The sequence below is a fragment of the Salvia miltiorrhiza genome, chromosome 8 (assembly GCF_028751815.1).
Source record: "Salvia miltiorrhiza cultivar Shanhuang (shh) chromosome 8, IMPLAD_Smil_shh, whole genome shotgun sequence".
NCBI classification, from domain to species: Eukaryota; Viridiplantae; Streptophyta; class Magnoliopsida; order Lamiales; family Lamiaceae; genus Salvia; species Salvia miltiorrhiza.
Genome location: NC_080394.1, coordinates 1206770 through 1345521, shown reverse-complemented (window position 1 = coordinate 1345521; position 138752 = coordinate 1206770). Strand labels below are relative to the sequence as shown.

Below are 138752 nucleotides of genomic sequence, written 5' to 3'. Positions count from 1 at the left end.
TTTGTTTCTTTGTTTTCTTTGTTTTCTTTGTTTTCTTTGTTTTCTTTGTTTTATTTGTTTTGGGGTTTTTAGTGCAGCGTTGAGCTTGGAAGATGCGGGAACTTGCGCCTTGTCCATACTACCATCATGGAGCATGTGTTTCTGTGAGTAGTGACACACATATCATCATCCCTCTAAATTTATTTTCGAACTTATGTTCTGTAATAAGTTTGGGGGAGGGGGGTGAGAATAGATATGTGTATCACTTTTATTATTTTTGTTAGCTTTATTGTTTTATCCTGCTTGGTTGGTGGTGTGTGTTTGTGATTGTTTTTTTAGATGATTATTGCTCCATTAGATTTTTTGGTGAGATGCCAATGATGATTTCTGTGAAAAAAATATTGAATTTGATTTTCTTTGATGATTTGAGCATAATTGGAACTAATTTGCATAATTCTAGAGTGATTTTAACCTTGACTTTTAGACGTTGAATAAACCTGTGAGATTTTGAGCCATAACTGTTTATCATACACAGTTTATTCTTTGTTGTGAATGTTGTCATGCATATGTAGTGATCTTCTAGAACTTGCCATGATTTTTGTGTCGAGGTTGCTGTTGTGCCCAGGATTATGAGATGATTTTAGGCCATCTTTTGTTAGCCACAATTTTTCCCAAACACTATCCTTAATGAAAAATATTATCCTTCGTTATCCACTTTGAGCATATTTAGCTTTTATTCTTTAGCCGGATGATAGAGGGTGATGTAGTATATGGGGATCTCTGTGTGGTGAATGTTAATAGTGGGTTGTGAAAAAGAAGAGATGATTTTGTGTTACTATTTACTCTTATAAGCTCTAGAAAAGTTGTGGAAAGAAAAGAAAAAAGGAAAAAAAAAAAAGTTGTTGAGAAAAAGAAAAAAAAAAGAAGAAAAGAAAAAAAAAAGGAAAAAAGTGTGAAGTCGAGTGTACTTTGAGATATTTGTTAGAAAATCGACTTTTTGTTTGTTGGAAATAAATGGAGAGCATAAAAGAGTGTTTAGTTCTGTTTTGTGATGATTAAATCCCTTGAGTTGTGTTGTTTATGGTGACATAGTTGGGTGGAAGATGGAATTTATTCCATGCTTGATTAGTGGAGCTATAAGGTTGGTGTTCTTGATCTATTTGAGTCACTTAACCTATATTTCCCTACCTTAACCAATGTCCCTACATTATAACCCGAATAAAAAGTCCTTTCTGATCTTAGTCCTGGCACACTTTTAGCGATGGAGATTGTAGACGATTGGCAAGCCTATGGTAAGAGATCTGCATTGCATTGAATTCGATGAGAGCATACACGTCCTATATATTCCATCAAATTGAGAGTTGAGTGATACACATACCTTGTGAGATTCAATTGTTTGGAATGTCAAGGTTGATTTTGCTATAGGTTGTGTTTATTGGTGAATTTTGTGCTTAATTGTTGAGGATTTGAGAATTCTATCATTCTTTATCTTTCGGAGGCATCGATGAGCTAGATTTCTTACCCATTCGTGTTATTCATTTTATTCTTCCCATTATTCGAGGACGAACAATGGCTTAAGTTTTGGGGAGTTGATAACACTCATGTTTCCATGGTTTTTAATGTTCATATGATGTTAATTTTATAGGAAATTGAGTGTTGGATGATTGTTTTGTGCTTAATTTGTTTTATCTTGTGAAACATGATTCTTACTCGAACTTTGAAGGAATTTGCAGATTTATTGAGTTCGAATTTGGAACAATGTTCTGAAATAGAAGTTGTAGATCGTCTCGATACGAGTTCGTGAGCGCAAACGGATCATAAATCGGAGTTCGGACGAGAAAGCTATGGCCGAAACAAAAAACGTCCCGCGCAGCAGTCAAAATTCGGCGACCTAAACGGCGACCGCCGAATTTGGGCGTTTTAAAGAAGAAAAACGGCGACCAACTCGGCGATCGCCGAGTAGGTCGCCGAAATCCCTGTTCAGATTTTGGCCTTGAGGAAGAAAAACGGCGATCGCCATTTTTGGAGGATTTTCAGGCCATTTTCGGCGACCAGTTCGGCGACCGCCGAACGGGTCGCCGTTTTTAGGCGTGTTTTCGTTTTTTCCGCGTTTTTACGATTTTTCAAGTTATTTTCGGTTTAGAACTTGGTTTTTCACCCTAAGACTATAAATAGGTCATCTTTTGACCTATCTAGGGTTCCCACCTTTAGTTTTTCAGTTCCCAACTTTATTTTCTCAATTTCATAGCTTTAGATTATTATTGCTTTCCAGTTTTTACAGCTTGGATTGGATTTCCACAAGATTGAAGATTCAAGCCGCTACAATTATTTTATTCAGAGTTTTATTTAATTCAGTTCTTTCAATTGCGTTCAATTTAATTATGTTTTTGCTTTCTTTTATTATGTTTGGCTAGTTCTTTTAATCTGAACCTAGGGTTTGTATATAGCTGATTGATTATGTGTTTTTGATTTATTAATATCAATTTGCCTTCCAACTTATGATTCATGATTCCTGGTGCCTGTTCTCTTGTGAATTATCTGATCAATGATTTACATGTTTAGCTGTTCAGTTTGAGTCTTGAATGCGATAATTGTTCAGCCGATTCAGGAATGCATGATATAGTGTTAGCCTTGAGTCTTGAATGCGATAGGTGAAGCTATAGGAAGCTATTCTTTATGTGCTATTGGGAGTTAATTTATTCCTTGGAGTCTTGAATGTGAAAAGGGATTAATTAATCTACGTTCATAGGTGGTCGTTAGAGACGCTTGTGGATAGTATAGTGATCTTTCATCAGGGTTGGATTAAAATTGGTAATTGAATCAATAGGTTGAATGCATGTAATTGATTGGTGAAAATACATCCCTAGGGTCAGAGCTTTCCTTATATTTGAGTTAATTATCATAGTTTATATGTTCTTTAGTTTTATTTAGTTAATCTTAGTTCTTAATTCACCTTCATAATCGTTTCACTTGCATACTGTGAGAGTCTGTTTAGGGAGTAGATAGAGTGATTTCGTTTTACAGTCTCTGTGGATACGATACTCGATTGCTGTTTATACTACGATTACACCGTGTTAGTTGCGGTATTTTTGTTGCTATAAAAATAGTGATCAGCAGCCGCCCATTTCTAATTTCAAGTGTTGATGTTTGTAGATTTATTTACTTAATTAAATTCATTGAGTAAATAAAATAAAATTGTAAATATTTATTTTAATTTAATGAATAAAATAAATTAAATTTATAAAAAGTGAAAAAGATGGTTGTTAAGTTGGTTGAGATTAACAAATTAATTAAGTTTCACAAACTACATCAAATTGTAGGGACCACACTTAATCTCCACTAACTATCCCTTTCTTAATCTCCGTGCCGAAAAGAAACTTGCCATCTTTAATGGGACGGAGGGAGTAGTAAATGAGAGTTTATTTTGTGGACGGAGGGAGTATCATTTTGACTTTAAAAGTGAAGAATATTCTTGCATGTCTGAATCCATATACCGCGATATGAAAATGTTATACTCCCTTGGTCCCATTCTAATAGGTTCACTTCTTTTGGGCACGAAAATTAAAAAAATTTAATTTTTAGTAGGAAAGTGGTGTGGTCCATACCAATAACATATATGGAAACGAGTCTATTCTGCTGGGATTAGTTAGCCTAACTCGTCTAACTTGGCGTGCGTAATTGGCACAACTAATTAATACTTCCCCGCAGTTAGTGTTAGTGTTGTTGCACTTGTATTTGTGCATGTGGACTTGATTGATTATTCCACTAAACACAAAAGCATAAAGGAATAACTAGTGTTGATAAATTGGTTTGCCACCACCACCAACTTCAGCTTTTCCATTTTTAATTTGAAGAGAGAGAGAGACAGAGTAAAGTAAGAGAAAAGCATTGCATTATTGGTTAATTAAAGGCTTTTAATATATTATTATATTCATATATTAAAGGCCTTTAACATTAAAAGAGAGGGGATTGAAGGAAAAAGGGAGGAAAAAAGAAGGGTGGTGCGGTGAGTGGGGACATAACAATATTGTTAATTTGTATTGTGTTTCTCTTTACCACATTGTTAAAATATTAACTAAATACTGTATTACACTTACAGTTTTTTATATTAATACTGCCTACCAAATCATTCACGAGCTAACTCGTCAACTTGCATCAGTCATCCATTTCAATACAATAATCGAATCATGACCCCATCAAATTCTTCAATAAAATGCCAGTTTTAGTTTGATTTCCAAGCACATTAGAATGGATTCAATACAAAAAATTTGAAAAAATCGAAACTTTCAAAGCATGTCACTCACTCTTAGACTATCTTTATCAATAACCTTCATCAACCCAACTTTTTAATAAAAAAATATTTCTCTTTCTTCCACATATACAACCTATAATTCAATTCAATTTTATAACTTTTTTATTTTATCAATAACCCACACCAACCTAAATATAATTTATTCTTTTATTATTTTTTATTATACTTTTTGATGACAAAATGCCAAATGTCATAACCTCATTTGACAAATGAGGTTATCAAATAAGTCGGTCATTGCCCAAAACTTACGACCGGTTATGGGGTTTAGAATATTTTATTATTACTTTTGCAATCATTCATTTTGTTTTATTTGATGACCGGTCGGTGAGGTCATTAGTAAATGTAGTCTTAGCTCAGAAATCTATATAATGTATAAAACACCAGTTTAACGTAAATTTTTTCCCACCAAATTTTCTCTTTCTTCATCTTTCTTTTTCAATTTTGCTTCTTTTTTAAAAATCATCAATTTTAATTCATAAAAATATATTCTTCTCTACACATTCTCTCTTTACACTAAAACTGTCTCCGGCGGATCGCCGCCGCCATGGCGTTGCAATTGTTGTCGCCATACTTGATGGTGTACTCGATGGCACCATCGAATAGTCGATGATGTACACGATAGAGCAATGAAGTACATCATCGAGTAAATGAAAATACAAAAAAGTCAAAGGGTGTAATAAATAGTCTTTTAAATTTAAAATGACTACATAATTTATCTATTATAAATTAGGGCTATAATAAGATATTTCTCTTCTTTTTTTAGTACATCTTCCAAATATATGCACCATATTTTTTGACACTATCTTACACATAATTATAATAATTTTATTTGTAGCTTATACCATTTACTCAGAATTTATTTAACATATCCTTCATGTTTGACTTTTTTTTTATGTCGCTTTTGCACAGATTTTCAAACTATATATATTTGCTGGTGAGGATCAGTAATTTGTGTTTAGTGTTTACATTTTCATATCGGTATATGGATTGAAACATGCATGAATATTCTTCACACTTTTAAAGTCAAAATGATTCTTTAACCTATAAGTATAACACCAATAGAATAAACCTTGTAAACATAAATATATAACTATTAAAGTTCTAAATTTAATGAGTACAAGTACACTTCGGTTAACCTTCACTTTTTATATACAAAATAAGGGTTATAAGACTACCATTATCAGCAACCAACCACCCAACCTCTTCAATATTTAATTAATTTATCTCTCATCCACATCATCAATATCCATCCCAATCCAACCACACATTTTGAGAGATTTATCAATGACCACTCCAACCATGCAATCACAATATTTTATAGAATTATTATATTTTTTTTAAGTATAAAAATTACATATAATAAAATAAAAGTATTTTTTTTTAAATGCTAAAATATCAAAAAATAAAAATGAGCAATAGATAAAAAAATTCTAGAATCCATTGCGAAAAATAGAAAATTTTTAGTGTATATAATATACTTCCTCCGTCCCGGCCAAGACGCTACATTTCCTTTTCGGCACGGGATTTAAGGAGTTGTAGATTAGTATTTTAAGTGTGTAGTATAAAAGTGATAAAGTAGGAGAGATAATGTAATATAAAAGTGATAAAGTAGGAGAGAGAATGTAATAAAGTGATAAAGTAGGAGAGAGAATGTAATAAGGGATTAATTAATTAGTGCTAATTATATACTTAAAATCCCTTATTTTTTCCATTTATGGAAATGTTGCATCTTCGTTGGGACGGCCCAAAAAGGAATATGTAGCATCTTGGGCGGGACGGAGGGAGTAACAAATGAGGTCTCTATTTATAGATAAATTAAAATTATAAATTATATATATATATATATATATATATATATATATTTAATTTAAAATATATGATAAATATTAAATTTATTTTAATATTTAAATTAAAAACATCTAACCAATAAAATAGTGACACGTCATCAAAACTTTATAACAAATGTAACACCCCAATTTTCATAAACTTTTCAATTTAAAAACTTTGAAGAACTAATAGTGAAAATAAAATTTCTTGATTTATGAAGAAAATTTAAACTAATTTCAAAGTCAACTTGCCAAAACTACAGTAGTATCATAAACTTAAAATAAAAATAAAACAATAAACTAAAACTTAAGAAGTTCAACTAAAATGTTCAATGTAAAAGAAATTCTTATTCCTAGTCATCCTCCACTTCCATGGCCACCTCGACTCTAAAACTGCAAAACTGAAAAGATAAGGGATGAGCATATTGAAAAATATACTCAGTGAGGAACATAACAAAAATCCATATATGTCACATATATAATTAAATCACGTTATCATACTTGCAACCATACGCCAAGAGACCGGAGCCCCTGGACAAACATAATCATAGTTTGAGTCGATGGCTTAAGTCCCATGACCAAACACATACATAGATCAATGGCTTAGGTCCCATGATCGCACATAACATAGATCAATGGCTTAGGTCCCATGATCGCACATAACAACATAGATCATGGCTTAGGTCCCATGATTACACATAACATAGATCAATGGCTTAGGTCCCATGATCGCACATAACATAGATCAATGACTTAGGTCCCATGATCGCACATAACATAGATCAATGGCTTAGGTCCCATGATCACACATAACAACATAGATCATGGCTTAGGTCCCATGATCACACATAATAACATAGTCATAAGATGCACGCAAACAAGTAATCAAACGCGATAATAAAAACATATATAACCATATGAATAAGCGTAAAATCCCTCACCTTAAAGTCGAAGCTGAATAAAATCAATCAAATCCGGAAAGAGGATCCTAATTGCACCACACCTAATTAAATAAATATAACGCTTCAATAAAAATTCTATAAACGAATCTATAAAAACGTTAAAGTATATATATATATATATATATATATATATATATATATACACACATTGGGGAGGCTACGGTAAAAACACTTCTTAAAATATAAATATAAACGGTTTTTAATGTACGAATTTTATCCAACAGGGTTACGAATTCATCAAACATGGTTACGAATTGTGAAAAATAATTTTTTGCTACCTTTGGGATTCGAACTCAGGACCACGAATTCATCCAACAGGGTTACGAATCAACCGTAGATCTTGATGATCTAAGGGCTGAAAATCATTTATATTTTATACACTTAAGAGTGTTTTTATTCTAGCCCTCCCCTACACACACTTATATGCCCCATTAATTCATACACTTACTGTACCATATTTAAAAGATGATTAGATTAGGAAAGTCACTAACAAATTGAATTCTTAAAACAATCATAACCATCGGATTCTGTGAAGAATCAAAATTAAAGAATGAAGCAAGAAAATCTAAGTTGAGATATTTATTTATTTTGAAAGCTATAACTTTAATACTGAATACCGAGGCGGTTGAAATCGAGAGGACAAATTCAGAATCAATAACTTTATTTGAGAATAAAAAATTTGTCAACGCTTAAAACTTAAATTAACAGCCGTAGTTTTGCAAAAATAAATTCTGACAGTATTCGGTGGCTTTAAAACAAGACTTGCATATACTCCCTCTGTCCCAGCTGAAATGTCCTGCTTTCCTTTTTGGGTTGTCCCACTTGAAATGTCCTGTTTCCTTTTTTGGCAAACACTCTCTCTCTATACTTAATATTTAAATAATTTTCACCAACCCACTTTATCAACTTTATACACATTTCTTAATCTCCGTGCCGAAAAGAAACAAGACATTTAAGCTGGGACGGAGGGAGTACCATTTAAATGAAAAATCAAGATCATCGAATGGATGGAAAAAAATTAGGATTGAAGCCTCACTGATTCTGCTGCTGGCTTCGAATTTATGCGTGTGTGTCTCCTCCCATAGGGTTTGAAAATAGATCCTATATTTATACTAGTCTTTAAAGAGTCCTAGTTCTATTAGGAAATCATTAATAATAATAGTAGTAATAATTATAATAATAATCTAGATAAAATTAATAATGTGTATCCATATTTATCATGTAATTATCAATAATCAATAATAATGATAATAATAATAATAATAATAATAATAAGCCATACAAGAAATTATAATATTAATAATTAAACTTATATAATGAATCTAAATATTTGGGATGTTACAACAAAAGGTGAGGAGAGACCGTGGTTGGTCGATAAGTGTTGCTTCAATCCCATTTTTCTTTTTCTTTTAATTCTATTTACACATGTGGCAGGTCGACCAAAGGGGAGGAGGTTGTCGTTAATTCTAGTCTAAGTGTTTTGTGTCTCTAAATTTTGTTTTCTCTTAATTGTTTTTTAAATATTTAGCATTTTTCATAAAACAGATCGATATATAAAATTTGGTGACGAAAAGATTATTCATCTCATTAGAGTCTAACATGAAATGTTCTTTTGAACTTTTTTTTTTCCAACTTAAACATCAAAATGATATCGTTTTGATGCTCAAGTGTAAAAAAAAATCTCTCTCATTGATCTCTATTTTTAGAATTTCATCAATGCCAACTTCTAAATATGTAATTATCTTCCTCCCAATTCTCGGCTTATTTGGAGAGGAGGATTTTGAGGTGATTAACGATGACCAAAGATAGAGAGATTGTTTTTAATTTTTTTTTTCCACGCGTTGAAGTGTTATGTGAAAACGGGTAAAGAAAGAATGTACAATTTTCTTGTCTTCTAATTGGGAAAAACCGCATTATAAAGTGTTAATGTATCTAAATTTCTATGTAACTAATTTTTTTTTTTTTGAGGGATAACTAATTTAATTATAAAGATAGCATATTTATATATTTTAATACGTTTACCACATTGTTAAAATATTAACTAAATACTATAAATATTTAACATTTTTTTATATTAAGAGGCATTTGCAAAAATGCCCTTTTCTTATAAACACTTGTAAAAATGCCCTTTTTCACATGAAAAAGGGCATTTTTACAAGTGTTTATAAGAAAAGGGCATTTTTGCCTATTAACACTTATATTAATACAACCCACCAAATCTTTCATGAGCTAACTAGTCAAATACAAAGCATTATACTCTTGAGCTTGCATCACTCATCCAATTCTACTGCTTTGCTATCTCTCTCACTCAATTTCTCTCTTTCTCTCTCTTAAGTTATCAGCACAAAGAATGGAAGGAGGAGCTGCTGCTGCCGTTGAAGTTCTAGTTCAAAACCTCATCGACCTTTCCAAGAAAGAGATCTCTCAAATCCGAGGTCTCGACAAAGATGCAGCAAAGCTAGCTGGGAGTCTCGACGTGATCAAAAATTTCTTGAAGGATGCCGAGACGCGTGACATCACCAGCGATGCTGTCAAGAGCTGGTTGAAGAAGCTTGAAAACGAGGCGTTCGATGCTGACAATGTTTTGGATGAACTCAACTATCATATTCTCTCCAAAAAAATTAAGGCCACCAAACCCATGACGGCGAAGGTACTATCATGCTTCTCATCATCCTTCAATTCTATTGCTCGTCCGAGAAATATGGCTGTTAAAATCCAAGAAATCAATGAGAATTTGGAGTCTATTAAGAAAGAGGCCACTGAGCTTGGCCTCGTAGCGAAGCTTGAAAATGAGCCCACCTGGGTTAATACTTCTATTTTTGAAACTGATTCATTCACTCTCGATCCAATTTTTATTGGAAGAGAAGATGTTACGTCGAAAATAGTTGAGATGCTTATAAATGGCATCACAACTGATGAACGTGCAGTTTCCATCCTTCCAATTGTCGGGATGGGGGGATTGGGGAAGACGACATTGACTAGGAAAGTCTTCAATCGTCTGAAGGATGAGAGTCGGTTTGGATCGCATTTGTGGGTGCATGTTTCCCCAAATTTTGATGCAATAACTCTTTTCAAGAAAATTCTCAATAACTTGACATCTTGTCAAGTTGAAATTGCGAGCAGGGAAGATATTCTTGCAAAGCTTAAAGAAGCTTTGAAAGATAAAACTTATCTTCTTGTGCTTGATGATGTATGGAACCAAGATGGTTTGAAATGGGAAGATTTTATGAATTCTTTTTCGGGAGTTAGTTGTGTCAAGGGAAATGCCATCGTTGTTACTACCAGAAATATGGAGGTGGCTTCAATTGTGAATACACTTCATATACATGAGTTGAAAGGCTTATCGGAGGAAGAGTGTTGGTCAATAATAAGAGCAAAAACCTTTGGAAAAGAAGATGTTCCGTCAGAATTTAAGGCCATTGGGAGAAAGATTGCAAGAAGGTGCCAAGGTTTGCCATTAGCTGCCAACATAGTTGGGGGAGTGCTACGCAATAAATCCGAGGAGAAATGGCGTTCAGTCGAGGAGAAATGGCTTTCAGCCGATGAAGGAGGAGATAATATCACAAATATATTGAGACTGAGCTTCGATAATTTGTCTTTGCCATCACTTAAGAAGAGCTTCGCATACTGTGCGATGTTTCCTAAAGGCTCCGAAATCAGGAAACCGGAACTGATTGATATGTGGATGGCAGAAGGTTTTCTTCAAGCTGATGAAAGGGATGACATGGAGTCCGTGGGTGAAAAATTTATCAACGCTCTTCTGCACAACTCTTTACTGCAAGTTTTATATAGAGATGATAAAGGAAATGTAGTAAGTTGTGGCATGCACGATCTTGTGCACGATCTCGCTTATTCTGTTTCAAGCTCCTCTAACAGTACAGGTGGTAGCAGCCGAGTTCGATACATGATTCTCAGATCCCACAATCGTGGAGACGAATCAAGTCGTATCCCAAAAGAAATGGCAAAGTCTTTGCGTACATTACTAATGACACCCAAAGCTGATATTTCTGATATCAACTTCTCAGACTTGGAAAGTTTGCATGTTTTACGTCTTGAGTCTGGATATCAAGTTGAAAAGCTGCCAAGTTCGATTCGGAAGTTGATACATTTGAGAGATTTTGACATTTCAAAGACAAGTATTAAAGTTTTGCCGGATTGGATTGGTGAATTCTTTCACTTGCAGACGTTGAGAGTAGACACAAGATGTTTGGTGAGTAAACTGCCATGTACGATTAAGTACTTGATTAACTTGAGGCATCTTTATATTAATGAGAAGGTAGAGTTGCCTATGGGAATTGGGAGATTAACTTCTCTCCAAACGCTAATGCACTTTCCAGTGGGCGATGAGAATGGCTGCAAAATTGAAGAGCTCGGAAGTTTGAATAATCTTAAAGGAGAGGTAAGGATTTGGAAACTCGAAAGGGTTCATGACAAGGAAGAGGCTGGGAAAGCCAATTTATTCAAAAAGTCAAAAATATTGAAGTTGTATTTGGAATGGGGTGATGACAGAGAAGGTGAAAGCTATGATGAGGATGTATTGGAAGGCCTTCAACCTCACTCAAATCTGAGGGAGTTAAGGATTCTGAGATTCAATGGGAAAAGATTTCCATCATGGACTCAGAAGATGTCAGTTCGAGATGCGCCTCAAGGCTCTTGGGTGCTACTTAACAAGTTAATGTCGTTAGAACTCTGGGACTGCGATGAATGTGAAGAGATCCCAATGTTGGGGCACTTGCCCAATCTCAAGTCCCTTTGGTTGAATGGATTGAGAAATTTGAAGTGTATAAATTCTTCATTCTACGGAATGGTGAACAAGGACACACGCATTGTTTTTCCAGCTCTCGAGTGGTTGCGATTGCAAGACATGCCTAAGCTGGCAAAGTGGGCAGAAATAGAAATTTGGGATGGAAGTGAAGTGGAGGTATTTCCTCGCCTCCAACATTTGGAAATTAAGAATTGCGAGCGATTGATGAATGTTCCAAGTTTGGGGCAGTTGCCCAATCTCAAGTCCCTTGAATTAGAAGAATTGAGCAATTTGAAGTGTATAAATTCTTCATTCTATGGGATGGTGAACAAGGACACACGCACTGTTTTTCCAGCTCTCGAAAAGCTCGTATTGAAAGGCATGCGTAAGCTGGCAGAGTGGGCAGAAATAGAAATTTGGGATGGAAGTGAAGTGAAGCTATTTCCTCGCCTCCAACATTTGACAATTATTGGTTGCAAGCAATTGAAGAGTGTTCCAAGTCATGTCTCCTCATGCCTTGAAGAATTGTCAATTAGGGAGATCGGTGTGGAATGTCTGCCAGCTGATTGGTTATTGAGTAACAGCGAGACTCTCTCTATATTGGATATATTTAAATGCCCGAATTTGAGAGAAATATCAGATAGGTGGGGAGAAGAAGAATCAGAAGGAAGAAGCTTCACAATCACATCCCTCCCTAAATTCCCTCGTCTAAGACAATTGATTATTCATGATTGCCCGCAATTGAAGAGTGTTCCAAGTCATGTCTCGTCATGCCTTCAACATTTGTCAATTTATAAGATCGGTGTGGAATGTCTGCCAGCTGATTGGTTATTGAGTAACAGCGAGACTCTCTCTAAATTGTTTATAAGTGACTGCCCGAATTTAAGAGAAATATCAGATAGGTGGGGAGAAGAAGAATCAGAAGGAAGAAGCTTCACAATCACATCCCTCCCTATATTCCCTCGTCTAAAATATTTGACAATTCGAGGCGTTCCTAATTTAAGTTTGGAGACTGTGGATGCAATGCGGCGCCTCGACGTTGATGGCCACAAATTCATTACCCGGTGGCGGTGAGTATCAATATCTTTTGCTAATTAAACTGTTGTACGTGTGTTTTATTTGAAAAAGAAATTCCAATTATTAGAAATTGAAGTAGCCTACTAAAACCTACTATTCTATGGAGTTTCTAATTCACTTTCTCTTAGTTTGGGAATTGATGTCCCACTTTCAATTTTATTTATATTTTTATATATTTTTCTCTAATTTCAACTTTGAATGCTTTAGTTTAATTTTGTGATTATTAATTAGGGTTCATTCCACCTAATTAGAGTATATAATTATTTTTTATCATTTAATTTCACTTTTATTAGTTAATAATAGGTTGAAATTTTCAAAATTATGGTATATGATTATTATGTCGAGGGTTATAGAAGATGCATTGATATGATTCTCAAAGACTTGTAAGGAATTATTTTGAGTAGATAACCTCTATATCTATAGAAACAGTTGTGTCTAAACTAAGGATTCACATCACTATTTATGCCCATACACACAAAAGTGGTATTACTTAATGCTAAAATGTGAAATTCACAACCAAGTTTATGTAAGGAGATCAAACCATTTAGCTCACTCGCCATTTCCTATTTTATGTTAATAATAATTTACCTAGTTACATCGAGTTGTGGTGTTTACCAGCTCAACCTCTTTTCATAATTTTTTTTGTAATTCCATATATATTCTTAATTTCTTTAAACTTATAGTTGATAGGATTATTATGTCGAGGGTTAAAGAAGATGCATGATTAGATTAAGAGTTTACTTTTAATTAGGATTAGATTAAGGATATGTCATAGCACATATGATCATTGTTCATATTTGGAACTATACATGTGACATTGAATGAATCATGAGATAAGAATAGTACCACTGCTTTGGGTCTTGTCTATAAGTTTGATCTAGCTTTTCTTGATGCAAGCTCCATCTTATTTTGAGTGTTGAATGAGGAAGTGAATCTCAAATGCATATTACACCTTTTTTCACATCTCTGTTATTTTCAGGTCTTGTTTTTCATACTGGTCTGGTTGGACTAGATTTTGTCAAGTTGTGTGATTATTTATGCCTTTCATCTGTTGCAGGTGAAGAGTGGCTATGCTGTGACCACTGTTGTGTTGAGTTCAAAAGAGAAGAGCTATGAATACAAGAGATGGAGCTATTATTGTATGAAGCAGTTGGTGAGAATATCATACTGTATTACAGAAACTAGTATTTCAGACACAAAATATAAACCAATTTAATTCATTGATATTAGCTCCAAAGCTAGTATTTCACACTTGACACTCAAAATAAATATTGAAGCAGTTGTTTCGCCCCGACGTTATCAGCTTCTGCCGTAGCTATACGCTCAGAATCCGTGTGGCTCAAACTTAAAGAATGGAAAACCAACGAACAATTCGTTTAGTGTAGTGAGGTACAATTTCTTGAAGCAGTTGTTTGGCCCGAACGCCATCAGCATTTGCCTTATATCTATTCGCTCACAACATGTCTGATCATATCCATGATAAAATGGATAACAACTAATCATTATTTTCTTGAGCGCAACACAATTATTTGAAATGTAAGCCACCAGTTCGATATGATGAGCAGCGTCCACACAAAAACCTTCGAACTTGAACACTTTGAGATGCCTGTGCGAAAGTCTTGTAACAGAGCCAGGGGATTTTTTAGGACAGTAATTTATGTTGATTTGGAAATTAGGACAAAAACTTTTGGACTTGTAAAACTAGGACACTAATTTTTTTAGGACACTAATTAATAAGCGTCATAAAATTAGGACATTTCTCGGCCGATAATTGGCCGAAAAATGTCCTGCCGATGCAACACTTATTAATTAGTGTCCTATTTTAGTCTAAAAAAAATTATTGTCCTATTTTTCCAAATCCGAAAATTTTTGTCCTAATTTGCAAATAAATCTAAATTATTGTCCTAAAAAACCCTCGAACTCTCTTGTAACATTCGTCATCCAAGGAGTTGGATCTCGTCCGACGAGGTTATGTAGTACTCCTTCCGTCCCACTAAAAGTGACATGTATTCTATTCTGGGTTGTCCCGCTATAAGTAGCCTATTTCCAAAATCGGAAAATTTAACCCTAGAAAAAGTGGGGGTCCTACCATTTTTAACAAATTTACACTATCTTCTTAATTCTCATGCCGAAAAATTTTGAGCCACTTATAATAGGACGGAGGAAGTAATTCCTACCACTGCAAAATTGAATATCCAAGTGCTTTAACACAAGTGTGGTGCCACAAACCACAACATTAATTAGATGGGAAGCGTGAGTTATGGATAGACAACCGCTTCAACAGCGAGCAATTACGTAGTAACAAGTCGATGTAAGTCGATATCTTCACCACTCACTATAAAAGATGTCAGACAGTCTTTTGAGGGATTTAAAAAACACAACAGTTTGGCTACCTCTTAATAAAACTTCAGGGCAACCATATCAGTATCATACTCACATAGAAAGTCCAATTCCAACCTCTTCTCTTGAAAACAAATTCAAGCCATTTGGTGACTGTGGACTGGGCTGATTTGTTCAGAGTCAGAGAGTTTTTTAGAACATTAACTTAGGTTGATTTGAAAATTAGAACAATAACTTTCGGACTCGTAAAAATAAGACACTAATTAATAAGCGTTGTACCCGCAGGACATTTCTCGATCAATTATCGAATTTTCGGACTTTCCCACATGGACCAAGCACATAACATTCTATCTGGAGCCGTAAAAATGACGTGCTTTCCACATAATCAACCCCTCCATGCGGGTTGTCATGTGTTTGGCCCGTGCGGAAAAGTCCGAAAATTTGATAATTGGTCCAAAAATGTCATGTGAGTGCAATGCTTATTAATTAGTGTCCTATTTTTACAAGTCTGAAAGTTATTGTCTTAATTAATTTTCAAATCAACCTAAGTTATTGTCCTAAAAAACCCTCTGACTCGATTTGTTCACATATATATCATCATCGTCATCATCATCAAATAAATAATACTACTAATCAATTCTGATCGATACTAGATAGCTTTTAATTGCAATCAAATTATATAAGAAACAACATGAACGACCCAAAACAAGAATAGAAGAAAAAAACAACAACACACTTTGACAGCTGGAGATTACCTTGGTGAGAAGAAATTTTAAATCGGCTTTGAAATACTTCCCATTCATAAATAAAAAATTAATTATATATATATATATATTGAAATTAGAATTTAAGATATTATATAGATTTATTAATTTAATTATGTATAAGAATTATTTATTTATTTAGATAAGATACATTTTGTTATATTTTTCTTTTTATATTATTCATATTTTTATTAATCTTTACATTAGTTTGGGCTATTTCAATATGAACTTTTAATAATAATGCAGTTTGAATTTTTAAGAGCCTAAAATTATTATATTAAATGACGACTATTAATTTTGTTATATTAATGGTTTATTAATGTTATTTGCTCAAAACGAGATTGACTTAAATTATTTGTTACAAATTTAATTTTTATTATGCATATTTAATTATTATTATACAATACTCATTAAATTTAATATTATACTCATTGAGTTGATAATAATGCTATTATACATTATTTTAAATTAAATACCACTTTTAACTAAATTAATATAACTTTTTTGTTACCACTCAATATAACTCATAAATAATTCTAACATTTTGATATTTTTATATAATTTAAAATTCTAAAAATAAATAAATATTTCGTGCTATACTAGTGTATAAATATATTTAGGTATAAAAAAGTATATGTCTTATAGTAAAAATCAAATTCTAAATCACATAAAGTTTTAATTCACATCACACACGTCATCACATATTTATCTTCTACAATACATATTTATGTCTTACAATATATATCAAATTCTACAATAAACTCTACGCATATATAAAATTAAGTGTAACTTTTTCGCATTTTTTTTATCACCCATGGCCAAATAAAACATATAGAATTCATGGATTCAAACGCATTGACCCGTGACGGTCACGGTGTCGGTGAGTATCAAATGTCTTTTGCTAGAAACAGTTGTATGCGTATTTTATTTGAAAAAGAAATTTCAATTATTAGAAATTGAAGTAGCCTACTAAAATCTACATTAATTGTTCCTTGTCATGATGTAAATTTTCTCTCATTTTTCACTGTAATTTTTAATAACATACAATATTATCATGAGGTATTAATACAACCTAGTTCTTGATAATAAACTTTTCATATTCTTTAGATTTGTGATCTTATAAAAATATGGAATAAAAAAATTGTGCGATAAATTTTTCCTATCTTTTTTTACCACTCACATTATTATTTTATCATAATAAATGAAGAACAAATCGAGTCAAATCCCAAAAGAAATTGCAAAATCTTTGCGTACGTTACTAATAACATCCAAAGGTGATATTTCTGATATCAACTTCTCAGACTTGGAAAGTTTGCATGTTTTACGTCTTGACTCTCAAGTTAAAGAGCTGCCACGTTCGATTCAAAAGTTGATACATTTGAGAGATTTTGACATTTCAAAGACAAGTATTAAAGATTTGCCGGATTGGATTGGTGAATTCTTTCACTTGCAGACGTTGAGAGCAAACAAATATTGTTTGGAGAAACTGCCAAGTACGGTTAAGTACTTGATTAACTTGAGGCATCTTTATATTAATCAGTGGGTAGAGTTGCCTATGGGAATTGGGGGATTAACTTCTCTCCAAACGCTAAAGTACTTTCCAGTAGGCGACGAGAATGGCTGCAAGATTGAAGAGCTCGGAAGTTTGAATAATCTTAAAGGAGAGTTAGAGATTCACAATCTGGAAAGGGTTCATGACAAGGAAGAGGCTGGGAAAGCCAATTTATTCAAAAAGTCTAAAATATTGGAGCTGCATTTGAATTGGGATTGGAGAAGAGAAGGTGAAAGAAATGATGAGGGTGTATTGGAAGGCCTTCAACCTCACTCAGATCTGAGGGAGTTAAAGATTTGGGGATTCAATGGCAGTAGGTTTCCATTATGGACTGAGAAGATGTCAGTTCGAGATGCGCCTCAAGGCTCTTGGGTGCTACTTAACAACTTAATGTCGTTATTTCTCTTTCACTGCAGAGAATGTGAAGAGATCCCAATGTTGGGGCAGTTGCCCAATCTCAAGTCCCTTGAGTTGAGAGGATGGAGGAATTTGAAGTGTATAAATTCATCGTTCTACGGAATGGTGAACAAGGACACACGCATTGTTTTTCCAGCTCTCGAAAAGCTCGAATTGTATCGCATGCATAAGCTGGCAGAGTGGGCAGAAATAGAAATTTGGGATGGAAGTGAAGTGAAGCTATTTCCTCGCCTCCAACATTTGGAAATTTATGATTGCCCGCAATTGATGAGTGTTCCAAGTCATGTCTCGTCATGCCTTCAACAATTGGATATTTATGAGATCGGTGTGGAATGTCTGCCAGCTGATTGGTTATTGAGTAACAACCAGACTCTCTTGTGGTTGGATATATGGGACTGCCCGAATTTGAGAGAAATATGAGATAGGTGGGGAGAAGAAGAATCACAAGGAAGAAGCTTCACAATCACATCCCTCCCTAAATTCCCTCGTCTAACAAAATTGTATATTGGAGGCGTTCCTAAGTTAAGTTTGGAGACTGTGGATGGCATATTGCAAGGATGCTGCCACTCACTTGATAAGTTATCTCTGAAGGGGATGGAAAGTTGGGAATGCCTGCCTGAATCAATTCAACATCTCACTACTCTTACTTGGTTAGAGTTAAAGGATTTTGGAATCGAAGAGTTACCTGAATGGTTAGGGAACCTCTCATCTCTAAAGCAGTTGAATTTACATAACTGCAAAAGTCTAAGCTGTCTACCATCTATGGATGCAATGCAACGCCTCACAACATTAAACACACTAATTATTTGGTATTGCCCAGAATTAGTGATTAAAAGAGAGGCAGCTGATTCTGAATGGCCCAAGCTTTCCCATATCCCTAGAATCTACATCCAAATTGATGGCTCCGGCCTCCGGTGAATGTGAGTATTATTATAAATTGAAGTAGCGTAGCAATATCTATTATCTTATTCTATGAAGTTTCTAATCCAATTGCTATTATTAGTTTCTCTAATTTCAACTTTGAATGCTTTACTTTAATTTCGTGATTATTAATTATGATTCATTTCATCTAATTAGGGTATATAATTATATTAAGAATAATTCATAGTATTAAAATAATAGATATAAGAATGTAATATAGTGACATACATATAATTGTGGGATGTTGGATCTCATCCTTTAGTTTGGTGCTCCCACTCATCTCAATATGCTTAAACTTGCAATAAGAGATTAATTATTTTGAGTTTGTTTACTATATTTTTACAGCAACTCATCATCTTAGCTTTTTTTTTCCATTAATTCTTTTTTGCGTTGATACAATTGATTTTGAGGGTACAGTTGTTTCTGAGGAAAGTGAATGAAGAACACATTTGCGTTTCATGAGCTGAAGCAAGCGATCTAGTGAAGAAGGAATAAGTGAGTATCCATTTTCTTCATCTTCATTATGACTTGCTCAACCTCTTTTCATAATTTTTTTTGTAATTCCATATAAATTCTTTGTTTGAACTTTAGTTGATAGGATTATTATATCGAGGGTTGAAGAAGATGCATGTTTGGATACCAATTTGTTTCACAATTGATATGATTCTCAAAGACTCACTCGCCATTTCCCATTCTATGTTAATAAATACTTGATAGTATTTTGGTTTCTACCCCCTCATATTGTAATTCACTATATATTGTTTGTTTGAACTTTAGTTATAACAAGTTGTAGTGTTTACCAGCTCTAAGGTTGCAAATGCGAATTAGGAAAACAAAACAAAACAAACCAAATACGAAACATCTTCCATATTCCATTTTGAACATTACCTTTAGAGCTCGTTTGCTTGTGTAGGAAATTGGTTATGAGTTGACCAATGTTTAATTTTCAAGTACCGAAATAATTTAATTTAGTATAATTAAATGACACATAATCGATTTACGTTTTAAGTAGATGATCGTAGTATATTTATTTACTCAAAATCGATTTTCGGTGGATTTGGAGGGGCATTTTGAGTATCTATCAAGCTCTTATCGAGCCAGTTTGAGCTTTGTTATAGATTTTCTAATAGAATCAAATAAATTTCAAAATGACATGAGGATATATGAGATCCTTAATATAATATATGTAGGACTAAATGTCAATCTTTGAGGCATGTTTCTATTAGTCTGTTTATGGTTTTGTTTTTGTGATTTTTTCTTCAAAAGCTATTAATTTGATTTGATTATATCCAACACTCCATAGTGGAGCCATGGCAGAGATAGGGGAGCTTCTGAGTAGCATGGAGACGAGGCGGCCTCAACTAGTGGCGCTTACGAGCTTGCTCGTGGGGAAGAACAACGACAGTGTAGTTGTTGAGTCTGAAGAGAAGGATGATGACAAAAATTCAGACAGCAATGTTGAAGATGAAGATAGTGAAACAGAGGATTCAGCAGCTGTGGAAGTTGAACCCAATCCCACCAACATGGGCGGATCTACATGGGTGCAAGGGGGTACAACTGTACCCCTAATTTTTTTAATTTTTTTTTACTATATATACATACAAAAAATATATAATACAATATTTTAATAATTATAATATCCACGTTAATTGTTTAATAGTTTACAGTTATTTGTTCTATTAGTTTGTTAAGTTTGTGTTATTTTTGTCTTATTTTCCTTTCTAATTAATAAATTTTTAATATTGAATTTGAGTCAATCCTCGAGTTAAAGTAAATTATGAACTATTAATAATGAAATTAGTTTTTTTTTAAGATAAAACAATTTTTCAAAAAGCGTATAGAAGTAGGTCTTTATATGCTTTTAATGTACTTGTCATTCAATTAAAATTGCGAACAACTATTTACTACTCCCTCCGTTCCAACGAAAGTGGTGCGTATTCCTTTTTGAGCCGTTCCAACGAAAGTGGTGCATTTCCTTTTTTGATAATAATTTTACACTACAAACAATGTGGCCCCACACACCTTTATACGGTTTTACACTACAATTTTATTCTCTTTAAATCCCGTGTCGAAAAGAAGTGCACCGTTTTCGTTGGGACGGGGGGAGTATATTAAGTGACTGATTCTAATTCTAAACCCATTAAGATTCTAGTAGGATATAAAAATTAATTGACGGAATGCTTACAAAATTTTGGCTTGGGAGCTTCCGCCCCCGAACCCCGTATAGATATTTTCAAACGTCGTACTTCAATAAAATTCGTCCCCCCTAATAACAAATCCTGGATCCGCCACTGCCCACCAACAAGGGAAAAGGAAAAAAGGCACACCAATGAAAGAATGTTGAGCATATCATATAACATTAAAACAAAGTTTCAATTTGCATCACCATTAGAATCTTACAAGTAAGTTCTAACTGGCAGGACAGGATATTTGGTTTTACTTTATCAATTGCATGTTTTTTCTTGTCTTTATAAACGGACGAAAGGGATTGAGTAAATGGAAGCTCGTTTTGGTTGAGAAATGACTGAGAATATGTTTTGGTATTAATCTGAGTGGTTTGGATTGTGCATTGGTATTCTTGTGCAGCTCTTTGTTGACGGAAGAAGAGTATCACAATTCCACCATCTATGATCTGCTTGAGAAGCTCGAGGTATATATTTTTCGATGAAATTTGGACCTAGCGTTACTGGTATGAGAATGGAAATAATAAGGTTAAGGTTATATTAGTGCTGAAAACAATTTGAAAAACGATATTACTATTTAAAATTAATTTTAAAATCCTAAAAATTACATAAAAAAATACATAAAACTTAATTAAATAAAAATAATTCCTAAAATAACTATTCTGGTCCTAGAGCTTCGAAACGTGTCCAAACGTGCTCCATCAAATCATGTTGGAGCATAGCATGCATAAAGAAGGAAATATTGGAAGATTGAAGGAATAGAATTGTTGTTGTGTGAACTCTGTTAACTCTGTTAGGATTATCTCAAAACTGAGTTGAGATGGGCCTTCATGATTAAAGCCCATTATCTAGCTACTTTTTAGGTGATGAGTGATTCTATTCATAGTCTTCATTTTACTCAATGTATAATGCATATTCTTTTCATGCTTTAAAACACATAGTTAAGTAATTACACTCAATACATATACATAATAATATTAATGTCATTATGCAATCATGTTTAAATAATTAATTAAACCCAATTAAGAGTCTAATTAATTAATTTAAACAACTTAATTAATAAATAAGTAAACTCATAGCCCAATTAACAAAAGGCCCTCTTCATTACAAAAAACATGCAGCCCACAAAATTAAATAGTCCACTTCATTTATAAGAGCCCAAAATAAAATTTAATAGACGAGGCCCGACACCAAAGTGAAACTTTGAAAACCCATAAAAGATCAGATTAACTAAAACATCTCTCAAGCCGCCACCTGCTCCGACAGCAACATGAGCATCAGGCTGCGGCCGCCGCCGGTCCTCCCTCCTCCGCTCTCCCACGTTTTCTCTGCCGCTACTTTCTCCTCCCCCAAGACTCGAGATGAGATCCAGTGTCCCATAATCTCATGTGTACCACTATGTCCCACTCATATATCTATTATTTTAAAAATAATTTTTATATAATTAAAATTTATTATAATATTATGAATTATACTTAATTTTTATTTGAAAAAAATTATATTTTTAAAAAAGTATATACAATGACTTTTAATTTATCAACCTATTATTAGCTAATAAAAGTGAAATTAAATGATAAAAAATAAATATGTACCCTAATTTTATGGAATAAACCCTAGTTAATAATTATAAAATTGAACTAAAGCAAATAAAGTTGAAATTGATGAAAAATATACTCCCTACATCCCATGAAGCATGACACAGTTCTTTTCGGCACGGGATATCGAGTATGGTACACTGAATTTCATTCCCCAAGACTCATGCACACATACATCAGGCCCTAGTTTGTGTGTTTGAGTTCTTTAATATCATTTCTTAAATCAAAATGCAGAAAGCAAACATATTATATGCAAGATGATGCATGCATCTCTATAGTTTCTATTTCAAATTATCTCATGAGCTATAGTTGTAGTAGGAAAGATAATATGAGAATCCGGCACATCCCATTTTTAAAATAAATGGATTTGAAGATCCATCATTTAAAACTCATGAGATATTTATTATTCATATGAAAACATAAAATCACATTCATATAATACCATTGAAATTATACAAAGCATAATGTTTTAATAATGTTTTAATGCATGGATTGATCACTTGGACCTTACTCTATATCAATATAACTTGCTCAATCCATTTCTGGCCCAACTCTAAATATATATTTTGAATAGTTGAGATGGATTGATAACTTTCAAGCCGGGACTCCAATATTCTTATTTTATTATAGTTCAGTTAAAAATTAAAATTTGAGTATACTTAGTATATTTACATACCTACTCCAAATTAAAAAGGAACAATGTGATATGATATACTGTATTTATAAGAAAGTAATAAAATTCATTAAAAATATTAGTATTCTTTATATAAATTTATTTTACATATGACAAATATTCATGATCAATCCAATGTATAACATATACTATATAGTAATATTATGTTGGGATATTATTTTATATCATCGCCTGTTAATTTGATCAATAAATACATAAATTTGTAATCGTCATAATTTGTAATTTCATCCAAATTAAAAAGAAACTTTGGGTACCTCAGGTTAGAGGAAATCTTCTGCTCATACAAAATCAAGAGGAACTTGGACCACCCGACGAGCGTCGACCTCTACAACCCACGCGACGGCCACATCAGCAACGTCAACAGCCAATCCCTCCTCATCCTCAACTACGTCCAGCTCAGCGCGCAACGAGGGATCCTCTACGAACGCCCACTCCGCTATGTACGCGACCAAAGGAAGCGCTAGAGTTCAAGTCGTCGGTACCCAAGGAAGATCCGTCTTCGAGGGAGAAGTAAACGAGGGGCAGCTCTTGATCGTCCCACAAAATTTACTCTATTTGTAGTGTTTCTTCATTTTCATTACTCTCACAAAGCTTCACAAACCTTAATTCACTATATTTGTTGATGATAGAGTTTTCACAATTCTTACAATAACAAATTTTTAAATTACGTCCTATGTTATATACTCATTATGTCCATGAAAAGTATAGTGTTGGTTGGGAGCAATGGGTTTAATAAATTGTCACAAGATGTGTATAAAATGGGGGAAAGAGTCCCATTAAAATTGAGTTGTGAAAGAAATCTACTATATTTGATGGGTTAAATAATTCGTTTTTTTTTATAAATACTAACAGAGATGACGTGTATTGAAGATAAATTATTTTAATAAATATTTTTTTATGAGTATAATCATTTCATTTTATAGTACTTCATCTGTCCTCCCATATTTATGCACCTTTTTTTTATACATCTTCGAAATTTATGCACTATATTTTTTGACACTATCTAGCTCACACATAATTTTATTTATAATTTACATCATTTACTCACAATTTACTTAACAATATCATTCATGTTCAACTTTTTTTAATATCGCTTTTGGCACAGATTTTCATGCTATAAATATTTGTTAGTGAGGATCAGTAATCTGTGTTTAGTCTTTACATTTTCATATCACGACATATGGATTGACACATGCATGAATATTCTTCACACCTTTAAAGTCAAAATGATGCTCCCTTCGTGGACTCTCATTTGATGGTCGGAACGGAAACTAAGAAAGCTGATAAAGGTGTTGTGAGTGAAATATAATGGTAGTTGACTAAAATAATAAATGTATTGTGGGATGGGCCTATGAATGGTAGATGGTAGTAAATATAAAATATAAAATATAAAAATAATAAAGGTGTTGTGGGTGGGCCCATGAGTGGTAAATAGTAGTAAATGAGAGTTTATTTCGTGGACCGAGAGAGTATCATTTTGACTTTAAAAGTGTGAAGAATATTCATGCATGTTTGAATCCATATACCGTGATATGAAAATGTTATACTCCCTTCGTCCCACTCTAATAGATCCACTTCTTTTGGTCACGAAAATTAAGAAAATTTAAATTTTAGTAGGAAAGTGGTGTGATCCATGCCAATAAAGTACACTTTTTTTTTTTATTATTAAAAATAGAAAACGAGCATATTCTAGTGGATCGTCCCAAAAAGAAAAACGAATTATTAGAGTGGGACGGAGGGATTAACTACTAAAGTTATAAATTAGAGCAACTCCAACAAGCACTCTACAATTGCGGCCACCGCTTTTGTGATGCAAAAATGTATTCCAAGGGAATCATGCTACAGCTATATATTTTAGCGGATTGAACAGTATCCCTCTATATGTGAAGTACACTGTTCATCCGCTACAACCTCCCGCTACATCCTATGGCCCCACCTTTCATCATTTTTAATTTTGTTTATTAATTTTGATTATATTATATTATATTTTTTAATATACCTGTAATTATTTATTTTAGTATTTGTTAAATCAATTTCAAAATTAATTTCTTAAATATTGATGGCCAAAAATCATATCCTGTAATTATGGTTCTCTTACGGTTCTCTAGATATTAATGTTGTCGGCTCATTAAATATCATTTTTTTGTGCTTATTTGGTGGCCACCTGTGGCGCCGTGGATCAAAGTGAATACTAATGGCTCGGCGACGGGAGCTCCGGTCACTATTGCTGCAGGTGGGGTGTTTAGAGATAACTGGAATGTGGTGCGTGGTTGTTTCCTTAAAACTCCTGGCTGTTATCTCGGCGATTCAAATAGCTCACAATCGTGGATGGCACAAGCTTTGGATTGAAGCCGATTCCACCTACGTGATATCCATTCTTAATTCTCGTTCTTTAAATGTGCCTTGGCGTTTTAAGGCGGCGTGGAATAGGATTTTAAAGATGTTAGATGCTTTCTCGCTACAGGTTTCTCACATCTTTAGAGAAGGAAACAAGGCGGCAGATTTAATGGCTAACCAACAACGTTCGGAAGGGTGGTGGCCGCACGAGATTGAGGAGATTAGGGCTGCGGTTCGCCTTGACATGGCTTCGCATAGCCATCTGCGTCAGAAACGGTAGTTGGGGCTGATGGGTGGTTGTTGGGTTCTTGTTGGCGTCAGAGTTTATTGGTTTTGAATCGGGTTTTTCTAGATATTAATGCTGTCGGCTCATTAAACCTATAGAGCGTCTCTTACAGTTGTCAGTCGATTCAGTCTTAATTCAATAATCCTGCGTCAGAGTTTATTGGTTTTGAATCGGGTTTCTCTAGATATTAATGCTGTCGGCTCATTAAACCTATAGAGCGTCTCTTACGGTTCTCTAGATATTAATGCTGTCGGCTCATTAAATATCATTTTTTTGTGCTTATTTGGTGGCCACCTGTGGCGCCGTGGATCAAAGTGAATACTGATGGCTCGGCGACGGGAGCTCCGGGCACTATTGCTGCAGGTGGGGTGTTTAGAGATAACTGGAATGTGGTGCGTGGTTGTTTTCACTTCAAAGGTGGCTCGGGTTTTGCCTTTGAAGCGAAACTCCTGGCTGTTATCTCGGCGATTCAAATTGCTCACAATCGTGGATGGCACAAGCTTTGGATTGAAGCCGATTCCACCTACGTGATATCCATTCTTAATTCTCGTTCTTTAAATGTGCCTTGGCGTTTTAAGGCGGCGTGGAATAGGATTTTAAAGATGTTAGATGCTTTCTCGCTGCAGGTTTCTCACATCTTTAGAGAAGGAAACAAGGCGGCAGATTTAATGGCTAACCAACAACGTTCGGAAGGGTGGTGGCCGCACGAGATTGAGGAGATTAGGGCTGCGGTTCGCCTTGACATGGCTTCGCATAGCCATCTGCGTCAGAAACGGTAGTTGGGGCTGATGGGTGGTTGTTGGGTTCTTGTTGGCGTCTGTATGGGGAGATCTTGGTTTGGGTTTTTCTACGATCACTTGGCAGGTGTTTGGATTACGATGGGTGCTCTTGATGCTCAGTTGGTCCTTGCGCTGATGGAGGCGTGGGTTTTGAGGCGGTGGATGGAGTAGAGCTTCTGCTGCCCTGGGTGGGTTTTGGGGATGGAGGTTGTAGAGTGCTCACGGAGATGGCATTTACCCGGATGTTTTGCTCTCGTTTTTCTTCGTTTGGGTTTGTTCTTCTTACGGCGACGGCGTCTAACCGGCCGTTTAGTTTTTTTCGTGGGGTGAGAACCGGGATAGTTTGGGGACGATGGTTAGGCCGGAGTTCCGGAAACTTTCCCTTCCGCTCTTCCCTACTTTCGTTTTGTGTTTAGACGAGTACTCTTTTTCCTTTTCACGGTTTTTCCCACTGGGTTTTCCGTGAAAAGGTTTTAATGAGGATCGGCCCTTAGTCTGCTCCTTCTGTGCTTTCAAGGGTTTTTTTGGTTTTTTCTTTTCTTTTTTATATATAAAATCGTCAATTAAAAAAAAATATTGATGTAGTTTCTTAATTATTTCAAAGTTTTTTTTTTTTTTTTTACTTTCTTTCAATTTCTTGTGTTTGTTTCCTTTATATTTCACAGATGCAGTTTGATTTATATTTCACATAATATATAGTACAAAATTTAAAAGATGTTATTAATTAATTTTTCTCAAAAATATTTAAATTAATTTATATTTGAATTTAATTATAATTAAATATAATTGAATACAAATATAATTATTTATAAATATATATGATATATAATAATTAAATTGATAAAATAATTTAATAATAAAGAGCATAAAAATAGAATATTCTATTGTAGAGGAAAATGTAAAGTTGATTGTTGGCGATGAAAATCCAAAAACTCTATATTTCAACTATACAATAGAGTGAAGGGTCATCTATAATAGAGGCATTCACCCTGCAAAACTAATTAACGGCTTCCCCCCACTCCCACTCAAAATTAACACAAAAGTTAATTCATTTAGATATAGTTGTCTTGACAATTAATTAACAGTGATGAATGTTGGGATTAGTTAGCCTAACTCGTCTAACTTGGCGTGCGTAATTAGCACACCTAATTAATACGTCCCCGCAGTTAGCAGATGGGATCATCAGTCCATTATTTTATGTGTACCACTGTGTATTATTCGTAATTTATCTATTTTATAATTATTTTTTATAAAAATAAAAAACATTATTATATTATGAACTCTAATTAATACTATTTATCACTAAACATTGAAATTTTAAAAAATTATAAGTATATCATAACTTTGAATTAATGAACTCGAATAATCAATTATTAATTCAAATAAATATAAAAAAATAATTATAAATTCTAATTGGATGAGTGAACCCTTGTTAATTATCTTTTTATAATATTAAAGCATAATAAATTAAAATTAAAGAAAATATAATTAAAAATTATAATAAATTAAAAGTTACACGGTAAAAACACAAAATAGTGGGATAGAGGATCTTATGTGGCCAGTTAGTGTTAGTGTTGTTGCACTAGTATTTGTGTATGTGGACTTGATTGATTATTCCCCTATACACAAAATCATAAAGGAATAAGTAGTGTTGATAAATTGGTTTGCCACCACCACCACCAACTTCAGCTTTTCCATTTTTAGTTTTAAGAGAGAGAGACAAGAATAAAGTAAGAGAAAAGCATTGTATTATTGGAGGAAAAAAGAAGGGTGATGCGGTGAGTGGGGACATAACAATGTTGTTAATTTGTATTGTGTTTCTCTTTACCACATTGTTAAAATATTAACTAATTACTGTATTACATTTACAGTTTTTTATATTAATAGCCCACCAAATCATTCACGAGCTAACTAAATAGTGGAACAAAGGATCTCATGTGGCCAGCTAGTGTTAGTGTTGTTGCACTTGTATTTGTGTATGTGGACTTGATTGATTATTCCCCTAAACACAAAAGCATAAAGGAATAACTAGTGTTGATAAATTGGTTTGCCACCACCACCGCCAACTTCAGCTTTTCCATTTTTAATATACTTTATTATATTATTATTTTATTTAAAGGGATAAAAAGCGAATACATCTTGAAGCATTATGTGAACCGGGAAAAAGAAGAATGTTCAATTTTCTTGTCTTTTAATTGGAAATATTAAATTGCATTATAAAGAGGTAATACATAGTCAAAGTCATAGTTTAAAAAAAGTGTCGGCAAAGATTGAATTATAAAAAATGAAAAAAGAAAACCATATCTTAAATGAATGAAAGGCTGTAAACTCTTTTTTTTGAGGGGAGAAAGGCTGTAAACTCTTGAGCTTGCATCACTCATCCAATTCTGCTCCTTAATCCTCTCTCTCTCTCACTGAATTTCTCTGTCTCTCTCTCTAAGGTGAAGATGAATTTCAATTCTGCTTGTTGATTGTGTGTAGTGAAAATTTGAGATTTTTTTTCTTCTTTTTTTTGGTGTTTCCTTTTGTACTAATTATCATGTTTGGCCATTCTCTTATGAGATTTGATACTTTGAGTTTTGCTCATATATTTTGATGATAGAGTTTTCTTAGTTCTTACAATAACAAATTTTTATTTGGATTACGCACTATGTTGTATACTCATTATGTCCACGAAAATCATAGTGTTGTTTGGGAGCAATGGGTTAAATAAATTGTCACAAGATGTGTATAAAGTGGGGGAAAGAGTCCCATTAATTTTTGTTTTATTTTTTGAGGAAATGACCCATTAAAATTGAGCTGTGAAAGAGATCTACTATATTTGATAGGTTAAGTAATTGGCTTTTTTTATAAATACTAACAGAGATGACGTGTATTGAAGATAAATTATTTTAATAAATAATTTTTTATGAGTATAATCAATTTCTCTCTTTCTCTCTCCAAGTTATCAGCACAAACAATGGAAGGAGAAGCTGCTGCCGCCGTCCTTCAAACTCTAGTTCAAAACCTCATCGACCTTTGCAAGAAAGAGATCTCTCAGATCCGAGATCTCGACAAAAATGCAGCAAAGCTAGCTGGGAATCTCGACATGATCAAAAATTTCTTGAATGATGCCGAGACGCGTACCATCACCAGCGGTGCTATCAAGAACTGGCTGAAGAAGCTTGAAGATATGGCGTTTGATGCTGACAATGTTTTGGATGAAATCAACTATAATATTCTCTCCAAACAAATCAAGCCCACTGAGCCCGAGGAGGAAAAGGTACCATCATGCTTCTCACGCCTCTCATGCTTCTCATGCTGCAAGAATCTTTCACGTTCTCGAAATATGGCTCTTACAATCAAAGAAATCAATGAGAATTTGGAATCCATTAACAAAGAGGCCGCCAACCTTGGCCTCGTAGAGAAGCTTGCCAATGAGCCCACTTTCGTTATTGCTTCTTCGGAAACTGATTCATTCAGTGATGATCCAATTTTTATTGGAAGAGATGATGTTAAGTTGGAAATAGTTGAGAAGCTTACAAATAACATCACAACTGATGAACGCAAAGTTTCCATTATTTCCATTGTCGGGATGGGGGGACTGGGGAAGACGACATTGACTAGGAAAGTCTTCAATCATCTTAAGGATGAGACTCGGTTTGGATCACATATTTGGGTGCATGTTTCCCCACATTTTGATGCAATAACTCTTTTGAAGAAAATTCTCAAAGAGTTGACCGATCAAGTTGAAGGTGAGAGTAAGCAAGATATTCTTTCAAAGCTTCAACAAGCTTTGAAAGATAAAACTTATCTTCTTGTACTTGATGATGTATGGAATGAAGATCTTTCTATATGGGAAGATTTTATGAAATCCTTGTTGGGAGTTAGTTGTGTCAAGGGAAATGCCATTGTTGTTACCACCAGAAGTATGCAGGTTACTTCAATTGTGAAACCAATTCATACACATGAGTTGGAAGGCTTATCAGTGGAAGAGTGTTGGTCGATAATCGAAGTAAAAACTTTTGGAGAAGGAAACGCTCCATCAGAATTTGAGACTATTGGGAAAAGGATTGCAAGAAAATGTCAAGGTTTGCCATTAGCTGCCAACGTAGTTGGGGGAATACTGAGCAATCAATCTGATGAGGAAAAATGGCGTTCAATAGAGGAGAAATGGCTTTCAGCCGATGAAGGAGGAGATAATATCACAAATATATTAAGACTGAGCTTCGATAATTTGTCTTTGCCATCACTTAAGAAGTGCTTCGCATACTGTGCGATGTTTCCTAAAGGCTCCAAAATCATGAAAAGGGAACTGATTGAGATGTGGATGGCAGAAGGTTTTCTTGAAGCTGATGGAAGGGATGACATGGAGTCCGTGGGCGAAAAATTTATCAACGTTCTTCTTCACAACTCTTTACTGCAAGTTTCAGAAAGAGATTATTACGGAAATTCTTCACAACTCTTAGGCATGCACGATCTTGTGCACGATCTGGCTTGTTCTGTTTCAAGTTCCTCTAACAGTACAGGTGGTAGCAGCCGAGTTCGATACATGATTGTCGGAGACAACTATTGTGGAGACGAATCAAGTGGAGACAAATCAAAAGAAATGGCAAAATATTTGCGAACATTGTTAATATCATTCAGTGGTAGTAGTTCTGGTATCAACTTCTCAGACTTGGAAAGTTTGCATGTTTTACGTCTTGAGTCTGGATATCAAGTTAAAGAGCTGCCAAGTTCGATTCAAAAGTTGATACATTTGAGAGATTTTGACATTTCAAAGACAAGTATTGAAGTTTTGCCGGATTGGATTGGTGAATTCTTTCACTTGCAGACGTTGAGAGTAGACTCATCAGATTTCAGAATTAGGAGAAAACTGCCAAGTACGATTAAGTACTTGATTAACTTGAGGCATCTTTATATTGATTACAATGTAGAGTATTTGCCTATGGGAATTGGGAGATTAACTTCTCTCCAAACGCTAAAGTACTTTCCAGTGGGCGACGAGAATGGCTGCAAAATTGAAGAGCTCGGAAGTTTGAATAATCTTAAAGGAGAGCTATGGATTTGGAATCTGGAAAGGGTTCATGACAAGGAAGAGGCTTGGAAAGTCAATTTATTCAAAAAGTCAAAAATATTGACCTTGTGTTTGGAATGGGATAGATATGGCAGAAGAGAAGGTGAAAGAAATGATGAGGATGTATTGGAAGGCCTTCAACCTCACTCAGATCTGAGGGAGTTAAAGATTTCCAATTACAAAGGCAAAAGATTTCCATTATGGACTGAGAAGATGTCAGTTCGAGATGCGCCTCAAGGCTCTTGGGTGCTACTTAACAACTTAATGTCATTATCACTCATTTGCTGCAATGAATGTGAAGAGATCCCAATGTTGGTGCACTTGCCCAATCTCAAGTCCCTTGTGTTGGGAGGATGGAGCAATTTGAAGAGTATAAATTCATCATTCTACGGAATGGTGAACAAGGACACACGCATTGTTTTTCCAGCTCTCAAGAGGTTGGAATTGAAATACATGCCTAAGCTGGCAGAGTGGGCAGAAATAGAAATTTCGGATGGAAGTGAAGTCAAGCTATTTCCTCGCCTCCAATGTTTGGAAATTTATGTTTGCCCGCAATTGATGAGTGTTCCAAGTCATGTCTCGTCATGTCTTGAATATTTGTCAATTGATGGAATCGGTGTGGAATGTCTGCCAGCTGATTGGTTATTGAGTAACAGCGAGACTCTCTCTTATTTGGAAATAAGTTCGTGCCCGAATTTGAGAGAAATATCAGATAGGTGGGGAGAAGAAGAATCAGAAGGAAGAAGCTTCACAATCACATCCCTCCCTATATTCCCTCGTCTAAAATTTTTGTATATTAGAGGCGTTCCTAAGTTGAGTTTGGAGACTGTGGATGCAATGCGGCGCCTCGAAGTTAATGGATACAAACGCATTGACCATGACGGTGAAGGTGAGTATCAAATATCTTTTATAGAAACAGTTGCATGTGTATTTCATTTGAAAAAATTCGACTTATCAAAAATTGAAGTAGCCTAGTAAAATCTACTATTATCTTATTCTATGGAGTTTCTAATTCAATTGCTATTAGTTTGGGGATCGAGATTTAGCGCACCGCATGTGTCACTTTCAAAATTAAAATAACATTAATTACACGTACAATATACGTTCTTTCTGCTTGTATGCTTAAACATGCAATAGGAGATTAATTATTTTGAGTTTGTTTACACTTTTTTACAGCGAATCGTCAATTCAGCTTTTTTCCATTAATTCTTCTTTGTGTTGATACAGTTAAACCTGAAGAAACTGAAAGGAACCAAGTGAAACAGTAGAAAATGAAACGAGGAAACCGTGCATGCCTCTAAAGAATAAGAAGGTGAAGCAAGCGATCTAGTGAAGGAATAAGTGAGTATCCATTTTCTCCATGATGACTTGCTCAACTTATTTTCATAATTTTTTTAGTAATTCCATATATATTCTTTGTTTGAACTTTAGTTGATAGGATTATATATTATGTCGAGGGTTGAAGAAGATGCATGTTTGGATACCAATTTGTTTCACAATCGATATGAATCTCAAAGACTCAAACTTTATTGATCATTGTAAGGAATTATTTTGAGTAGATCACTTCTAAACTAAGGATTCACAACACTATTTATGCCCATAGACACAAAAGTGGTATTACTTTTCTTGGCTAATGTGAATCTTGTACCTCATTTCTTGTCTACTTTTCAGGTGGATTTGGAGGGGCATTTTGAGTAACTGTCAAGCTCTTATTGAGCCATTTTGAGCTTTGTTATAGATTTTCTAATAGAATCAAATAAGCTTCAAAATGACATGAGGATATATAAATGTCAATCTCTCAGGCATGTGTCTATTGTTCTGTTTTTATGATCTTTTCTTCAGAAAGCTATTAATTTGATTTCATAATATCCAACACTCCAGAGTCCAGCCTTACTGCATGTTGTTTATTGTTAGTTACATCCCATCAAAGTTGAACTATCTGTTATTGTTTTAACTCCAAATTAACATTAATACTTGATTGCAGTGAGTATGATTCTAAAGCCATGGCAGAGATAGGGGAGCTTCTGAGGAGCATGGAGACAAGGCGGAAGAATAAGAATGATGACAGTGTAGTTGTTGAGTCTGAAGAGAAGGATGATGACAAAAATAATTCAGACAACAATGTTGAAGATGAAGATAGTGAAACAGAGGATTCAGCAGCTGTGGAAGTTGAACCCAATCCCAGCAACCAATGAAAGAATGTTGAGCATATCATATTATAACACAGCAAAGTTTCAATTTGCATCACCATTTGAATCTTGCAAGTAAGTTCTAACTGGCAGGACAGGATATTTGGTTTTACTTTATCAATTGCATGTTTTTCCTTGTTTTTATAAACAGATGAAAGTAGTAACAAGACTTCATTTTGCATAGACGAAAGTAGTAATGAAACTACAATTTGAATTTTCTGGGCAGAGCACTTTTTCTTTCTTGCTTTTCTTTTCCTTTTTTTTTGGTGTGTTTCTAGTTCTATTTTAATTTGAGCTTTTAATACAGCCTTGAGAATGCTTTAAAGGGAAGTTTGATTTAGTGGATAAGATAGATAAGAATGGTATGAGTAGAGGATGTTTAAATAATCCATCCAACTTCGAGGCGATAAATAAGCAGAGAGCATCATATCAATTAATGCATCATATCATATAACATTAAAACAAAGTTTCAATTTGCATCACAATTAGAATCTTACAAGTTCTAGCATTATTAAGCATAACTTTTATATCCTTGTTTTCTTCTTTCTATCATCTTTTTCTCCTTTTCTTTTAGGGGCGCGTTCTCTTTGATGGAAAAGAGTGGAAAACATATATTTTCACCATTTTTCCCCACTTTTTACAAGTTTTATAGGGTAGAAATATATATTTTCACATGTTTCACATCTTTTACTCCTTTTGCATTAATTAAAAAGAGTGTGTTGCTTTATTTTTATTTTTTATATTAATTAATGGCTAAGTTTTATCTTCAATATTTTAAAGTAGTTATTTTATTAGTTCACTTTTTATTATCAAGTTTTGTAGAAACTAAAATCGCGAAATCACCATTCTTCTCTAATTTCAGTAACATTCTTTTATTGCGCTACTATAGTTCAACAAAACTCGTTAATTCACACATTTCCACAACGAGGAGATGCATCTTTTATTGCCACAAAATTTCACTACACCCAGATTTATGCATATCTCTGCGATGGGCTAAAAAGAGTGGATTCTTCCCTCCCAAACTTCAAGCTCTTAGCTTCGTCTCTCGAAATGCCGAAGGCGTTCATCAGAACCTCGTTCGGCATTGCTCGGATGGCCGAGAGCCGGCCGGCGAGCTGCGCGTTCATGGCGTTGTCGTTGGTCTTGAACGCGATCCACTCGAATCCTTCCTGGCTAGCCTTCTTCACGACTACGAAGTTTTGTGGTACGATCAAGAGCTGCCCCTCGCTCACTTCTCCGTCGAAGACCGACCTTCCTTGGGTTCCGACCACTTGAACTCGGGCGCTTCCTCGGGTCACGTACATGGCGGAGTGGGCGTTCGTGCACCATTGGGGCGCGACAACGGCGTTCTTGTAGAGGATCCCTCGTTGCGCGCTGAGCTGGACGTAGTTGAGGATGGGGAGGGACTGGCTGTTGACGTTGCTGATGCGGCCGCCGCGTGGGTTGTAGAGATCGGCGCTCGTCGGGTGGTCCAAGTTCCTCTTGATTTTGTATGAGCAGAAGGTTTCTTCTAACCTGAGGTACCCAAAGTCTCTCTTTAATCAAATGTATGTGGCTATAGTTTATAATTACTCTTTTGGAGCTTAAAACATTTTTAGCTCATTATCTTAGGACAATTTGTAAATTTTTTTCTTTTTTAGAATTTATAGAATTTGATCATTTTATTTTAGATTTGGGTGTCTAGGGGTCACATTTGGGCCTAATTCGATATCCGTGAGCCATATTAAAAGCAAAATAGCCTGATATGTCCCAAATATGGCCCACGGACATTGAATTGTGAAATAAAATGGTCCCCAATTCTACCTGTCCAAAAAAATTGACTTATTTTTGCAAACTGTCATAAGATAATATAACCTTTTGTTCATGTATCTCTTACCCGTTATAGTAGCCTCGTCGTTGGTCTTGACGCTCCTCGTCCTCGCTTTCCCACTCCGGGAGCACCATCCTCAGCTTCTCGGCGTGGACGATGATGCCTCGCTCATCCTCCCGACCCTGCAGCTTCCTCATTAGCTCCGGATCGGCGTTGAATGCTTCCGCTAGAAGCTCCTCGTCGAAGCCATAGAATACGTTTCGTGTTTCTTGCGCTTCTTTTTCGCCTCTCCTCCTCATGTATCTTCCCTCTCCCTGCGGCCTATCGATGGATTCTGGGTTTCCGGCAAGGAGGAATTTCTGCAACAAAATATCATACATATATATTATTATTATTCTCAAATAAGAAAATACCACAATTTTTTAGTACGTACTAATATATTAATAAGACCACAATTTTTAGAGACGGTGGAAATATCCTTTATTTATAATTATAAAATGAATATTCTATTTTTTTCCCTTATAATTAATTAGTTTCTTACTCTGAATTTGAAATCAAGCTGGTTGTTGTCATTGCCAATGTCCATCATCGACACGTAGGTCAATGGGGCGTCTCCGTCGTTGTAAACGAAGGTGGTGATACCCTCCGGCAAGGCGATGACGTCGCCGCGGCGGAACCGCCTGAGTTTCTGGTGGCGGTCGCCCCTCCGGCCTTCTTCTCCGGAGTAGCGCGAGCTCGATCCCGACTCCTCGGATTCATAAGTCTCCGCACATCCCGGAATCACAGTCCCCAAAATTCCGCTACCTGCAAATTTCAATGCATAATATAAATGACCAGAAACTAATAATCAAAATCGGAATTAATTTCAAGAAGAATAGTAGTGTAAATTTAAAAAATTACAAAAAATTACAAATATAATTTATTCTTAAAAAAATATTTTTAAAGTATGTATAGTCCGGAATTTGATTCTCAGGAGTAATTTTTTAGCCTAATTTCAAAAAATTACAAATATAATTTATACTTATCTACGTTGTTCACACTCTTAATACATCAAAATGGGGATTATAGCTTCCATCACGACCCGAAATAGGAATGTAAACGTAAAAAATGGAAGCTATATATAGTCCTTATTTTAAAATTCCATAACATACAGTCCTCTTTTTAAAAAAACACTAAAAATTACGGTCGTATTTTAACAATTAACTCATTACATGTGTGTCCACATTCAAATCTAAGACTTGAGACCTTTAGTCTTAGACATAAATCACACTACCACTAAACCAATACATACAAATATTTTCTGCTTAGAGGAAACATATATCTAATTTTTCAAATTCAAGTTAAAAAATTATAGGATAAAAAATTAAGGTTAATTTAAGATTATGCCTTAAAAAATCAATATCAAGATTTAAAAAAAAAAAATCACCTTCGACAATGAAGGTGAGCCTTGGGGCGTTGGTGTAGAAGGGAAGCACGAGGCCCTTGGGCTGCACTTGGTGGCGGACGAACTCGATGCCGGCGCACTCGAACTCGTCGTTGGAGGCGTCCCAGTACTCGCTGACGCCGGCCTCCGACTGGAATCGGAAGGTGGGCTCGCGGGCGGAGAGCTGCTGGATTTGGCATTGGGTCTTGGCGCGGAAGCGGTGTTGCTGCTGCGACTGCATGCGCTGCCAGAACTGCTGCTGCTGCTGAGCAAGGCAGCCATGGAAGAGGAAGAGGAGGCTCACGCAGAGAGAGAGGGAGATAGCTATGTTAGCCATGGCTGCTAGAGAGAGAGAGAGGTGTGTTTGTGTTGATGGAAGTGAGAGGAGAGGGGGATTTATATACAAGTGGGGAGGGGAGGTGAGGCTCGACACGTGTGAATGCGTGTGCTTGTTTTTTATGCATGCATGGTTGATGACTATATTTCCCATTTTCGCTATGTGGCATTCATGCATGCATGATTTACAGATTTTATTTTTTTCTTTGATTTTTGATGGTATCATATAATTTATACATATATATACTGATTTCGAGGGTTTTTTAGGGCAGTAATTTAGGTTGATTTGGAAATTAGGACAAAAACTTTTGGACTTGTAAAAATAGGACACTAATTTTTTTTGGAGTAAAATAGGACACTAATTAATAAATCTTGCACCCGCAGGACATTTTTCGGCCAATTATCGGCCGAGCAATGTCCTATTTTTATGACGCTTATTAATTAATGTCTTATTTTACTCTAAAAAAAATTAGTGTCCTATTTTTACAAGTCTGAAAGTTTTTGTCCTAATTTCCAAATCAACATAAGTTATTGTCCTAAAAAATCATCTGACTCTATATATACTCTTGTAGCTATACTGCGCAGGTGTTTGTTTGCAGGTTAAAAATATTTACTTCGATTACATGTGTGGATGAGTTTCAATGGAGGTGTCAAAGCGTTAAAATCTCATGTTTGCACTTTATATATATATAGGGACATTGGGAGTGTTATTATAGAAATTAAATTTATTGTATAAAAGAAGTCTATTATGAATTCGTTGAAAAATTAATGAATTGAGAAAATGTGAAAGTTTTGCCATGTATGAGATTTCGAATCCCGCACGACTAAATCACAAATTCATTTAGTAAAGTGATGAATTCAAAATACATATTCACGGTCTAAAGATTGAAAATGATTTTTATTTTATATAATATATAACTTGACCTTTTTTAAACCATTCTCTTGGATACATGATTACACTTTCAAGTGTTTTCCTTAAGCTAATAATAAATTCTTTCCATTTCCTAATGGTAACAACAACAATAATAGTAATAAATAATCGTCCACATATTCATAGTTGCAAATTTATTTCACTGTGATATCATTTGATTTCTACAAACGGACCCATTGTTTTGGCGAATGAAATCCTCTATCCCAAATTTTATGTCTCATTGTTCGATCGTATTTCACTATTAATTAATAACTATTGCAGTATTAATCATTCATATAAGCTAAAAAATTACTATTGTATTATGAACTCTAATTAACATTTATTAAAAAAAATAAAATTTAAAAAAAAATAATATACTCTAATTTTGGAATAATCAAGCTAAATAATCATTTTTTAAGATATAAAAAGGTAAATTAAATATATAAAAAATAATTATAAACCTTAATTGAATGAGTGAAACCTAGATAATAATTATAAAATCAAACTAAATCAAAACATATTAAAATTGACGAAGAAAGTAAAAAATATATAATGAACACCAAAGTTGGGGGAAAAAAATACTATATCCCAAGTGCTATATCGAACCTCCTAAATAATTTATTATTAAGGAGGCGTTTTGAAGGATTAGTCTGGATAGATAAAAATAGTAAAATTAATCCTTTGTTTATTTTGATGGATTGAAACTTAATTTGGCATATCTTAAGGCCTTTAATTATTTCTATCATTACGTTACTTTTGCGTAATTGTTATTTGCGTAATTGTTATCCCATTAAAAGAGTGAGATTGGAATAATCTTATTTTTAAAAATAAAAATATTGAATCGTACATCTTATATATCTATCATGCAAAAGTAAACGCCTCCTAATTAAATAATCCCAAACTATAATTTGCTTTTCATTTTCGGATTAGCTTAAGTGAGTTGTGTAGAAGAATCCAAAAAGGAATTAAAAGACTACCAACCCAATTTTATTCACTCAAACGAAACCACATTCCATCATATTACACATCGAAGCCCTCATTATTCCAAAAACCCTACATTAATTTTGGTGGAATATCTACTTTTTACGTTTGTTTACATCATAGACTTGATCACATCCAAGGCATACTCAATCGGCCATGGACGGCTAGGATATCTCGATGAACGCCTGCTAGTCGAGCTCATGATCCTCGATTCCTCTCTTTTAAACTTCAAATTCCTAGCATCCTCCCTCGAGATGTCGTAGGCGCTCATGAGCACCTCCTCCGGCATTGCCCGGAGGGCCGATAGCCGGCCGGCCAGCGGGGTGACGATGGCGTTGTCGTTGGTCTTGAAGGAGATCCACTCGAGGCCCTCCTCGTCGTTCGCCTTCTTTATCACCGCGAAGTTCTGTGGGACTATGATCATCTGCCCCTCCCTCACCTCGCCGTCGAACACGGCCTTCCCGGCCTGGCCCACCACCTGGAATCGGCCGCTCCCTCGCGTGATGTAGATCACCGAGTGGGCGTTCGCGTTCCAGGTTGGCGCCATGATCGCATTCTGCATAGCATGTATAAAATAGATCTAATCAATATAATATACTGATGAATCCTAATTTATTTCAGATTTTTCATAAATAATTGGAGCACTTTTATTAAGTAGGGTATATTATGAACAATATACAATTATTTTAGTATTTAATTTCAATTTATTAGTTAATAATTTATTAAGATTAATAACTTTATAATTAGTGTACATATACAATTTTTTTAAACCTCAATTTTTTCGGTTATAAATGTTAATTATAATTAATTATATTATGATAACTTTTATTTTAAAATAACAAATTTGATAATAAGACAAAAGTGAAATACATCAAATATTAAGACAATTTCTTCTTCACATGAAAATAGCAAGACAATGTCTTCATCCTAACAAAGGTGTTCTATTTGTTTCAAGTCCTCTGTTGCGCAAGTTTTTAAATTTCTTTATTTACTTATATTAATTATTTATTTTTTAAAAACTGTTCTATTTAAAAATAAATTGTATCCATAAAAGACTTGTCCCCTTTCGGAACTCAATAATTAATCAGTAGCAAATAGATGTTCCATTTAAACATAAATTTTACTCATAGAAAAACTTGTTCCATTTCATAATTCAATAGTAAAAATTATTTTTACGTAAAATAATACCAAATAAATTTCTATTTAAAAACGAATTTTTTTCAAGGCGAGAGCTCGAACGAGAAAATGAAGAATCATTATTAATCCTCTCTTAAAAAAAATGTGGGGATTCGAACATTACCTTGTAGAGGACCCCTTTCTCAGCGCTAAGGCGGAGCCAGCTGAGGATGGGGAGCTTCTGGCTGTTGGCGGCGCTGATGCGGCCGCCGCGGGGGTTGTACACATCCGCCCGCGCCGGCTCATCCAAGTTGAGCCTCAACCTGGCACTGCAGAGGGTCTCCTCGAGCCCGTTCGAGGCTTCGAGGTTGTCCCACCACCGGCCCCGCCTGCGGCTCTCCCTCTCCTCCTCCTCGTGCCCGGGGAAGACGATGTCGAACCTGTCGGCCTGCACGATTTGCCCTCGGAAGTCGTCTTGGCTCTTCAATTTCCTCGCCGTCTCTATGTCCACGTTGAAGATCTCGGCCAGAAGCTCGTCGTCGAATGGATTGAAAATGTTGTCCCTCTCGCTTTGTTCGCTTTCTCCCCTCCGGCGGCTACGGTAGCTTTCGGAGCCTTGTGCTTCGTGGCTTTCCGGCTAGGAAGAAGTTCTGCACGTGGAAAATATATATTTTCACTCTTTTTTTTTCATTTTAGTCGTCTGAATAAGCTTTCCAAATTTTAGTGAACATATATTTTCACTCTTTTTTTCATTTTAGCCGTCTCAATAAGCTTTCCAATGAAATATATAACAATCGATCAAAATCGTACAAATAATGGATATATTCGATTGAGTCGATTTCTGCTACGTTTGAAAATTTATTCAAAATCCTACAGCTACATATGATCAAAATTGAATTTCCACTTCATTAAAATTTTGGACAATTTTCTATAAGGTGGGATAATTTTTCCCTATCATGATGTAAATCTTTTTCGAACAATTCATTTTCTCACATTTTTCACTCTAATTCTTACTTCCTCCTTCCTCCGTTTGTTATTAAGTGTCCATAGCAGTCAAAATACACATACCAATAAAATAAGATATTTTACATTTGTAACCTTAGTAATTATCATAATAAATGTATATATACAACTAATTATTATATTCATACAAGTATTAAATAAGGATAAAATAGAAAAAATGTCATAAATATACTCTTTTGAAATGGGACACTTATTGAGAAACAAAAAAATGAGCTAAATGAGACACTTATAAGAAAACGGAGGGAGTACGTAATTAATAACATACAATATTATCATGAGGTATTAATATAACCTAGTTCTTGATAATAAACTTTTCATATTCTTTAGATTTCTTTTTTATCTTAAAAATATGGAATAAAAAAATTGTGCGATAAATTTTTCCTATCTTTTTTTACCACTCACATCATTAATTTATCATAATAAATGAAGAACAAAGCAAAACGCACCCTGAATGCGTGATCGAGCTGGTTGATTTGGTTGCCGGTGTCGAGCAACGCGACGGTCTCGAGCCTCTCGTCGCCGTTGTTGTAAAACCAGAGAGTGAACCCGGCCGGCAAGGCGATAACGTCGCCTTGCCTGAACTGGCGGACCTTCTGGTGCCGATCCACGAAGCTCCTGCTCCGGTCATGGTCTCGCTGCCTCATCTCGGTCTCGAAGGTCTCGGCGCAGCCGGGAATCACTACTCCGAGCAGTCCTCTGCCTGCATTTTTCGACAATCAAACTATAAATATTTGAACAACTAGCCCATCAAGAAAATATCGAGGAGCACATAAAGTATTAGATTTAAATAATAAATATTGTAAAAAAATATTGAGGCCATTTTTTCTAGAGCACTGAAAATTGAGGAGCTAATTGTTAAAATAGGACAGTAACTTTTGATGTTTTTCAGAAAGAAGAGTATATATTACGAATTACTTGAAAATGAGGCATATATATTACAGAATTTGAAAATTAAGACTATATCTTCCGGTTTTTTACATTTATATTCATATTTAACACATCAAAATAAGGCCTATAGTTTCTATCACGTTCCGAAATAGGAGTCTAGTCTCTAGATGTGGAAAAATGAAAGCTATAGTCTTCATTTTCAAATTCAGTAACATATAGCTAGTTCTCTTTCTGAAAAAGATTGAAAATTACAGTCCTATTTTAACAATTAGATTTAAAATTGAGACACAACCTATGATTAATCCAAAATAATAAAAGAAAATAATGTGAAAATAATGTGAAAAAATAGAGGAGCTGAGGCGCATTGTTGTAGTGGGGCAGGAGAAGGCCTCTGGGCTTGATGTAGTTCCTGACGGCTGCGACGCCGGCGCACTCGAACTGCTGGTTGTTCCGGCGCAAATTTCACGCGCGCGCCTGAAATAAAAAAAAAAAAAAGAAGAAGAAAATAGAATAAAAGAACATCAAAATCACATTTCAAACCGAATAGCTCTGTATGTCTTCAAGTCGGACAAATGCAATTCATAGTGGTCCTATTTTTTTCGGAAATGTCTTTTTCAATTTAGTACAATTAATTTGTTTGATAGTTTTGTCAATTTAATAGTCATTTATTTATAACAATTTACTTAATGTAATGTTTAATTTTAACTTTAATAAAATGTTAAATATTAAAATAGAAAAGTAAAAATGAGATTAAATAAAAATGAGGATTATAACGCCTATTATAGCATCAATGCACTGGAGAAAGGGAGGCGCCAAGGTGGGGACTATCTTATAACGCCTCCCACTTGAGATGCTCTTAGTTAGAATTAAGTAAAATGGAGTTTCTTCTATTTCATCTCCAATAATCAACTCTACATTCCACTCATTAGAATAATTTTGTCATTTAATTATTATAGTATCACATATATTTATAAATAATTATATTTATGCTCAAGCATATTTAATTATAATCTAATTTAAACATTTTTGATAAAATAGTTAATCAAGCATAATATTTAAATATTGCATAACGATTAATTTATTCTAACAACATACTAAAATAAATAATGGCAGTTATATTCAGAAACAAAATACAAAACCTTAATTACAATAAATCATAAAATAGAGGGAAGAAATAAGAGAGAAAAAATAAAGTCAAGTAACTGATGAACAAATTTATACTTTATTATATTATTATTTTATTTAGAGGGAAAAAAAAAATACATCTTGAAGTATTATGTGAACCGGGAAAAAGAAGAATGTTCAATTTTCTTGTCTTTTAATTGGAAATATTAAATTGCATTATAAAGAGGTAATGCATATAAATTTCTATGTAACTGATTTATAAAGGTATCATATTTGTATATGTTTACCACATAGTCAAAGTCATAGTTTAAAAAAAGTGTCGGCAAAGATTGAATTATTAAAAATGAAAAAAAGAAAACCATATCTTAAATGAATGAAAGGAAAACCATATCATGAATGAATGAAAGGCTATAAACTGATCTTGAGCTTGCATCACTCATCCAATTCTGTTCCTTAATCCTCTCTCTCTCTCTCTCTCACTCAATTTCGCTCTTTCTCTCTCTAAGTTATCAGCTAACACAAAGCAAGGAAGCAGCCGACATTAAAGCGCAGTAGGGAAGGTGAAGATGAATTTCGATTCTGCTTGTTGATTGCGTGTTCACACATAATTTTCATTATTTTATTTATAGTTTATACCATTTACTCACAATTTACTTAGCAATATCCTTCATGTTCGACTTTTTTTTTATATCTCTTTTGCACAGATTTTCAAGCTATATATATTTGCTGGTGAGGATCAATAATTTGTGTTTAGTGTTTACATTTTCATATGGCCGTATATATATGGATTGAGACATGCATGAATATTCTTCACACCTTAAAAATCAAAATGATAGTACTTTGTAAACATAATTTATTCCGTAGTATTAAAAAACATTCATCAACTAATGTTCAAAGTCAAAGTATTAAAAAACGCGTCGGCGAAGATTGAAATATAAGAAATGAAAAAGGAAAACCATATCTTGAATGAATGAAATGCTATAAACTGATCTTGAGCTTGCATCACTCATCCAATTCTGCTCCTTAATCCTCTCTCTCTCTCTCTCTCACTCACTCAATTTCTCTGTCTCTCTCTCTAAGGAAGCAGCAGCTGCTACCGCCGTCTTTAATTAAGGTGAAGATGAATTTCAATTCTGCTTGTTGATTGTGTGTAGTGAAAATTTGAGATTTTTTTTCTTCTTTTTTTTGGTGTTTCCTTTTGTACTAATTATCATGTTTGGCCATTCTCTTATGAGATTTGATACTTTGAGTTTTGCTCATATATTTTGATGATAGAGTTTTCTTAATTCTTACAATAACAAATTTTTATTTGGATTACGCCCTATGATATATACTCATTATGTCCATGAAAATTATATTTAGTGTTTTTTGGGAGCAATGGGTTTAATAAATTATCACAATTAAGATGTGTATAAAGTGGGGGAAAGAGTCCCATTATTATTATTATTATTATTATTATTATTATTATTATGAGGAAATGTCCCATTAAAATTGAGTTGTGAAAGAGATCTACTATATTTGATGGGTTAAGTAATTGGCCTTTTTTATAAATACTAACAGAGATGACGTGTATCACGTAAAGATAACTTATTTTAATAAATAATTTTTTATGAGTATAATCATTTCATTTTATAGAACTTAATCTGTCCTCCCATGTTTATGCACCTTTTTTTTATACATCTTCGAAATTTATGCACCATATTTTTTGACACTATTTAGCTCACACATAATTTTCATAATTTTATTTATAGTTTACACCATTTACTCACACTTTACTTAACCATATCCTTCATGTTCAACTTTTTTTTAATATCGCTTTTGGCACAGATTTTCAAGCTATAAATATTTGCTGGTGAGGATCAGTAATTTGTGTTTAGTGTTCACATTTTCATATCGCGGTATATATATGGATTGGGACATGCATGAATATTCTTCACACCTTTAAAATCAAAATGATAGTACTTTGTAAACATAAATATATAACTACTTCTAAAGTTATAAATTTATCTAATGAGTATAAGTACAGTTCGGTTAAAAGTCACTTTTTATATATAAAAATAAAGGTTATAAGTGATTTGTGTTTCTAAATTTTGTTTTCTCTTAAAAATTCTTTAAATATTTAGCATTTTTCATAAAATATTTAATTTGCTATATGAAATTTGATGATGAAAAGATGATTCATCTCATAAGAGTCTAACATGAACTGTTTTTTGGACATTTTTTTCCAACTTAAACATCTAAACGATATCGTTTTGATGCTTTAAAAAAAAAAACACTCTCATTTATCTCTATTTTCAGAATTTCATCAATGTCAATTCTAAATATGTAATTATTTTCCTCCCAATTCTCGGCTTATTTGGAGAGGAGGATTTTTGTTGTGATATAGTTTCAATATATCACAAAACTTTTTTTGGACATTCCGTACGTATATTTGAAACATTTTTTATTAAAAGGCAAGCATAATAATAATAATAACAAACAACATGTTCATATATTATATATTTTTAGTATATTACAAATTAGTTTCAATACATTATAATTTTTTTTAGCATTTCATACATATTAAGCATTTTTTTTATTAAAAGATAAGTATAATAGTAATAATAACAAACAATATTTCATAGATTATATAGTTTTAAATAACAGAATTATCCTTAAATTAAGTATATATGAGAGAATATAATAACCAAATACTCTTTTATAAAACAAAATTATTTTATAATAGGTATAAACATATATCTATATATATTTATTAAAAAAAAAACTCAAAATTTGGGAGCCCTGCTTCAACTTGCATCACTCATCCATTTCTATTCCTTAGCTCTCTCTCTCACTCAATTTCTCTCTTTCTCCCTCTAAGTTATCGGCACAAAGAATGGAAGGAGAAGTTGCTGCCGCCGTCCTTCAACCTCTAGTTCAAAACCTCATCGACCTCTCCAACAATGAGATCTCTCAGATCCGAGATCTCAAAAAAGATGCCGCAAAGCTAGCCGGGAGTCTCGACATGATAAAAAATTTCTTGAACGATGCCGAGACGCGTACCATCACCCAGGAAGCTGTCAAGTGCTGGCTGAAGAAGCTTGAAGACGTGGTGTTCGATGCTGACAATGTTTTGGATGAATTCAACTATCATATTCTCTCCAAACAAATCAAGGCCGCTGAACCCAAGAAGCTGGCAAAGGTACCATCATGCTTCTCATGCTTCAAGCATATTTCACGTTCTCGAAATATGGCTCTTAAAATCAAAGAAATCAATGAGAATTTGGAGTCCATTAACGAAGAGGTGGACAAGTTTGGCCTGGTAGAGAAGCTTGCCAATGAGCCTGCTTTGGTTATTGCTGCTGTGGAAACTGCTGCATACACTCTTGATCCAATTTTTATTGGAAGAGATGATGCTGCGTCGAAAGTAGTTGAGATGCTTACCGCCAATAGCATCACAATTGGTGAACACGCAGTGTCCGTCATTTCCATTGTAGGGATGGGGGGATTGGGGAAGACAACTTTGACTAGGAAAGTCTTGAATCGTCTGAAGAATGATAATCGGTTTAGGTCATATATTTGGGTGCATGTTTCTCCAAATTTTGATCCAATAATTCTTTTCAAGAAAATTCTCAAAGAGGTTTCCCAAAATAACAAAGATATTCTTTCAAAGTCTGATGAAGGTGCAGTTGAGAGTAAGCAAGATATTCTTTCAAAGCTTAAAATAGCTTTGGAAGATAAAACTTATCTTCTTGTACTCGATGACGTCTGGAATGAAGAGCGTTCCAAATGGGAAGATTTTATTAATTCCTTGTTGGGAGTTAGTGGTGTCGTCAAAGGAAATGCCATTGTTGTTACGACCAGAAATATGAACGTGGCTTCAATTGTGAATCCACTTCATGTACATCAGTTGAAAGGCTTATCGGATGAAGAGTGTTGGTCAATAATCAGAGTAAAAGCCTTTGGAAAAGAAGATGTTCCGTCAGAACTTGAGGCCACTGGGACACAGATAGCGAAAAGATGTCAAGGATTGCCATTAGCTGCCAACGTAGTTGGGGGAGTGCTGCATAATAAACCCAAGGAAAAATGGCGTTTAATAGAGGAGAAATGGCTTTCAGCCAATGAAGGAGGAGTTGATATCACAAACATATTAAGATTGAGCTTTGATAATCTGTCTCCGCCATTACTTAAGAAGTGCTTTGCGTACTGTGCGATGTTTCCTAAAGGCTCCAAAATCATCAAACAGAAACTGATTGAGATGTGGACGGCAGAAGGTTTTCTTCAAGCAGATGGAAGCGATGACATGGGTGAAATTTTTTTCAACGTTCTTCTGCATAACTCTTTACTGCAAGCTTCAGAGAGAGATCGTTTCGGAAATGTAGAAAGTTATGGCATGCATGATCTTGTACATGATCTCGCTTGTTCTGTTTCAAGTTCCTCTAACAATACAAGCGGTAGCAGCCGAGGTCGATATATCAGTCTTGGAGACGACAACTGCGGAGATATATCAAGTCCTATCGCAAAAGAAATGGCAAAATCTGTGCGTTCATTATTAATATCATTCAAAGATGATATTTCTGATATCAACTTCTCAGACTTCGAAAGTTTGCATGTTTTAGGTCTTGACTCTGAAGTTAAAGAGTTGTCATTTGATATTCGGAAGTTGATACATTTGAGATATTTTGACATTTCAAAAACAGAAATTGTATATTTGCCAAGTACGATTAAGTACTTGATTAACTTGAGGCATCTTTATATTAATGAGTACTCGACGGTAGAGTTGCCTATGGGAATTGGGAGATTAACTTCTCTCCAAACGCTAAACTGCTTTCCAGTGGGCGATGAGAATGGCTGCAAAATTGAAGAGCTCGGAAGTTTGATTAATCTTAAAGGAGAGTTAGAGATTCGGAATCTGGAAAGGGTTCATGACAAGGAAGAGGCTGGAAAAGCCAATTTATTCAAAAAGTCAAAAATATTGACGCTGTGTTTGAAATGGAATGGAAGCAGAGAAGGTGAAACAAATGATGAGGATGTATTGGAAAGCCTTCAACCTCACTCAGATCTGAGGGAGTTAAAGATCCGGGGATTCAATGGCAGTAGGTTTCCATTATGGACTGAGAAGATGTCAGTTCGAGATGCGCCTCAAGGCTCTTGGGTGCTACTTAACAACTTAATGTCGTTAATACTCTATAACTGCAAAGAATGTGAAGAGATCCCAATGTTGGGGCAGTTGCCCAATCTCAAGTCCCTTGTGTTGATTGGATTGGACAATGTGAAGTGTATAAATTCATCATTCTACGGAATGGTGAACAACGACACACGCATTGTTTTTCCAGCTCTCGAGAGGTTTCAATTGGTCTTCATGGATAAGCTGGCAGAGTGGGCAGAAATAGAAATTTCGGATGGAAGTGAAGTGAAGCTATTTCCTCGCCTCCAACATTTGCAAATTAAGTGGTGTGAGCAATTGATGAGTGTTCCAAGTCATGTGTCGTCATCATGCCTTCAACATTTGTCAATTAGGGGGATCGGTGTGGAATGTCTGCCAGCTGATTGGTTATTGAGTAACAGCGAGACTCTCTATTGGTTGAGTATAAAGGACTGCTGGAATTTGAGAGAAATATCAGATAGGAGGGGAGAAGAAGAATCAGAAGGAAGAAGCTTCACAATCACATCCCTCCCTATATTCCCTCGTCTGACATATTTGAAAATCAAAGGCGTTCCTAAGTTAAGTTTGGAGACTGTGGATGCAATGCGGCGCCTCCAAATTCATGGCTCCAAATACATTGACCCTGACGGTGACGGTGAGTATCAATATCTTTTGCTAGAAATAGTTGTATTTGTATTTTATTTGAAAATGAAATTCTAATTATTAGGATTTGAAAAAAAAAATCTTATTTTATGGAGTTTCTAATTCAGTTGCTCTTAGTTTGGGGATTGATGTTCCACTTTCAATTTTATTTATATTTTTATATATTTTTCTCTAATTTCAATTTGGAATGCTTTAGTTTAATTTTTTGATTATTAATTGGGCTTCATTCCATCTAATTAGGGTGTATAATTATTTTTAATCATTTAATTTCTCTTTCATTAGTTAATAATAGGTTGAAAAATTCAAAATTATGGTATATAATTTTATAAAAATTTAATTTTTGTGAAATAAATATTAAGAATAATTCATAGTATTATAATTTTATTTTTATAAAAAAATATTATTAAACTAATAGATATAAGTATGAGACATAGTTACATATATAAAATTGTGGGACAATTGATCTCATCCCTTAGTTTGTTGCTTCAACAATAGGAGATAAATTATTTTGAGTTTGTTTACTATATTTTTACAGCCACTTATCATCTTAGCTTTTTTTTCCATTAAATAATTCTTTTTCGTATTGATACAGAATAAAGTGAAAGAAGCAAACAGTTGTGTTTGAGGTGCCTCCAAAGAATTAGGAGGTGAAGGAAGCGTTCTAGTGAAGAAGGAATAAGTGAGTATCCATTTTCTCCATGATGACTTGGTCAACTTATTTTCATTTTTTTTTTTTGTAATTCCATATATATTCTTTGTTTGAACTTTAGTTGATAGGATTATTATGTCGAGGGTTGAATTAGATGCATGTTTGGATACCAATTTGTTTCACAATCGATATGAATCTCAAAGACTCAAACTTTATTGATCATTGTAAGGAATTATTTTGAGTAGATCACTTCTAAACTAAGGATTCACAACACTATTTATGCCCATAGACACAAAAGTGGTATTACTTTTCTTGGCTAATGTGAATCTTGTACCTCATTTCTTGTCTACTTTTCAGGTGGATTTGGAGAGGCATTTTGAGTAACTGTCAAGCTCTTATTGAGCCATTCTGAGCTTTGTTATAGATTTTCTAATAGAATCAAATAAGCTTCAAAATGAGATGAGGATATATAAATGTCAATCTCTCAGGCATGTGTCTATTGTTCTGTTTTTATGATCTTTTCTTCAGAAAGCTATTAATTTGATTTCATAATATCCAACACTCCAGAGTCCAGCCTTATTGCATGTTGTTTATTGTTAGTTACATCCCATCAAAATTGAACTATCTGTTATTGTTTTAACTCCAAACATTAATACTTGATTGCAGTGAGTATGATTCTAAAGCCATGGCAGAGATAGGGGAGCTTCTGAGGAGCATGGAGACAAGGCGGAAGAATATGAATGATGACAGTGTAGTTGTTGAGTCTGAAGAGAAGGATGATGACAAAAATTTAGACAACAATGTTGAAGATGAAGATAGTGAAACAGAGGATTCAGCAGCTGTGGAAGTTGAACCCAATCCCACCAACACCAATGAAAGAATGTTGAGCATATCATATAACACAACAAAGTTTCAATTTGCATCACCATTTGAATCTTGCAAGTAAGTTCTAACTGGCAAGACAGGATATTTGGTTTTACTTTATCAATTGCATGTTTTTCCTTGTTTTTATAAACAGATGAAAGTAGTAACAAGACTTCATTTTGCATAGACGAAAGTAGTAATGAAACTACAATTTGAATTTTCTGGGCAGAGCACTTTTTCTTTCTTGCTTTTCTTTTCCTTTTTTTTTTGGTGTGTTTCTAGTTCTATTTTAATTTGAGCTTTTAATACAGCCCTGAGAATGCTTTAAAGTGAAGTTTGATTTAGTGGATAAGATAGATAAGAATGGTATGAGCAGAGGATGTTTAAATAATCCATCCAACTTCGAGGCGATAAATAAGCAGAGAGCATCATATCAATTAATGCATCATATATATCATATCATATCGTATAACATTAAAACAAAGTTTCAATTTGCATCACCATTAGAATCTTACAAGTTCTAGCATTATTAAGCATAGCTTTTATATCCTTGTTTTCTTCTTTCTATCATCTTTTTCTCTTTTTCTTTTAGGGGGCGCGTTCTCTTTGATGGAAAAGAGTGGAAAACATATATTTTCACCATTTTCCCCCACTTTTTACAAGTTTTATAGGGTAGAAATATATATTTTCACATGTTTCACATCTTTTTCTCCTTTTGCATTAATTAAAAAGAGTGTGTGGCTTTTGTATTTTAAAGTGTGGTTCTTCTTCTTCTTTATATTAATGTTTTTAGTTTCAACTTCATTATTTTAAAATGATTATTTTACTAGTTCACTTTTTATTATCAAGTTATGTAAAAATTAAAATCGCGAAATCACCATTCTTCTCTAATTTCAGTAACATTCTTTTATTGCGTTACTATAGTTCAACAAAACTCGTTAATTCACACATTTCCACAACGAGGAGATGGATCTTTTATTGCCACAAAATTTCACTACACCCAGATTTATGCATATCTCTGCGATGGGCTAAAAAGAGTGGATTCTTCCCTCCCAAACTTCAAGCTCTTAGCTTCGTCTCTCGAAATGCCGAAGGCATTCATCAGAACCTCGTTCGGCATTGCTCGGATGGCCGAGAGCCGGCCAGCGAGCTGCGCGTTCATGGCGTTGTCGTTAGTCTTGAACGCGATCCACTCGAATCCTTCCTGGCTAGCCTTCTTCACGACTACGAAGTTTTGTGGTACGATCAATAGCTGCCCCTCTCTCACTTCTCCGTCGAAGACCGACCTTCCTTGGGTTCCGACCACTTGAACTCGGGCGCTTCCTCGGGTCACGTACATGGCAGAGTGGGCGTTCGTGCACCATTGGGGCGCGACAACGGCGTTCTTGTAGAGGATCCCTCGTTGCGCGCTGAGCTGGACGTAGTTGAGGATGGGGAGGGACTGGCTGTTGACGTTGCTGATGCGGCCGCCGCGCGGGTTGTAGAGATCGGCGCTCGTCGGGTGGTCCAAGTTCCTCTTGATTTTGTATGAGCATAAGGTTTCTTCTAACCTGAGGTACCCAAAGTCTCTCTTTAATCAGATGTACATGGCTATAGTTTTTAATTACTCTTTTGGAGCTTAAAACATTTTTAGCTCATTATCTTAGGACGATTTGTAAACTTTTTTTTTTTAGAATTTATAGAATTTGATCATTTTATTTTAGATTTGGGTGTCTAGGGGTCACATTTGGGCCTAATTCGAAATCCGTGAGCCATATTACAAGCAAAATAACCTCATATGTCCCAAATATGGCCCACGGACATTTAATTGTGAAATAAAATGGTCCCCAATTCTACATGTCCAAAAAAATTGACTTATTTTTGCAAACTGTCCTAAGATAATATAACCTTTTGTTCATGTATTTCTTACCCGTTATAGTAGCCTCGTCGTTGGTCTTGACGCTCCTCGTCCTCGCTTTCCCACTCTGGGAGCACCATCCTCAACTTCTCGGCATGGACGATGATGCCTCGCTCGTCCTCCCGGCCTTGCAGCTTCCTCATTAGCTCAGGATCGGCATTGAATGCTTCCGCTAGAAGCTCCTCGTCGAAGCCATAGAATACGTTTCGTGTTTCTTGCGCTTCTTTTTCGCCTCTCCTCCTCATGTATCTTCCCTCTCCCTGCGGCCTATCGATGGATTCTGGGTTTCCGGCAAGGAGGAATTTCTGCAACAAAATATCATACATATATATTATTCTCAAATAAGAAAAGACCATAATTTTTAAATACGTACCAATATAATAATAAGACCATAATTTTTAGTGACGGAGGAAATATTTTTTTATTTATAATTATAAAATGATTATTCTATTTTTTTTTCCCTTATAATTAATTAGTATCTTACTCTGAATTTGAAATCAAGCTGGTTGTTGTCATTGCCAATGTCCATCATCGACACGTAGGTCAATGGGGCGTCTCCGTCGTTGTAAACGAAGGTGGTGATACCCTCCGGCAAGGCGATGACGTCGCCGCGGCGGAACCGCCTGAGTTTCTGGTGGCGGTCGCCCCTCCGGCCTTCTTCTCCGGAGTAGCGCGAGCTCGATCCCGACTCCTCGGATTCATAAGTCTCCGCACATCCCGGAATCACAGTCCCCAAAATTCCGCTACCTGCAAATTTCAATGCATAATATAAATGGCCAGAAACTACTAATCAAAATCGGAATTTCAAGAATAGTGGTAAAAATAATAGTATTGTTTTTTGAAGTATAGTCCCAACTTTGATTCTTAGGCGTAACTTTTTAGCCTAATTTGAAAAAATTACAAATATAATTTAATACTTATCTACGTTGTTCAAAATGGGGATTATAGCTTCCATGCACGATCCGAAATAGGAGAGTAAAGGAGAGTAAATGTAAAAAATGAAAGTTATATATAGTCCTTATTTTCAAATTTCATAACATATAGTCATCTTTTTAAAAAGCACTAAAAATTACGGTCATGTTTTAACAATTAACTCATTACATATGTGTCCACATTCAAATCTAAGACTTGAGACTAAACGTTTTAACAATTAACTCATTACATATGTGTCCACATTCAAATCTAAGACTTGAGACCTTTAGTCTCAGGCACACTACCACTAAACCAATACACACAAATATTTTCTGCTTAGAAAAAACATGTATCTAATTTTTCAAATTCAAGCTAAAAAATTATAGGATAAAAAAATTAAGGTTAATTTAAGATTATGCCTTAAAAAATCAATATCAAGATTAAAAATAAAAATAAAAAAATCACCTTCGACGATGAAGGTGAGCCTGGGGGCGTTGGTGTAGAAGGGCAGCACGAGGCCCTTGGGCTGCACTTGGTGTCGGACGAACTCGATGCCGGCGCACTCGAACTCGTCGTTGGAGGCGTCCCAGTACTCGCTGACGCCGGCTTCCGACTGGAAGCGGAAGGTGGGCTCGCGGGCGGAGAGCTGCTGGATTTGGCATTGGGTCTTGGCGCGGAAGCGGTGTTGCTGCTGCGACTGCATGCGCTGCCAGAACTGCTGCTGCTGCTGAGCAAGGCAGCCATGGAAGAGGAAGAGGAGGCTCACGCAGAGAGAGAGGGAGATAGCTATGTTAGCCATGGCTGCTAGAGAGAGAGAGAGGTGTGTTTGTGTTTGATGGAAGTGAGAAGAGAGGGGGAGTTATATACAAGTGGGGAGGGGAGGTGAGGCTCGACACGTGTGAATGCGTGTGCTTGTTTTTTATGCATGCATGGTTGATGACTATATTTCCCCTTTTCGCTATGTGGCATTCATGCATGCATGATTTACAGATTTTTTTTTTTCTTTGATTTTTGATGGTATCATATAATTTATACATATATATACTGATTTCGAGGGTTTTTTAGGACAGTAATTTAGGTTGATTTGGAAATTAGGACAAAAAAATTTGGACTTGTAAAAATAGGACACTAATTTTTTTTGAAGTAAAATAGGACACTAATTAATAAATGTTGCACCCGCTGGACATTTTTCGGCCGAGCAATGTTGATGAAGATAGAATCGTATAATATATTACTCCCTCCGTCCACGAAATAAAGGCCTACTTGCCTTTTTGGGATGTCCACAAAAACAAGGCCTACCTATTTTTGGTAAGTTTTTATTCATATTTTAATTGGTGGGTCCCAATAATCAATACACTTTTTCTCCACTCAACTAATAAATAATACACTTTGTGGGTCCCTTTCTCCACTCAATCAATAAACAATACATTTTGTGGGACCCTTTCTCCACTCAACTAATAAAAATACACTTTTTCTTAAAACCCGTGTTTTGGCATGTAGGCCTTTATTTCGTGGACGGAGGGAGTATATCTTTAATTATTGATTTGTCTTGTTGGTCAAGTTAGTTTGTTTCCTTTTAGATGTTTAGGGTTTTATTATAAATAGGAGTTTTATTTATGTTTTAGTGGAGTTGAATTGAGAATTAAAATGTAGAGGGTGGGATTGTTCCCTTCTCGCGGTGTTCTTCCGGTATTCATGAGTGAATCAACGGATTAACCCTTATTGTACGTATTCCGGTATACAATGGTTATCAACGGAATTCGTATATTTATCAGTATCAAATATATTTCACGCTTCTATCTGCATCAGTTGGTATCCAGAGCCGTGCTACACTCCTACGCGATGTCTCCCCGTCAATCAACCGTTCAGAATGTTCAAGATTATCTCCATCGTGACGACGACCTTCTGTCTCAACAATTCAAGCAATTACGAGCACAGAATCGAAAGATCTTTGACTTCCTACACGGTCAATATGATCGACCCTATGCAGAACATCATCAAGGATGTTTCCGATTCGAGGACGAATCGTTTCAAGGATGGAGAGAATGATGAAGATAGAATCGTATAATATATTATATCTTTAATTATTGATTTGTCTTGTTGGTCAAGTTAGTTTGTTTCCTTTTAGATGTTTAGGGTTTTATTATAAATAGGAGTTTTATTTATGTTTTAGTGGAGTTGAATTGAGAATTAAAATGTAGAGGGTGGGATTGTTCCCTTCTCGCGGTGTTCTTCCGGTATTCATGAGTGAATCAACGGAGGATTAACCCTTATTGTACGTATTCCGGTATACAATGGTTATCAACGGAATTCGTATATTTATCAGTATCAAATATATTTCACGCTTCTATCTGCATCAAATGTCCTATTTTTATGACGCTTATTAATTAATATCCTATTTTACTCTAAAAAAAAGTAGTGTCCTATTTTTACAAGTCTGAAAGTTTTTGTCCTAATTTCCAAATCAACATAAGTTACTGTCCTAAAAAATCCTCTGACGTTATATATACTCTTGTAGCTATACTGCGCAGGTGTTTGTTTGCATGTTAAAAATATTTACTTCGATTACACGTGTGGATGAGTTTCAATGGAGGTGTCAAAGCGTTAAAATCAAATGTTTGCACTTTATATATATATAGGGACATGGGGAGTGTTATTATAGAAATTAAATTTATTGAATAAAAGAAGTCTATTATGAATTCGTTGAAAAATTAATGAATTGAGAAAATGTGAAATTTTTGCCATGTATGAGATTTCGAATCCCGCACGGCTAAATCACAAATTCATTTAGTAAAGTGATGAATTCAAAATATATATTCACGGTCTAAAGATTGAAAATGATTTTTATTTTATAGTATAATATATAACTTAACCTTTTTTAAACCATTCTCTTGTATATAAGATTACACTTTCAAGTGTTTTCCTTAAGCTAATAATAAATTCTTTCAATGGTATAACAACAACAACAATAATAATAAATAATCGTCCACATATTCATCGTTGCAAATTTATTTCACTGTGATATCATTTGATTTCTACAAACGGACCCATTGTTTCGGCTAATGAAATCCTCTATCCCAAATTTTATGTCTCATTGTTCATATATTTCACTATTAATTTAACTATTATAGTATTAATCATTCATATAAACTAAAAATGTACTATTGTATTATGAACTCTAATTAACATTTATTAAAAAATAAAATTTAAAAATATTAATATACTCTAATTTTTGAATAATCAAGCAAAATAATCATTTTTTAAGATATAAGAAGGTAAATTAAATATATAAAAAATAATTATAAACCTTAATTGAATGAGTGAACCTAGATAATAATTATAAAATCAAACTAAATCAAAACATATTAAAATTGACGAAGAAAGTAAAAAATAATTAAAAAAATCAATAATGAAACACCAAAGTTGGGAATAAATAAATAAATATCCCAAGTGCTATATCGAACCTCCTAAATAATTCATTAAGGAGGCGTTTTGAATAATTAGTCTTGATAGATAAAAATAATAAAGTTAATCTCTTGTTTATTTTGATGGATTGAAACTTAATTAATTTGGCATATCAAGGCCCTTAATTATTTCTACCATCACGTTACTTTTGCGTAATTGTTATCCCATTGAAAGAGTGAGATTGGAAAAATCTTATTCTTAAAAATAAAAATATTGAATCGTTCATCTTATATATCTATCATGCAAAGTAAACGCCTCCTAATTAAATAATCCCAAACAATAATTTACTTTTCATTTTCGGATTAGCTTAAGTGAGTTGTGTAGAAGTATCCAAAAAGGAATTAAAAGACTGCAAACCCAATTTTATTCACTCAAACGAAACCACATTCCATCATATTACACATCGAAGCCCTCATTATTCCAAAAACCCTACATTAATTTTGGTGGAATATCTACTTTTTTAAGTTTGTTTACATCATAGACTTGATCACATCCAAGGCATACTCAATCGGCCATGGACGGCTAGGATATCTCGATGAACGCCTGCTAGTCGAGCTCATGATCCTTGATTCCTCTCTTTTAAACTTCAAATTCCTAGCATCCTCCCTCGAGATGTCGTAGGCGCTCATGAGCACCTCCTCCGGCATCGCCCGGAGGGCCGACAGCCGGCCGGCCAGCGGGGTGACGACGGCGTTGTCGTTGGTCTTGAAGGAGATCCACTCGAGGCCCTCCTCGTTGTTCGCCTTCTTTATCATCGCAAAGTTCTGTGGGACTATGATCATCTGCCCCTCCCTCACCTCGCCGTCGAACACGGCCTTCCCGGCCTGGCCCACCACCTGGAATCGACCGCTCCCTCGCGTGATGTAGATCACCGAGTGAGCGTTCGCGTTCCAGGTTGGCGCCATGATCGCATTCTGCATCGCATGTATAAAATAGATCTGATCAATATAATATATACTGATGAATATCCTAATTCATTTTAGATTTTTCATACAATAATTGGAGCACTTATTGGGTTTATTATGAACAATTTAAGTATACAATTATTTTAGTATTTAATTACAATTTTATTAGTTAATAATTAAGAGATTGATAACTTTATAATTAGTGTACAATACAATTTTTTTAAACCTCAATTTTTTCGGTTATAAATGTTAATTATAATTAATTATATTATGATAACTTTTATTTTAAAATAACAAATTTGATAAAAAAAGACATAAGTGAAAAACACATAAAATATTGAGACAACTTCTTCTTGACATGAAAATAGCAAGATAATGTCTTCGTCCTAACAAAGGTGTTCCATTTTTTTCAAGTCCTCCAGTTGCGCAAGTTTTTAAATTTCTTTATTTACTTATATTATTTATTTATTTTTTAAAAAGTGTTCTATTTAAAAATAAGTTGTATCCATAAAAGAACTTGTCCCCTTTCGGAACTCAATAATTAGTCAGTAGCAAATAGATGTTCCATTTAAACATAAATTTTACTCAGAGAAAAACTTGTTCCATTTCATAATTCAATAGTAAAAATTATTTTTATGTAAAATAAGTACCAAATAAATTTCTATTTAAAAACGAATTTTTTTCAAGGCAAGAGCTCAAACGAGAAAATGAAGAATCATTATTAATCATCTTTTAAAAAAAAAAGTGGGGATTCGAACATTACCCTGTAGAGGACACCTTTCTCAGCGCTAAGGCGGAGCCAGCTGAGGATGGGGAGCTTCTGGCTGTTGGCGGCGCTGATGCGGCCGCCTCGGGGGTTGTACACATCCGCCCGCGCCGGCTCATCCAAGTTGAGCCTCAACCTGGCACTGCAGAGGGTCTCCTCGAGCCCGTTCGAGGCTTCGAGGTCGTCCCACCACCGGCCCCGCCTGCGGCTCTCCCTCTCCTCCTCCTCGCCCCCGGGGAAGAGGATGTCGAACCTGTCGGCCTGCACGATTTGCCCTCGGAAGTCGTCCTGGCTCTTCAATTTCCTCGCCGTCTCTATGTCCACGTTGAAGATCTCGGCTAGAAGCTCGTCGTCGAACGGATTGAAAATGTTGTCCCTCTCGCTTTGTTCGCTTTCTCCCCTCCGGCGGCTACGGTAGCTCTCCGAGCCTTGTGCTTCGCCTCGTGGCTTTCCGGCTAGGAAGAAGTTCTGCACGTGGAAAATATATATTTTCACTCTTTTTTTTTTCATTTTAGTCGTCTGAATAAGCTTTCCAAATTTTAGTGAACATATATTTTCACTCTTTTTTTTCATTTTAGTTAGCCCTCTCAATAAGCTTTCCAATGAAATAACAATCGATCAAAATCGTACAAATAATGGATATGATCGATTGAGAGGGTGTTTGGCTAAGCTTATTTTAAAGAGCTTATAAGCTCTTGTAGCTTATAAGATGTTTCAAGAGCTTATAAGATGTCATTTTTAAGAGCTTATAAGTTGTCAAAGTGTTTGGATAATTGAGCTTATAAGTTAGAGAGAGATTTTTTTTGCTAGAGAGAGAAAATATTTTTTTAGAGAGAGAAAATCGAAGAAAAATTAACTTAAATGATATATGATGAGAATAATAAATTATAGTTGAAAAATATTTGTAAAAAGATTGTTGCATATGAGATTATAAGAAAATAAGTTGGGGTAGAGGAACTTATTTTTTGTGGAGCTTATAAGCTCTTGGAGCTTATTTTTGGAGCTTATAAGTTGTTGATGACCTTATTTTGCCAAACACTTTGAAGGAGCTTATAAGCTCTTAAACAGCTTATAAGCTGTTTTGAGGAGCTTATAAGCTCAGCCAAACACCCTCTGAGTCGATTTTTGCTACGTTGGAAAATTTATTCAAAATCCTACAACTACATATGATCAAAATTGAATTTCCACTTAATTAAAATTTTGGACAATTTTCTTTTTGATGATGTAAATTTTTTTTAGATCGACAATTCATTTTCTCTCATTTTTCACTGTAATTCTTAATAACATACAATATTATCATGAGGTATTAATATAACCTAGTTCTTGATAATAAGCTTTTCATATTCTTTAGATTTCTTTTTGATCTTAAAATATGGAATAAAAAAATTGTGCGATAAATTTTTCCTATCTTTTTTTACCACTCACATTATTAATTTATCATAATAAATGAAGAACAAAGCAAAACGCACCCTGAATGTGTGATCGAGCTGGTTGATTTGGTTGCCGGTGTCGAGCAACGCGACGGTCTCGAGCCTCTCGTCGCCGTTGTTGTAAAACCAGAGAGTGAACCCGGCCGGCAAGGCGATAACGTCGCCTTGCCTGAACTGGCGGACCTTCTGGTGCCGATCCACGAAGCTCCTGCTCCGGTCATGGTCTCGCTGCCTCATCTCGGTCTCGAAGGTCTCGGCGCAGCCGGGAATTACTACTCCGAGCAGTCCTCGGCCTGCATTTTTCGACAATCAAACTATAAATATTTGAACAACTAGCCCATCAAGAAAATATGGAGGAGCACATAAAGTATTAGATTTAAATAATAAATGTGTGTAAAAAAATATTGAGGCCATTTTTTCTAGAGCACTGAAAATTGAGGAGCTAATTGTTAAAATAGGACAGTAACTTTTAATGTTTTTCAGAAAGAATACTATATGTTACGAAATTTGAAAATAAAGCATATATATTACAGTATTTGAAAATTAAGACTATATCTTCCGTTTTTTTACATTTATATTCATATTTAACACATCAAAATAAGGCCTGTCTTCATTTTCAAATTCCGTAATATATAGTCAATATTTTCAAATTCAGTAACATATAGCTAGCTAGTTCTCTTTCTGAAAAACATTGAAAATTACGGTCCTATTTTAAAAATTAGATTTAAAATTGAGACACAACCTATGATTAATCCAAAATAATAAAAGAAAATAATGTGAAAAAATAGAACATTTTGTTATACCTCTAACGACGTAGAGGAGCTGAGGCGCATTGTTGTAGTGGGGCAGGAGAAGTCCTCTGGGCTTGATGTAGTTCCTGACGGCGGCGACGCCGGCGCACTCGAACTGCTGGTTGTTCCGGTCCCAGAACTCGGTCCGCCCCGCCTCGGAGTCGAACCGGAGGGTCGGCTCCTGGGCGGTGAGCCTATCGACCCGGCAGTCGGTGCGGGCGCGGAGGCGGTGCTGCTGCTGGTGGCGCAGGTTCTGCCACAGCGAGTCTTCTTGCTGCTGCTCGCCGCCGGGGACGAGGGCGGAGGAGGTGGTGAAGAGGAGGAAGGCAGTGATGAGAGAGAGTGAGAGAGTGGGAGCCATTGCGATGGATATGTGATATGTGAAGCGGGGAATAGAGAGGTGTGGGGAATTTATAGTTGGGGAATAATGGGACACGTAAAAGATTTTGTGACATTTGGCTTTGTGCATGGAGTTTTGTTTGGTTGTGGGGAAATGGAAGTTTGCATGCATGGGGGGATTTGCCCCAACGCCTTACACCTAAGGAATATTCGGTTGGGTATGTGGCGATTCTACCTCGTGGGTTGGGTTCGGAATTCGATAATGGGGTGGACTGAAAAATAAATACTTCGATCGACGGTGTTGTCGCGTGTCGGTGCCACTTTGGTTGTCGAAAGAGTCGAGATAGGGAAAATGGAGGGAAAATGAATTAGATATTCAGTCTGATTTATTCGCTCGTGTCGCAGGGTTAATTTCGAGAATTGGGATTAATATTTCATCTGTCTCATAAAAGTGTGCATATTTTTCCATTTAGGTACGTCTCACACAAGGGTGCGTATTTTTCATTTTTGGACACTATTTCATCCCATAACTCTACAATAAAATAGTAAGTCTTTTTCTTCACTCACTTCATACTCCTAACATTTATTAAAATATGTGTCACCAAAAATAATGCACACTCTTAAGGAAAGAAAGAAGTATAATATAAGAAAAAAAATTGATGCTTGCACTGGACTCTAACCTGCCCTTATACAGATCCGCCCCTGATACAGATAGATTTCTTGAAATTTAAATTAGTAAATAATGTATTGGTTTGGTATTATTAAGAAAACGGATAGACAGAGTTAAGCTGAATTACAAGTGTTTGTGATTAGTTAAGCATTTTAATTTCCTTTCATCCTTAACCAAAACATTGTAGTTTGTGTAAATCCATGAAAATACTCACTTTTGATGAGTTGTGTCAAAAAAAAAAAGTACAGGGACATTGGGGTTATTTTAGTCAATTAGGATAGATATGCAATGTTATTATACAAGTGAGTATTTTGTAACATGTCAATTATTAAAAGTAGGTAGAAGAAAAAACTGAAGTTTTATGTATTTCAAATATTTTAGGCAAGTACCGTCAAATTGAGCCCAAATTTTGGGATATATTTATGATTTACTACACAGCTTATGTTTTGGGCCTATTGTAAGCCCAATACTCATAGAATGAATACTACTTGGAGAGCATAGCCCAGCCAAGACTGAGTGATATCCCATTTGGAAATCCTAATCATCTATGACATTCAAGCATTTAAAATCATCATAACATAGAGATTAAACAAACAAATAAGCAGTTATAAAATAATTCTTCAACTTCTAACACAACATAATACCTATCTAGAGTAGAGGTCTTTTGGTACGAGTTTCTTGATCTTGTCAAATAGAACACTATCTCTACCTTCCCTTGCCACAGGTTCAATCAACATCGAAAAAGTAGTTTCGTCAAGTGTGAAACTCCTTGCACCCATCTCTTCCAACAGTGGAATTGCATCACACGTCTTGTTCATTTTGAGAAGGCCTTGAACAAAAACATTGTACGTCACCTTATCAGGCAAGCAACCGTTGTTTACCATTTGCATCATCAACTCCTTAGCCTCCTCTATTCGTCCTGCTTCGCCAAGTGCACCAATGAGAATATTATATGTTATGACATTGGGCTGCATACCTTTGGATGGAAGCTCGTCGAATAGATTTTTAGCCTCCTCTATCTGCCCTTCTTTGCAAAGTGCACCAATGAGAATATTATGTGTTATGACATCATGCTGCAAACCTTTCTATGGAAGCTCGTCAAACAAATCCTTTGCTTGTCTAACTTTGTTGTCATTACACAATCCCTCAATGAGAATATTGTATGTTACTATGTTGGGAGCGATGCCTTTATCTTCCATGTTATGCAACATTGAAAATGCATCAGCAATACGATGAGCTCTGCACAAACCATGCAACAAGGTATTAGAAGTCCTTATATTAGGAGACACTTGTAGAGATTGTAGAGCTTCCATCTCTTTGAACAGCTTAAGCCGTCTTCACATTTGCCTTCACGAAATAAGGCCTCTAGCATTGTGCTATAAGAAACCACATCGCGATCTAACCTTTTGTAGGAAATTATGGTGAAAAGACGTGAAACTTCATCCACTTGCCCCTTTTTGCAATACCCGTTCATCAAGCTATTGTAGCTTATGATATTGGGCTTGATTCCTGAATTCACTGCCAATTGGAAAATATTTTCAGCTTCATAGATACCAACATATGTTTGGCCTCTTCCACCTTTCCATCTCTGCACCAAGCATCCACAAAGGTATTACACATCACCACATTTGGCCAGACTTCATTAGCAATCATCTTCTTTAAAATGTCTTCAGCTTCGTCCATTCTTCTCCTATCGCATAACCCCTTAATTATTGAATTATATGTCATGACATTTGGTGAAATCCCCTTATCACCCAAAGTGGAGAAGAGTTGGAGAGCCTCGTCCACCTTTCCATCCTTGCACAGACCATCAACGACTACACTATAAGCATAGACATCAAGTTTACAACTTCCCTTTTCGTTTTCCAATAAGCAGAGCAAATCAATCGCCTCGAGAGTACCTCCAGCTTTGCATAACCCATTCATCACAGTACTATACGTGTATTCGTCGAGCTCACACAGTTGATACACCGACAGCTTCCATAACACTTTCGCTGCCTCTGGGATTCTTCCAACCAACAATAACCCTTTGATAAGAGTGTTAAAGGTTACAACACCAGGCTTGTACCCACGCTTAAAAAAAATGCCTAAGATCGCAAACCCAAAATCAGGCCTTTTCAGTCGGCAGTAGCAATCAATCGCAATATTCAATGTGTAGTGATCTACAGAAGCATTTCTTTGAAGCATTTCGTCGAACATGTGAAGGGCAAGAGAGTATTGTTTCATCTTGACCACAGCACTCAACAATTTCGTGAAATCAACAACAGAAGGGCTCGGCCGCGTTCTTACCATCTCCCGAAATAGAGCGACGGCATCATTGGGCTCACGTATAGATCCAAAATCGAATCTGGGATAGGCGGAGAAGTGTCTCATCTGGTGGCTGGCTTCAAGAAATGAGTCCAATTGTAGGGATTTGAATGAACAATTTGACAGAACTCTTCTGGAAATCATGGCTGGCTTGACAGAGATGATTTAGATTGGCGATCTGGAAATCTTAGGTGAATTTGGGTGTTTTTCTCTTTCTGGCTTCAAAGTTTGAGTCTTTTTTCTGTATACTTGAATTCTTCGCCTTGAGGTGGGTGGGTTTTGGCTGATGAATATTAATTTTCTGTTTTCGGATTCTTTTTTTAAAATGAAGTATTGTTCTATATATGATTTTACTTAACCACAAATATAGAAGTGCATATTTTTTTACATTCTGTAAATATTAAATGTTAATTAATATAACATTAAAATGTTAATATTGCACTCAATAATTAATTTTATAAATATATATATATATATATATATATATATATATATATATATAGGGAGAGGTTCAAGAAAGAACCATAAATAAAAGAAGACCGGAGAACCATTTTCAGCCTTTCGATCATCAAGATCTACGGTGGATGCATCATCTTGTTGGATGAATGCAGATCATGGGTTCGAATCCTGAAGGGAGCATTTTTTTTAAATTTTTTTAGTGCATTAATTTTAACAGCGAATGCATTAATTTTTACAGTGGATGCATTAGATTTGATGGTTCTCCCATTCTCACAAATAATGTAGTTCTCTCTAGAACCACATCCTATATATATATATATATATATATATATATATATATATATATATATATATATATATATAGGCCAAGGTTCAATGAAGAAGGCCTAAATGTAAGAAAGAAGAGAGAAGTAATCTCATCCGTTGATCTTATCTAATCTAACGGACATGATTTGTTCACGCCATGTTCAACGGATTTTTTCGTTGAACATATGGGGGTTCGAAACCCAGAACCCCCAAAAATATTGTATATGTTCACGAATGTTCAACGAAAAAATCCGTTGAACATGGCGTGAACAAATCATGTTCGTTAGATTAGATAAGATCAACGGATGAGATTACTTCTCTCTTCTTTCTTACATTTAGGCCTTTTTCATTGAACCTAACCCTATATATATATATATATATATAGGGAGAGGTTCAAGAAAGAACCATAAATAAAAGAAGACCGGAGAACCATTTTCAGCCATTCGATCATCAAGATCTACGGTGGATGCATCATCTTGTTGGATGAATGCAGATCCTGGGTTCGAATCCTGAAGGGAGCATTTTTTTAAATTTTTTTAGTGCATTAATTTTAACAGCGAATGCATTAATTTTTACAGTTGATGCATTAGATTTGATGGTTCTCCCGTTCTCACAAATAATGTAGTTCTCTCTAGAACCACACCCTATCTTATATATATATATATATATATATATATATATATATAACAGCGAATGCATTTATTTATATGGCAATTGTAATAATTTTATTTGTTCTCATGTTATCATGAAAATAATGGTTCTCATTAGAATCGCACCCTATAGCTCTTACAACACCGTGACAAACAAGAACTAATTGATCACTCATTATGCAACATATTGCTCTAGATCCTCTTTAAATAAACCTTACGTCGCCACTGAAAATAAGTGAACATCTCATCTTTGGAGGGAAAATCACCCTTGATCACCGGATGATTGAGGAAATTATTCTTCCACGCGGCGAGATTCTGAAATCTCGTTGCGTCGAAAATTTTGATGGCCATGATTTCCTCCCAAACCGGCAGCATGTAAGCAACGAATCCCATCATGAGATCCACATGACCAATTGTGTCGTCCCCAAAGAAAAAACGATTTTTTCCCCCGAGTTTCTCTTCCATCATTTCGAGATGTTCAATGGCGATTTTCACTGCTCTCTCCTGAATTTCACCCTCCGAGCAAAGGGCAAGCCATGTTGATTCAAGAATCTGACAAAAATAATGAAGAATATAAAATAATCGTTTTAAAATTATAAAAATAAAAGCTAACCACTGATATAGAAAAGATAAAGAAAATAGTTACTCTTACTATTTTACCCATTTATTCACCATTGATCGAGAATAAATTTAATTATGAATTGCCATATTTAAGAAAATATGGCAATTCACCATAAGAATATTTGATCGTAAATTGTGAATTGCCATATTTAAGAAGATTTAGTATTGAAACCGCCAATTAAGGACAAAACAGTATTGTAAGCCAAAAATGATTATTTTTTTTATATTTGTAATTATATTTTTATCTTTACAATATTACAAATTACTATTTTAATATATTAACTTTTAAAACATTGGGGCAAGTTTAGCATCTGCATGCTTTTGCTTTATATAGTCGTGCATGTTTTATACCCAATTTTCAATAATAATAATAATGATGCAATTAATTCAATTCACTCATCTTTCACATGTAAATTGATAGCTAGTAAATCATTTTAGAAAACAATAAGTCAAATTTATATATAATAAAAGCACTAATCACGGAAATGAGATTTAATGTACCAAACTTTATATCCCACTTTCAATTTTGTTTAATTTCTTATGTATATTTTCTTCAATTTCAACTTTATATGCTTTAATTTAATTTTGTGATTATTAACTAAGGTTTATTCCATCAATTTAGGGTATATAATTATTTTTTATCATTTAATTTCATTTTTATTAGCTAATAATAGGTTGGTAAATTCAAAGTCATGGTATATACTTTTTAAAAAAAATAATTTTTTGATATAAAACTTCAATATAATTAAAAGTATTATAATAAATTTTATTTTTATAAAAATATTTTTAAAATAATAAATATAAGTATGGAACACATTGGCACACATAAGATTGTGGGACACTAGATCTCATCTCTTAATCACGTACGCCACGAAAAAATTAAAAACAAAAATTTGTGTACATTTGAAATTGCAAATTAAAGTTCATTAGCCCCCTCAGATGCACTAGAATACTCGTTTCCACTAAGATTTAGCTAAAGAGTTTATTTAAAGATAGCACGGGAGAGATAAAGTAAAAAAAAAAAGAAAAAATATATATATACTCAAATTAATATATTATCGTTTTCACATTTACCATTTTGATCCGTCCGCGATATCGTTTCCACTTCCATTTATAATTGTAGGGTTTACATAATACTTTATTCTTTTACCTTATATTTTCACCTCTATGTGGGGTCCAAACTCCACTCACTACAATATCCATCATTTTTCTTAAAATTTGCGCAATGTAAAAACACAGACGGATGGAGTATTAAAGAACAAAAAATTAATAATAAAAAAATTGAACGCGTGCGCACTGAATAAATTCACCTACGCACCTTTTCTTCTACAAATCTAGCCCAAAACCGAGCTTGGGCTCTCTCGTAAGGATCTAGCGGCAACAACGGGGCGTGGGGCCACCTCTCGTCCAAGTACTCGAGGATGATGGCGGATTCCGGCAGCGGATTTCCGTCGTGGACGAGAACGGGAACTTTTCCGGTGAGAGGGTTGAGTTGAGAGAGAAGAGGGCTTTTGTTGAATATATCTTCTTCAATGTATTCATACTCGATGCCCTTCAGCTTCATGCCCCATTTCACCCTCTGCACAAATGGGCTAACCCAAAAACCAACCAGCTTCACTCCCTTATTGCCTTTCTCCATTTTTATGGGGTAAGTGATGATATTTTATATGTGGTGGTGAGCTGCTTTCAATAGTATTTATAGATTTTAAATGTGGTAGATGTAGACCTTAGTTCCTATATGTTCAACTTGTGATTAATTTGACAATTAAAAAGAGGCAAATATCAAATTGGCCACGTTGCTCATGTAAAGGTTGATTTCAACCACATAAATAAAAATATAATAACTGTAGCTACTATTACCTAAAATGTCCTTTTCGTTTTATTTTGATAATCATCAAAGGGGTTATTGTCGGAAAATACTCATAGTTTGTCAGTTTTCTGATTTATGTCATGACTTTATAATTTGACCAAAAAATACATTAATTTTCAATTTAATCGCAGTTGTAACATGACATTATAACTTGATGAAATTACAATAATTTATACATAACAATTTAATGAAATTACAATAAATATCAATACATCTACGATGATGAACAATGATCCAAATAAGGTCATGTTATAATGGAGATTAAATTGAAACTTGGTGTATTTTCTGGTCAGATTATAAGGTCATGTTATAATTGCGATTAAATTGAAAATTGATGTGTTTTTTGATTAAATTATAAGGTCATGTTATAAACCAGAAAAATGACAAACTACGAATATTTTCCGAAAATAACCCCATCATCAAAAGTTAAAATCTATCTTTTTTTGTTTTAAAAAATTAAATTCCAAAAAACATGTGAAAACCTTAGATTTGAAAAAAAAAAAAAAAAAAAAAACCCTTAAAGCCCTTCCAATCTATTCCCATCCCCGGCCCCTCGCGCATACCCAGATCGCCGCCGCCTCCATCGGACTATTCATGCCTTTTTTCTTTTTTCTTTTTTTCCTGCTTCCCTTTCAATTCGAATATATAACACGGATTCAGGCGGTGAATCAGAGCGAAGAAGGGATTCCTTAGTCCTACCGCTTCATATTTAGGGCCTTTTACATTCTTGCAGTGAAATTGTTATTTGGTAAGAAGTCATACGAAACACACGGTGTTTTATACTACAATGTTTCTCAATGTTTATGATTAGTATTGATTTTTAAAAAAATGATTTCAAGCCTATATAACTTAATGAGTATAATATTAAATTTAATTAACGAGCCGTCATTTAATATAACAATTTTGAGCTTTTAGTTGTCCAAACTATATTATTATTAAAAGTTCACATATAATAACCCAAAACAAATTTAAGAATCAGGAAAAATATGGATAATATAAAAAGAAAAATGTAACAAATATACTTATATAAATAAATAAATCTTACACATAATTGAATAACTTTATATAATAGTATTTTAAATTCTAATTTTGACATATATTTTATTAACATATTGATCAGGACTAAATCCTCCATCAGCGCTATATATCGCTTAAATGCTTATTATTATTATTATTATTATTATTATTATTATTATTATTATTATTATTATTATTATTATTATTATTATTAGAGCTTCCCAGTGCAGGTCCAATCGAATATCTCAGATAAAGAATAAGAAGTCTACTTGCGCAGATGAAACGAAGAATCATTGCACGAGGAGCATGCATGTTAATCAAAGAGGAATCTTATCCTTCAATCTGAACCTAATGGAAAAGTTCGGGGTACCTATGTAGCCAAAGGATATCTACCTATGCAGTGGACTGATTTTATCAATCGAGAAAGTAATTGGGCTCCCAGCGCTGAAGACTCAAGTTAGAGACAAGAATTAATATGATAGGGGCTTTGGCCCAATTATTAGAGCCAACGGGCCCAAAGGCCTTAGGTTTTATTCCTATGCTTATAAATAGAAGTTCTATCATTAGATTGGGGGGTTCTTTTTTGATCTATTATTCATCTACCACTTGTAATATGCAAACTTTTGGGATATAGTGAAAAAACTCCGAAGATCCACCCGTGGATCTTATGATCGAACCACGTAAAATCTTTGTCACGTTTATTGCTTTAGATTATATGTAGATTTTTGTTTCATCACATATTCATATTAAAATTAATGCAAAACTCTTCTCCTTGATTGCATTAAACTACTATACTTTAAAAATATTTAAATTTAAAATAACTATAATTATACGATCATGTCAATTTTTTCATGTAAATTTTTTTTAAAGGATTGAAAAAATTGACATGAACTTATTTTTTGACCAACAAACGAAAACAATATGAAAAAATAGTATTGATATTCAACATTAGATACAAATGAGAAATAATAAAAATTAATTTCGACAATTTAAATAATCACAACTTATTTATTTCAAGTTTATTTTTTAAAAATTTTATATTGAATTAATTTTTTTTCATAATATTTAATTTAACATTCATATTGAATATTTTTTTTTCATGAATAGATGTGATTGCTTTTTTGAAAAGAAATAAAATAAAAGAAATTAAGAGAGAGATGGGAGAAAATTTGGTGGAAAATATTGAGAGGAGAGATAAAATTGAGCGGTAAAAAAACTCTGACAAATATCGCAAATTACTTATAGATTCACACAGTTAATTTACAATATAGTGCAATAATCTTTTAACAATAAGAATTGTTTCAAAAAAAAAAATCTTTTAACAATAAGAAGTTTTTATTCGAACCACACAATCTTACAAAAACCTTGACAAACAAGAACTAATTGATCACTCATTATGCAACATATATATAGCTCTAGATCTTCTTTAAATTAACCTTACGTCGCCACTGAAAATAAGTCAGCATCTCATCTTTGGAGGGCAAATCATCCTTGATCACCGGATGATTGAGGAAATTATTCTTCCACGCGGCAAGATTCGGAAATCTCGCCGCGTCTAGAATTCTGACGGCGGTTATTTCCTCCCAAACCGGCAGTATGTAAGCGACGAATCCCATCATGAGATCCACGTATCCAATTGTGTCGTCCCCAAAGAAAAAACGGCTTTTTCCCCCGAGTTTTTCTTCCATCTTTTCGAGATGTTCGATGGCGAGTTTCACTTCTCTCTCCTGAATTTCACCCTCCGAGCGAAGGGCGGCAAGCCTTGTTGATTCAAGAATCTGACAAGATAACGGATTATGGATTAATTAAGAAAATAGTCATTTTAAAATTGTAAAGATGATGACTAACCATTGACATAAAAAAGATAAACAAAATAATCGTGTTTACTATTTTACCCTTAATTCATGATCGCGAAGAGGTTTATTAACAATTGCTCTATATTCAGTCAAAAAAAAAACAACAACAAGAATTGCTCTCTCTCTCTCTCTCTCTCTCTCTCTCTCTCTCTCTATATATATATATATATATATATATATATGTGCTCTTTGATATCCTGAGTTTGAGTCCATCATTGCACGTGGTCTTGATTTTTTTTTTAAATTATACTCCTTCCGTCCCACGAATCTTGACACGTTTGGTTTCGGCACGAGAATTAATGAATTGTAGATTAGTGTTTTAAGTGTGTAATTAATAAAGTATAAAATTGATAAAATATGAGAGAGAATGTAATAAAATTAATAAAATAGGAGAGAGTATGTAATAAAAGTGATAAAATAGGAGAGAGAAGGTAATAAAGATGATAAAGTAGAAGAGAGAATGTAATAATTACTTACCTTATTTGAAAATGTGTCAAGATTCGTGGGACGGATGAAGTATAATTTAATAATAAAAAAAAATTGAACGCGTGCACTTAATAAATTCACGTACGCACCTTTTCTTCTACAAATCTAGCCCAAAACCGAGCTTGGGCTCTCTCGTAAGGATCTAGCGGCAACAACGGGGCGTGGGGCCACCTCTCGTCCAAGTACTCGAGGATGATGGCGGATTCCGGCAACGGATTTCCATCGTGGACAAGAACGGGAACTTTTCCGGTGAGAGGGTTGAGTTGAGAGAGAAGAGGGCTCTTGTTGAATATATCTTCTTCAATGTAGTCATACTCAATGCCCTTTAGCTTCATGCCCCATTTCACCCTCTGCACAAATGGGCTAACCCAAAAACCAACTAGCTTCACTCCCTTATTGCTTTTCTCCATTTTTGTGGGATATAAGTGATGATAATTTAATTATATATGTGTGATGATGATAATTTCAATAGTATTTATAGGTCTTTAATGTGATGGATGTAGACCTTTATTAGTTCTTATGTGTTCAATTGTGATTAATTTGGCATTTAATTAATTAATCAGGGAAAATACTTGGAAGCTTCCTGTGTGGAAAACATGATTGATTGAATGACACCATGGTCTATGCAACAAATTAAAAATATTATCTCATGAAGAAAGTTAGGAACGGTAAGTTGAACTTTATTTTTAAAGTAATCATATTTTAAAGAAATATTTTATTAGTTAATTTAATTGGGAATATTGATTGTACAACAAATAGCTTATATATATAAACAATATATATACACACCTTTAGAAGAGAATATATTACGTCGGACACTAAGCCATTAATTTCGTACGTGTTCTCGTTTACTCCAATTTGGAAGTTTCAACTGATGCCTTGCGAAGAGAAGAGCATAAATTAATGGACAAAATATTGATTGAGTATAAAATGGACTTTCTAAAGTAGCTTAATTTGCAATTGATTTTATGTTAAAGATCTTATTAATAGAGTTTAAATTTTCTTAGGCCATGTATGCCGGCATTTAAAATAAAATGACCAATTATGCAAATTAAAAAAAATTGACATATTTTTGCAAATCATCCTAAGATAATAACCTAAAGAATATTTAAACTCAGAAGATCTAATTATAATGTGGTTGTAAAAGATCTAAATACCCCTTCACGTAGTCATATAAGAACTTAATTAGCACTAAAAATTTAAAGTACCATAATACTCCATCTCATTTCATTTCATGCAAGCAAAGATAAGACCAATTATATTCCAAAAGTGAAACCTCCAGCCTACGAATTCATCACATCCAAGTAATTCCAATATACCAATACCAATATTCAAACAAATAAGTATTAATTAAGTACATTTAAAGTTTTCACTAGATTTTATTTTGCATATATACCAATACCAATATACAAACTTTCAATTATTCTTATTTTTCACACGATTGCTGATGCGAGGTGGATGTCGAAAGTGACTACGTGGTTGAAAAGACAATGTACTAAACGATGTAGTTGGATGCCTACTTCACTTCAACTAGCTACAATGACGTTAATCTTCCACTTCATCTAACAAAATGGTATTAATTCGTCGAAAATTGATAATCACGTTACATAAAAAATTAGAACAATTGAAGGTTTGTACATTTTAGGGCAATTACCCCTAAATATGATATGCCTTTCCTTCAAACCCAAGCAATTCTCAAAACCCATCACCTTATAATTCCGCCAAATATCCTAATTTAGTAATTTATATGTTCAATTTCAATATTGCCAAAAAAGTTCTAACCCTAAAGGTGATCCTCCGCCTCATCCCCGCCGCATCTCCGCCACCTCCGCCACCGCAACCGCCACCTCTTCCACCGGAGCTACTCAGCAATTCATGCAGGCAAAGATGAAGCAAAATATGGCCGAATCAAACGTTGCTAAATCCGTCGATAAAGCCACGCCGACGGCATCTCGTGGTGACACTACTACAAAAATTTACATACATAACAGTGAATAGATAACGGTTTTTTTAAAAAACCGTTATGTATGAGCGCACTTTTAGGAATAGATAACGGTTTTGCGAAAATCCGTTATCTATGTAGTGTTGTCTAAATGCATAGATAACGGTTTGAACAAATGCGTTATGTTTTTGCGTTATCTATTAGTTGCATACATAACGGTATTACAAAACCGTTATCTATGAGCATTTTTTATAACGGTTGTTTTAACCGTTATATATGAGCGCCTTGATACTGTTATGTATTACTTTTATGAATATTTATTTTTAATTTTAATAATATTATAAAAAATTAAAATCCTAACCCTAGCCAACCCCCCTCTCTCTCCCACCGTTCTCTCCTCTTCCTTTTCTCTCTTCCACCGCCTTACTCCCTTCAAACCGGGCTTCACTGTCGCCGCCAGCCCCCATCCTCGCCGCCATTCTCCACCGTCCTCGCCGCCGTGTAGCTGTTCGCGCCGCCGTCCTCACCGCTGAGGCCCCCTATCCCTTTCTCTTCCGCGAACAGCAGCGGTCCGAGGCGCCGCCGCTGATGTATCCTTCTCTGAAACTCCGGCGCTGCTTCTGTAAAATCTGGCGACTAATTTTGACCGTTCTTTCCCTCTTTTTCTCTTTGTCTCGGTTTCCCTCTCTAATCCCTCACTGGAAGCGCGCAATTGAAGGGAAGAAGTAGAGCCCTAGCTTCTCTGTCTGAAATCGCCGGTCGCCGCCCTGGCTTGACGCCGCCGGATATCCCTTGCTCGGAGATCGCAACACCGCTAAAGCCCTTCCTCTGCTCAAAACATTCTCAATATGAGGTTGATTCCAATGTATTTCCATTTCACTACTGAACTATTTCTTGTTTAATTTAGGGTTCTGGTGGATGTATTGATGCTGTTGCAGCTGCAATTCAAGTTCTGGAGGTATTTTGTTGGTGTTATTTGGGTATTTTTTCTACAGAGTATCTTGTGATTAAGTAGATTATCATGTAGATTTATTGACGCGTGCTTGATAATTTCTGATCATGTCTGTTTTTTTCTTTGCCCCTGAATCCAGATCTCTGTCTTTTTTGGTTTTAAGTCTTTGCCTTATGATAGTCCTATGTCTTTCAGGAACTTCTGTTTTTCACACATGTAGCTATTTTGTATATTTGAAGATATTATATTATTCTGATCAGGATATTTGCTGGATACAATAAAGCTATCAGAATTTTTGAGGTTCATCGCCCAGGGAGAGATTTTGAACAACACTCGACTGTTTTAGGAAACAAAGAAGGCCAATCAGGTGATTTTATCTAATTTCTAGATTAATGGGGCTTTGGAATGAATTCCACCAACTTTGGATTGACCCTAAATCTGTAAACTTTTAAATCATTATATAAGCTCAAGTATTTGATAAGTTATTTGTTGTGATCTATGTGGGTTCAATCGAGTAGTATCTATGTGGTGTTAATGCATTAAATATATTTGTTTTTAGTGGGATCTAATCTTCCTGAGCTTCTTTCTTCTTATGGTCAGGTATTATATCTTCTATTGCTTTTTCCCCCACTTCTTCTGGTATGCTGGCTGTGGGCTCCTACAACCAGACTACTGCTATATACAGAGAAGACAATATGGAACTGCTGTATGTGTTGCATGGCCAAGAAGGTGGGGTTACACAAGTAAGTTGGTAGAGTTGCCTTCTGTGGGTTCATGTTTAAAAAAGTATAAAAAACTGTTAACTATAATATGGAAAAAAAAAATATTACATAATACATAACGGATAAATTATAATATATAACAGTGGAAAATCGTTATCTTTGTGAGAAAAAGATAACGGTTTAAACCGTTATAAAAAGTATAAAAACTGTTAACTATAATATGAAAAAAAAAATATTATAGAATACATAACGGATAAATTATAATACATAACAGTAAAAAACCGTTATCTTTGTAAGAAAAAGATAACGGTTTAAACCGTTATAAAAAGTATAAAAACTGTTAACTATAATATGAAAAAAAAAATATATTATAGAATACATAACGGATAAATTATAATACATAACAGTAAAAAACCGTTATGTATAATCAATATAGATAACGGTTTCATAACCGTGATATATGTATGTTTATACTGTTATCTTTTCCCTTCATAGATAACGGTTTTTAAACCGTTGTGTATGACACCTATAATAGATAACACCACTATACACAACGGTTTTTTTGCTCATAGATAACGGATAAAATCCGTTATCTATGAGCGTTTTTCTAGTAGTGTGAAACAACATCGGCCGCGGCGGCGGCTGCCGGAAAGGGAAGGGCGGAGAATGGGGAGAGTTGCAGAAGTTGTGATAAATGGAAAATTCCATTGCTTCCACAATTTCAAGGCGTTGATGAAAGAGCTGAAGAATTCATAGCTAAATTTCGTAACGATAGGAAGCTTGAGAGAGAGCAATCCATCATGGAATTTGAGGAAATGCTCAAGAGAAGTGCTTAAAGCAAATTCATGCATTAAAATGTGGTTTATTTGGATTGAAGATTTCGATTTATTAATGTTGTTTGTTAAGTGCCCAAATATTGAAAATGATTCTTTATTAAAGATAGGTTTGTGTGGATTTGTTTGTGGTGTTTCAACATGCATAATTTTTACCTAGCTTTGCCTTATTTTTGTTAAATTAAGTGTGTACCTGCATTCATAGTGTGTATATATAGAGTAAAATTTAACAAGATCTTCATTTTTTTAGATATACAAGATACATGTATATTACTTTTGAATTAATCAAATATTAATTATGCTATTACTAACTAGACCAAATATTCAAATAAATACAAGTACAATTCAATATCCAAACAAAATATAATCCGCATGCTATCGGTGGAACTTGAACCAATAATCTCTCCGAAGAAAGAGTATTTGGTATCTAAGCTTTACTTGTTAGGCTAAGCCTCCTATATAAGATATTCATTATTATTGGGTTAATTTGATGGGAATTAAAGCATCCCAATTCTACAAACTATAAATCACTTCATTAAATGGATTGCTATCGTTGATGTTGATTTCTTTAGTGACAATTGTACATCATACAAAAATTAATCAATGCTGCATATTGATTTTTTAGTGACTAGATCCACAAGGATGTTTATTTGTATATATATATAGACATAGAATGGATCACATGCTTTAGGTAATACGTACATATAATCTCATTCATTGATCCTGTTTATCTAATACTCCATCCGTCTATGATATCGTTTCCACATTATAGACGGCACGAGTTTTAAAAATAAATATTAGTAAATAGTGTGAGTGGAGTTTGAGTCCCACTATAAATGTGTGGATGGAAATAAAGTGTAATGTGATCTCTACTGCTATAAATGAAAGTTAAAATGATATTGTGAGCAGACCAAAATAGTAAAAATGAAAACAATATCATGACAGATGGAGTACGTAGTTGATATTTTTTGGGTTTTTGTAAATTTTAAACGAATTTTTAATGGTAAGAAGGATATAAGCTTATTTTTTAAAAAATACGATTAAACACAAAAATGCATAAACTAAAAAAAAATACTCCCTCCGTCCCACCATTTTAGTCCCCTTCCACTTTTTACACATATTAAGAAAATGCATTTAATTTTTATATTTTTATCTTTTATACCCTTATTTATTATTTTCACACATCCTTTTCACATTTAAGTGAAGCATTAAATAAGGTTAATTTAGTAAAAATAATATTTTTATATAGTATTAATTAGAAAAGTGAACTATCTTTTTGGGACATCTCAAAATGGAATAATGGACTAAAATGGTGGGACGGAGGGAGTACAATTTTCTAGACCTTTCTTACTATTTTGACGGAGTTTTATCATGCAATCTGAGTATATCCATATTTTTAAATTTAATATGTAAATGAAAAACTATGCATCTGGCTGAAAATGAATAACTTTTTAGTAGGGAAAATGAGGATAATTGTGAACCACTCATGAAAGCAACCTTTCATTATCCGTTGAGACATTTGAACAAAATGAGATATCTATCTATACATTTGTATGCTTACGACTAAAACCACACTTGAGAAGATTCTTCCCTCTCCAACCACGTAGCATACAATTTTTGAGGTCTAAATTAATTTCAAAAAATTCAAATATTTAATTTTATCCTATGTAGAGGTCCATGTCTCTCAAGTTCATGTTGGGTTCAGAAATGAACACAATGATAGATCGAGTGTTCGAGTCATCACATGAGAATAAATAATTATTATTGATCTGATCGATTGGTCCTATTAAAAAAAATGAGAAACGAAAAATTGATATGTTATCTTTGAATTCATAGCCTCCTAAAAATCCCTTTAATTAAGAAAAATACAAAAGAATTGAGTTTTAATAAAAGTTTTACTTAGACCTATGAGTTTTGAGATCTACTCTACATCCCAACTACACTATTTGAGCTTTGACTTCACTTAACTCTTTAATTATTAGTAGTAATTAGGGATTTAAGAGTGTAATTACGTGAAACTTAAGTTAGATCCTATTAATGCAAAAAAATGGCAAAAAATAACTTTTCAATATCTCGCATAATAAAATACGATCAACATAAAGGTGGAACTTGAATTAATTAAAAACATTATTTTGATGCTTTAATTTTGCCATCGAATTTTTGGAAAATCAATTCCATTTCACGAAATATTTCTATATATTAAACTCACATGTGAGAAATGAGAATCATGGGTGAAATTGAAAATATGATTTCGACGATGATAGTTGAGGAAATTCTCATAAAGAAATTAAAGATTAGCCATTAATTTTCAAATTATGTTGGGTGGGTTTGATGCCGAAATGGCGCAATTAATGTTTTAAATCATAAGATCATTCATACCACATTATACACCAAAAATAATATTTTTGGCAATATATATTCTAGATATTTATGGTATAATTAATTAATATTTTGGTGAATTATTTAAATTTAATTTAATGGAGTCAACTGGTGACATGAGTCGAATATATTTTTTTGAATTTGGAGATGCCTTTTACTATTCATGGTATTAAATTATGAGAATCGTACTCAACTAACATCCATTAATTAAATACTTTGACATATCCTAGCATGTCTCACACATTATAAGTTGAAATTCAGTATTTTATCAATATCGAAGATAATATACTTTGAGTTACTAACTTTCTTTTCTTGTCTAAGTTTCCCATTAATTTAAAAAAGATATTAAGCATTAATTGAGTCTTTCTCTTTTCATTATTACAAATGTATAATAGAAACCCGATTTTCATGCAAATTACAAGAACTTTATTTTCTTATATGAATAACTACACTTTAAAAAACGAAGCTCAATTTCAAAAACTTATATATATACACACTAGTATTACATAAAAATTAAATATTAAATTTTTAAATATTTGACATAAGTCCACCTCACAAGTCACAAACCACGAGTCGCGTGGTAACGACGTCGTATTGACTTCTTCCTTTGGTTTTGTTCGAAATTTTCTACTGATAAATATCCTCACACTCTTTCACTCTTCATCTCTCGTTTTCTCCTCTCTCGAAACTCTCAAAAAGCTATCTTCGTTTCCATCGGATTTTTTTCAGATCGCAGATCTAATGGCCAAGGATCCAGTCCGTGTTCTCGTCACCGGCGCTGCTGGTAGGAACTTTTTTCTTGTTTAGCTTATCTGATTTGTTTATTTTCATTTTATTTTGTGAATTTTCGATGTGTATACAGCTGGATCGGCGTTTTCAGTTGATTTATTCGTCGAATTGTTAGTATATTATTTCGATTTGGTGCGTTTTTAAGTCGATTTTCCGGAGATCTATGATTTGCTTTGTATCTGATTCGTTGAGGCTTTTTAACTTTTTCTCCTACTGTATTCCTCATGAATTTACTGGATAAAGTTCAGCTGAAGTTTAGTAGTTTAAGTTGATTTGTAGTGAGGATTTTGGCTTGCATAATCTTTACGGATTTGATTGTGTTCTTATTTTGTGTATGAATAAATGTATTCATATTTGTGGTTGACTATGTGAACGTTGAGGGTGATCTAAACTTGATGCCTATTCAGATGCCATTATCTACCTTAAATGATTCATCAACTTTGATAATGTGAACGGAATAAAAGAAATTAAAATGAAACGGATCTAGGAACTGGGAAGCATGACTGTAAATCTCTAATCTTTGCGTGACTGTTGAAATGTCAACGTTATCTTAACTAAGTTTTGTATCTGTGTCATTGTTAGCATTGATAGATTGGTCACTATGATAGATTTGGGGAACAATATACACCAAGCTGTGCTATTAGTTTACGAAGTTGTATGGAATGGTTAAATATGAAAGCTATTTCTTTTGGCTTTCAGGGCAAATTGGATATGCTCTTGTTCCGATGATTGCTAGGGGAGTTATGTTGGGCGCGGACCAGCCTGTGATCCTCCACATGTTGGATATTCCACCTGCTGCGGAGGCACTTAATGGTGTTAAGATGGAGTTGGTGGATGCAGCATTTCCACTTCTTAAAGGTCGGCTCTTTTGATAGATCTCTGTGCTTTCTACTATATAATTGTTTATCTAATTTAAATACTTATGTGCTTCATCGTTTCAGCTGAAAGTAAAGGCATTCTTAATTTATATATACTTTGTGATCAGGTGTTGTTGCCACCACTGATGCCGTTGAAGCTTGCACTGGTGTCAATATTGCTGTGATGGTTGGTGGATTCCCAAGGAAAGAGGGCATGGAGAGGAAAGATGTGATGTCGAAGAATGTCTCCATCTACAAATCCCAAGCTTCTGCACTTGAGAAGCATGCTGCTGCTAACTGCAAGGTGATTACTCATCAGTGTCTTTTTAAAGTTAAAATGGCACATTATGACTATTGATAATATGTGTACATATCCCAGCATATGTTTGCCTCATTGGAAATAACAAAAATAAATTATTGCATGATTTTTGAAGGGCAATGTATCTGCTGGACCAAAGTTTTAGAACAATATTTTGTTGGATTGTAGTTTCATTTGGAGGTTTCGAGTTATAACTTATAATTCTTGTCTTCGCCCCAGGTTTTGGTTGTTGCTAATCCTGCCAATACCAATGCGTTGATCCTGAAAGAATTCGCTCCATCTATTCCCGAGAAGAACATTACCTGTTTGACTAGATTGGACCATAACAGGGCTCTTGGGCAGATTTCAGAGAGATTGAATGTTCAAGTATCTGATGTTAAAAATGTCATTATTTGGGGAAATCACTCATCAACACAGTACCCTGATGTCACTCATGCTACTGTGAACACGCCGGCTGGTGAGAAGCCTGTCCGTGAGCTTGTTGCAGATGACAAATGGTACTGAGATCTTTTCTATATTAAATTTTTATTTTTGTGATCTTTTATGTTAGGACTACTTTATTAACAGCCTACATTTTTTTCTTAGGTTGAATGAAGAATTCATTGCCGTTGTCCAGCAACGTGGGGCTGCTATCATCAAGGCGAGAAAGCTCTCTAGTGCACTCTCTGCTGCTAGTTCTGCTTGTGACCATATCCGTGACTGGGTTCTTGGAACTCCAGAGGTAGTAGGCATTGCTTTATATCGATAATAACGTTGGCTCAGCAAAAATTTATCGTTCTTCTTCTCATCTCGTGTTTGGTCTTCCAGGGCACTTGGGTGTCAATGGGTGTATACTCTGATGGTTCATACAATGTTCCTTCGGGACTCATTTACTCCTTCCCGGTTACTTGCAAGAACGGAGAATGGTGCATCGTTCAGGGTGAGAATACGAGCGACAGATATCATTTCAGTCTAGTTAATGAATTTTATGTTATGTTAACTCGACTTTCCTACATTTCCAGGACTCTCCATCGATGAATTCTCGAGGAACAAGTTGGATTTGACGGCTAAAGAGCTCAGCGAGGAGAAAGATCTCGCGTATTCCTGCCTGTCTTAGGTTCTCTCCCATATTGCTCGGCGGCGCAGAGTTGTTTCCCTTAGTGGGAATCGAAGTCGGAGCAGTTTTGAATAAGGCCATTGTCTGATCATCAATGGTGAGACAACTTCTTCACTGCAGTTGTTGAAGTACTTTGTTGTGTTTGAGAGGGATTTTTCGTATTAATACAGACTTTAATTGTCATCGACAGATATGTATTTCGTAGCATTTTGATGGAAAGAGTCCATTTGAGAAATTTGCAGTTTTACAAGATTTGTTTCTTTTATAAATGCATCAGCTACATGTGATTCAGTGAGAGAACCGTGATGAGAATTTGACACAATACGAAAGCACGATACACAAAATGCAATTAATGAATTAGTATTTAATCTTATTGGGTTTGCATCTTTGCAATAGAAGCATATGCACTAAATTAATGAGTTAGTATCTAGTCTTGCTATATTTGTGTCTTTATTGTGTTGAGATGATAATTTTGTGTTGTTTTCGGGTTGGATTTGTGTTAATATAATATGATTACATTTATTTTTGAGTTGGATCACTTGTTAAATTAGCGGTTTTATGAAGGAAAAAAATAAAAATAAAAACTTAATTAACTCTTTAAAACCCAGATGCATATTAAAGGACGAGCATTATCAATATTTTAATGCTAAAAATTTAGAGGGAAAAAAATCATTTAAAGTAAAAGAATATCCATTTATTACAGAATGGTGAACACAACCAAAAAAAACTAAGAAACAATGACAGATATCACATAGCTAACCCAAACCAAATCCAACGGGGCCCGACCCGTTCGGACCCAAACCCCAGCGTACCAGGCATTTCACGTTTGTAAGTATTCCTCATCGATGTCAATTCGATTTGAACCGAATTACGAGAGTATATTTATTATTAACTAGCAAAAAGAGCGTATATTGTACGCATAATTTATGTTATTTTATTCGATTCTATTATCTCTTACAATAATTTTTTTTCGAAAATTTATTAGTTCATTATTTCTACTAAATAGTATACAATTTATTTAATAGACATATTTATTTATAAGCCTTATCAATAGTTATAGATGTATATTACATAGATTTAGTGTAATATCTAATGAATTAATATATTCTTATAAATATATAATATGTAAAATAGCCTTAAAATAAAATATGTAATTAATAGAATAAAAATAGACAATTCACGTGTTGTGCCGCTGTTTTTATTATTATATATAAATTTTATTACTATATAGCTTGAACTCTGACCCGTAATTATGATATGGATCATGTCGTGATCTAAAGGAAAAAAAATTAGATCCTTTTTGTATTTTCAAATTATTATTCAAACTTTGACCTAATATTCACGTTATTGTCCATGAAAATTTTCGGCCAATTAAAAATCATGTGAACCATAGGAGACTGATGTGACATTATTAAGAAAAGTGTAATTACAAATGAAATATAAACTAATTATTAAATATTAATAAAAATAACTTTTTTTCCACATAATTTTATTCTCCATAATCTCCTTGGACTTCATCTATACTTGATCCATTGACATCGAAGACAACGGTGAGGAAGATGAGGGGTGGAGTGTCACCAACTCCTAAGAAAATTGTCAAAATTTGTCAATAAATGGTCAAATTAGCATAATTCAAATTTTCATAATCATGGTTTATGTGCTTGAGTCTACAATAAATCATCATTAAGATAAAGATAAGGAAAGAGAGTTATTTGACTATATAGTACATCTGATTTGAAAAATCAATATATCTTCATATCTTCATAAGCACTAAAGCACACGAGATATTAACAAATTGGACAAAAAATTGGTTTAATAATAATAATAATAATAATAATAATAATAATAATAATAATAATAATAATAATAATAAATCTTGATGTCGCACAATTTTTAACAATGGCTCGATAACAAATGCAATCAAACTACGATTCGCCAAGAATGCTCCTACCTCACTATCCCATTTCTTAGATCTAAATATACAAAGCCAAATTTTCTAAGTCAAACCCTAATTTTCCATTCACTCACACTCCTTTCTCAAAAGTCATTAATTATTTTTGTCCACATCTTTTTGAACTCCACCTTTTCCCATTATCAAATATCAATCCACATGGTCAAAGATGCCCATATGAAGAAAAAAAATTAAAATTCTCAACCCCTTTAAATAAAAGAAAAACCTATCTTAAAATTCAGGCAGATCAGGCATGTCCCCAGCTCTAATAAAAAGATTATACCAAAAGTCCATGCCGCCACCATTTACTTTTGAATCCTCAACACTTTCTACCAACGGCAAAAACTCGTTCGTCTCCGAAACATCTTCATTCGATAATTCTTCCGACCAGAAGCTCTCGTCGATCGTCGGAAAATACTCGGACGAGTAATCTAATTCCTCCTTCACCGCTACTTTCTCGACCGACGAATCCGTCACCGACGACACCTCACTAGAGCATCGTTGCAGACTAGTAGTAGCAAGATTATTATTAATATTTTCCATCACATCATTGTTGTCACATTTTGAAATTTGAATCGTTGATTCCCTCTTGGAATCTTGAGACGACTCATCATAGTGTTTTAGCTTTTTCTTCAAATGTGTGTGCCACACATTTTTTATCTCGTTGTCGGTTCGTCCCGGTAATCTTGCTGCAATTGCAGACCATCTAAAAAAAAAGAAAAAACCCAAATAAATAAATAAATAAAATCATTAAAATTAATGACACAAACAAGATTTTTGCACGAGTTGAGCAATTATTATTTAGATTCTTAATGACAATTAGCATAGTTAATGAGATATAAAATCTTGTGCCCGAAATTTAAATATTGAGGCACGGAATCCTAAGGAGATACATAGCCAAAACATGAATGATACTGTAGATCTAAAGAGATTTAATTAGTACTGTTTTAATTAATCTAGTTTAATTAATTATGGGAATCAACTTCAGCAATTCTTTGATTATTCCTTCGCTAAATTCCAACATGCACGTATATAGAGAATGGATCAAGTCAATTTTATTTTTTCTCTTAAGACAAATTTCTCGTTGATTTTGTCACGTTGCGAAGAGTCTGATTTATCGTTTATTTTTTTTAATTTATTAAGAAATTAAAAATATGAGGTTCATTTATTTTTTCTATGTGCAAGTAGCATTTTGTTTGTAAGTGCCGTGGGAATGCAACTTGCAAATATAATAAAAATATATAATTGTCGTAATAATCAACCAAATAGATCTTTTGTACGACCAAATATTTCAATTTAATAACGTTGTTAGTTTATACTCTTAAAATTTGGCAGCACTAGTAGAAATATTTGGCTTGTATATTGCAAGTGACTCTTTGCTTGGGCCACTATCCAATAAAGAAAATACTATGAGAATTTCCTCTAATTTAAATTGTGTTCCATCTTTTAGTCTTATCACTTATAAATTTTTTCATGCATTTCACCATGTATATCATAAATATATATATATAGTTCATATAAATGGATATATGTTAATGCCCGATCCTAAACCTCAATATTAAGTTTCACATAAATGAATACTCCTCCGTTCGACAAAAGTATGCTGGCTTGGCACGAGTTTTAATAAAACGATCGATGATATTTATGTAGTGAAGAAAGTCCACCATTGTATAAAATAAGTGGATGAGATTGAATAAGATGTGATTTTTAAGAATAAAAGATAAAAAAAGTACTAGATCATATTCTGAAAAAGAAAATGACATGCTCTTCACGGACACCAAAAACAACAAAAATTATAGTATATTTTTAATTGACGGAGGAATATATATTAAGGCCCGATCCTAAACCTAAATATTCGAGTTACCAAAAAGGAAAATGGAGAAACATAATTGAATCTCCTTTCAAAAAAATCTCGTCATAAACCTATACAAGTATGATTAAATTAATATTCAATTTTTATATTACTTAGGACCCATAAATATTAGAAAGTGGACTTATACAGTTATATCGCTAATGTAATTTAAATACTATTGTTTAGAGAAGAAATCCATTGCCTCGAAAAATGGCCTTATAATTGATGCATGTGACCCTCTTAATTAAATTTTTGGTAACGAAGCCACCAAAAAAAAAAGAAAAAAACATGATGATGACACTGTGCATAGCCACAGTGTGCTGTGATTTTCAGTGCAAACTCTTAATGTCATAATCTGAGCTACAGTTACCATCACAAGAATTTCGATTTTAATGATTTTTTCTATCGAAATTTATTTAATTTAATTTCCACGAAAATTACTTAAAACAAAAGGTTGATGGGATAAAACACACACACCTGTTTCCAAGCATTTCATGTAAATTGATGACGGCTTCTTCCTCTTCTTTAGTGAAATTTCCCCTCTTAATATCTGGCCTCAAATAGTTTATCCATCTCAGCCTGCAACTCTTCCCACATCTCAACAGCCCTACAAAATAAACGATCGTTCACTACTAGAAAAACACACATAGATAATGCCTAAAAACCTCAATTAATTTCCAATTTTGTCAACATAAACTATCACAAATTATTCCTAGCACTACACTGCTACTCTTTAAAACCGTAGTCTAAAAGAACCAACGACTTCACGTAGCACTACAGTACTAGAGATAGTCGTTAGTTCTTATAAAACAGTAGCACTGTAGTGCTACGGATAGTGCTACGGGTACCTTTAAAACCGTAGTCTAAAAGAACCAACGACTATGCTTTAGCACTACAGTGCTACTCTTGGTAGTAAAATAGCTGTCTATGTGCGAATACAAGCTGGTATAGACTACGGTTAGTTTCAAAACCGTAGTCTAAAAGAACCAACGACTGCGATATTTAGTGGAAGGATAACAAAAGGGACACATATAAACAAATTTCTTTGATAAATCTCATGTGAATTCTTGATTTTTTTGTAAAGAAAAGAAAAGTAGAATAATTCATACCAGATTGTTTTGGGAGTGCTCTCCAATTTCCATGGCCATGTTTCTGAATATAAGACACCAAAATCTGGTCTTCTTCAGGGCTCCATGGGCCTTTCTTCAGCCCCATTTTCTCACAGCAAGGAGCTCTCACCATTCTTGAAAATAAATAATGACTCTTTTTTTTCCTCTTTTTTTTTTCTTTTTTTTTTGTGGGATTTATTTTGCTTCAAATATTGGTTGTGGAAACAGACACACAGCCTCTCTGTGTTTGAGCAAGGGAATATAAGAGGTGTTGTAAATGCCAATGGTGGGTATTTATCCTCTCTTGAATTGTGACATAGGGCAGCATCTTTCTTGTTTTAACAAGTCCTTGGTGGCAGTTTCCAGGAAATTGGATCTCTCTCTCTCTCTCTAGATTAAATTAATCCACACTTGAGAGATGCAACAGTAGCTAAGGACACTTAAAGCTTTCGTACTGGGATTACATGATAGCTTACTTTATGAGGGGGGACCACATTGTGTAAAGAGGCTGCATTGAGGTTACATGATAGCCTACATGATTTTTATGCTTTTCACTTACACGCGTGTGAACACGCGCCTTATACTATTGGGCAAATGGGCTACACGATAGAACGTGTAGCCCTCGTGTAAGTGAGGGCTGCATCGGTTACACGATAGCAGCCTTACACAAGTAGGCTGCTATCGTGTAACCGATGCTGATGCTCTTAGGAGTGAAATTAAAAAATTGTGATTGTCATGGAGTGACATTGATGAGTTGAGAAATTTCACAACAATGAAAGGTCCATGCACTAGCATACTTTTTAGTCTACATCTACCCCACATGCACCAAGTTTTCTTGATTTAATCATATCCATTGTATTTTCAATTTTGATTATATATGCTGAGTGAGATGTGGATTTACTAAGGGGCTGCGCTAGGCTCCAAACATGTTTATATTAAGCTCAATTCAAAATTCATACAGTCCAAATTGACTAAGAAGTTAAAATAAAATTAACGTGCCTATATATATATGTTGGCCAAGCGGTAAGGGATTAATGCTCAAGGTCAAATGTCTTGGATTCGAATCCCCTGTGGTAAGGCCTTTAAATTTTTTTATTTAATACTGTAAGTTTATATATATAAAAAAGGACTGAATACCTCATATATAATTATTTTCCTCTTTTTTTCATGTAATATTGTATTTTAATGCTGTAAATTTATCAAAGAAAAGACTGAATACCTCATAACTGTTTTCCTCTTTTTTTCATGTAATATTGAATGGCACTATTGTAAGCAGTAGTCATGCAAGTTTGACCTAATTAATTATGGCATACTACAAATATGATGATCTTATTTTATAAACCAAACAAAATATTTAGGATTTAATTAAAACAATACACTAAGGGCATGTTTGATATGTGTTTATAGGTAGGATAAATTAAATTAATACATGTTAGTGTGATGTTTGATATCATGTTCAATTAATGTGGTCAACTCCTACTTACATGCTATTTTGTGGGAATAACCCATACTAATAATCCGCCCCCCCTCGGATAACTTTAATACTGTGAAGTTGGATAAAAATTCTGCTACCCTTCCTCACGCATATCGATGCAAATGCCCAAGTAATGGTGGACACACATGATATTTTTAAAATTATATGAGGATAGTTTTGGTATTAGATAATATAATCCAACATAATCCTATGGATATCAAACACAATATAAGATTAAGTAGCCATGATATCAAACACCCATGAAATAATATAAATCCACACTAATTTCTCTAGATAATTTTAATCATAATCAATCCTAAACTGCAAATCAAACGGCCCCTAAATTTAAGGAGTAATGATTTGAACCACGCAAAATTTCATGACGGAACCCAGGGACCACAATAGAACATGAAAAAAGCTAAAAAAAAATCTACTTATGTGCATTATTCCAATAGTAAATTAACTAGTAATTTAATTAGAATGAAATCATTAAGTAACCATCTTAGATTTTGGTAGAATTTCATGGTGGTTTACAGATGAAATTTCATGGTGGTTCACAGATGAGATGCACAATATTGTATATGCGTTTCATGATGAGTTGGAATCACTTATAAATTATAATAATCTTGGATCGTGGTGGAATATGTGGATTAATATATATATTTTTTGAGAGTGGAATATGTGGATTAATTAATATGCACTCCTACGCCTAGATTACATAATAAGATTGATCTCTCTGTATATATATAAGTAGATGATCCAAATATAATTTTTTTTCTCACTTAGTATGTAAAATTCAATATGGCCCATTGATTATTATAGGATCTATGGTAGTAACCAAAAAAGCATTATAATATAAGTGAATAATGTATTTTTGTATATTACAATAATGATTCCATTACCCGGTCGACTAGCCAATAAATTTGTTGGCCATCATATTATATTTCGAACAATCAATGTCAGAGTGTCACTAATATCCACACAAATTTTGTCAAATATATCTAGGGGGTTTTATAAAATTGGATATCTTTCACAAATGAGTATATTTACATATGCACTATTAACACATGGGTATTTTCAATTTTCACTCTATTAATTTTCATCAATTTTGAAGAAATGAAAAATTATTACTCCAAGTGAATTTCACAGTATATTTGCATGCAAATCATTTATGGGCTTTGTAATATTATGTTAGATATAGATATTCCTATGTTTAGTGGGCTACTTCGACATGAAGCTTAATGATCATATCTTCATGGGCCGGCCCAACCATTTACACCATGAGACAATAATTCAACTCCAATCATTTGCATAAAACTCACATCCTAAAAAATATTCTCTATTTATTCATTTTCATAGTGAATTTTTCCAATCATACCTATATATACTATTTTCAAATTACACACTAGCCAACAAAATTTGTCAGTCACTAATTTCATATAAAATAAAATTGTCGTAATTTAAAAGCCAAACACCAATACACAATGACAAGGATATTTCTCGATATCATTACCCGCGATTAATTTTGTCATAGGAGTAGGCCAAGATTCATAAGCCATGACTAATCCTATACGGCGATTTCTTGAGATTAAGTACTGTGTCATATCTACCAAACCGAACAGAAAATTATTAGACTAATCATATCTAATCTTACAAACTGAACAAAATATTATTAGACTAATCATATCTAATCTTACAAATCGAACAAGTGCCATGGAATAGTTACAAACAATGATGCTTCGCAAGCCAGCATATTCCTCGTATTTTTCTTAACCTTGCTACTTCTATTGAAGTGTTTATGGATCCAATTGTAAGAGATTAGAGCAAAGGGAAAGAATATGGTTTACAACATCGATCGAAATTGAACAGAGCTATCTCATATCAAGATCGTCATCCTCATCGGGATCTACGTCGCTCGCGAGCTTGACTCTCTTCACTTCCCTCTGGCCCATTCTTCCCTTCTTCGGCTTCCCCCTGAAGGTAGAAACGCTTCGATTATTCTTCAAACATGGATTAGAAATCATATCCAGAGGCGTTTACTTTTCATAATTGATAAGATATATGATATGGCGTATTTTCATCCTTATTACTAGGATTTCTCCAATATGAATCAATCAAAATTAGCTTAAATAATATTCTCTCTGTCCCACTTGAAACGTCTTGCTTTTCTATTTTGGGACACTCAAATAACAAACACTCAAAATAACTCATAAATACCCCCTCAAAAACCTACTTTCTCTTTTCAATTTTATTATGAGCAACTCACTTTAATACCTAAATCACCTACGTCTTAATACTCGTGTCCAAAAAAAACAAAACGTTTCATGTGGGACGGAGGGAGTAGAAATTATTAAAGCCTTGAGTTATCCCAAAGTTCCAATGTTATTAACCTATACTATATTTTCTGTCTAAGCTAATCCTCAAAAGTAAATATCTCCTAACAAGTTTGTTCAGTGAAATCGAAAGTTAACTTACGGTCCAGCAGTTGCTAAGCCTCCGCCTCTCGGTCTACCTTGAACCATGTCCGATTTTCCATCTACGAACGAATACAGAAATCATATACAATGTAACTCGAAAATGAAATTATAGAATGTGCTATAATATGAAAAATGGCAGTTTAAGGGAAGAAAGAAAGACTAACCCTCTTTCCCAACTCTTAGCTCCTCAGCCTATACAAAACATAAGGAGTATAAGCAACGTCGAACATTTAGTCTTGCTAACAATAAGAGAAAGTAATTATGATCGCAAGATTTGTGAACATTCTGAGATTGCACATACCGCTGGTGAGGTGACTGAGGATAACGAGAATACTCTATCTTCGAGCTGGAACTTTCTGGATCTCTTTAAGCTGGAATAGTCGAGATGTATTTTGAGTTTCTAACAAAATCGTTAACAGATAACCATAGTAGATTTTTGAAACTATGAGATAAGATCACACCAGCAGTTTATCAAGTCAACTTTCTATATTTACATTGGTTTCAACTTTCAAATTTTCAATCATGTCATCATGTGCACAAGAGCAACTCAGGTCCTTTTTAAGTTAATTTTATGCAACTACTGATAAATGCTAATCACAAGAAGAAAAATATACATTCTAAAACTGTTAACCCGCATTTAGAAACGAGCATCATGTTTGAAGAGCTTATAAGTTGTCAAAATGTTTGGATAACTGAACTTATAAGCTATAGAAAGACAATTGAAAAGATATGAAATTGGAAGGATATGTATGATGGCAATAACAAACAATAGTAGAATTATTTTTGCAATAATAAGATTTTGAAAAGGTGAGTCGGCTTTGAGGAACTTATTTCTTGGGGAGCTCGTGAGTTCTTGAAGCATATTTTTTCAGCTTACTTTGTCAAACACTTCTCAAGTGCTTATAAGCTGCTAAAGAACTTATAAGCTCACCGAAACACCCTCTTAGTTGATAATTAAATCGAGGGCCAAAATTCCATTTGATCACACTTGGTTAATGAACTTTTAGACATGACAATACTCTTTGATGCAATAAATATGTTGCAAAAACAGGGGATTTAGTTCTAACAAGATGTCAATGAAGAAATCACATTATAAACACAGAAGATTAGAGCAAAGCTCAATGGACATCATAGGTAAGCAGCTTTTACTTGGATGCATTCTTTGATGAAGAAAGAAAGCCATCGAAGCCCTTCAACACGTTGCTGAACGTGGTCGTTTCTTGTAAGTAGCTCGTTTCCAGCTCGTACACCTACCAGAGACAGAAACTCGACTGAGACAATCAAGAAAACAGAGAAATCCCCACAAACAAAACACCTTCAAGAATTCATTACGAGCCACTCGAAAATTAAACACCATCTATCTACTAATAAAGTAATAATCAAATTGTACATCTATTGAATACTCGAGTAAAGTAATCTACTGATTTCAACCACTTATATAGCACGAATTTCAGAATATAAACCAAAACCAAATCCAAATCCAAATCTCCTAACTAGAGAGGGGAAAACAACCTGCTTTTCAACACTGCGGAGCTCGTCTTGCAGCTTTTCCCTCTTGTTCAGCAGAGAAGAGAGCATCGCCTTGGGATTATTGGAGCCTCTGAGCCCTAATTAACATCATCAAAGCGTCGAATTCAACGGGGAAATTGAAAAGGGATAATTACAGAGAGGGGGGAAATGTTCCTTCCACAGCTTCCAATTAGGGTTTCAAATTGGGGAAAAATTGAAAATTCAGAAATCGGAAATCGTTATTACCTTGTAACTCCATGTTCGCGCCAATTGCTTTCCTTTTCTGTTTAACCGAATTTGGGGGTAACGGTATTTTGAATTGAACTGCCGGTTTGGTTTAATTGTTTTTGGGGGAAATTTTTAAGATAAAATTTATTTGTTTGGTATATAAATAATTGTGAAGATGCTAAAAATCTGAGTGGATAAGGTACAACGCCATGCTGCAGCTACCCATTTGTACTTAACATTCTTGCATAGGTTTGGTGATAATATATTCTCTTTTTTTTTTTTGGGTTTTCGAAGGTATCTGCAACCGCTATTTTCGTTGTGCACTGGATAAACACGTGTTATTGTAACTGAATGAATAATAATCGTAATATAGTTATGATTAACATGTTATAATTATATGACTAATACTCTATCTGTCTCATTAATAATGGCTCTTGTGACTGAATGAATAATAATAAGCGAGAATATAATTGTGACATAATTATGATTAACATGTTATAATTATGTGACTAATATTTCATATGTCCCATTAATAATGACTCTTTTTCCTTTTTCGTCTGTCTCATTAATAATGATCCTTTCTAAAAAAGGAAACTATTATCTCTCACAAAAGTTGTGCGCTCCATCAATATCTATCACTTTTATCTTTTAATCACTCTTTTTCTTAATTATTGTGCCTAAAAATAGAGAGTCATACTTAATGGAACGGAGAGAATATATGTTTTAGGGATAAATAATTAGTCGATTAAACGAAAAATTAAATTGCGAATCGACAAATATTGAAATTATAACATCCTATCAAATTTATTTTTATTATTTTGCAATTACAAACCCCCCAAATCTATTTAACTATGCCACTCCATTAATCAAATCACATCGTTTTACGATACAAATTATTTATACTTCTTTTAATTGAAAAGACATAAATTTTAAAACGTCATCGTGTCATGATGAACTCGAGTATGAGATCTTTAACCTTAGGTAATCTTTATAACTAGACTAACATACGTACATAAATGATTTACAACATATATCGACCAAAATTATTTTTTCCAATTAGTGAAACTATGAAAGAATTAAAGACATTAACATCTAAAGGCTCCAAAACATGTGTTTCAAATAAAATTTGATATATATCGATCACTCAAAGCATCTCAAACGATGCATGAGTCCCCGCACCACATAACTTTATTCAATTAAACACCCTTTTATTCTAGATCAACATAATTTATTCCATCTCTAAATACAAAACGAGATACATATCAGATCGAGTCTACATATGTAGACTCGATCTTCACATGCGATCTCTCAATCAAATCAACATTGCAGATTAGTCCCTGGATCAACTCCGAACTGGCGACAATAACCCGTGTACAAGTTAACCCTACTGGCCACCTTGTCGGGCTCCTTCCCGTCGCATTCGACATTGCCATTAATGGCCCAAATCGTGGCCCCGAAGCCCCGGCCCGAAACTATAGCGGTGTGGCAATTTTCCATCCAATACCACAACGCGGCCTTGAACGAGATGACTACGTCCGTGGCCACGATCTCGGGGTTGTTCAGCCCGTCAAATTTTATGGCCTGACCCGCTGCCCCGTAGTTGTAATTCCACGTCAGCTGCAGCGGGCCACGCCCGTAGTAGCGCTTGGCGGGATTGCACGGCCACTGTGGATAGCCTGTGTCGCAATAGACTTCCGTTTGAGCGCCACCACTCTCTTCTCTAAAGCACAAGTCTGCATTTTAGAGAAAATTATCATTATACAATGAATCTTAATTAATTAAGATTATTATAAAAAAATGACGATTAAATGCTAATTAAAAAATAATTATATGTTCTAATTGAATATATATAATCATCTCTTAATAATAATAAAAATTAAACAAAATTACAAGATATATATGGAAATTTTAGAAAAAAAAAGAATTTCATATTTATAGTATTTTTGTACTAACAACAAATAATCACACACAATATTGTCATATAATCGTGGATAAATTACTCACCAATAGGGTTGGTCTAGTAATCACTAATAATATATTCAGCTAGCTCCACCTAATTAACCATATTATTAAGAATTATTTTTAAATTATAGTTCAAATTTTGATCATATAGTGCCTATTTAGTCCAATTTTTTTTAAATCATAATATAATCTGTACTTATCTTTGTTGTTCACATAAATAGACCCTTGACGTTTCAACATTGCATTGACGTTCTTACCTTCCGACAATACACATTAACTTTAATTTGATGATATTAAATCAAAAATCAAGATAATTACTTATTATATTCGTAAATTCAAAAAAAAAAAAAAAAAAAAAAAACTTACTGCCGGTTTCATGCGTGACATGCGCGAAGAATGCCGCGATCTCCCGCCGGCTGTCCTCGGCGGAGCCGTCGGTCCCGAACCCTCGGAACGATCCGAGGGCCTCGAGGAAGGCGGCCCGGGTGTAGAATCCGCGGTCGGGGCAGTTCGCCCCGGCCCCATTAGCTATCCCGTCGAAGAAGGCGCCCGTCACAATATCCTCCACTTTGACTCCGTTGGTGGTGCACGGCCCGGACTGGCAGCCCGGCCCGCAGAAAGTTTGGTCGGTGCCGCAGTAGCCGAACTGGCTGCAGCACTCGTTGGCCGCGCAGCCGCAGTTCTGGGCCGAGGCCCGGGTCGCGGCGGCGACGAGAAGTAGGGCGAGGATAGTGAAGAAGTGCTTCATTTTTTGTTGGAGAAAAATTGTTTGTGGTGATGTGAAGGAAGAAGGGAGTGATTGATCAATTTATAGTGTTTTGTGGTAACGAAATTTGGTTTAAGTTTTGATTAAGTTAGACGTTGAAATGTCAATGAATTGATTGGTTGTTTTGCCGTGGAGAAGTGGCATACGCATGCATAGTAATATTTGAGTATTTTGGTTGATTAAATTAAATCTTGTGATTGTGTTGATTTTTGAGTACGGATTGGGAGTATGTTAGGATAATTTTTCTTTTTGAAACCATATGTTTGGATAATTAAGGGTGTATATATATGATGAGGTAGCAGGTTGAGTAATCGGATTTCGAATGATACTACTTCAACATACAAATGACACTTTAATATTTCAAAGTGTCATTTGTATATATGTTGAAATAGTGTCATTCGATCGAAACTTTCACAGCGTCATTTATATGTTGAAGTAGTGACATTTGTGTAATCGATTACACGAGTTTTTTGTGATATATATAAATCTATTGAAGTTTAGACGTTGTTGAAGATAATCAGACAATAAGCTTCAAAAGTTATCGCCCTCAATCAATTTTAAATTTTGATATTGAATTTGTGTATAAATCTATTGAAAGTTTAGACGTTGTTGAAACGCTTTAAATGACTATATGGTCTACTTTTAAATTTTAAATATATTTGAATTATATAAAAAAGTTTGAAAATGATGGTTCAATGTAATAACTAATAGTCATATATAAAACTATAATAACATAACCATTTGATTTAGTTGTAATGGAAGGATCAAAGAGTATTAAGTTGATTATGAGAAATCATGAAATGTTAGCTTATAGATTAATTAGAAGAATAAATAATAGAGAAAAAAGTACATACGTATGTTCATTAAAAATTAAAAGAAGAGATACGATTTCATTAATATAGAGTTGAATATTCGACTACAGAATTAAATGAAACACGCCATTGCATCAGAGAAAAGTCTTAGAATATGCTTTGATTTTGACTGATAAAAATTCGAGAACTTATTTTTTTTTTCCGCGTTTCTTTGCGTTTGTACGACGTCGTTGAAGCTTACCCACAGTTTCTTATTCATTGTATTTGATTTCAAGAGTTTGGCAGCCTCCGGAAATTAAGGAATTGACTTGGTCTCCCCCACAAATAATAATAATAATAATAATAATAATAATAATAATAATAATAATAATAATGACGATGATGATAAAAAAAAAAAAAAATCAAGCTAATTGAAGTATTAAAATAAACAAGTCGATATTTTTTTTCCAGGGGATAACGAGATATTATTACATATCAATAGACAACAAGTACAATATCTAAAAATCAAGGTGAATAGTTTGAGCTTTATAATAATACTACAAAATAGTCGAGTTAGTATTGATATTAACATTATTCAGATACTCATTAAGAATATCGATCGACAAGAATTTTAAATACGTAAACTATTTTCAGTCGTTGAATCACCAAAATTTACAGCAGATATATTACCTTAGTGAATTTTATTTTTATGAGTGCATTTAAATATAATAACTTTATAATTAGTACAATATTTTCAATTCTCACGACAAAATATGATTCGACATACGAATTGTGGACCACAACTTAATTTCGAGGTGGCCTTTGGTTCACAAAGTCATGTTCTTAGTCTAAGTCTAAGTCTAAGTCTAACAATGACCGATTCCTAACATATATAAATAGTACATTAATTTGCCTAGACTTAGAAGCCTCTTCCATACTATCAAATTCTTTATCCCATTTTCCTTTTCTAAGTAGTGCATGTGTCACTTGTGTGTTTAAAAATGAATCAGCTTTATAGAATTTTGTATGCATAAGAATTTTTTTGTTTAATTATAATGATAATCAAGATCAGAGAATTTTTCTGACTTTGTTTAGGTCAAATATATATATTATATTTTTTTTAGGAAAATCTATATTTTAATGTTTTAACATGTCATTTTATATATTGTATTTCACATGGGATTGGACATCTAAGGCCCACAAACCCGCATAATAAAATTTAAAAATCAATTAAATATGATAATTCTTACCACAACTTTTTTAGGAGGGAGAATTATGTGTGCACCTTGACTAACGGGTGCGAATAATCCCCCATTAAAAAACAAAAACAAGAGCTAATTATTCTGGAACAGTATTATATCTTAACATTTGTTAAATTATTCTTTAGAAAACATATTGCCTCCATCCACAATAAAATTATCTAAATTTCCTGTTCGTGACGTTCATAAAAAAAATTCCATTTTTGTTTTTAGATTATATTTCATCATTAATAATACCTAATTTATCCTTATTTTTCACCACTCTCAATATTAATTATAACACATTTTCACCACTTCATATAAAACTCGTTCCACAATTATAAGGGTATAATAGTTAGTATAATAATTTTTTAAAATGAATCCAAAAACATTTTGTGGACGAACAAAAATAAAAAAAAATAAGAAGATATTTCGTGAACAAATTAAGAAAGTATTTTATCTCCCTCTCTAATTTCTACACCCACCACGTTCCTATGATACATTTTTTTGAGATAATTCCTATGATATATACAATTATTTCTCATGTAAAAAGTTTCTTTAAAAAAAAAATTAGGAAGATTACAAAACACGACACTTTTCAGTTAACAAGATCAATTATTTCTTCAATATAGAGAGATCATATATATCACGTTTTCGAAATCATGATGTTTTGAACTATTAATCGCAAATTTCATGTAACATCAAAGATTCACATATATATAGCAAATTAATAAGCAACAAAACTGAACTTCATTATTTGTCACACAACACAAACACAGATACACACACACACAAATATGTGTAACTTCGAGTGATCAAATCACATTTATTTCATTTCTATTAGCTCATCCACAAACCCTAATTATTTCAAACACCAAAAACCCTAATTTGATCAGTTCTTGAAATTCCCATTCCTAACAACGAAGATTAGGCCCGGGATTAACTCCGAGTTGGCTACAATAGCTCGTGTAGTAATTAACACGAGCCGTCACAGTGGCCGGATTCTTGCCGTCGCACTCAAGGTTGCCGTTAATAGCCCTAATCGTCGCCCCAAAACCCCGCCCCGATGTAATAGCCGAGTGCACGTTATTCATCCAAAACCACAACGCAGTCTTGAATGAGATCACGGCATCTCTAGCCACGATTTCGGGATTATTCAATCCATCAAAGCCTATGGCCTGGCCGGCCGGGCCGTAGTTGTAGTTCCACGATATTTGCAACGGGCCTCGGCCGTAGTAGCCCTTGCCGGCTGCGCACGGCCACTGCCGGTTGTTTTCGTCGCAATAGTCTCTAGATTGGCCTCCATTCTCCACTCTAGAACACATATCTGCATCGAAAAAAGAAAAGAAATTGATGTTCTTGGACATTTTCAATACATATATGTCATGACATGTCATATTATATTTATGAGAAAGTGATTTTAAGTAAAATAAAATAAAATTGGTTGCCATGTTTTGCTAATATTTTATACATTGCATAGGTACTATTTGATGGATATGTACAATATATCATGCCCACCATGTCTCACTACTATTTCACTATTTTATTTAAAAAAAAAAATACCCCATTAATCCTGTCTTATTTCTTTTTGACACGATTTTTTTAGGAAAAAACTAATTATATTATTAAATGATGTGGCGATGTGGAGTATTATATAATGAATCCTAATTAAGATTTATTACTAAAATTTGAAATTTTTAAAAATTATATTTCCTAACTTTGGACTAATTGACTCAAATAATTACTTATTAATTTAAAAATTAGAAAATTAATATAAAAATAATTGAAAACCTTAATTAATTAATTAATTATTTATTTTAAAGTTAGATTAAAACTTAATAAACTGAAATTGGAGAGAAAATAATTAAAATTATAAGAAATAAAAAATTAATGGGACATAAAAAATGAGATAGAGCTCTCATGTGGATAAATACTATGCGACCCCTTAAAAATAGAAAATTTAAAATACATTAATGAGCCGATCGAACCTCTCATTTTGTCTTCTTCTCTAGTCCTCTACAACTAATGATCAATACTAAATTTAGCTAATTTGATGAATAAGAAAAATTGTCAGTTCCAAAAAATGCATTTAATTAACATCATATTTACTTTGATCCAAATTAGGAGTATTATATATTCAACTCGACTCAACTCAACTCACTTACGTCCAGTTTCATGTGTGACATGTGCAAAGAACGCCGCAATCTCCCGTTTCGAATCGTCGGCAGATCCGGCGGTCCCGAACCTCGGGTACGACCCGACCGCTTGTAAAAAAGCGGATCGGGTATAGAAGCCCCGACCGGGGCAACCGACGGAGCCTGATTAGCTATCCGGCTAAAGAAGGCATCCGTCACAACGTCAGCAACCTTAACACCGTTGCCACCTGATGGAGCGCGGCACGGCCCGGCCCGGCAGCCGTTGCCGCAGTAGGCGTCGCCGGTGCCGCAGTAGCCGAACTGGCTGCAGCAGAGGTTCGCCGCGCAGCCGCAGTTTTGGCCGGAAACCCATTTTCCGGCGGCTAGAAGTAGGGCTAGAAGCGTGTAGATGGTGAAGAATATCTTCATTTTGTTTGGAGATTTTGAAGAGGAAAATGTTGTGTTGGTGTGGAATGAGAAGGCTGAGATTGATGAGTATTTATAGTGCATGCATAGTGGATAATTAATTAATTAATTTAGTTTTTAAGGCATGTCTTTTTATTACTAGCTTAAACGTTGTAACTTCTAATTGAACATGATAAATTTGTAATCGAATATAATTATATAATATTACATAATTATTCTTAATTTGAAAAAAAATGAGATGGATAATAATAACATATATATTACATTATAAATAGGCAAAGTAAAACTGCAAATAGATATTTATCTAAACATAAAATATAGAATTTTACATAGTATAGAGAAATATTGTAATCTATTTTATTGTTAAGGTGAATACTTATCTCGTTTTAATAACTTTTCCAAAGTGAAATGTTGGTCAATCACTTATCTCGTTCTTATTAATTTTACAAAGTGAAAGAAAATGTTGGTCATTTGAGAGATGAGGACATTTTCTTTGATTATTTTGTCAACCAACTTATAATGTTAATTTAATATAGAGGAACAATACTTAATTATAATCACATACGAAAAAAAATCAAAAAAATAAATAAATCAAAAGCTTTAATTGATTCGATTTAATTAAGAAATATGGTTTACTTTTTCTTTTCTTTTTTTTTTTTTTTTTTCTGACAGAAAATTGACTTGGAGGAAAGAAGTATTAATTTTTGAAAATAAAGTAATGCCACACAAGTGATACACAAAATATTATGGATTAATAAAAGATATAAATAAAAAATAGAGAGAAGAAATCAAAGAAGCAATCCAATTCAAAAGGCTAAATTTAGAAAAATTCTAGCCAAGATTGAAGTCTGCATGACCTAGCTTGGTCCAAAACGATTAACAATGACCATTTCTAAATAGAATGAAAGCGCACAGTCGCACACTACACCGATAGCATTAATATTAATTAAATTTGTTTAATAAATATTTTTAGTCAGAGGTCAAGAATACGAATTTTTACACGTGTTAATTTTTTAGATTTTAATTTGTCACTCAATCATTTAATACGATTTGTATTGTTTTTTAAAAGTTCGTGAGCTTTTGTATATAAATCTAATTTCATTAATTGGAGGTTGGACTTGGTAAATGACGGTATTGGTTAACGAGGTGGTCTTGGGTACAATCGAGTTGCACCCTTATTTAGATTCTGACTCGCACCTTGACCCAAACTCGTATTCTGATTCGAACGTTATAAATAACACTATTTTGGGCGTGGGTCAATCCAATTCAATTTGGATTTGATTTCTAGTTCTTAAGTCTTACCTATTGATGCCGTATATATGTGGTCATTGGATTGGATAATATATATAAAATTCATTTAAAGATATATATGAAAAATAATTTTCGGTCCTTATATTGTTATAGTTTGCGATTGAGTGAACATTATAATTTGTTGAATCAATTCCTGGTCTTAGTTTAGAATTTCTAAAAGGTCAAAGATCTCTCTCTCTCCCCCTCTCTCTCTTTTAGTTTATCATTTTCTTCACATCAAATACATCATTTTGTAGTGTTTTTAATTTATACTATAAGGAGGTTTTGTAGTATAACTAACCCTATCCTATATATAGAATATGGTTAGACTACAAACAAAATTACAATATAAACTACGAACCTGAACACATGATGGATTCTCAATAATAATGATAATAATAATTGTCTAGTATGAAATTCAAATTTAGGAACACAAATTCATTCAATAAAACGATGAACTCACAATATATCTCTTCACTATCTATGAGTTCCAAATGCTTTTTAAATTATATTTTAAAATGAGTTTATATTTATATAATCCCAATATATAAAACTATATTTACGTCATCGATCGGTAACATTTAACTAGTTATGTGAGATTTGTCTATAATTTACTTATAAATGAAATGGTGCAAACTTCCTTAATTCAAATACATGTCATAATTATCATTAGCTTCGATCAAACACAATTTATTCAGCAGCCCTGTTTCATTTATTAACTAGCTCATGCAAGAGCCACATTGATTTATTCTATAATTAATTCCTCCTAACAGCGAAGATTAGGCCCGGGATCGACTCCGAGTTGGCTACAGTAGCTTGTATAGTAATTAACACGAGCAGTCACGGCGGCCGGATTTGCCCCGTTGCATTCGATGCTGTTGATAGCCCTAATCGTCGCCCCAAAACCCTGACCCGATGTGATAATCGAGTGCACGTTGTTCATCCAAAACCACAATGCGGTTTTGAATGAGATAGCGGGATTTGTGGCAACGATATCGGGGTTGTTCAATCCATCAAAGCCTATAGCTTTGCCCGCCGGGCCGTAGTTGTAGTTCCACGATATTTGCAATGGGCCGCGGCCGAAGTATTTTTGGCCCGGTGCACATGGCCACTGTGTGCTGCTAGCGCAATAGCTGTTAGCTTGATTTATCTCTCTTGTGTAGCACAAGTCTGCATGGAAAAAAAAAAAGAATTTCATAAGTAAAATGTTATTTATTATTATTATTATTATTAGGGATTATAGCAAAAAAATACACGAACTTTGATAAAAGTTGCAATTTTCACCTGAACTTTCAAATTGGCCAAAATATACCTGAACTTATATTTTTTGTTGTAAATTTCACCTCGACGGAGTTCAATCATTGCAAGTTCAGGTGAAATTTACAATAAAAAAAATATAAGTTCAGGTATATTTTGGCTAATTTGAAAGTTCAGGTGAAAATTGCAACTTTTATCAAAGTTCGTGTATTTTTTGGCTATAATCCCTTATTATTATACCCTATATTGCCAAAAAAAGTAAAAAAAAAAAAATCGATAGTAATGTATATGTGTTTATCTAGTGGTAGGAGGTTAATATCCAAAACTTGAGGTCCTGGATTCGAGTCCACGTACTATTATATTTCTAATACAAATTATTACGTAATTTATAAAATTATTTGTTCAACAACAAAAAAAAAAACTTACGTCCAGTCTCATGCGTGACATGCGCGAAGAACGCCGCGATCTCTTGCTTAGAATTGGCGGCGGTGCCGAATGTCGGGTACGGCTGAATCGCTTGGAGGAAGGCGGCGCGTGTGTAGAATCCCTTTCCGGCGCAGCCCGCCGGCGCCTGATTAGCAATTCCATTGAAGAAATTATCCGTCACTATACTAGCAATTGTATTCCCTCCCGACGAACCGGTGCACGGCCCCGAACTGTTAGAGAGAATAAACATGGCTTCACTCATGAAGCTCATGTCGCCTTACTCAAAGATATTCCACCTTAATACTGCAATCCTACGTGTATGCCAAGGTGTATGCCAAGAAGGACTGATAGCAACTTGAAGCAAAGAATATCTGCTCTTAATATACCAGTTATGGTTCACTCGTGAGAGTACACATCTGTTATGGTATTTTGGTTGTATTTGAGAGTACTTTAGTTTACATTTATATTTCTCAGTATGTACATCTAGGCTAGCTGTTTAGGGTTTGACTAGTTAGTCTAGAACTCTCGATAGGTTGCTATAAAAGCAACTGATTCTTGTTTTGTGTTTTCTTAAGTTTTCAGATAATACAAAATGTTTGCAGCTGCAATGTCTTGTCTCTTTTCTTGCTCTAGCCTATTTTCTTTCATGGTATCAGAGCGGGTTCACTAGGACCTGTCTCTATACTAGGTCTTTTTTTGTTTTCTCTTTTCTTCGTTACTTCTCTATCATGGCAGATCAAGCTGCAGCCTTGACTCCCATTATTCCTCAAAGTAATCAAATATCCATCAAACTCAATGAGAATAATTTTCTCATTTGGAAGCAGCAAATTATGGCAAATGTTAGGGGACTTGGACTGGAGAAATACTTCATCCAAGATCCACCATCATCAACTGTGATCAGAGAAGATAGAGAGCGCCCCAATCCAGAATACATCAACTGGATCCGCCAAGATCAACTTCTCTCTGCATGGATCCAGTCTTCTCTTACAGAAAGCACCATGATATTGGTGGTTGGGCTCAACACCAGTAAAGAAATTTGGGAAGCTCTTCTACAAAACTACTCCAACCAATCTAAAGCAAAGGTCATGCAATACAAGCTCCAGCTGCAGACTCTCAAGAAGGATGCTCTCAACATGAGAGATTACCTCAATAAAGTCAAGACTTGCTGCGACTTGCTTGGATCAGCAGGCTATAGGGTCACAGAAGATGATCAAATCATGCATACTCTTGCTGGTCTTGGCTCTGAGTATGACTCAGTTATGGTTACAATCACCTCTAAACCAGAAGCATGGACTCTTGGAGATGTGAGTTCACTGTTGGTGAGCTTTGAAAGCCGAATTGAGTCTGCTAAGACTCAAACTTTAAATGCCGAAGGATCACAACCTTCTGCTAACTTTGTGCAAGGACAACATCAAAGTAACTCCACCACTCATCAAACTGGAAGAGGTAAAAGCTATCAAGGAAATGTACCTTCAAGAGGAGGTTTTGGTGGGAGAGGCAGAGGAAATGGTCGAGGTGGACGAGGAGGTGGCAGATTCAACAACAACAAACCCATCTGCCAAGTGTGTGGTATACCAGGACACACTGCTGATAGGTGCTGGCACAGGTATGAGTCCAATTTTGTTCCTGGTGCACCAAGAAACAACACCACACGACCTCCTACTTCTACTGGACAAGGCAACTTTCAATCTAGCTTTCCACAGCAACATGGTTTTCCTTCCCATCAGCCTGGCTTAAACATAGCGCATCTACCTCCTTCATCCACTACCTCTGATCAGTGGTATGACAACGCCAGCTCTTCGGCTTGGTATCCAGATTCAGGCGCAACAAATCATGTTTCACATGATTATAATGCTTTCCACTCTGTTTCTGACTATCAAGGAGGTAAGAAATTGCAAATGGGTAATGGTTCTCTTGTTAGTATTTCACATGTTGGTGATTCTGTGCTTTCTTCTTCCTTACATCCAAAACACTTCTTCCTAAAGAACCTTCTACATGTACCTCAAATAAAGAAAAACCTCCTAAGCGTTTCTCAGTTTGCCTTAGATAATAAAGTGTTTTTTGAATTTCATCCTCTTTTTTGTCTTGTTAAGGATCAGGAAACACAAGCAACTCTACTCAAGGGCACTCTTAAAGATGGATTATACCAGTTTCATCTTCATAAGTCTCCCTGTGCACCCTCTTTTGTCAAAGGCAAAGCTGCTCATCCTGGATTCACTCAGAATAGCAGCCGAGTTCCTGCTGTTTACTCTTCTTCAGTTACTAGCTCTAGCTCTTTAGATGTTTCTCTTGATGTTTGGCATAGGAGATTAGGCCACTGTGCCTTTGACATAGTCAAAAAGGCTTTATCCAGTTGTAACATCTCTTTTCAATCAATGCCAAATCCAAGTTTTTGTCACTCTTGTTCTATTTCTAAAATACATAGATTACCTTATTCTCATTCACAAACTGTTCATCAAACTCCATTATCACTAATTCATAGTGATCTCTGGGGGCCCTCACCTATCCCATCCTCTAATGGTTTTCAATACTATGTGTCTTTCATTGATCATTACAGTCGATTTACATGGATTTACTTGTTAAAACATAAATCAGATGTAAATCAAGTTTTCCAATCCTTTAAGACCATGGTTGAAAATCAATTCTCTCATAAAATTAAGCTGTTGCAAACTGACTGGGGGGGTGAATACCAGGCTTTAACTCCTTTTCTCCAAAATTCTGGAATTTTACATCGTGTCTCCTGCCCTTACACCCCTCAACAAAATGGTCTTGCTGAGAGAAAGCATAGACATATTGTTGAAATGGGGCTTTCCCTCTTAGCTCAAGCTTCTCTACCTCCCAAATTTTGGGATGATGCTTTCACATCTGCTGTTTTTCTCATTAACAGGACCCCTGCAAAAATTCTGAACTACCTTACTCCATATGAAAAGATGTTCAACTCTAAACCTGACTATTCCATTCTTAAGGTGTTTGGCTGTCTCTGCTACCCATATTTAAGACCCTCTAATACCCACAAGTTACAATATAGATCTTCTCCTAGTACTTTTTTGGGTTACAGCAGTAAGCATAAAGGTTATAAGGTTCTTCTCTCATCTGGTAAAGTGGTCATTAGTAGGGATGTCTTGTTTAATGAATCCTCTTTTCCACATCAACATACTCCTTCTTCCACTTCTGTTCCTTCTACTGCACCTTCATTTTTTCCCACTCTTCCACCTTCTCCTGTTTTCCCACTTCCTAATGATCCTACCTCATCCACTTCGTCATCTGATAGCTCACCATCTCACTCATTCACTAATTCTTCCTCTTCTGATTCTATCTCCAATAATTCTGCCCCCACACCACACAATTCTTCTCCTATTCTTGATCCACATAGCCCTGCTGCTTCCCATTCAAACACTAATTCTTCTTCTTCTTCTTCTAACTCTCCACCTCCTACTCCCCCTGTTCCCACCCATTCAATGGTTACTCGAGCTAAAGCTGGAGTTTTTAAACCCAAATCTCGAGCTTTTCTCACTGACACCACATGTGATTACTTATATGTTGAACCGAAAACCCATGCTGAAGCAATGAAAGTCCACACTTGGATGCAGGCTATGAACTTGGAAATTTTTGCCTTGATTAAGAAAGGCACCTGGATTTTTTGCCCTCTACCACCTGGTAAGCATGCTATTGGTTGTAAGTGGGTCTTCAAGATTAAAAGAAATGCAGATAGATCAATTTCCAGCTATAAAGCACGACTTGTTGCTCAGGGATTCTCACAAGAGCCTGGTTTTGACTTCACTGAAACCTTCAGTCCAGTTGTCAAACCAGCTACGATCAGACTCATTCTTTCCTTGGCTGCTAATTTCAGTTGGCCTATTAAGCATATGGATGTTGACAATGCATTTCTTAATGGTGATCTTCAAGAAGAAATTTACATGAAACCACCTCCTGGTTTTGAGCCCCCTTCCAATGGTTCTGTTCCTGTTGTTTGCAAGTTACAGAAGGCCATTTATGGCTTAAAGCAGGCTTCTCGATCTTGGTTTCTTACCATTAGATCTGTTCTTCTAAATCTTGGCTTCTCTCAATCTCGGGCAGACACATCTTTGTTCTACAGAACTCAAGGAAATTCCATTATTTATCTGCTCATCTATGTGGATGATATGCTTGTAACTGGTTCCAATCCTACTGCTATTCAACAGGTCATCTCTCAGCTAAATACTCATTTCTCACTTAAAGATCTTGGTGATGTTCATCACTTTCTTGGTATTGAGATTACTAGAACTGCTCAAGGTCTACATCTTAGTCAAGCTGGGTATATTACTGATCTTCTTAAAAAGGTACAGATGCAAGAGGCCAAAGGTTGTCCTACTCCCATGATTTCCTCTTGCCAACTTTCCAAGGGGGATGGAATCAGTAATGTGGATGGTAAATTGTATAGAAGCACTGTTGGTGCTTTACAATATGCTACAATCACAAGGCCAGAAATTGCCTTCAGTGTGAATAAAGTTAGCCAATATATGGCATCTCCTCTTGATAATCATTGGAAAGCTGTCAAGAGAATTCTTAGATATTTGGCTGGTACTAAAGATCATGGCCTTCATTTGCAGAGATCTTCTTGTGACATTGTTGGTTTCTGTGATTCAGATTGGGCAGCTGATATTGATGATCGCAAGTCTATTACTGGTTATTGTGTTTACTTGGGCAAGAGTCTCATTTCTTGGAGTTCAAAGAAGCAGTCTGTCATTTCAAGATCGAGCACTGAAGCAGAATACAGAAGCCTTGCTCATGTTACAGCAGAGATATCGTGGTTAACATCTCTTCTCCGTGAGTTGTCTGTTACTATCAAACCTCCTGTCATTTGGATAGATAATATGAGTACTATTTCTCTAGCTTCCAATCCAGTTATGCATGCAAGAACAAAGCATATAGAGATTGACATTCATTTCGTGAGAGATAAAGTAGCTGCTGGTGAAATTGATTTGAGGCACGTCCCTTCTCAAGATCAACGCGCGGACATTTTAACTAAGCCTCTCAGTTTGCAATCCTTCTCTCGCTTGAAGAACTTGTTGGGGGTTAGTTCCTTAAGCTCGCTCGAATTGAGGGCGGATGTTAGAGAGAATAAACATGGCTTCACTCATGAAGCTCATGTCGCCTTACTCAAAGATATTCCACCTTAATACTGCAATCCTACGTGTATGCCAAGGTGTATGCCAAGAAGGACTGATAGCAACTTGAAGCAAAGAATATCTGCTCTTAATATACCAGTTATGGTTCACTCGTGAGAGTACACATCTGTTATGGTATTTTGGTTGTATTTGAGAGTACTTTAGTTTACATTTATATTTCTCAGTATGTACATCTAGGCTAGCTGTTTAGGGTTTGACTAGTTAGTCTAGAACTCTCGATAGGTTGCTATAAAAGCAACTGATTCTTGTTTTGTGTTTTCTTAAGTTTTCAGATAATACAAAATGTTTGCAGCTGCAATGTCTTGTCTCTTTTCTTGCTCTAGCCTATTTTCTTTCACGAACGGCAGCCGGGCCCACAATAATCGTTGGTGGTGCCGCAGTAGCCGAATTGGCTGCAGCAGAGGTTGGGAGCGCAGCCGCAGTTCTGGCCGGAAACGTAGTTTCCGGCGGCCAGAAGGAGAGCAAGAAGGGTGTAGATAGTGAGAGAGTGCTTCATGTTTGGAGATGAGAGAGGAAATGTTGTGTTGGTGTGGAGATTAAGGCAAGGATTTATGGGGTATTTATAGAGTAAATCAAGATAATGTGAAGCTAGGAACGTTGGAAATTTGTTACAATGGATGAGTAGATTAATTGACTTTTAGGGTCTGGGCAATAATGTTATATTAGAGTACCTTACAATATTAGGTATTTAGGTATTTATTGATTTTAATGTGATATTTATATAAGTTTGCGTCGGCTTTCAAAGTTTGAATAGTCTAAATAGAGTTACACCACTCTAGGTGATAATATAGGTTAATATTATCGATGTGTAATAATTTACAAATCACATATAAATCTTATTAAGAAATTCCGGTGAAATTAATCAGTAATAATTTGCAAATCACGTTAATGAGACCTGACTCAAGTGACAAAGCTGAAATATCCAAATTCTCTCATTTATGAGAGGTTTTGGAGGTCACCGCCTACGTGCGAGTGATTTATTTGATTATATAATGGATAACCCTCTTGTAATTCAAAAAAAAAAAAAAACAATTGCAAATCACATAATGTAAATCTTACTAAGAAATTCGAGTGAAATTAAATATGCTCGATCAATATATGCATATCCACGAGATCAAGATTTAAAACCTTTCAAATAAAAGGCAAACGTATTTATGAAATAAGAGAAAAAACATATACTAGCTTAATTCTATAGACAAAAATAGTTAGTTCTAATTCTATATCTCAACAATAAGAAAATGAAAAATAATTAACCCATTTTAGTGCAAATATAATTCAGTTGACGTGGTCATGGTCAAGCCTAACAATTGACAAGTACCAATTCTATTCAACAAATTTATCAGCAGCCAACTCAATAAAGATAAAAACAAAAATTCAGCAGCCAGCTCTCAAATAGCAGATATCGCGTTGAGTTTATTCATATTAAATTATACAAATTTACAACAAAGATGAAAGGCTAAATCGACATTTAAAAAAACCAAAAAAACTTTCAGTCTTACAAATTGGTAAACAAATCTACCAATGTATTAAAAGTGATCAAAACAAAAACTGATAAACAGAATTTCACCTCATTCCATTTAACCTAAAACTGCATGAGCCATTAAAGAAGATCACCAGCAGCTCGACCCTTCCGCTTCCTGCACAGCTCGTTCATCACGGCTGAACAACGCGACTGCCTCACCGATCTCACCAACTAAAACGAGACATTTCAAGCATATAACGAATCAAACTCAGGTTAATTTGCAGCTCCGAGACAACAGCTGCATGAATCCTCGCCCTGCAGTGGAAACGCATCAGACAAACGTTGCAAGTTACTCAAAATCTTGTGTAAGACTGTCTCACGATCTTGTGCAATAATACTAATAATTGAGCATCATGTTGTAGATTTGTGTGTGCGGATTTAAGTTGTTGGAATGGAGATGGTTGAAGAGCCTTATAGCATCATCAAGTCTTCCGCCCTTGCACAAGCCGTTGATCATAACAGTACAACACGATGATGCACGGGCTAATACGCCAAAGTAGTTTTTCTGATGGATGGAAGCTTTTGCAGGATATGGAAGCTCAGAAGCTGCATCCGAATATGCAGACCTACAACATCTTGTTAGATGGCTTTTGTAGGATCGGTCGGATTAATGAGGCGTTTGCGTTTTTTAGAGACTAGCAGAAAGAACGTACGTTGTACGTGTAATTAATGTTATTTTAATTGGTAATCTATTATTTAAAAAAATCTATTAATTCATTACTTTTATTAGATAATTTGTTGGATGAATATATTTATTTATAAGCCTTATCAATAGCTATAGATATAAAGTATTCTTTATAGATTTGGGTGACAAATAAATGTATATCAAAATAGATTTATATTTTATGAATATAATAATAAATATATAACAGGAGTAAAATAGACAATCCACAAGTTGTGCCTCAGACTGCCTTAGGCTCTTTTTCTATTAGTATAGATTATAAAAGTGTGTACTGTTACAAAACTGGGTACAGTTTTTTTTTAAAGAAAAGAGAGATATCTTATTAACGACACGAATATGGAACATGGAGATGACCCTTCACAAGTGACGGTGGTTCATTCCAAAGTTAAATTGGTGTGAGAAGAGAGAAAAAGAGAGGGAAAAAATTCGTTTTTTTTTAAATTTATTTATATATATTATATAGATATCTTTAGAAGTATTAAATATATAAATAGATTTATATTCATGATGAGATATTTAATTTGATATAAAAATCATAGCATATAAATTTGAAAAGAATGGTGTCTGTATTGTACGGTACTGCTAAAAGCTAAGCAATTTCTTATGAGAGTGCGTTCTCTCGTAGGCTTAGAATTTTGGGCTTCAATAATTATGTTTGGGCTCAAAATATTTGGGCTTGGGCTAGAATATTGTGTTTTAACTAAACTACAATTAACAATACTAGTATAGGTGTGTTCATTTTGAGGTACAAGGGAAGGATAAACTACATTTACCACCTTATATCTCGTTTGCTTTGATGTATGAAAAAATCCGGGCAGGTGCTATAATTTTTCGGGCAGTCCCTTATTCATTGGGAAAATGATAATTTTATACATACGAAAGGGTGGTATAATTTTATACCACATATAAAGGGAGGGATAAATGTATTATCAATCAAACCAAACAAGATATAAAATATGTAGTCCCTACTTGGAGGGATCAATTTATACCTCCTTATATTATCCCTCAATTTAGAGGGATAAAAAGCAAACAAACCCTAAGTAATTTTTTTTTACTTGGGGAGGGGTGAGCGGTGGAGTTTGAACCCTAGATCTTACTGTTCGCAGACAGAAGTTCGCACTGCTTGGTGTCCTATATATGTGAGATATCTTATAATGTTAATTTAATATAGTGATTAATAATACATAATCAAAACGTACGATTTTTTATTTTTTTTAAGTCACGAACTTTGATTTGATTTAATTAAGAAAAATGGTTTACTTTTTTCTTGCTAACAAAAAATTAGGAGGAAAGGAGTAATATATTTTGAAATAATGTAATGCCGCATGAGTATCCTAATAAAAAATAGGGAGAAGAGATCAAAGAAGTAATCCAATTAATTAATAATTAATGCTAAATTTAGAAAAATTCTAGTCAAGAATATTGAAGTGTACATGACTTAGCTTGGTCCAAAACAATTAACAATGACCGTTTCTAAAAAGAAGTTGGGAGCGCCGAGCGCAGCCGCAGTTCCGGCCGGAAACATATTTTCCGGCGGCCAGAAGGAGGGCAAGAAGGGTGTAGATAGTGAGAGAGTGCTTCATGTTTGGAGATGAGAGAGAAAATGTTGTGTTGGTATGGAGATTAAGGCAATGATTTATGGGTATATGTAGTAAATTAAGATAATTTGAAGCTAGGAACGTTGGAAAATTGTTACAATGGATGAGTTGATTAATTGAATTTTAGGGTATGGGCAATAATGATATAGTTACTTAGGTATTTATTGATTTTAATGTGGTGGAGATTTTATCTAACTAGTTTGCTTCGGCTTTCAAAGTTGGAATAGTAGTCAAAATTGAGTTACACCACTCTAGGTAAATATTATCAATGTATAATACTCCCTCCGTCCACCAAAAATTGTTCTAAAGGTGGACGACACGAGTTCTAATAAAAATGGTTATATTGTATTATGAGTGGAGAAATGAGCCACTTAAAAAACAATGTCTATAATGATAATATTGTGAATGAAGAATATGGTTCACCATGTGATAAATAGTTTCAAAAAATGGAAATGATTAATTTTTGTGGACATCTAAAAAAATGATAACAAATGTAATGCGGCTTTAAAATTAGAGTTTAGAGTTTAAATTATACTAACAAATGTATATTTTATACTTATTAAAAGTAACTATTATTATAAACAAATGTAATATAATGCAGCTTTAAAATTAGGATTTAAGATGAAAAGGGGAGGTGGGTCGGGTGCAGGTTGGAGCAGCGCGAGTCAAACCCATCGCACCCCATGCGGTTGACCGCACCCAAGACCAACCTAATTAAAAAGAAAAACATCCTCGGGCTCATCAAATTTCCTATTTTTGCACAACAAATCTACCAATGTATTAAAAGTGATCAAAACAAAACTGATAAATAGAATTTCCTATTTCAACTAATAAACAGTATTTCACCTCATTCCATCTAACCTAAAACTGCATGCAGGAGCCCTTAAAGAAGATCCACCAGCAGCAGCTCGACTCTTCCGGTTCCTGCACAGCTCGTTCATCACGGCTAAACAACGCAACCGCCGCACCGATCCCACACTTCGACAGCCCATCCAATAATGTATTATAAGTATACAAGTCGGGATGTACTAGTTGAGCTTCTATATATATCATCGAAAAGCTTTCAGCCCTCAACAAATCTATCTTTTCTGAAAAATTTATGTATCATGGTATTATAAGTATGTGGAGTCGGACGGTTTTTTTAGGATAATAACTTAAGTCGATTTGGAAATTAAGACAAAAAATTTCAAACTTGTAAAAACAGGATGCTAATTAATAAGTGTTGCACCCGAAGAATATTTCTTGACCCATAATTGAATTTTTGGGCTTACCCGCACAAACCAAGCACGTGACAACCCGCACGGAGGGGTTGATTTATGTGGTAAGAACGTCATTTTTAGGGCTCCAAATAGGATGTCATGTGCTTGGTCCTTGCGGATAAACCCCAAAATTCAATAATGGGCTGAGAAATATTCCGCGGTTGCAACGCTTATTAATTAGTGGCTATTTTTACAAGCCCAAATTTTTTTTATCTTAATTTCCAAATCTACCTAAATTATTGTCCTAAAAATCCATCTGACTCTAAGTATGTGCATTATGCTTCAAGCCTTTACCGGGAATTTCAACAAAAAGAAGCTCTTGCAATATCCATTTAACAATTAAGGTGTTACAGTTAGCAATATTGGGTTTAAGGCCCCATTCTATCATGTAATCAAGTAACTGTTTCGCTATTTCAATTTCACCCTTCAAACAGAACCCATCAATAAGCGAAGAATAAGTGAAGACATATTGGGACAAATATTTTGTCGCGTCATATATAGTTTCCAACATATTCCCAACATCTTCCATCATCTCTTCTTTACAGTATGCATTATTCATGGAACTATAAGTGACAACGTCACGTGAAATACCCTTCGTCCCAACCATCCTGGATATAATGGTTGAATATAATTAAAACATAAAAAAATGTATAATATATTTTAAAAATAAAATAAAATAATCAACACCAATTAGTCGATAAAATCTCCAATTTAAAAACGTAAAAGTTTAACTTTGTATAAAGTATAATGATAATTACAGCATACAACTCGATATTTATGAACATAAAGAAAACTTAGACGCGTAACAGTACTCCACACAACACACTCACATATCACTTCGAGAGTGATCGACTTCATATATACTTAGTCCATGCAAGAGACTTCCCCTTATTTATAACACAACAAACCCTAATTATTAGCTCTTGCAAGCAGGCTTGCTTAATTATTAGCTCTTGCAAGAGGCCACACTTGTGTTTCCAACAATCCCTCCTAACAACGAAGATTAGAGCCGGGATCAACTCCAAGTTGGCCGCAGTAGCTTTTATAGTAATTAACACGAGCAGTCACGGCCGCTGGATTCCCTCCGTCGCATTCCTTGCCGTTAATAGCCCTAATCGTCGCCCCAAAACCCTTCCCCGATGTGATAGCCGCGTGCACGTTATTCATCCAGAACCTCAAGGCGATCTCGTATGAGATAACGGGATCTCTGGCCTTGATATCAAGATTTTTCAATCCATCATCAAAGTTTAAGGCTTCGCACAAGTCTGCATGGGTAACAAAATTGTTAATTATCGCAATAGTTACTCCCTCCGTCTCGCGAGTCTTGACACGTTTGGGTTCGGCACGGGAATTAAGGAGTTGTAGATTAGTGTTTTAAGTGTGTATAATTAATAAAATATAAAATTAATAAAGTAAGAGAGAGAAAGTAATAAAAGTGATAAAGTAGGAGAGAGAATATAATAAAGGTGATAAAGTAGGAAAGAGAGGGTAATAATTATTGCCCAAAAAGGAAACGTGTCAAGATTCGTGGGACGGCCCATAAAGGAAAACATGTCAAGATTCGTGGGACGGAGGGAGTAATTGTTAGCTTGGTTGATCTCTCATGCATGTGTGGCACAAGTATGTTATATGTAACAAGATCATTTTGTGTGAATTGTTTTCTTTTTATGTATGACAAGTAGTTTCATATCATTATTGTATCTTCACATAAAGATCTTCATCAATCATCATCAACTATTCTGTTCTAGATAATCATATTGTAAAAATTATACAAATTTGGTGACCCAAGGGGATATTTTAATAAATATATGAGTAGAATGTTTAAGAAAATTAATAACCAAAAACTATTTTTATTACTATAACAAAGTAATAACAAAATAACAAAGTAATAGAGTTTTTTATATTATTATTATTATTTAAATACACTTACGTCCACTCTCATGCGTGACATGCGCGAAGAACGCTGCAACCTCCCGCTTAGAGTCGTCGGCGGAGCCGGTGGCGCCGAATTTCGGGAACTGCCTAGTTGCTTGGAGGAAGGCGGCGCGTGTGTACAATCCCTTTCCGGCGCAGCCCTCCGCCGCCTGATCGGCAATTCCGTTGAAGAAATTATCCGTCACTAAATCACCAACTTTATTTTGCCGACGGTAGCATGGCCCAGACTGGCAGCCGGGCCCACAGTAAGCATTGCCTGTGCCGCAGTAGCCGAATTGGCTGCAGCAGAGGTTGGAAGCGCAGCCGCAGTTTTGGCCGGAAACGAATTTTCCGGTGGCCAGAAGGAGAGCGAGAAGGGTGTAGATAGTGAGAGAGTGTTTCATGTTTGGAGACAAGAGAGAAAATGTTGTGTTGGTATGGAGATAAAGGCAAGGATTTGTGGGTATTTATTGAGTAAATGAAGATGTTTTCCAAGCTAGGAACATTAAAATATTTGTTACAATGGATGAGTTCATTATTGACTTTTGGGGTAGGGTATTTAATCTAAAGTATATACTATGTGTGGGCTAGAAGATGGAATAGTCCAAATTAATTTCTACATCTATTAAGAGCTAGTGAACCTAGTTTTGAATGATAACTAACTAATTGTTATCAAGTAGTTTTCTATTTATTGATTGGATAATGACTATATATAGGGAAAGTCCCTCGAGTCTACGTAGTTGCTCCCTCCGTCCCACCTTCATAGTTCATTTTATTTTTTCACATATATTAAGAAAATGCAATATATAAATAATGTCTGGAAAATACAAACTATATGCATGCGCAATTAATTAATTTTGCCCATATTTATTCTATGTCTGACTATATTTAAATAAGGTTATTTTAGTAAAAGAAAATATTTAATGCTAATTTAATTTAAAAAGTGAACTATATATTGGGACATCTAAAAGTTAACTACATTTCACTCATTTTCTCTCCAATGTTGGATAATATAATCTCTGAGTAGTAGTGTGAAAATATTTTTCAATATATTATACAATATCTTCATCTCTATAGTGAACATATAATAGAAAAAGAAGAAAATATAATATTTTCTAATATTTTCTTATCCATCATTTTCCAATGAAAATTTTAAAACCAAAGTAAATGCACACTAATTAAGAATAAAGTTTTCCACCTTCGATTTATCTAAGATTTACTTTTGTATTTGTAATGTATTGTTGCATGGGCGGATTTGTACTGGAAAATGAGACATTTGTAATGGGACGGAGGGAGTATAAATGGCCGCCCCAAGCTTCCGTGTGCAAGCTCTAATTTTTATTTTTATATTTATATATTATTATATCAAGCTCAACTCAAAACTAGTCCAGCCTAAAATGATTAAAAATTTAGAACACAACTATATATTGTGTTTGCAAAAGCCGATGGAACTTAATTTTATGGCTTACAAATTGTTTACTGCTGATGACTCCTACAGACATGGAGACATGTAGAGATGAAGGAGAGAGAAGGAAGAGTGGAGGAATTTCTTCATTTTTTTTTTTTGGATATTAAAAAATAAATATCGTTGTGGAATGAGAAGGCGGAAATTGATGAGTAATTCTTCCTCTATCCACGAAAAATAGTGCTAGTAAGGGACGGAACGAGTTTTTAATGTAAGAGGCAAAGGGGCGTTGGAAAGTTGGCACTTCGTCTTTATTTTTTTGATGCCCCACTCTTTCACTACTATAGAGAAGATTATTTATTTATTTATTAATTGGGCGTAATTCAATAACTATTATCAATTTTTATTTATTTTTCCAAATCTACAAAATTTGTGCATATATAGCTACATAAATATTAGTGTATTTTGATCATTATTTCAAAAAATAAAAAACCATATTAACTCAGTCAAATATTTAAAATATATTTTCCACAATGAGTGCTGCTGAGGATGGATATATTCATTAACGTATGTTTGTAACTAACCTTGAGAATTGGCCATCCATGAAGCTCAGCAAAGACATAGCATTTACTTGTCAATTTTGAGCACAAACTTTCCTAACAACCTCTTGCAATTTCTCATCTTTTCCTTCTCCTATTCCTAGTTCCTGCAGCAAAACAGATATGGTCTCCGAAAAAACCTTGAATCCTCTCCTGCACATCTCCTCCAAGAAAGGAATCGCCTCACACATCTTATTGCTCTTCAGAAGATTCCACACTATAATGTTGAAGGTCATGCCATCAGGCGCGCAGCCACTCTTCTCCATCTCCTCCATCAACCTCTTCGCCTCCCCTTCACGCCCTTCACAGTAGAGGGAATTGAGCATCATGTTGTAGATTACCACATCTGGATTTAAGCCCTTGGAACAGAGATGGTTGAAGAGCCTCATAGCATCATCAAGTCTGCCGCCCTTGCACAAGCCGTTGATCATAACACCGTACGTTACAATATTAGGATTCACCCCTTTAGCCTCCATAACCCTCAAAAATGCAAACGCCTCATTAATCCGACTGATCCTACAGAAGCCATCTAACAAGATGGTGTAGGTGTAGAGGTCCGGATGCAGCTTCTGAGCTTCCATATACTCGAAAAGCTTCCACCCGTCTAAAAAACTACTTAGGCGTATTAGCCCGTGCATCATCGTGCTGTACGACACGGTGGAGTGCGTGAGTCCTACATGTGAGATTTCATCAAAGAAACGCCATGCTTCATCAAGGTTTCCCACCTTGCAGTATCCCTTAATCAAGATATTATAGGTGAATATATCGTGCTTGATTCCCGTCTTTGCCATTGAATTGAAGAGGTCTCTGGCTCTAACCATCTCGCCCTGCGAGCAATATCCATCTATCAATACGTTGCACGTGACAACATTAGGCGAGACGCCCTTCTCCACCATCTCGGATAGCAAAAGCCGAGCATCATCACCCATCCCACGCTTGGATAGCCCATCCAATAATATAGTATAAGTATACACGTCGGGACAAATATTATGTTGCATCATAGTTTCCAACATCTTCTCGGCCGCTTCCATCTTTCCTTCTTTACAATATGCATGAATCAATGTGCTGAAAGTGACGACATTAGGATAAACATTTTCTTGCGTCATAATTTCCAACATTCTCTCAGCCGCTTCCATCTTTCCTTCTTTACAATAAGCATCAATCAATGTGCTGAAAGTGACGACATCGGGCGAAACTTTTTGTTGCGCCATACTTTCCAATAAATTCCCAGCCTCTTTCATCCTTCCTTCCTTACAGAATCCATCAATTAGTGCATTATAAGCCTTAACGTTGGGACTCCACCCACTACTTTCTAATCTATGAAGCCAATCATGGGCTGCAATGACCAGTCCAGCTTTGCACAATCCATCTATCACGTGCAGAATCATAACAGCATCAGGTTCACAAAGTTTTAAATCCAGAACCTTTACAAACAAATTCACGGCTTCAGCCTCCTTACCAACTAAGAAAAACCCATTAATGAGAGCGGCGATAGTCGCGGCATCTGGTTCGTAACCAATCTTGAAAAAGAATCCCGTTATAGAAAAACCAGAGTATATATCTTTCAAGAGACAACAACAGTTAACAGAAATATTCATTGTGTAATCATTAACCTGGACACCCATCCTAAGCATTTCACCAAACATATAAAGGGCAAAAGAATACTGCTCAATCTTTGCAGTAACACTCAAAAGATTGTTGTACATTCGAACAGAAGGCTCCCGCCGCATACTCTTCATTTTTCGAAACAATTCAATAGCATCGTCAAGCTTTTTAACACAATTGAAATCGATTCTGGGCTGCTTAGGTTGAAAAGCCTTGGAAGAGAAGAGAGAGAATACAGGAGAGAGAATACCCGATTTCTGCGAGCATCCATTGAGAAATCCTCTTCCATGAATGAGATCGATTGCAGAAACAGCAGCTCTTCTGCTCATCATCCTTAATCGATGGTGAGATTGGATCTGAAGAAAGGGATGATTGCGATTTTACTGCAAATTTTATGCTGATTTTTTTGTAGTGATTCACTGCCGATTTCTTATAAGTTATAATGTGCTAAAGGCTTCCCTACAGCATTTTGGGCTTCAATAATAACCTTTGGGCTTCAAAATGTTATGATCTTCAATAATAAGTTGGCCCAAAGTTACTTTTAGGTAATAGTAACATTTCAAGACCCATTTTCAAAGTTACTTTAAATTAGGGGCACGGTTTAAGATCATGATAAATATCTTTAGGAGTATAAAATACATAAATAAATTTATGTTTGTATATTTTTAATTTGATATAAAAATTATAGTTATATATAATTTTAATTGAAGAAGTTATAATCATTCAAAGATTCTTTAATTAATTAAAGGAATTGTTGTTTTTTCATTTTCTATATTTTCTCTCAACTCACATTCATTTTTTTTTTATTATTATTAGTTTTGGTTTCTTTTCTATTTTGATTTTATTTCATTTTTAAGATTTTTATTTATATTTATTTTTATGCTTTTTAATATACCTAATTTATAAGGGTAAATATCATGAAAACCCCTAAAATATATCCGTTTTATCAAAAATACCCTGAAACTTTCAAAATGTTCTCTAAACCCTCAAACTATCAGGTATTTATCAAATATATCCCGCATTTATTTTTCAGCCACCAAAAACGTGATGTGACTCGCCGGATGCCACAATGTAATTTATATTCTATTTTTTTAAAATGCAATGGCAAAAACAACATCGTTTCGTACCATATTATTTAAAAAAATCCACTATGAAATTTAAATTTTACTCCTATCGTGTTTGAAATTCACTCTAATAACCTAGAATTATGGATAAACACGATAGAATATGGTACGAAACGAAATTGTTTTTTCCATGTCATTTTAAAAAAAATAGATTGTAAATTACATTGTGGCATTCGGCGAGACACATCACGTTTCTGGTAACCGAAAAATAGATACGGGATATATTTGATAAAAACCTGATAGTTTGAGGGTTTAGAGAACATTTCAAAAGTTTCAGGGTATTTTTGATAAAGTGGATATAGTTCAGGGGTTTTCATGATATTTACCCAATTTATAATTATGATAATTTAATGAACTAGAGTGTAGCAAATTACATTGGTTCACTTTAAAACTCTTTAACCCTATACATAAAATTTCAAAGATGAAAATTAGTATTAATTCTAATATAAATTTGTAAGAATGAACAGTTTGTATGCGAATCTCAACCACTCGTCCCTCAACTCAAGAAATTGAAGAAAATAATTCAACAAAGAAAAAAAAAACATTTTCAATTTTAATTTATACAAAAAAAAAAAACATTGGAACTACAAGGATAGAGAATAGTAATTTTTTTTTGAATTTTTTTTTCTAATTAGGAAGTAGAGTGCAAGAGAAAATATATTTCGATAAGAATTCGGCCCAATATAATTTGGGCTGCGCCATAATTTGTTACAACAAAGATGAGAGGTTAAATCAATATATAAAAAAATGCATTTAATGTGCTTTAAAAAAATATTATTTGTATACAATTGTTCTATTTTGTCTTTATTTATTACTATGAAATATATGTTTTCAATCATTAAAAATGTGTAAATTAGTTAAAAATGGTAGGTCTATACTTTTTTAAGAGTTAATTTTTTTCGATTTACGAAAGGAGACCATTTATAGTAGGACAATTGTTTACAAAAGCCGATGGAACTTAATTTTATGGCTTACAAATTGTTTACTGTTGATGACTCCTACAGACATGGAGAGATGAAGGAGAGAGAAGGAAGAGTGGAGGAATTTCTTACAAAAATATAATTCATGCGCCTATTTTTAAATTCTAGTGTATAAAATCTCAAAATTATCTTTAGAGACGTAGCTACGAGCCAAATTACAATTTTATATTTTAAAAATTGTAAAAACTTTAAAATACAACTTAAATATAAGTAACTACAAAAAATTGATCAAATTAATTGCCTAGTCGAACCCGAGGCTTGGCTCTGTGTCTAGCTATCTTCTTCGTCTAGATAACAACTTGTATATCATAGACAATTCGTTAACAACATCTACAATTGACATCCTATCTATAGGCATTTCCTTCGAACACGACAATCCAACGGTTAAAATAGAAGCCACGTAGTTCATCTGCTCATTCGTGATCTCAAATCCTGCTCGAAGTAGTGATGGATCGACAATTTCCATGACTCGATCAGGCAAGGATGCAGCAACAAAACCATGGAGATTGGAACCATCTTGAAATAAATCATCAGTTGGTTTTTTGTTCACGAACATCTCCAACAGAACAATCCCGAAACTATATACATCCCCTTGTGTTGAAATTGAATTGGACATACCATATTCTGCATATGCAAAACCAAATAAACGTTTTTTTTTTTTTTTTTAAATACATGTACCTTAAAATAATCGCAGTTTGGCATCTTGATACGTCCGACAAAAACATTCATATATTTTCCACTTTTAGATTATCTCATTTACTATCTACTCATATATATCACCCTCACATTGTGCCATAAAAAATGATATATATCATTAAGAAACGAAGAGAGTAGTAAGCCAAGTTAAATGTTAAGGGAATGACTTGTGTCAAGATCCATCAAAAATCACCCATATGTAGATCTAATGATAAAAGCCAAAGCTTTAGACTGAAGCAATATTTGTAGATGATTAATAGGCGACGATACTAAAATTTAAGATTATATATAAAGAAAATATATACTCTTTTAATATTGGACATTCTTAAACCCTTAGAAATGCTACATGTGTATACAATATATAATATGAAATAAATTGGCAACTAAACAATTTAAATGTGGACAAGGGCTCCATTATTATATAAAAATAAGATACTACACCATTACAAAATTAATTAGTAAAATTGAAATTCTTAATTAAGTATGTATATGTGAATATTTTTGGGTTAATAGTGTTTTATGTCTCGAATTTTCATTGTTTTTCCATAAAATGACTCAAACTTTTGTTTTCTCCTAAGGGTTCGTTTACTTTGATGTTTTATCCATCCTTGAAGTGAAAATAAAAAAGGAAAAATTGTGAACTTCTCTTTTGTGTAAAATATTGGAAAAGAAATGAGAATTTAAATGCATAAATTTTTGTTATCCATCATTTTACATAGATAAATTTATCCACCAAAGTAAACACAGCCTAAAAAGCATGAACCACTACGCCAGATTCGCTCATAGATAACGGATTTTATCCGTTATCTATGTGCGAAAACATCCGTAATATATAGTGGTGTAATGTATGTGGATTTCATACATAACGGAGATTTAAGCGTTATCTATTCTATTATACATAACGGATTATATCCGTTATCTTATCTATTCTATTATACATAACGATTGTTTATATATAAGTAACGGATTATATCCGTTATCTATAGTATTATACATAACGTTTCAAACCGTCATGAAAGTTTAATATTCACTGTTATGTACACACCTATACATAACGGTTTTTTGATATTAATAACGTTTGGTAATCCGTTATGTATAACGTTTTTGACCGTAATTAGATTTCTATTTCTCCGTTATCTATTAATTTATACATAACAGTATAAATGATAAAACCAACAATAATAATATTATATATCATCCAAAATATTTAATTTTATATTATTATCATAAAAAAGAATTCATACAAGATTTGAATATAGTCAAAATTCAACAACTGTTCTATCTATACTATTATCCTTACAAAAATACTAAACATATTAAATATGCAACTAGCTAGCAATATGGTACAACTTTTCTTGTGAATTCACAAGCCTCTTCAGCTCAACATACGACTCATTTAATCCACCACAAACCTGCCACAAAATCATACAAAGAGCCAACCAAGAATCACAATATAGAGCATCATGATAAACACTTAAAAAGCATATCAAAGTGATTGATAAAATGGACAAAACCTATCAAGTTACTAAGCACTAAAAACTTCTCCATTTCACATTTTTTAGGAAATATTACTAAGCACTAAAAGTACCCAAAATTGATGCAAGAACTCAGTAGGAATAAGCAAATATGACAGAGTGATGTGAGTTCCATATAAGTTGGCAATTTTTATTAAACTGGTCTAATGTTATCACATCACTCGTATTATCTTTCAAATACACAATCATATACTATATTCTTAATACTAAAAAGTAAATGCCCCTGAGATAAACATATTACATACTATCTACCCTACACACAATTTGGTCGAGGGAGACGAACCTGGAGTGTTAGAGCACTTGTATGCTTAGTCACCAGGAAATTGCACAAGTTCGCTTCATAATCCACTGTTGAATTAACGAAAAGAAGAATCCACATGAATTTATGTTCCTTTCCAAGTGCGACAACTAAGTTAAATATATCAGGTTCCATTACAAACACAGCCAAACTACAACAGCAATCGGTGGCATATAAAGCATCAAATTCATGGAGTTAAGCTTTTCCCTGCAATGACGAGTGAGCTTATTAAAAGCTGGTAGTCAGCTATGCTTTGAGAAAGAGAAGATGAACTCAAACATAGAGCAACAATTATCAAAGTAAGGATACAACAAATATTATTTCTATTAAGATAATCAACTAGACTATATATTGCTTCAACCGGTATAGACTTTACTGCCAAAAGATTTTTTTTAGGTAGAAGTCATACAAGAAAAGCAAAAACAATAGTCAAGAAAATATTTAGCAGATATTATGATTAGTTACTTATCCTTCACTGGAAAGAAGAGCCCCACTTGAAGGCTCTCGCTGCAGTTGCACTTATACACATAATAAATCCATATAGATGGAAGCTGGGCTCACCCTAAAGAGACGAGAAACTGATGCGATTTCAAAAACCAGAAATCAAGTTTGAGTAAGAAGCAATTGCTAGTAGAGATGCCATCAACCAAAGATAGTGCTTTAGACTAAATTCAAACCACGACGAGCTTACAACATAGAGCTTATGTGAAACTAATGGGAGTAGAGAAGCAATTGTTAGGCTGCTTCTATTTTCTGGATGACCGCAAGACAAAATCAGATGCAGCATAAGTGCTCTATTATATAACGCAGAGATGTAAGATCAATAAGTATACACCAAAGGAAATTGATACCTTAAGTGAGAAACGTCTTGCAATCACTCTCCTTAACTGCATGCCTTCTCTGCAAATGAAAATCAAATGAACCTTCCACTTGAGTGGTGTTATAAAATCAATTGAATACTTATCTGTATTGGGTGATTCAAGTTATTAGTTTGGTACTGAATTTTAACAGAAAACACTAACCAACTATACATACTGAATTGATAAATAACAGACTTGGCATTTGTAACACCTTGAGCAAGCATTCAGTAAAAAGAAGTTACATGATGCTGATGCTCATGAAAAATGCAAGTGAATTTGTACTAACCTCAATAGAGGCCTAGCATCTTAGCTCGGTCACATGGCTGGGATCAAGTTCGGACACATCCTTGTTAGCTTCACGGTCTTCTGCCACATACTCCTGATAATAGGGGAAAAATAAGAAATCGCTATAGAAATGGAATCAACTGGAGGAAGATGCAAATGGAATCAATCTGAAATAGGATTTACTCAAAGCAACAAAATGGAGTAAGATGCAAATGGAATCAATCTGAAATAGGATTTACTCAAAGCAACAAAATGGAGTAAGATGCAAATGGAATCAATCTGCAATAGGAAAACAGAGCTCACTTTAAACAGAATCTAAAAAGCACAAAAATGTGAGTCAGTTTTCTAGTAGACAACTACTACCATGTTGTATCTGTTCCTCTGCAGAGTGAAAGAAAGTATGACCAGAACATTAAATAGAAATGAAATCGCACAGACTGGAGACTCATTTTAATAAGCCTAATTATTAAAATTCTGGCAAGGCTTAATCCAATTCAATTATATCATCAAAATTGCACAACGAAGAAAAATTAGCAGCGAATTTACTAGAATTCAACAAATAATCATATCCAATAACTTGAAAATTATCAATAGCAAGGAATGAAAGTGGTTGTCCTTGGGTAGAAGGGGAAGAGCTAGAATTGATAACCTCTGATGATAGCAATGGAGCGAGAAGCAAAACTAAACTTAGAAACACTAAATCTCTTCTAAACAGATAGCAAATCTAAAATAAAACAAAATAAACTCAGTGCAAAATCCATGAATTAGAGGCAACAATTAACCTCAACCCACATTCCATGTCCTACAACAACGAGATATTTACTTTGTCAATGCAATCAAACACAAAATCGAACAAACTAATGTGCAAAAATAGAAAATTGTACATACAATGACAGGGGCGCGACGAGTAGGCGGCGCTGGTCGCGGTGGCTAGGGTAAGCAGACGAGAGGGGTGAGCAGGTGGCGCTGCTCGCCGTGGCTAGGGTTAGCAGACAAGAAGGGCGGCGCGACGTGGCAGGCGGTGCAGTAGCGGCGCCTAGGGATAGCAGATGACAGGGGTGGCGAAATTAGGGCTTCCTTCCCTTTCCTGTTTCAGTTGATTTCTTTGATTGAGAGAGGTGGACCAAGAGAGAGGGTCCGAGAAAGTAGATGCGGCGCCAGAATCGGAAGCAACAACTGCTCGTCGGCGGCGGCATCAACCGCTGCAGTGAGGATTCCGATTTGGAAGAAAGTTAGGATTTTCTCTTGCGTTTTCTTCACTGGTTTGAGAGAGACAATTTGACGGGGTGGAGAGCATATGATTTGGAAGGAAGTTAGAATTTTAGGTCGAAGAGGGTGGAGTTTAGATCTGGGCCCTAGGGTTTCAGGCGGAGAAATTAAAGCGGGCGAGGCCGGCGCTCCTCCCCGGAACTTCGGCGACCGCGGCGGCGGAGCCCTAGCTGCTCCGCTCAGCTTGAAAGAGAAGGGGGAGAGAATTTTCTGTGTAAATTTTTAGGAGAGCTTGATTGGGAGGGATTTGAGAGAAACATGAGTTTCAGATAATATAATATAAGTTTTAAAAAAATTTAATTTTTTTTACACATAACAGTTTTTAAAGCAATGATGCATAACGGTTTAATAAACCGTTTTAAAATATGCTCATAGATAACGGTCGGCTTAACGGTTTTGTAGTACCGTTATGTATGAAACTAATAGATAACGCATAAACATAACGGATTAACCTAAACCGTTATCTATTTCCATGGACAACAGTACATAGATAACGGTTTTTTGTGAAAACCGTTATCTTTTCCAAAAATGCGCTCATACATAACGGTTTTTAAAAAAACCGTTATGTATGAAGCGTTATGTATGTGCATTTTTGTAGTAGTGAACTTTCAACATTTTCCATAAAATGTCCCATTATACAAAATTTGGTGATGGAAAAATGACAAAAAAAAACACGGGTTTACTTTAAGCCTTTCCAACAATTGTTGTCCCTATGGTTTTCCAACAACAGCGGTTCTCAAAGTATTCTATCAGGCGAGATAAGTCATCTTTCCGTCATCGAATTTTGTATAACGTACGGGACATTTTACTGAAAAATGCTAAAAGTTGGGGAATAAAACACAAATATATTAACCCAATATTTTTGAGAGAAAACAAAATTACGAAACATTTTATGAAAAACGCTGAAAGTCGTTCGGGACATAAAACGCAATATATTAACCCAATATTTCTTGAAACAACGTCTTGAATATAAAAATATATGGAATAAATTGTAAAAAGTAATTCAAGAAAAAAATTGGAAATTCATACCTGGAGGGACGTAACCTATGGTACCTCTGATCCTCGTAGAGCTGCTGCTGCTGTCATGTGATAAAACCATGTTGGATACGATCTTTGCTAATCCAAAGTCACCCACACAAGAACTCATATCCTCATCCAAAAGAATGTTACTCGGCTTCAAATCACCATGAATGATCACAGAATCAGTTCCCAGATGAAGGTACTTGATCGCCTGAGCAATATCAACTGCAACGTTGAGCCTTTGCATCACACTAAGCTTGCTGCCTTCATCACCTTCTTCTTCTTCGCCGTCGTCTCTACAACGGTGCAACCATTGTTCTAGACTTCCGTTGGACTTGAACTCATACACCAACGCCTTGAAATCATTCCCTTGAAAGTCTATGCTTTCGCAGACGCTCAATATCTTCAACAGATTTCTATGCCTCGCGCCTCTTAGTGCGTCGCATTCCGCCGTGAAGCTCTTGGAGGCTCCTTTAACGAGCAAGTGAAGAACCTTGACCGCGACGGGGGTTTGATCGTGTTCAACGCCGAGAATCCCCTTGTAAACGGACCCGAATCTCCCAGCTCCGAGCAAGTTCTGCTCGGAGAATCCGGCGGTGGCGTTCAGGAGATCCGCGTAGGAGAGTCTCATGAACCGGACACCGGGAAATGGAGGGGCAAGAGCCTTCCTGTCCGGTTTCCTTTTCTTGTACCAAAAAAAAAACCCGAAAAGGAGAAAACCTAAAACTCCTGATCCCGCCATCAGGAGTTTTATTAGCAGAGTTGAGCGGTGATTCTTGTTTATTCGGCTAGATTCCACCCGAGGGCAGGGAGGAAGATTCAGCTCGCGCACGCCGCCACACAACCGCGGGTTTCCATCTAGGAAAACCGCGGTCTGGTTCCCGAAAGCCCCGGCTGTCGGGACCTCTCCCGCCAGCGCATTGAACGAGAGGTTCAAGTATCCGAGCTTCAACTTGTCGAGGGATCTCGGGATTGGACCGGAGAGATTATTCCGCGAGAGATCCACGACTTGTAGAGCTGCTAAAGCAGACAATGTCGAGGGAATCTCGCCTTGTAATAGATTACCCTGCAGGTAGAGGCGCTGCAATACTGCACATTTGGCCAATGAGATTGGGATCGGTCCGGACAATCTGTTCTCGGACAACGCCAGCGTGGCGAGGTTGGTAAGAGAACCAACCTCGTGTGGAATCGAGCCCTCAAAGTGATTGTTGCTGAGATCAAGCGTGATGGCAACGGAGGAGAGGCTCTCCACGATTTGCGGAGGTACGACACCACTGAGATTGTTGTAGGAGAGATCAAGATCTATCAAATTGGTGAGGTTGGCAAGGCTCAAAGGTAAGTTACCCCAAAAGTTGTTATGATCCAAGTACAGCACAGTTAAGGAAGTGAGGTTTCCTATTGAAGGCGGCAGAGAATTGGTGAGTCTGTTTTGATATACCCCAAACGAAACCAAGTTACTAAGCTTCCCAATGCCCTCAGGAATCGGGCCCTCTAGATAATTGTTTCCAAGGGAAATGGAGTTGAGAGAGATGAGGTTTTCGATACCCCGAGGAATGTCGCCGTGAATTTCGTTGTCTGCGAGTTCTAGGCGGCTAAGGTGAGTGGAATGATTGGAAAGGGAGTTGGGCAACGAACCGGTTATCATGTTGAAAAAAACAATTAGCCACTCTAGGTTTGTGCAGTTTGTCAATGATGAAATGGAAGAGGCGTCATCTCGAAAAAGATTGTGTCCGAGAACGAAGGTTACAAGATTGGAACATCTCCCAAGTTGTGGGAGTCTTCCTGTGAAGCCATTATAGGGCATTTCGAGGTATATCAAGTTGGAAAGGTTTGAGAGGGAGACAGGAAGAGGGCCGGAAAATCTGTTTTGGGCCAAAATGAGATACTGGAGTTTAGGCAGAGTGTATCCTATGTTGGAGGGGATTGTTCCTTATAGAAGATTACTATCAACTGCAAAAAAGATAAGTTGAGACATGTTGAATAGGCCAATGGGAATTGTGCCAGTGAGATTGTTTGCAGCAAACTGGAGATATTTCAAGCTCTTGAGCCTGGTGAATGATTCTGGGATTTCACCATGAAATTGGCACTCAGATAAATAGATTGTCTCTAGAGATGTCAAATTCCCTAGTGATGGTGGGAATGGCCCGGAGAGGCGGTTCTTGGACAGCGCCAGGAGCTCGAGCTTGTGCAGAAGCTCGAGCTCCGGTGGTATGAATCCGGAGAGGGCATTTTTGTGTAAATTAAGGTACACAAGATCTGATACGATCCGTATCAATGGTGAAGCTTTTCGAGCAAGCTCAAGCTCCAGAAATCAAGAGAGAAGAAAGAAGTTTGATAGCTAACAACCAAAATATTCATTCATACTCAATAAACTTGGAGATTACATCATTTATACCTAATAATAAAAACCTAATGGGCTAATGGGCTAGAACATAATAGGGCCAAGCTAGGGAATGGGCTGGGTGTATCATTCCCCACTCCTTCACAATCACCTTGTCCTCAAGGTGAAGTTGTAAAGAAAAAAAATGGCTATGGGAGATGATTTGGCCCGTTAATTGCAAAAACAAAACTAAATAGAACCAAATTACACTGCTCGACTCATGCTTGATAAAAGCTCCGACTGAAAATCAACTAAGAAGCTTGATAAAACTACGACCACCATGTGCTCGACAAAAGTCCCAGCTGAAAACCTGCAGAAAATTACTCCGAGCAAACTCAAAACTGATGCACATCAGCTGGGCGTGCCCACGAGATCCGGGCGGCGGTTCGCCACATAGCTGGACTTCTTGATCAAGTCCACGATCCTTCTCCTTGACGTCGACGGCGTGATGTGGCGCGGTTAATAGCAGAGACAAGCCTTGAGGCCGTGGAAGAACCCCAATTTTTTTATCTCGGAGGAAGCGAGCACTTGGGCTGTGGGCAGCCACAATCAAAGCTTTAGGGCCACTCATATTGGGCCCAAATATATTGATTGGGTTGGGCTCTTCATTCTTAGACTTGGGCCCAATAGAAATCTCAAACAACCAATTCAATGGGTAATGATAAACCCTCGCCCGCTGTAGAATAATTGAGATTGTCGGCAACGTCGGCGGCGGGGGTACACCCTCAATAATCTCATCGTCAACTGCCGAAATAGAATTGCCCGGTGGATCAAGGTCATCTTCTCCATAACCCAGAAGGAGTATTTTTTTGTTGCGGCAGCGGTGGGTCGGAGACGGTGGTGACTGACTAGGTGGGGTGGGCGTTGGTGGGGAATTTCTCGAAGGAGTTATTGGTGGCGGTGGTTGTGGTGGCGGCGGCGATGGTGGTGGTGTTGCAGGGGAAGACGGTACGTTTGGGGGTGGCTCGGTGGGAGGAGGTGGTATGGGCAGTGGAGATGTTGACGGCGGCGGAGGCTGGAGATCTATCTGTGATAGCGGAGATGGTGGTTCGAGTCCTGTGAAAGGATGGGGCGATGAGAATGGCTGTGCAGAGGCGCAAATGCTTGAGATATCCTTCACTTTAGCTTCAACTCCACCCATGGAATAAGGAGACTTGGGATCTCCAAAGTCATCCTCATCATCGGTGCCGAAAAGAATCAAATATTTGCTGCGGCATCGGTGGGTATCGGACCAAGTTTGGTCACAATTGTAACACAACCCGAGGTCGTTTTTAGCTTCGATTTCAGATCGGCTTAGACGGCGAATGGGAAGATGTGATGTGGAGTGAGTTGTATGTAAGATTGGGGGAAACGATGGTGGTGGATAGAGAGCTGGAGTAATGGGTGGTGGCGGAGAGTGGACTGGTGGCGGCGGAGAGAAGACGGGTGGTGGTGGGGAGTGCGCTGGTGGGGGTGGGGAGTGGACGGGTGGCGGAGGAGAGTGCACTGGTGGAGGCGGGGAGTGGACTGGTGGCAGCGGAGAGTGCACTGGCGGGGGTGGGGAGTGGACTGGTGGTGGAGGGGAGTGAACGGGTGGTGGGGAAGGAGATGAAAACAGGGAGGAATTTGGAGCCGCTTGAAAATAGGCGTCGAAGGAGGTTGGCCAACTGTAGATGGCGGTGTGAAGCTCTTCAATGGCGGCACAGATTTCAGATCTTGACATTTTTTTTTTTTTTTTTTTTTTTGGATATTCAAAGAGAGATACTCTCAATGAAAGCACCAATTGATACGATCCGTATCAATGGTGAAGCTTTTCGAGCAAGCTCAAGCTCCAGAAATCAAGAGAGAAGAAAGAAGTTTGATAGCTAACAACCAAAATATTCATTCATACTCAATAAACTTGGAGATTACATCATTTATACCTAATAATAAAAACCTAATGGGCTAATGGGCTAGAACATAATAGGGCCAAGCTAGGGAATGGGCTGGGTGTATCAAGATCCGAGCATCGTGACAGATTTTGTTGAACTGGACCATTGAACAAGTTGTTACTCAAGCCGAGGTACCGGAGCTTTCGGAGGAGGCCGATGTGTTGAGGGATGGTGCCATGGAAAGAGTTGTTGTGGAGTGAGATGGATTTGAGGAGAGAGAGGTTACCTATGTGAGGAGTGAGAGAGCCAACTAGTGCTTGGGAGATCAAGTTTATCTCCACCACTCTGTCGGGGTGTCTCCGGCCGCATCGGATGCCGTTCCACTTGCAGAAATGCGTCTTCTGGTTCCATGAAGCTAGAGCTCCGAGTGGGTCGAGATCGATGGCGGATTTGAAGGCGAGCAGTGTGAGAAAATCGGTTTGGTTGTTGAAGGATGTTGCTGGTGGTGAGATGATAAGAGAGAAAAATATGAAAAAAGGGAGGATAGTGATGAGATTTGCCATACTTTGCTAGTTGAGAGTCTTGAGACAATATGTAGCTTTATATAGGAAACAAATGTTCCGTTTGAGAATGTTAAATGTATTCAGAATTGAGAATGTGTGTGTTCATTTACGAATATATCAATAATTTCTACGAATAAATAATAAATGTAACGCATGAATAGACATTCTTGTTTGAGTTTGAATTTTGGAGCGAGATGTTTATCATATTGTCTGGATACAACTACTCATGAATTACATTAATTTATTTGTTATTTTTATTTCTCACAAAAAATAAAAATATCACTGAAATCATACCGCATGTGGAATTCTTCTTTCACAATTAGGTGTTAGAAATTTATTGCCAACGACTTTTATAAGGCCTTGGGACAATAGCTAGTAGCGTTTGTACAAATTTTGTTTTAAATATTTGTGGAAATTTTTATTGAGAACAACCAGCCCCGTTCCGAACTTTTCATGGGCCCTAGGCAGAATGAGAAAAAAAGGCCCCTTTAAGTGCATACAATTGTGTGTTTGTGGGCCATCTTTTTCAAAGGAATAAGATTAGAGTCTTTGGGCTTGTACTGCAAATTTTTTATTGATTGGGGCCCAATATATAACTAAAAAGTCTTATTTATATAAACTAATAATAATAAAAATAAAAAAATTGGGGCCCCATTTGGCCCTGGGCCCTAGGCGGTCGCACCCCTCGCCTATGCCCAGGGCCGGCCCTGAGAACAACTTTGATTAATAGTCATAAAGCGACGTCATTAATGCACCAATAATAATTACGGATTGGTTTAATTTGATATATAACTATTTTTTAGTTTTATTGATTTATTCGTTATTTTTACTTTTTATGAATAAATTCTACTAGGACTACATATTTCCCGCGTCCCACTTTAATAGGCTCACTTATTTTGAGCATGAACATTAAGATCATTGTTCATCATAGATATATTGATATTTATTGTAATTCCATATTAAATTGCTATGTATAAATTATTGTTAATTGATTGATTTATTTTTATAAAGATTAAGTTAGATGATTAGTTATTTTATATTAATATTGTTTAGATATATATATATATATATATATATATATGTTTTCAACACAAAAATGCATATATATAAATTTGATTTTAATATTCTATTATTATATTACATATATAATAAGTATTTATCTATATAAATTATGAAATTATAAAATATTAGGACCCACAAAAAATTAGTATATTGTGAGATGAAAAGAAAATTTAAAATATTTAATGTTAAATTTTGATATTATTATACTTCATGTTATAATTGCGATTAAATTGAAAATTGGTGTATTATCTGGTCAGGTTATAAAGTCATGTTATAATTACGATTAAATTGAAAATTAATCTATTTTCTGGTCAAATTATAAAATCATGTTATAAACCAGAAAATTGGCAAACTATGAGGATTTTCTAGTAATAACCCCCCCCCCCCCCTTTTTACTTAAAATGAAAAACAAACTATAAGTATTTTTTAATAATAAAACCTTTTTTTTTACTTAAAATAAAAAACAAACTTATTATAGTGAGATGTTCCAAAAAAAAATTGAGTTTATTAGAGTGGGACAGATAGATACTAGGATTCTTCTCGTCAATTGAGGCGTGCCTGGAAATTTTAGTTGCGAACGACTTTTATAGTCTTGAGACAATATCTAGGTAGCGGTTTTGTACAAATTGACTTAATTTGTGGAAATTTTTATTGAGAACGACTTTGATTAATAGTTATAAAGCGACGTCATTAATGCACCAATAATAATCGGAAATTCTCTGGTCAGACTGAACTGACGGTCAGACCGGGTTGGCCCGCGCCTAGCCCGACCCACTTAGCCACCCGGGCCGACCCGATTACAGAAAATGTAAAAAAAATTGTAGTACTTATTTCTTACTCAAACCCTAATTTTCAGTTCATGACCCTTCTCTCTTTCTCTCTCCCCTTGTTAAACGATCTAAGCTAGATATTTTGGAGAGAATTTCATCTCATTCGAAGTGAAAACTGAGCTTACAAACTGAAAGAGAGCAGATACTTATACAGTTATACTATACAAAGGAATCTTCAAGAAGCTTGACAGTTGTAACTAACGTGAACTTCCTAACTTGCTACAACAAACTTTAAGCTAAGGGAACCTAGCTAACGTGCGCATGCTGCTGCTACTCTTTATAACTATTTTGCTTATATTCCAATATTAACCTCTTCCTCGGCGGCCGCCGCCCATCCCCACCTGCACTTCCGCCGGTTTCTCCTCCTCCGGCGGCATCTGATATCTGGCGGAGGCGCTGCACCTGTTTCCCGACCTTGGAACACTCGAGCTTGAACGATCCAGCCTCCTTCGCACGTGGTCCGGCGAGGACGATATATATGGACAAAGGGTCGTGCTTCGGAACGGGCTGCTGCCACATTTCGATTCTCAGAGCGACGCCGCAGCCGGTGGCCCCATAGACAATTAAATGTATTTAATGAAAGTGGGGTTGATAAAATATGAACAAGAAAAAGCAAATGCTAGCTTAAGTACCGTCTATTTCTCAAATCGATATATACCTACGAAGTGCTCGACAGATTGACCAAAAGAGTTAGGAAATGACTGCATAACACTGTTCAGTGAATCCGCGCATACCAACTATTTGAGAAAATGTCTAAATTAAAATAGGGAGAAGCGGCGCCGTGGAGAAAATACCCACGAAAGAGTGCAAGTCGCGCAAGACTACAATTAACATTTATCCCACAATTTTAACACAACAAACCATAATTTACACATATCACTTCGAGTAGTTGAATTCACACTTATTCCACGCCTATTAATTAGCTCATGCAAGAGACTTCTACTTTTTTTTAACATAACAAACCATAATACATCGATTCTTGAAATTCCCATTTCTAACAACGAAGATTAGGCCCAGGATTAACTCTGAGTTGGCTACTATAGCTCGTATAGCTAGTAATTAACACGAGAAGTCACGGTGCCCGGAGTCGCATTGTTGCATTCAAGGTCTCCATTAATGGCGCGAATCGTTGCCCCAAATCCCTTCCCCAACGTGATAGCTGAGTGCACGTGATTCATCCAAAACCACAGCGCAGTCTTGAATGAGATAACGACGTCTCTCGCCACAATTTCAGTGTTCAATCCATCAAAGCCGATATTCAAATGAAAAATAGTTTTTGAATGAAAAAAAAGTAGGCATTTAATCAAAGTGGGCATTAGACCTTCCATCTAACATTTTTTGAATGGTCTCGATTTAAATCATAGTAAGAGAGGGAATTTTCTGAAATATGGGGAATCGATGAGGTGACGCCAGAATTAGCAGACAGATCTGAACATCAAGAGGGATTGAACGGATAGAAGCTAGAGTATTTGTGTCACGACATCGTTGTCGGGTGGAGTAGAAGCAGCCATTGCTATGTGTTTAAATAATCAATGACAAGGGTATTTATATGTGCTTCATGGGACGGAGGGAGTATCAAATTTTGATTTATTTTTCCAAATCTACAAAATTTGTGCATATATAACTACATAAATATTAGTGTATTTTGATCATTATTTCAAAAAATAAAAAACCATATTAACTCAGTCAAATATTTAAAATATTCTGTAAGACTGTCTCACCAGGGGCGTAGCCAGGGGGGGCTAGAGCCCCCCCCCAAATTTTGAAAAAAAAAAAATTTATAATATGTCTAAAAATGTTGTTATTATTATTATTATTATATTTGTATTTTAGTAAAAAAATGTATTGAATGCCCCCAAAAAAATTTTTAGTAAATGTTGAACTATATTATCTATGAAAATGTTGTTGTTATTATTATTATTATATTTGTATTTTAGTAAAAAATGTCTAAATGTATTGAATGCCCCAAAAAAAAAATTTAGTAAATGTTTTGAACTATATTATCTATGAAAATGTTGTTGTTATTATTATTATTATTATATTTGTATTTTAGTAAAAAATGTCTAAAATGTATTGAATGCCCCCAAAAAAAATTTTAGTAAATGTTTTGAACTATATTATCTATAAAAATGTTGTTATTATTATTATGATTATATTTGTATTTTAGTAAAAAATGTCTAAAATGTATTGAATGCCCCCAAAAAAAAAATTCGGGGGCGAACCCCCGTAACAGTTCAGCCCCCCCCCCCCCCCCCAAAAAAAAAATCCTGGCTCCGCCACTGTGTCTCACGATCTTGGCCAAAGTTTCAATCTGAATCTTGACCCATGAGACAGTCTCAAACAAATTTGGGGAATGCATCAAGATTGACATGTCTCACAAGCAAGTAGATAGTCAAGGAAGAGTAATTCGTAGATTTAGACAAACGAGAGTCGAAGTTAGTTACCATTCCCGACCCGATCAGATATTGCATAGTCTTCTCGAAATAAAAATTAAATATAATTCATAGTATTATAATAAAATTTTATTTTTATTTAAATACACTTACGTCCACTCTCATGCGTGACATGCGCGACGAACGCTGCAACCTCCCGCTTAGTGTCTGGAAAATACAAACTATATGTAATTATTGAATTTTGCCCTTATTTATTCTATGTTTGACTTGAAAGAGCGCAAGTAGCGCAAGACTACAATACCCACAATTTTAACACAACAAACCATAATTTCACAAGTGATCGAATTCACACTTATTCCACTCCTATTAAATAGTTCATGCGAGAGACTCTACTTTTTTTAACACAAGAAACCATATAATACATCGATTCTTGACATTCCCATTTCTAACAACGAAGATTAGGCCCAGGACTAACTCTGAGTTGGCTGCAATAGCTCGTATAGTAATTAACACGAGAAGTCACGGCGCCCGGATTCGCGTTCTTGAATTCAAGGTCTCCATTAATGGCACGAATCGTGGCCCCAAATCCTTTCCCCGACGTAATAGCCGAGTGCACGCTATCCATCCAAAACCACAGCGCAGTCTTGAATGAGATAACAGCATCTCTGGCGACAATTTCAGGGTTGTTCAATCCATCAAAGCCGATGGCTTGGCCGGCTGGGCCGTAGTTGTAGTTCCATGATATTTGCAACGGGCCTTGGCCGTAGTAGCCCTTGTCGGCCACGCACGGCCACTGCCTGTTGCTTTGGTCGCAATAGTTTCTAGATCGGCCAAAAACTTTTTTTTTTTAATTTTCTTCTCTTGTATGATATTTGTAGTGAGGTATATATGACATAAGGAGTGGTTATTATATATAAAAACCAGAAACCTTGTATGAAATAAGTCCACTATGAATTTACGTCGAAATATTATAAATTCTGTGTGAAAAATGATGATTTCAAAAAATTGAGTTCATTCTGCAAAATCATGAATCTACTCACAATCAAAAAATTAAAAATAATTCCTATTTTATACAATATATATTTGAATTTATTTGAACCACTCCAATATAGTGTTTCAATCTGAATCTTGACCCATGAGACAGTCTCAAACAAATTTGGGGACAGAATACTAGCCCTTCACCACAACATTTTTTTATTGTAAACGTACAAAAGCATTTGTAATATACCAACATCGCACAACCCTTGAATGATCCAAATGTTAGAGACAAAAGAAAAGCAGAGTAGATTGAGACCCTCTCTGCGGATAACTCACCTCAGACTCGAGAGAAGAAGCAGCAGAGACTCAATGAGACCAACTGCAGCTCTGTCGGAGCGAGCTGTCATACGACAGCCATAGGCTGACGCCACGTCCTCCAACGTCTCCACTCTCCAGTACTCATCCGTTGCAATTGCTCCACCTAATCACAATTTCCACAATGAGTGCTGCTGAGGATGGATATATTCATTAACGTATGTTTGTAACTAACCTTGAGAATTGGCCTCCCATGAAGCTCAGCAAAGACATAGCATTCACTTGTCAATTTTGAGCACAAACTTTCTTAACAACCTCTTGCAATTTATCATCTTTTCCTTCTCGTATTCTTAGTTCCTGAAGCAAAACAGATATGATCTCCGAAGAAACCTTGAATCCTCTCCTGCACATCTCCTCCAAGAAAGGAATCGCCTCACACATCTTATTGCTCTTCAGAAGATTCCACACTATAATGTTGAAGGTCATGCCATCAGGCGCGCAGCCACTCTTCTCCATCTCCTCCATCAACCTCTTCGCCTCCCCTTCACGCCCTTCACGGTAAAGGGAATCGAGCATCATGTTGTAGATTACCACATTTGGATTTAAGCCCTTGGAACAGAGATGGTTGAAGAGCCTCATAGCATCATCAAGTCTGCCGCCCTTGCACAAGCCGTTGATCATAACACCGTACGTTACAATATCAGGATTCACCCCTTTAGCCTCCATAACCCTCAAAAACGCAAACGCCTCATTAATCCGACTGATCCTACAGAAGCCATCTAACAAGATGTTGTAGGTGTGCATATCCGGATGCAGCTTTTGAGCTTCCATATCCTGGAAAAGCTTCCATCCATCTAAAAAACTACTTTGGCGTATTAGCCCGTGCATCATCGTGTTGTACGACACGGTGGAGTGCTTGAGACCTACAAGCGGGATTACATCAAAGAAACGCCATGCTTCATCAAGGTTTCCCGCCTTGCAGTATCCCTTAATAAAGATACCATAGGTGAATATGTCATGCTTGATTCCAGTGTTTGCCATTGAATCGAAGAGCTCTCTGGCTCTAATCATCTCACCCTGCGAGCAATATCCATCTATCAATATGTTGCACGAGACAACATCAGGCGAGACGCCCTTCTCCACCATCTCGGACAACAAAAGCCGAGCTTCATCACCCATCCCACGCTTGGACAGCCAATTCAATAAGATATTATAGGTGAATATATCGTGCTTGATTCCAGTGTTTGCCATTGAATCGAAGAGCTCTCTGGCTCTAATCATCTCACCCTGCGAGCAATATCCATCTATCAATATGTTGCACGAGACAACATCAGGCGAGACGCCCTTCTCCACCATCTCGGACAACAAAAGCCGAGCTTCATCACCCATCCCACGCTTGGACAGCTCATCCAATAATATATTATAAGTATACAAGTCGGGACAAATATTATGTTGCATCATAGTTTCCAACATCTTCTCGGCCGCTTCCTTCTTTCCTACTTTACAATATGCATGAATCAATGTGTTGAAAGTGAAAACATCAGGATAAACATTTTCTTGCGTCATAATTTCCAACATTCTCTCAGCCGCTTCCATCTTTCCTTCTTTACAATATGCATCAATCAATGTGTTGAAAGTGATGACATTGGGTGAAACTTTTTGTTGCGCCATACTTTCCAACAAATTCCCAGCCTCTTTCATTCTTCCTTCCTTACAGAATCCATCAATTAGTGCATTATAAGCCTTAACATCGGGACTCCACCCACTACTTTCTAATCTATGAAGCCAATCATGGGCTGCAATGACCAGTCCAGCTTTGCACAACCCATCTATCACGTGCAGAATCATAATAGCATGAGGTTCACAAAGTTTTAAATCCAGAACCTTTTCAAACAAATTCACGGCTTCAGCCTCCTTACCAACTAAGAAAAACCCATTAATGAGAGTGGCGATAGTCACGGCATTTGGTTCGTAACCAATCTTGAAAAAGAATCCCGTTATAGAAAAACCAGAGTATATATCTTTCAAGCGACAACAACAGTTAACAGAAATACTCATGGTGTAATCATTAACCCGGACACCCATCCTAAGCATTTCACCAAACATATA

At 35.1% G+C, this 138752-nt stretch overlaps 20 protein-coding genes, 2 long non-coding RNA genes, 1 other non-coding gene and 1 pseudogene across 28 annotated transcripts in view; 8 read left to right on the top strand and 16 right to left on the bottom strand.

Moving 5' to 3' along the window:
• The first annotated feature begins 9429 nt into the window (after positions 1-9429).
• LOC130997024 (putative disease resistance protein RGA3) lies at positions 9430-12897 on the top strand. Its single transcript, XM_057922303.1, has one exon. The coding sequence runs from the start codon at positions 9430-9432 to the stop codon at positions 12895-12897; it is 3468 nt and encodes a 1155-aa protein (XP_057778286.1).
• Positions 12898-17205: 4308 nt separating this feature from the next.
• Positions 17206-18393, top strand: LOC130997023 (putative disease resistance RPP13-like protein 1). The gene has a single exon (XM_057922302.1). It carries the CDS (start codon positions 17206-17208, stop codon positions 18391-18393), a length of 1188 nt encoding a protein of 395 aa, XP_057778285.1.
• An 873-nt stretch (positions 18394-19266) lies between these two features.
• LOC130999807 (uncharacterized) lies at positions 19267-20422 on the top strand. The gene is made up of 2 exons (XR_009093590.1): positions 19267-19389; positions 19493-20422. It is a non-coding gene; the product is annotated as an uncharacterized LOC130999807 (long non-coding RNA).
• An 8664-nt stretch (positions 20423-29086) lies between these two features.
• LOC130999803 (putative disease resistance protein RGA3) lies at positions 29087-34229 on the top strand. 3 transcript variants are annotated; one of them, XM_057925449.1, is made up of 4 exons: positions 29087-29209; positions 29713-32713; positions 33052-33165; positions 33809-34229. In XM_057925449.1, the coding sequence occupies exons 2-3, from the start codon at positions 29728-29730 to the stop codon at positions 33090-33092; spliced, it is 3027 nt and encodes a 1008-aa protein (XP_057781432.1). In that variant the 5' UTR covers positions 29087-29209; positions 29713-29727; the 3' UTR covers positions 33093-33165; positions 33809-34229. The 3 variants fall into 3 exon arrangements, with proteins under 3 accessions (XP_057781432.1, XP_057781430.1, XP_057781431.1); XM_057925447.1 differs by lacking the exon at positions 29087-29209 and having other exon boundaries at positions 29216-32713; XM_057925448.1 differs by lacking the exons at positions 29087-29209; positions 33809-34229 and adding an exon at positions 33496-33622 and having other exon boundaries at positions 29216-32713.
• A 136-nt stretch (positions 34230-34365) lies between these two features.
• Positions 34366-37604, bottom strand: LOC130999806 (11S globulin seed storage protein Ana o 2.0101-like). Its single transcript, XM_057925455.1, has 4 exons — positions 37250-37604; positions 36365-36627; positions 35890-36182; positions 34366-35528 (listed from the first exon to the last, which is right to left on the bottom strand). The coding sequence occupies exons 1-4, from the start codon at positions 37581-37583 to the stop codon at positions 34985-34987; spliced, it is 1434 nt and encodes a 477-aa protein (XP_057781438.1). The 5' UTR covers positions 37584-37604; the 3' UTR covers positions 34366-34984.
• A 1853-nt stretch (positions 37605-39457) lies between these two features.
• LOC130997022 (11S globulin seed storage protein 1-like) lies at positions 39458-42328 on the bottom strand (the record flags this gene model as incomplete). Its single annotated transcript, XM_057922301.1, is given in 4 exon segments — positions 39458-40029; positions 40774-41218; positions 41220-41239; positions 42059-42328. Coding segments are annotated over 4 exon segments (1179 nt in total), but the record flags the coding sequence as incomplete, so codon positions are not given.
• Positions 42329-44028: 1700 nt separating this feature from the next.
• Positions 44029-51154, top strand: LOC130999804 (putative disease resistance protein RGA4). 3 transcript variants are annotated; one of them, XM_057925451.1, is made up of 4 exons: positions 44029-44185; positions 44713-44739; positions 46486-50092; positions 50729-51154. In XM_057925451.1, exon 3 carries the CDS (start codon positions 46501-46503, stop codon positions 49468-49470), a length of 2970 nt encoding a protein of 989 aa, XP_057781434.1. In that variant the 5' UTR covers positions 44029-44185; positions 44713-44739; positions 46486-46500; the 3' UTR covers positions 49471-50092; positions 50729-51154. The 3 variants fall into 3 exon arrangements, with proteins under 3 accessions (XP_057781434.1, XP_057781433.1, XP_057781436.1); XM_057925450.1 differs by having other exon boundaries at positions 44043-44185; positions 44706-44739; XM_057925453.1 differs by having other exon boundaries at positions 44044-44739; positions 46486-49399; positions 50006-50092.
• A 776-nt stretch (positions 51155-51930) lies between these two features.
• On the bottom strand, positions 51931-54554 carry LOC130999805 (11S globulin seed storage protein Ana o 2.0101-like). The gene is made up of 4 exons (XM_057925454.1): positions 54201-54554; positions 53308-53570; positions 52836-53128; positions 51931-52476 (listed from the first exon to the last, which is right to left on the bottom strand). Exons 1-4 carry the CDS (start codon positions 54532-54534, stop codon positions 51933-51935), a joined length of 1434 nt encoding a protein of 477 aa, XP_057781437.1. The 5' UTR covers positions 54535-54554; the 3' UTR covers positions 51931-51932.
• A 2987-nt stretch (positions 54555-57541) lies between these two features.
• On the bottom strand, positions 57542-61453 carry LOC130999802 (11S globulin seed storage protein Ana o 2.0101-like). Its single transcript, XM_057925446.1, has 4 exons — positions 61105-61453; positions 60341-60594; positions 58869-59339; positions 57542-58114 (listed from the first exon to the last, which is right to left on the bottom strand). Exons 1-4 carry the CDS (start codon positions 61451-61453, stop codon positions 57671-57673), a joined length of 1518 nt encoding a protein of 505 aa, XP_057781429.1. The 3' UTR covers positions 57542-57670.
• Positions 61454-62680: 1227 nt separating this feature from the next.
• Positions 62681-64763, bottom strand: LOC130999788 (putative pentatricopeptide repeat-containing protein At1g12700, mitochondrial; annotated as a pseudogene).
• Positions 64764-65871: 1108 nt separating this feature from the next.
• Positions 65872-68284, bottom strand: LOC130999797 (glutathione transferase GST 23-like). Its single transcript, XM_057925442.1, has 2 exons — positions 67763-68284; positions 65872-66375 (listed from the first exon to the last, which is right to left on the bottom strand). The coding sequence occupies exons 1-2, from the start codon at positions 68081-68083 to the stop codon at positions 66016-66018; spliced, it is 681 nt and encodes a 226-aa protein (XP_057781425.1). The 5' UTR covers positions 68084-68284; the 3' UTR covers positions 65872-66015.
• A 2273-nt stretch (positions 68285-70557) lies between these two features.
• Positions 70558-72160, bottom strand: LOC130999796 (glutathione transferase GST 23-like). Its single transcript, XM_057925441.1, has 2 exons — positions 71763-72160; positions 70558-71109 (listed from the first exon to the last, which is right to left on the bottom strand). Exons 1-2 carry the CDS (start codon positions 72081-72083, stop codon positions 70747-70749), a joined length of 684 nt encoding a protein of 227 aa, XP_057781424.1. The 5' UTR covers positions 72084-72160; the 3' UTR covers positions 70558-70746.
• Positions 72161-74593: 2433 nt separating this feature from the next.
• On the top strand, positions 74594-75304 carry LOC130999801 (uncharacterized). Its single transcript, XR_009093589.1, has 3 exons — positions 74594-74676; positions 74828-74934; positions 75168-75304. It is a non-coding gene; the product is annotated as an uncharacterized LOC130999801 (long non-coding RNA).
• Positions 75305-79036: 3732 nt separating this feature from the next.
• On the top strand, positions 79037-81812 carry LOC130999789 (malate dehydrogenase). Of its 2 annotated transcripts, XM_057925428.1 has the most exons (7): positions 79037-79285; positions 79990-80148; positions 80276-80451; positions 80686-80963; positions 81052-81187; positions 81274-81385; positions 81468-81812. In XM_057925428.1, exons 1-7 carry the CDS (start codon positions 79243-79245, stop codon positions 81560-81562), a joined length of 999 nt encoding a protein of 332 aa, XP_057781411.1. In that variant the 5' UTR covers positions 79037-79242; the 3' UTR covers positions 81563-81812. The 2 variants fall into 2 exon arrangements, with proteins under 2 accessions (XP_057781411.1, XP_057781410.1); XM_057925427.1 differs by having other exon boundaries at positions 79068-79285; positions 81274-81812.
• A 1621-nt stretch (positions 81813-83433) lies between these two features.
• LOC130999794 (transcription factor MYB4-like) lies at positions 83434-86907 on the bottom strand. Its single transcript, XM_057925439.1, has 3 exons — positions 86475-86907; positions 85843-85972; positions 83434-84219 (listed from the first exon to the last, which is right to left on the bottom strand). The coding sequence occupies exons 1-3, from the start codon at positions 86605-86607 to the stop codon at positions 83745-83747; spliced, it is 738 nt and encodes a 245-aa protein (XP_057781422.1). The 5' UTR covers positions 86608-86907; the 3' UTR covers positions 83434-83744.
• A 2686-nt stretch (positions 86908-89593) lies between these two features.
• LOC130999799 (chromatin modification-related protein eaf6-like) lies at positions 89594-92391 on the bottom strand. The gene is made up of 7 exons (XM_057925444.1): positions 92181-92391; positions 91938-92032; positions 91575-91675; positions 90727-90796; positions 90590-90617; positions 90424-90484; positions 89594-89922 (listed from the first exon to the last, which is right to left on the bottom strand). The coding sequence occupies exons 1-7, from the start codon at positions 92191-92193 to the stop codon at positions 89820-89822; spliced, it is 471 nt and encodes a 156-aa protein (XP_057781427.1). The 5' UTR covers positions 92194-92391; the 3' UTR covers positions 89594-89819.
• Positions 92392-93273: 882 nt separating this feature from the next.
• LOC130999791 (chitinase 5-like) lies at positions 93274-95123 on the bottom strand. The gene is made up of 2 exons (XM_057925431.1): positions 94491-95123; positions 93274-93895 (listed from the first exon to the last, which is right to left on the bottom strand). Exons 1-2 carry the CDS (start codon positions 94870-94872, stop codon positions 93480-93482), a joined length of 798 nt encoding a protein of 265 aa, XP_057781414.1. The 5' UTR covers positions 94873-95123; the 3' UTR covers positions 93274-93479.
• Positions 95124-97696: 2573 nt separating this feature from the next.
• LOC130999790 (chitinase 5-like) lies at positions 97697-99509 on the bottom strand. Its single transcript, XM_057925430.1, is given in 3 exon segments — positions 97697-98246; positions 99085-99231; positions 99234-99509. Coding segments are annotated over 3 exon segments (810 nt in total). The 5' UTR covers positions 99484-99509; the 3' UTR covers positions 97697-97833.
• Positions 99510-101411: 1902 nt separating this feature from the next.
• Positions 101412-108170, bottom strand: LOC130999793 (endochitinase A-like). The gene is made up of 3 exons (XM_057925437.1): positions 107964-108170; positions 102454-102684; positions 101412-101940 (listed from the first exon to the last, which is right to left on the bottom strand). The coding sequence occupies exons 1-3, from the start codon at positions 108115-108117 to the stop codon at positions 101537-101539; spliced, it is 789 nt and encodes a 262-aa protein (XP_057781420.1). The 5' UTR covers positions 108118-108170; the 3' UTR covers positions 101412-101536.
• On the top strand, positions 103647-103785 carry LOC131002062 (small nucleolar RNA Z247). Its single transcript, XR_009094143.1, has one exon. It is a non-coding gene; the product is annotated as a small nucleolar RNA Z247 (small nucleolar RNA).
• Positions 108171-113392: 5222 nt separating the features above from the next.
• On the bottom strand, positions 113393-115132 carry LOC130999798 (chitinase 5-like). The gene is made up of 2 exons (XM_057925443.1): positions 114613-115132; positions 113393-113947 (listed from the first exon to the last, which is right to left on the bottom strand). Exons 1-2 carry the CDS (start codon positions 114998-115000, stop codon positions 113673-113675), a joined length of 663 nt encoding a protein of 220 aa, XP_057781426.1. The 5' UTR covers positions 115001-115132; the 3' UTR covers positions 113393-113672.
• A 1371-nt stretch (positions 115133-116503) lies between these two features.
• On the bottom strand, positions 116504-118628 carry LOC130999787 (pentatricopeptide repeat-containing protein At1g62720-like). The gene is made up of 2 exons (XM_057925426.1): positions 118060-118628; positions 116504-117969 (listed from the first exon to the last, which is right to left on the bottom strand). Exons 1-2 carry the CDS (start codon positions 118535-118537, stop codon positions 116636-116638), a joined length of 1812 nt encoding a protein of 603 aa, XP_057781409.1. The 5' UTR covers positions 118538-118628; the 3' UTR covers positions 116504-116635.
• Positions 118629-135577: 16949 nt separating this feature from the next.
• Positions 135578-136735, bottom strand: LOC130997021 (chitinase 6-like). The gene is made up of 3 exons (XM_057922300.1): positions 136665-136735; positions 136450-136526; positions 135578-136187 (listed from the first exon to the last, which is right to left on the bottom strand). The coding sequence occupies exons 1-3, from the start codon at positions 136733-136735 to the stop codon at positions 135796-135798; spliced, it is 540 nt and encodes a 179-aa protein (XP_057778283.1). The 3' UTR covers positions 135578-135795.
• The window catches only part of LOC130999786 (pentatricopeptide repeat-containing protein At3g22470, mitochondrial-like), a 2801-nt gene continuing 465 nt past the window's right edge, over positions 136417-138752 (bottom strand). The window contains exons 1-2 of the mRNA XM_057925425.1: positions 136879-138752; positions 136417-136809 (exon numbers count right to left, since the gene is read on the bottom strand). The exon at positions 136879-138752 is cut by the window's right edge and continues 465 nt beyond it. Coding sequence (XP_057781408.1) covers positions 136929-138752 — 1824 coding nt within the window. The 3' untranslated portion in view covers positions 136417-136809; positions 136879-136928. The remainder of the gene's footprint in view (positions 136810-136878) is intronic.

What these genes read in the sequence shown, in the direction of transcription:
- LOC130999804 (XM_057925451.1), top strand. Translation starts at nt 46,501, where the DNA reads ATGGAAGGAGAAGTTGCTGCCGCCGTCCTTCAACCTCTAGTTCAAAAC.
- LOC130999805 (XM_057925454.1), bottom strand. Translation starts at nt 54,534, where the DNA reads ATGGCTAACATAGCTATCTCCCTCTCTCTCTGCGTGAGCCTCCTCTTC. An exon ending in GCTCACCTTCATCGTCGAAG is followed by an intron (nt 53,571 to 54,200) that starts GTGATTTTTTTA and finishes TGAAATTTGCAG; the next exon opens with GTAGCGGAATTTTGGGGACT. An exon ending in CGACGAGGCTACTATAACGG is followed by an intron (nt 52,477 to 52,835) that starts GTAAGAAATACA and finishes TGGGTACCTCAG; the next exon opens with GTTAGAAGAAACCTTATGCT.
- LOC130999787 (XM_057925426.1), bottom strand. Translation starts at nt 118,537, where the DNA reads ATGATGAGCAGAAGAGCTGCTGTTTCTGCAATCGATCTCATTCATGGA. An exon ending in TAATGGGTTTTTCTTAGTTG is followed by an intron (nt 117,970 to 118,059) that starts GTAAGGAGGCTG and finishes TGCACGTGATAG; the next exon opens with ATGGATTGTGCAAAGCTGGA.
- LOC130999798 (XM_057925443.1), bottom strand. Translation starts at nt 115,000, where the DNA reads ATGAAACACTCTCTCACTATCTACACCCTTCTCGCTCTCCTTCTGGCC. An exon ending in TGTCACGCATGAGAGTGGAC is followed by an intron (nt 113,948 to 114,612) that starts GTAAGTGTATTT and finishes TTACCCATGCAG; the next exon opens with ACTTGTGCGAAGCCTTAAAC.
- LOC130997021 (XM_057922300.1), bottom strand. Translation starts at nt 136,735, where the DNA reads ATGACAGCTCGCTCCGACAGAGCTGCAGTTGGTCTCATTGAGTCTCTG. An exon ending in CTTCTTCTCTCGAGTCTGAG is followed by an intron (nt 136,527 to 136,664) that starts GTGAGTTATCCG and finishes GTTGTGGTGAAG; the next exon opens with GGCTAGTATTCTGTCCCCAA. An exon ending in TGAAACACTATATTGGAGTG is followed by an intron (nt 136,188 to 136,449) that starts GTTCAAATAAAT and finishes AAAAAAAAAAAG; the next exon opens with TTTTTGGCCGATCTAGAAAC.
- LOC130999803 (XM_057925447.1), top strand. Translation starts at nt 29,677, where the DNA reads ATGAGTATAATCAATTTCTCTCTTTCTCTCTCCAAGTTATCAGCACAA. An exon ending in CATTGACCATGACGGTGAAG is followed by an intron (nt 32,714 to 33,051) that starts GTGAGTATCAAA and finishes GTGTTGATACAG; the next exon opens with TTAAACCTGAAGAAACTGAA.
- LOC130999791 (XM_057925431.1), bottom strand. Translation starts at nt 94,872, where the DNA reads ATGAAGCACTTCTTCACTATCCTCGCCCTACTTCTCGTCGCCGCCGCG. An exon ending in TGTCACGCATGAAACCGGCA is followed by an intron (nt 93,896 to 94,490) that starts GTAAGTTTTTTT and finishes TCTAAAATGCAG; the next exon opens with ACTTGTGCTTTAGAGAAGAG.
- LOC130999806 (XM_057925455.1), bottom strand. Translation starts at nt 37,583, where the DNA reads ATGGCTAACATAGCTATCTCCCTCTCTCTCTGCGTGAGCCTCCTCTTC. An exon ending in GCTCACCTTCATTGTCGAAG is followed by an intron (nt 36,628 to 37,249) that starts GTGATTTTTTTT and finishes TGAAATTTGCAG; the next exon opens with GTAGCGGAATTTTGGGGACT. An exon ending in CGACGAGGCTACTATAACGG is followed by an intron (nt 35,529 to 35,889) that starts GTAAGAGATACA and finishes TGGGTACCTCAG; the next exon opens with GTTAGAAGAAACCTTCTGCT.
- LOC130999797 (XM_057925442.1), bottom strand. Translation starts at nt 68,083, where the DNA reads ATGGAGAAAGGCAATAAGGGAGTGAAGCTGGTTGGTTTTTGGGTTAGC. An exon ending in CTAGATTTGTAGAAGAAAAG is followed by an intron (nt 66,376 to 67,762) that starts GTGCGTAGGTGA and finishes TATTTTTGTCAG; the next exon opens with ATTCTTGAATCAACATGGCT.
- LOC130997023 (XM_057922302.1), top strand. Translation starts at nt 17,206, where the DNA reads ATGAAGAACAAATCGAGTCAAATCCCAAAAGAAATTGCAAAATCTTTG.
- LOC130999793 (XM_057925437.1), bottom strand. Translation starts at nt 108,117, where the DNA reads ATGAAGCACTCTCTCACTATCTACACCCTTCTTGCTCTCCTTCTGGCC. An exon ending in TTATTGTGGGCCCGGCTGCC is followed by an intron (nt 102,685 to 107,963) that starts GTTCGTGAAAGA and finishes TTCTCTCTAACA; the next exon opens with GTTCGGGGCCGTGCACCGGT. An exon ending in TGTCACGCATGAGACTGGAC is followed by an intron (nt 101,941 to 102,453) that starts GTAAGTTTTTTT and finishes TTTTCCATGCAG; the next exon opens with ACTTGTGCTACACAAGAGAG.
- LOC130999789 (XM_057925427.1), top strand. Translation starts at nt 79,243, where the DNA reads ATGGCCAAGGATCCAGTCCGTGTTCTCGTCACCGGCGCTGCTG. An exon ending in AGCATTTCCACTTCTTAAAG is followed by an intron (nt 80,149 to 80,275) that starts GTCGGCTCTTTT and finishes CTTTGTGATCAG; the next exon opens with GTGTTGTTGCCACCACTGAT. An exon ending in GGGTTCTTGGAACTCCAGAG is followed by an intron (nt 81,188 to 81,273) that starts GTAGTAGGCATT and finishes TTGGTCTTCCAG; the next exon opens with GGCACTTGGGTGTCAATGGG.
- LOC130999796 (XM_057925441.1), bottom strand. Translation starts at nt 72,083, where the DNA reads ATGGAGAAAAGCAATAAGGGAGTGAAGCTAGTTGGTTTTTGGGTTAGC. An exon ending in CTAGATTTGTAGAAGAAAAG is followed by an intron (nt 71,110 to 71,762) that starts GTGCGTACGTGA and finishes TTATCTTGTCAG; the next exon opens with ATTCTTGAATCAACAAGGCT.
- LOC130999794 (XM_057925439.1), bottom strand. Translation starts at nt 86,607, where the DNA reads ATGGTGAGAGCTCCTTGCTGTGAGAAAATGGGGCTGAAGAAAGGCCCA. An exon ending in AGCACTCCCAAAACAATCTG is followed by an intron (nt 85,973 to 86,474) that starts GTATGAATTATT and finishes TTTATTTTGTAG; the next exon opens with GGCTGTTGAGATGTGGGAAG. An exon ending in CATGAAATGCTTGGAAACAG is followed by an intron (nt 84,220 to 85,842) that starts GTGTGTGTGTTT and finishes CTTTTTTTTTAG; the next exon opens with ATGGTCTGCAATTGCAGCAA.
- LOC130999799 (XM_057925444.1), bottom strand. An exon ending in TCATCAAAGAATGCATCCAA is followed by an intron (nt 90,797 to 91,574) that starts GTAAAAGCTGCT and finishes CGACTATTCCAG; the next exon opens with CTTAAAGAGATCCAGAAAGT. An exon ending in CCTCAGTCACCTCACCAGCG is followed by an intron (nt 90,618 to 90,726) that starts GTATGTGCAATC and finishes TGTTTTGTATAG; the next exon opens with GCTGAGGAGCTAAGAGTTGG.
- LOC130999802 (XM_057925446.1), bottom strand. Translation starts at nt 61,453, where the DNA reads ATGGCTCCCACTCTCTCACTCTCTCTCATCACTGCCTTCCTCCTCTTC. An exon ending in GCTCCTCTACGTCGTTAGAG is followed by an intron (nt 60,595 to 61,104) that starts GTATAACAAAAT and finishes CGAAAAATGCAG; the next exon opens with GCCGAGGACTGCTCGGAGTA. An exon ending in AGCTCGATCACACATTCAGG is followed by an intron (nt 59,340 to 60,340) that starts GTGCGTTTTGCT and finishes TTCCACGTGCAG; the next exon opens with AACTTCTTCCTAGCCGGAAA.
- LOC130997024 (XM_057922303.1), top strand. Translation starts at nt 9,430, where the DNA reads ATGGAAGGAGGAGCTGCTGCTGCCGTTGAAGTTCTAGTTCAAAACCTC.